The 128109-nt window shown below is 41.0% G+C and overlaps 2 protein-coding genes across 4 annotated transcripts; one reads left to right on the top strand and one right to left on the bottom strand.

Annotated features, from left to right (window-relative positions):
• The first annotated feature begins 14680 nt into the window (after positions 1-14680).
• onecut2 (one cut homeobox 2) lies at positions 14681-38822 on the top strand. 2 transcript variants are annotated; one of them, XM_059988623.1, is made up of 2 exons: positions 14681-15788; positions 38530-38822. In XM_059988623.1, the coding sequence occupies exons 1-2, from the start codon at positions 14681-14683 to the stop codon at positions 38820-38822; spliced, it is 1401 nt and encodes a 466-aa protein (XP_059844606.1). The 2 variants fall into 2 exon arrangements, with proteins under 2 accessions (XP_059844606.1, XP_059844607.1); XM_059988624.1 differs by lacking the exon at positions 38530-38822 and adding an exon at positions 17881-17992 and having other exon boundaries at positions 14723-15788.
• Positions 38823-72852: 34030 nt separating this feature from the next.
• On the bottom strand, positions 72853-118804 carry fech (ferrochelatase). 2 transcript variants are annotated; one of them, XM_059989683.1, is made up of 12 exons: positions 118681-118787; positions 115119-115285; positions 110120-110234; positions 106992-107111; positions 105715-105863; positions 100237-100371; positions 97852-97958; positions 96518-96616; positions 88791-88898; positions 87896-88060; positions 85253-85312; positions 72853-81039 (listed from the first exon to the last, which is right to left on the bottom strand). In XM_059989683.1, exons 3-12 carry the CDS (start codon positions 110146-110148, stop codon positions 80905-80907), a joined length of 1107 nt encoding a protein of 368 aa, XP_059845666.1. In that variant the 5' UTR covers positions 110149-110234; positions 115119-115285; positions 118681-118787; the 3' UTR covers positions 72853-80904. The 2 variants fall into 2 exon arrangements, with proteins under 2 accessions (XP_059845666.1, XP_059845665.1); XM_059989682.1 differs by lacking the exon at positions 115119-115285 and having other exon boundaries at positions 118681-118804.
• Positions 118805-128109: the final 9305 nt, after the last annotated feature.

Here is a 128109-nt window from a genome sequence, read left to right as displayed (position 1 = left end):
AACTCACTGACCGGTAGGAAACCAGAGCATCTGGGGGGAAAGCATACAGACTCCTTACTGATAGTGTCGGAATTCAAGTCCGAATTCCCGTTTCGCGAGCTGTAATAGCGTTGCGCTAACAGCTACGCTACGGTAGCGCCCACATATATTAAATAGGTATTGTAATACTTGCCGATAAGCTCTTGTCGGGCTTCTAGCCGGGTACAGGTAATGCAATATTTATTAAGTTCGATATATTTCTTTTAGTGTTTTATAGTTTATTTCATGTACCGCTGCCGCAAAACAGAAAATTTCACGACAAAAACCGCGATAATAAATCCGTTCCTGGTTCTGAGATCGATAGACATTTTTTATATTTAGGGGATCTGGGATTTGGAGAACTCTGCCTTGGATGGTCCGAAGGCCTGGCTGCGAAAGGAGGAGGATTGGACATGGGGCTCCCAACCCAATCCCGTCGAAACCCAGTGCTACAGAAGCGCCAGAAAAAAAAACTCCAAATACTTCCTCCCTGGGAGAGGGTTCACCAACCTTGAAAGACTGAGAGACTAGCCGCTGCCCCAGGACAGCAGGAAAGGGAAGAAGAAGGAGAAGGAGAAGGAGAAGAAGAAGAAGAAGAAGAAGAAGAAGAAGAAGAAGAAGAAGAAGAAGAAGAAGAAGAAGAAGAAGAAGAAGAAGAAGAAGAAGAAGAAGAAGAAGAAGAAGAAGAAGAAGTAGAAGAAGAAGAAGAAGAAGAAGAAGAAGAAGAAGAAGAAGAAGAAGAAGAAGAAGAAGAAGAAGAAGAAGAAGAAGGAGAAAATTTGGAGAGGAAGTGGTGAAGTCGAATTCAGATAATACAGCCTGTCGAGGAGTGCCCGCTAGAGTAATACAGCATGGAAACAGGCCTTTCGGCCCAACTCGTCCATGCTGGCCACATTGCCTAACGGCCAAACCAAGCTAATTCCATTTGTTGCTCGTCACCCTGCTGTTCTTTATATTTGGGAATGCCCGTTCCACTGAGATTGGGGCTGCGAACTGTTTGAAGGGCGGACCAAGCACAACGGGCCGAATGGTCTGCGGCTCCTATTTCTCAAGTTCCTATCGCCTACTAATTGTATGATTTGTAGCTTTAATGTAGTTATTGCATAAAAATATAGATAAAAATAGTATCCAGTTTTGTGGGAAACTAGATGTCTTACTAATAGCGTGAAACCGTATTTTAAAGTAGGATTTTTAAACGTTATTTAAACTTCAGATGCGACAAAAACAGGGGGAAATGTTGTTTTCACTCAGTGACAATTAATAAAACTGAGTCTACAGTATTGTTCAAGTTTTTTGTGTAAATCTGTATCATTTAAAACCTTTCCGCCAACAACTATTGCCGGGCTCCAGAAAGCACGACTCTTGAATAATACAGAGCACAATGTCAAACCCGGGACTTTGACATACTTCCCTCGCATTAAAAATATTTGTGGAAAATTTCGATCCTTTTCTCTGGAAACCGTGAAACGTGACCCATTACATAATCAATATGAATGCAGTATACCAGCGTCAACAACATCAAACACAACGGAAACAATTTGCCTGTGTCAAAGTAGGAACGATTGAAATACACTATTCACGTTTTTATTCAACTCGGCGTCCGGAAGTTTATTTTTTAAAGCTGTAACACAAACAAATCCGCAAAGCTTGTTTACACATTTGCCAATGTTTGTGTAAAGACTCAGTTCTACTTTATGCTATCATTTAACTAATTATTATCATGCGAGCGATTATTACCCTTCTAAACCAGCACAAAATATAGACGGGTATACGAGAAAATTTTCAAGATTCAAACTTCAAGATCGCTTAATGTCACTTCCAGTACACGAGTGTAAAGAAGAGTGAATTAACTGTTGCTCCGGATCCGATGGAGCACACAAATAAAGATAATCAGATTTAACGAGCAGGACAATTTAAGAAAAAAACGTAATGTAAATAAATAAGATAGTTTATATACATAGATTGATTGTATGTCTATAAAGTTAACGCTAAGCACATGAGTGTCTGTACGTAAGGGGACTCTGACAGGAAATGATAAAGTAGAGGTGGTGGGGTGGGTTAGTAGGTGGAGGTGTTGATCAGCCGTACTGCTTGGGGGAAGTAACTGTTTCTGAGTCTGATGGTCCTGGCGTGGGTGTTATGAAACTTCTTCCCTGATGGGAGAGGGGCAAACTGTCTACCAGCAGGGTGGGTGGGATCCTTCATGAAATTACTGGCTTTTTTTCAGGCTCCTCTCTACATACATGTCCTTGATGGCAGGTAGGCCGGCATCAAATAATAATTTCGATTAGAAGTACTAAACGTTGTGGACAGGATATTAACAGACACTTAGCAATAGTTCGTGCTATTAAATATGGCAACGTGTGCACACAGAAACACACAATGTTGGAGGAACTCTGCAGTTTCTTGTGTTTATATATACCTATAAATGTATTTAATTTGATTAATCGCTGAATGTACTAACTATTCTACTCCTATCCGCGCTGAACTAGCTTGGTCGCTGTGGACTCACTTTCAGGGATTTATTGTTCATGTGTTGTGTATTATTAGTTTACTTTATTGTTTGCACGAGTTGTTTTCTTTTCCCGCACATCGGATGTTTGACGGTCTTTGTTGCGTGGGTTCTGTTGTGTTTCATTGCTTTGTGGCAAGGAGATTAATCTCAAGGTTGTATACGGTATACATACTTTGATAATAAATGTACTTCGAACTTTGAAAATTTGAACTTTGAACTTCGATGTTAACAGCAAGAACGCGGACAAGAAGTTTCCCCTGTACTTTCGCAGAGCGAAAGAAATAAAAAGATTGAAAGAACGTTTCATTAGTATAACAAACTTTTTCCTATATGTTTTGGATAGTTGATTTACCGGTGATAAATATTTTGCAGCAATTTGAAACATATCAAGAACGGGTTGCATCTTTAATACACACACCTATGCTCTGGTAGGGTCTCTTGAACCAGAATCAGGTCGTGAACCGTGTTGTTATACGGCAGCACCTCAGTAGATTACAATACATAATTTTGAAACTATAGATTACAATAAAAATATGTAAAAAGTAGTGTAAAAAGAGAGCAAAATAGTAAAATAATGTATATGCTTAGTTGCGCATTCAGAAATCTGCTGGCGGAGAGGAAGAAGCTGTTTCTGAAACATTGGAAGTCTGTCTTGAGGCTCCTGTACCTCCTCCTTGATGGAAGTAATGAGAAGGGTGATGGGGGTCTTTAATGACGAGTGCCGCCTTTTTGAGGCATGGCCTTTTGAAAGTGTCCTCTATGGTTTAATCTCCGATCACTTCTACTGAGACTCATTAGCACTCCGTAAGTGGGCGAACAGGACATGTTACATTCCCTGTTGACATCAATTGTTAAATAAGGGAACCATGGAATGCAGACGAAGTAAACACGGCGAGAGGTGTCTCCGTTTGAAAATTCACGTTTAGCACCGAGAAGGGGGTGAACAAGTTATTCAGTATTCAAAGTTAAAGTAAATTTATTATCAATGTGCATAGATGGCACCAAATACAGTACTACCCTGAGATCCATTAGAGAGTTTTGTCCAGCAACTCACCAACACACGCATATTTAATTATTTAGTGAAAACGGCAGGTCACTCATCCACTAAATTATCAGTGGTCATTAATATAAGTGAATGCCTGCGAGAAAATATAATATTTACATACGCACTTCGATAACAAATTTACCGAGAACTTCGAACTTCTAGAAAACTTTCCTAAGTACCGTAATTAACCTTAAATAATAACTATTGCCCTTTTCTCGAGCAACTTTCAGGTGCAAACATAGCACAGAGTAATTTTCCAAATTACTGAAGTGATAAGAAATTATTTTAAAATTTGGCATCGCGTTTAATTACGTTAAGAAATGGTGAATGGTATCTCCGTTATTGTCCAATACCAATCAACATGAGTTTGTATTCCAGGCGCCGAATTTGTAAGATGAATTTTAGGACAGCACTCTGGTTAGAGCAAGTCAATACTTCCACTTACTAATTCTCAATCACAGTGCGATGATAAATAAAGATGTAGAGAATATAGGCGTAGTTCGAAAGTGTTCAACTCGAATACGGTAATGTGGTTACTGATACGCGAAGTAACAGTAACTTATTCTCATAATCAGATCAAATATCAATGCCATGTGCCGTGAAATACTTGGTTTTGCGGTCGTAGTGCATTGCAACACATTATAGAAAGGCATAAATTACAATTAAGAAATATATATTAAAATAAGTAAGTGGTGCAAGAAGAAAACAAAAAATACTTAAGTAGTGTACGTGGGTTCATTTTCCATTCATAAATCAGTTGGTGTTGGTGAAGAAGCTATTCGTAAAACGTGGATTGTGTGTCTTCATGCTCCTATACCTCCTGATGGTAGCGATGGGAAGAGGGCATGTCCTCGGTGAAAGGGGGCCCTTAATGATGGATACTGCCTTCTTGACGCATTGTCTTTTTAAGATGTCATCGATGCTGAGCTGGCTAAAAATTATATATATATATAAAATTTATTTAATATTAAATAAGTAGTGTATGAAGAAAAAAGCTGAGGGTTGGAGGCTCACGACTCAGAGAATTATCTGCAGTGTGTGCTAGATAATACCCCAATCTACAACCGTGGATGTGTATCGTTCCCATATTAACAAGGAAAAACAAATAAGTACAAATCGATTCGTTTTCAAGCTATCTTTTAAAAATGATTTCGTGGAGATACCCTTGCTAGATGTATCTAAAATAATGGCGACCCCTGGGTTGCATTAGTTTGTCTCCAATTTAGTGCGGTATTATGCGAAACGTCCAATTATTTTAATGCACTATTCACTAGACATCCATTAGGAATTTATATCCCAGTGATCTGTCACTGTGAACCATATTAACTATACACGCCAACAACATTTCGTTACGCAAATTTAGATTGCCTCCTTTTACAATTATTTCAATTAGTTAAATTCGTTCGGTTACGTGAATTAATTTTAATAAATGTCTTTATTCAAAGTAGGAATAGAACATTAATATAAATATCACGCAAATGTGTTGACGCTTTTGGCAAACGTTATCACTAAGTTATCTGTGCATAATTTATTGTTAATGGTAACAATTTTCAGAACGAACTTCGTGAAGAGAGTAGTACAGAAAACTGTATTACTTCGCGCTGTGAACTCTATCATTGTCGTTTATGGATAAATGCGATTCTCAGCTGCAGACGTTTCCAATAAGAAACTTACTTACTAGACAGAGTAGCAAAATTACTAATAACCAGTCTGACGATTACTACACAGTGGATAACGCTCCTAAAACGAAACAGATCATGTTGGGCTATTGCTTAGCATTTTGTTTCTGTAGATCACTTCGCATGTCAATAGTGCTGTAAATCCCTGATACAGGTAAAATTATCAAACTTAACTTGAAAACTGATTAGGAAAAATACAAATAGATAGTTACTGACTCTTTTTCGCTGGACAAGTTAACATTAATTATTAGAAAACACAGCGCGATTAATTAAGTATAGCAGCAGAAGCACAGATTGAATAACTCTCAAAATCTTTTTAATACCTTCCAAAGAAGTTGGCCCAATTTGTATTACTCAATGTAAATAGATCATGCTGTATTTACTTAAAGATTCCTTACAACAACCTGCTGTACATCACATGTTAATTAACATCAGTTTTCGCGACTAAACTTGGTCAAACGTTTTTCATTGTGAATTTAGTTTTGTTTTCGAAGTTGCAATAATTTTTCCCCAGTTCCGTATCAATATTCTTGGTTAATATCAACCCTGACATCATTAAACGTGCTTAATAAAAACAAGTTAATTTTAAGTAATAGAACCGGCTGCTGATGGGCCATAGAAGAATTGGAACTCCTCTGTGCTTTGAAAATTCCATCTGTCCTACAAATTAATCGATAAGGTAAAATCAAAACTTATGATTAAACCAAGTATTGCTTCAAGCGTTGACCAATAAAACGAAATATATAGAGGTTGAGTCTATAAAACCATATAATCATTAAAAAAATTAACGAAAGCGACTAAATCGTACAGTTTTGCTACAAATAGAATTTTGACTTTCTCATTGCATTCCAAGCAATAGCACTTTTTTATTTCCTTTAAATATAAATTATCTCAATGTCAGGGAAGAGTTCAATTATACAGTTTGCCGAGTATTTCTTACAGGGTATTCCGTAAACTGTTTTTAAACAATCGCTTGGTGCGTTTAATTACAATGTTAATGATCAAATAATCGCATTAACCTAGAAGAGCAAGGCAACAGTTAAAATCAGAATCAGAATCAGGTTTATTATCACTGACATATGTCGTGAAATTTGTTGTTTTGCAGCAAAATATACTATAAATTAAAATAAGAAATATATATATTCATAAAATAAAATAAACAGTGCAAAAAGATATATATATAGAGAGAGAGAGAGAGGGAGAGAGAGAGAGAGAGAGAGAGAGAGAGAGAGAGAGAGAGAGAGAGAGAGAGAGAGAGAGAGAGAGAGATGCTGCTTTACAATTGCTCTGCAGTTCTTTCCACCAAATGAAAGTATTATTAATGTACCAACAGGCAAACAAATTCATTATCTAGGAAGTTGAAACCACTGGGTTTCTGAAATGCTCAGCGATGTCGAAGATTGCTTTCAAAACAGTTTTAAGCAGGGGTAGATTTAACTCTATGAGGGCCAACCAGTGTGGAAAGCGTCAAAGTGTGCCAAAATTCGGTGTGGTGGTGGTGGGGGGGGGGGGGGGGGGTCGTCCCTTGCAAATTAACCCAACGAAGACTGGATGATTTGGTTTTTCCATTCATTCTGTAACAGCACGACAGCCATAGAGCGAATGTTGCGGTTTCTACGCAGGGCTGCTTGATTTCTTGAGGAGTGGAAACACTATTGAAAGAGCGACTAGTAATACTACCTCGTGGTCCACTATGCGTCTTGAATAAACATGACAATAATAATCACGCCCCATTGAATTCTTCTGGTGAACCGAGGTAATGTAGCACTGTCATAATGCAGGCAAACGACTGCCGAACAGCAAATGTGAAAGAGTTATGAACACTTCAGTTATTTAAAAGCCGAGTCTAAATCAAGATACAGCTATCATGGTGGTTTTGGATGTAAACGATCTGAATAGACATGAAGGTTCATATACTTCTTATACTTAAAACGGGGAATATTAGTTACAATGTAGGCTGGTGTAGTTACTGGGAGTTTGTCCACTTTCAGCCAGTGCTTATAAATACCCTACTTATAAATAACAACTATTAAATTTTTAAAAATAGAAAATAATTGCGATATCGCCCAGGACATGCCCTCTTCTCATGGCTACCATCAAGGAGGAAACACAAACAACGTTTTAGGAATAGCATCTTCCCCTCCGCCATCAGATTTCTGAATGGACAAGGAACTCATGTACACTACCTCAGTATGATCATTATTATTATTGCACTATTTATTATATATGTCTGTATATACCTTATTGTAGTTTATAGTTTTTATTATGTTTTGCAATGTACATAATTCTGATTCTGAAATATAACATGGAACTAAGATAATGCATAGCCCACGTATTAAAACAAAAAGACCGTTTAATATATTACTGAGAATTGTTAATTCCCTAACTTTTGCATCTCGATATCCAAGCAATTGCACCCGTGGAATTTTGTTTCAACAACTTTCTCGAAGTTGGATAATAATTAAAGCAGGGTTTGATTATAATTCGCCATTAATTTGAAACTTACGTATTTAATCCCTGTTTCTGATATCTACTTTAACCCGTTACTCGCTGAAACATAAAAACAAAAAAAAACCAACACGATAATATCAAGGTTTAGAATGGATAGTGGAGAATGAAACTTTTTTTTGATGAAACAATAGATCAGTCAATTATTAGTGAAGCTGAACAATCGCAAACTTTTCATTTTGAGCTGAATGAATCTCACTAGGAAGTAAAACGCTTTGCGAGATTAAATGTTCAAGGCACACATGGCAAGCCAGTCTTTGAAACCGCAGCTCCAGATGTAATACAGCTTTGCATTCAGGCCAAATCAACTGCAGCTTGTGCCTCCTTTTGTAAAGGACAATACAAAGATTTTATGCGTAGCTGCCTTTCAACAAAGATACCTCACGCCAAATATTGTCTCCATTGCTTGGCCTTTTAACAATGACTTTTTCTTCCGTCCTGGAAATAAAAAAGTTTAGAACTGCAACCGTAGAAATCTGTCTTCTGCCTTTGAAACAACCCAAAACATCATTTATTTAACTTATATTTCAGGGGGTGGGGGGACTCAAAACCATCAGGAATGTCGATCACTTTTTTGGACCGAACGGTGTTATGTAGATCTAATAAGGCCATGGCTTTTAAAAAAAAATCTTTAACGATTTAAGGGTAACCCATGAACAACTTAAGTAGGAAAGTGATCAGTTATGTTTGATTTCATTACAGGTAATAGAATACTTTCTTTTAACCAGAAATTAGTTGGGCATGCTGGCGAATAGTGCACTACAGTTGACAGAAAGAATTTGCAAGAGTAATAGACCCAAAACATGTTTTCTTCTCTCTCTCTTTCTCTGTTATCGTCTACGAGTTACTGATTAAAAAGTAGCATGGAAGGTTGGGAATCCTGACGGTGAAAAGTTGCTCTGCACTTTCAATGTTTGTGGAATGAATATAATGTCTGAACAGTAAGGAAAAGTACGCCGATTGCAAAGCACAAATAAGATTCTGGACGCAGAGAAAGTTAAATACATATATTTTATTTAATAAACCTCGCGTTGATCGTTAGTCAGATAGGAAAAGGAAGGTGGGCTTTATTCCCTCAAAGCAAGGGTACATCAGTTAATTACGTTTGACGTATTTTATATTCTGCCCCGCTACCATCGCAAATGTTTTCACTTAAAAGGACAATTCTTACATTTAAATGCTGCGTTATCTATTGTGGTCATTTTTAAATGATCACCACCTCCAGCAGCGGTTTTAATCAATTAATCTGTTAACAAACAGTTTTCTTCAAGAAAGCGAGGGCCAATTAAATCGAGCAATGTTACACTCTAAAGTATGATTGCAAAGGAACACTGTGCACTTACCGCGGACCAGTTCGTACAGTTTGGGCTGCCTTTAATTTTTAGTTCTTCATGGCGGTGCTAGCACACAGATGCATATATGGTCTGACTGTTTGTAAGTAACGCTGGCATGGGGTCTGCGGCAAACTGAGCTCAATCAATACCCAGTGCACTCACATGCCAGATGGTTTGTAGAGAACCAAATCAAACATTTCAGATCGACCCACAAGCACTCATTTTGTCTTTGACTTTAAGGCATTCTTTTCTAACGCTGGTCTCGGTGCTGCTAACACTCAAATCAGATTTTTAAAACCACAATTGAAACAAAATGTAATTAGAAAATTCGCAAAAATACAACTCATTAAATCAAAATTTAAATGCGTGGTAGTCAGATTTCGAGTAAGGTTTCCCATGCGATGCAACTAAGGCCTGTAGTGAATGTGGACGTTAATCAGTCCAATGGTGATTTTACCAAGATGCATTTCACTGTATCTAAAATGTGGTTAGGTAATGGTTAATTCTTTACTTACTTTAACATTTAAAACAAATAGTAAGATGGTTCCAGCAACAATTTTACTGTTCTGTAGCATTTAGCCTGTTTGATTGAAGCAACACACCTGCTGACCCGACACATCGACTGGACTCTTTTCCATAGATGATGCCTGGCCTGCTGAGTTCCTCCAGCATTTTGTGTGTGTGTGTGTTTCTTGGATTTCCAGCATCTGCAGATTTTCTCTTGTTTGCTCCTGAGATACAGTATTGTTTCCCTTTTAGATGTTAAATAACCTGCTATTTATTCCCCAGCACTTCTTGATTTTTTTCTTCCTTCAGACATCGCTATTTACCGATTATTCCTTGTTAAATATTTCCATTGTTCGACAGTTATCTTTACATTAAACTGGAGTCGATTTAAAACTGTTATATTAATCAAGACACAAGGGATTCTGCAGATGCTGGAAATCCAGAGTCACCCACGCACAATGCTGGAGGAACTCTGCAGGTCGGGCAGCATCTGTAGAGGGGAATTGATCAGGACTCTTAACATGAAGGGACCGAAACGTCGGCAGTGTGTTCCCTTCTGTAGATGCTGCCTGGCCCGCTGAGTTCCTGCAGCATTTTGCGTGTGTATTAATCAAGGCAATGTCTCGAAAAAATTCAGCGGTGTTGGTAATTTATTGTTAAGCTCACAACCACCATTTACATTTAATGGAATGATTATTTAAACAAATCCAACTTTATTGGCTACATGCTAATTCTTCTGAATCAGATTGAATGTCATTGATATACTGTATGTCGTGAAATAAATCGTTTTGCGGCAGCAGTACATTGTAATAAATATTTTTAAATATATAAATTACAATAAGGTATATCTATATAAGTTAAATTAAATAAGCAGTGCAAAAAGAAACAAAAGAAAAATAGTGAGGTAGAGTACATGGGTTTACTGTCCATTCAGAAACCTGATGGCTGTGAGGAAGAAGCCAATTCTAAAATACTGAGTTTGTGTCTTCAGGCTCCTGTACCTCCTCCTTTACGGTAGCAATGAGAAGCCGGGCATGTCCTGAGTGACGGGAATCTTTAATGACAGATACCGCCTTTTCCACTTCAAATTAAAGAACCCTCACAGCTATACAATATAAAGTTATATTACAAATATTAAAAATACAGATAATTCTCGCATTATATTATTATTGCTGCCTTTTACTTTTTTCTCAGCTCAAGCTGGTAAAACCTGAGATACAGGCGTAGCTAAACACACTCATTTCTCAATTGCTAGGAACTTTCGAACTACTCTGGTGGTGTATTAAATTGTGGCTTTCTGAAGATTTCATAGATATTGCCGTGTAGCCCTAATTGTTTAATGTGGTGTAGTGTAGTGACTTTGGGATTATACCAGTTGTAGATATTGGCATTGGGATACTGTATTGTTGTTGTTGTTATTATTATTATTATTATTATAGAAATAATGCAGCAAGTTGGGTGCTCAGGTTAAACGCGTCGGAAACCTGTTTATGTTCGCAGTGCTGACTTTTTCACTCCAGTCTATCGGATCGCGATCTGTTCGGAGACGATGTGCTTAAAGTGCTTAAAGTACAGGGAGAGAGAGAGGCGGTGAGAAGAGATTGAGACTGTGTGTGTGTGTGTGTGTGTGTGAGAGAGAGAGAGAGAGAGAGAGAGAGAGAGAGAGACTGCTGAGGGGGAGAGATTGCGAGAGAAAGGGTATGTGTGTGGGTGTGTGAGAGAGAAAGAGGACGCAGGAGTGTGTGTAGATGTGAGGTGGGTAATTAGGAAAACAAATGAGATTTTGTGACGAAAGGGAAAGGAGGGAATACAGACACGGAGACGGGAATGGATAACGAGAGGGTTAAAATGTAGAGATAGAATGGAAAACGGAGATTAAGGAGAGAAAATGCAAGCATGTTATTAGTGACGCTCTGTGTAGAATACAGACTATGATAAAAATGAAGAAGAGGGAATTGAGAAGGAATGTACTGAAATTGAGAAAGAGCTCGTGGTGGAGGCTCTTTTAAATCAGAGAGGGTATGATGGTGAAGAGAAAAGAAATGTGGTGAATGAGAAAGAGGAAGTCAGAGAGATGAAGAGGGAGAGAAGGAAAGGTGTGGGGATAGGACTCAAATTATGTTAAAAGCTGGTAAACAAAGAGTATCGAAATAAGCAACTCTGAGTGAGAAAAAAACGACATGGGTTGTGAAAATAAGTTGTTCGGTTAGAGGGGATAATCTTTTCACTTTTAGCGTAACGATAATTACCACTCAGCAACTAATTGTTTACGCCGTTGAAAGGCCACGATTAACAAACAAAATTCCTCGCTGACAGACTGAAGACATGAAATGTGGGTGGGCTTATATAATGAAACAGATCTAACTTTTTGCACCGCTTAACCACAAAAGCATTTGGATGTACAGCACATTGGCACAGCTAATAAACTGCTACTGTGGAGTTCATCATAAAAAGTTAGTCTGTCGTAATGTCTTCTCTTCTCTAGCGCGTGATTTTTAAGTAAGTCCAAACACGGTGACTGACGGCCGCCGTATAACAAGCGGTACTGAAATCTTTTTCAGAGCAGATAAATTGTTAGATTGCTTCGGATCAGTCCTCTGAACGGAACAGGTACTCCTTACAACTTCCCCAGTTTCTTATAAGTTTGCCAGCAGCTGATAGTCAGGGGAGAGATATTTATCCGTCAGACCCCGCTGCTCTTTGACAGACGATCAAAAGAAACTAGGTCACGCATTTCAAGCACTTTTCCAGCCCCTGTCCTTAATTACTGCCCCTCAAACAATGGACACATCTGCGCAACCACCCCACCTTCCCTGCAAAGTCAAAATCTAGAGCAGAAAGGATAAATAAGGATACTCTGCTACGTTTTGTACTAAAGCTATTTTTAAAAATTTATCAAACTAACATAATACATTAAGATCAATTCAAATAACACGAATAATCTGACTCACACAAACTATGGACTCACTTTCAAGGATTCTACAACTCATGGTCTCGATATTTATTGCTAATCTATTGATTATTATTTTGATTTTTTCTACCTATTTTTGTATTTGCACAGTTTGTTGTCTTTTGCACATTGATTGTTTGTCCGTCTTTGTTATGTGTGGATTTTCATAGATTATGTTCTGTTTTAAACCTACTGTGAACGCCTGCAAGAAATTGACTCTCAGGCCGCTATGTGGTGATATATACTTACAGTACTTTGATAATATATTTACTTTGAACTTCGAACATTTTAAAATTGCTATTTTCTCTTAATCACAGTTGTGCATAAATGTTACAAAATTGATATTTTATGCTTACAAAATAAATATAAGATTTTATTTATACGGTATTCGCTTATTTTTCGAGACTAGTCTAGACTTGCAGATTATCAGTAAAAAGTTACTTAGTAATTTAAAGTTGATCTGACATCTCATTCTACTTTACATGCCTCATATCTGGTCCAAAGTGCTTTTCTAAAAGAAGCTTTCTACATGGCAGCAACACATAAAATAATAAAATAATAAAGATCAAAACCGGACCCGTGACCTCTACAATAAATAGCAATGGTCAACTCAAACACAAGAGATTCTGCAGATGCTGGAAACCTACACACACACACAAAATGTTGGAGGAACTTAGCAGATCAGGTAGAATTTATGGAGAGGAATAAATAGTCGAAATTTCTAGGCGAGACCCTTCATCAGGACTCAAACACGATCAGTCAACATGTTTTTTTTAAAACAGAAAACTTATTGAGTATATTTGCTTAACATTTCGAGGCGAGTTGTCAGTCCGAACACTGGAAATAAACGATTCATCTGCATTGATTCCTTGGAACTGTGGTGCGCCGTGTTGTCTGCAGACATTATTAAAATAGTTTTCTATATATTTACAATACAGAAAGGAATTCTATCCACTAACTAACACAAAATGCTGGAAAATGCACAGATTGCTTTGGGAATGCGCTCGGGCATAACGTTGAAGTTCACACTCAACTAAAAGTAATCAATCTAAGTTTTTTATATAAAAAAGGGGAACATTGCACTAAATTGAATTAACTGTGATGTTCATGTTTTTGGTTGAACATGCATATTTCCGAAAGGACAGATATCTATTGAACCATCTCGGATTGCACCGAAATTAGTAGCTGTAAATATATGTCTACGCTTCTAAATATTGATCAAAATAGTTTTCAGCAGAATTAAATATTTAGTGACAAATCTTAATACATGGGTTTTGCCTTGCATTTGAATGATTAACTTACTGTAACTTCAATTGCAACAATTGTCAGTTTAAACAAAATAAATTCGTGATTTAAAAATAAACAATACTTGGTTTAGAATCTCAAAAATTATTTCGAATTAGATGACTTGCTTGATCGGTAGGAAAACAACTCTTGGAAGAGAATAAGAAAACACTGACTTACTTAGAACCCGGAAGTTAATATTGCTTGGGAAAAAATGCTAAGGTCGTTGGCGCGGTGATGCGGACTCCTGTGGAAAGCTGTGGTGCTGCTGTTGGGGTAGGGAGGGAGGGGGCAGGGGGTGTGGATTTGTTGTAAGTGGGGAGGGGGTGCTGAGGAGGTGGAAGGGCGAGAGGCAGATTGTACACACCCGTCAATCTAACCTGATAACGGACGTCCCGCCCCTTGCCGCCACTATTGGATAACCAATCTTCAGCTCTTTCCACACAGGCGGATTAAAGAGGGAGCGAGAGCCTCTCATACGCTCTGGACCGGTGTCCATCAGGAACACCCGCCACCCTTTACGTTAAGCAATTTAGGTTGAACCCAGCAGCGAATGCGTCTAGGGCTGGTTCGGGCTGTCTAAACAGTCGACGTAGGAGGAGGAACGGGCTCGGACATGGCGAGAAAGAGTACTGACCCGCCTGAGAGTTATCGGTGATCTTTGCAACCCGTGAGGCCTTAACATTTTTATTTTTCCTTTTCTCTTTCGACATATATGTGTGTTTATATGTATGTGTGTATGTATATACTGTCATCTATACATGCATATATATGTAACAAGAAAATTCCTTGATTTACCAAGCCAAAAGAAAAAAAACATTCTAGTCGTTAATGGACTGAATGAACAACGCGTATAGATGTATAGCCAAAGAGGTATATGCCATGAACCCGGAGATTACAATGGACAGCATTGGGAATTTGCATGGTGGACTAAACCATGAGCAATCCACGGGCGATCTAATGGACAGCCAGCAGCGGCAGGCAGTTTCAGCGGCCCATCGGGAACTGACGACCAGATCTGCAATGGTATCCAGCATGGCTTCCATTCTGGACGGGACTGGGGACTACCGGCCGGAGCTCTCGATCCCGCTGCACCCGGCAATGAGCATGTCCTGCGAGTCTCCGCCTGGCATGGGGATGAGCAGCACCTACACGACACTCACACCACTCCAGCCCTTGCCTCCCATATCCACCGTCTCGGATAAGTTCCACCACCCGCACCATCATCACCACCACCACCACCATCACCACCACCAGCGACTCGCGGGCAACGTGAGCGGGAGCTTCACCCTGATGCGAGACGAGAGGGGGTTGCCGGCTGCCATGAACAATCTGTACAGCCCGTACCACAAGGACATGCCCGGGATGCCTCAGAACCTCTCTCCTCTGTCCAGCAACCCCCTCGGCAACGGTCTGGCGTCCATCCACAACAGCCACCAGGCAATCCAGGGCTACGGGTCCAACGGCCACGACAAGATACTCAGCCCGAACTTCGAAGCCCACCCGGCCATGCTGGGCAGAGGTGAGCAGCACCTGTCTCGGGGTCTTGGCGCTCCGTCGGCGGGAATGATGCCGCATCTGAACGGCATGCATCACCATCACCACCACGGTCACTCAAGTCACCACCAGTCCCACGGGCCCGTGCTGGCTTCCAGCCGCGATCGGCCTCCGTCCTCCTCCGGCTCGCAGACCACCAGTTCGGGGCAGCTGGAAGAAATTAACACCAAAGAAGTAGCACAAAGGATCACGGCGGAACTCAAACGCTACAGCATACCGCAGGCAATCTTCGCTCAGAGGGTGTTGTGCCGTTCGCAGGGAACCCTCTCTGACCTTTTAAGAAACCCCAAGCCTTGGAGTAAACTTAAATCGGGACGGGAGACCTTCAGGCGGATGTGGAAATGGCTGCAGGAGCCCGAGTTCCAGAGAATGTCAGCCCTGAGGCTCGCAGGTAAACCTGGGGGGGGGGGGTGATGCATGTACACTGAGAGATTTGTTGAGAAGCAACAAAAATGTCGCTGTTATTGGAGCCACGCTGCCTTTCATTGACCAGGGGCAACTGCCTTTCTTTGTGATTAGCGGCAACCATACCAGCTTTGTAAGAAGGACCATTCATTCCACCCCCCCCCCCCCCCCCACACACACACACACTTCCAGTTTCCCCACTATAACCACCGCAGAACTCGTCGGGGTTTCTCCTGGGTCGCACAATAGCTCTATGATGAGACAATCCAATATTCCCCTTAACGAAACGACACACCCACAATAGTAACGTGGCCAAGCATCAGCATCTGATTACCATTCAATTAATGCCGGGCTCAAATGCATTTCTTTTATTGGACGCTAAACAAATTCGCAGTTTCACTCCCTGAATCAATGCGTTCTGCCGGCCGGTACCTGGACCAGAATAGCCTCCTTTGTAATACCGCAGTCTTTATTCCTATTATTGACGTTAACTTCAGCCCCGTTTTAGGGAACCGCCAGGATTAAATTTTGTAAGGATTTTAATCGGACCATTGTTGTCTGCCCTTGCTTGCTGCCGGCTTCGAATTGGACTTAAGCAACCCAACCAATTTCTGTTCAGTGCGCTGTACCTAGCCGGTTCTCAAATGCGATGGTTTCTGTTTCTGAAATGTAATTGCTTTTAAGCAGAATTGATGCTACTCGCTGGCAGTGCAGTGTTTGGTCTTTAATGCGTAATCAGGAACTGGCTGGAATATCCTTAACGGATAGCGGTTATTTGAGTGTCGGGCATTGAGCCCGTTTGCATGTATTCACTCATATAGTTGGGTACATAAGTAAACGGTCGTTTTGTGGTGGAGGATCCCCATTCTGCTCTGGATAAACAGGCTTCGAGGCTTTTTGGTCATGGGTGGAACTGCTTTACCGCCCTCTTGCGGCCGCTCAGCCCGAGCTAATTCCTATTGTGTAGGTCATTGGCTGCAGTTAACAACCACTTAATATTATGTAATTAAATTGTGCATGTTGAAGATTATTCGTCGCATTGTTCTAAAATCTTCTTTGATTCCCACTACATGCATTTTTGAGATGTTGGTCCTTCAAAACGATTGAAAGTAATTGCTAATCACTTTGACAGAGCTCCTGTCAATCAATTAATTTTATGCAGTCTGAAATATTTTTGTGCTCTCTACATGAATAAGTATGCCGCCAAAACTGATAATTTAACCTTCGCAGCCTGAAAGGACAATGGGATCAACTTCTAACGCAAGGCTTAGTTAGATTCATAGCGCTACCTAACTTGATCTTAAAAATAAATATAAAGATTTAGAAAATGCTTCTTTTGCATGGGGCATTCAATGATGCATGAGAAAATTGCACTGTAAATGAAAGAAAAATACATCACGGTCCTGTACAATGTTTGACAGCGGAATATAACTTTATATTGCGTCCATTTTCTGTGATATATTACCACCATTTACTATAAACAGTGTTTGTTTTCATCGCTGATGTCAATGCACGTTTAAACAAATCAGGGACGTAAACCAAGGTCACGTGGCGTAATTGTTGTAATTACACTTCCTATTAAACTTGGCTTTTCTCTTCGTTTAATGCAAGAAGTCCTGTATATCCCTGCACGCCCAGCCTGAGAATCGTAGTGCTTATCTGTCGCAGTTGTTCCATTTTGCCAGCATTCTTTTCCTTCAATCTACGTTTACAATTACACTTTTCACTCTGCTTCCCAGTTGATTAGGACCCATATTTTTTTTAAAACTACAAGCAATTTAATAAGATTTTCATTTACGGTTTTGTAAAGTACAAGTTTTTTTTTCAGGCATAGGCATCGCCGTGCCAACAATCATGCTGAAGTATTTGAGATTATAAATCGTCAAATTAGCCGGTATAATAACATAACTAGAATTAAAATACATTCGATCGATAAATCAGCAACGGCCTCTCTGAAAGCATTTGCAGCCATTAGCTTTTGAATTCAGCTACACTCCAGAACTGAAAGATAGAAGCGATGTTTTTTTTAAAAAATTGCTTTGAAATTGTAACCCGGTTTGATTGTCTGTGCATTATAGTAAACCAGCTTGACCAAAAGACATCGGAGCGGAATAAAGATGGCTATAACTGCATCTTCAGGAATATGTGACCACCGAACATTATCAAGGCACAATCCAAGCCGCAAAGCTCAATCACAAAACAAAAATAAAACAGCGGCATATTTTTCATTGAATGTGTTTTTTTTAATTTGTAGTCGTACCAGATAAATTTGCAACATCTCTTAGGTTCGCGATCAATTCTCATCTGAATAATTGGATTGTTGATTGCACAGCTGATTTAGTGTATATAAACACCATGCAATTAAAAGAATAACCAACCAGTAAAATAAATATTTTACACCATATATCGTATATTTATCGAGATCGTACATTACGGCATCGCTGCCGCAGAATGAAAAAGTTAAGAAGTTAATACTGGGTATTCCGCAACAGGGTTCGGAAGATATAAATTCTTATAATTGCTCGTTAACTTGGGCTAAATCTAGACCAAGAGAAAGAGAGAGAGAGAGATGACCAGAAAAGCAACAACATTTCATTCTGCGTCTGGGATTTGTACGAGTCCTCGCGAGAGCGATGTTGCTGGAATATGAAGCGATTTTTTTGTTAAGTACGCGCGATCTGTAGATGTTCTTCTCTATATCGCCCGGCGATATGATATGCTTACTGGCCGTGCTTTGAAAAGAATCAGAGAAGCCGCAGATATGAATTATTAATGAAAATCTCTGCTTGACCGGTTGCTTACTGCAACGTCACTCTTGCTTTTGGTCTTCAGCAGAGGAAAATCTGGGGACTCGTCCGCCTGTGAAGCAGATCGCTTTGTCAACCAGTATCGGGCTGATTGTTCCCAAATTTCCCAAATTGTTCAAATCGCCCAAATTATAAGATTAAAAGAAATGAACGTTATCCTGACGTATGGATATTCAAGAGAGTCCTGATGCGGAATCCATCTATAAAACCAATAAATTATCCACAATACTGACACCAGTGCGATTCCTTTAATCCCGTCGTCATTCCAGCGACTCGGATGAGTTGTTGGTTGTTGTTGGTGCAATTGGGAAATTAATAATTGAAACTCTCTCGCTTCTGGTGTTTGCCTCTGGCAACCCCTTGTGTGAAAGGGTTACACCTTATTAATGTTCACTAATGTAGAAAGATTCCTAGCAACTGCGGGTTGGAGGAATGGGGGCGGGGGGGGGAGGGTGGTGGAGGACAACTGAAACAGTGCCGTTTATTTTATCATAGCATTTCAATAAATGAGGTTATGTCACTTTATAAAAAAATCTGTGTATATGGACGTGGATCGATGAGGATAATCTTTAGAAGATTAAAAGGGCATTAATGCTGGCAACAATAACATAAACCTAAGGACCTGGTTAGACATTGATTTGGAATCTGATCCGGCTTGTTCCAGTAACACTACTACAGTCTTCCCGGCACTGCCGTCCACATTATCATCTCTTTGTCTCCTCTAGTTTGAATACCCTACTCGCTACTATTTTAACGACACTTAATTTGCACAGACCATGACAATGATGGTTCACTTAGGGTTTTTTTTACAACAGAGTCTATTTTTTAATCGTCGGTTCATTTCGTTCTGTCTATATTCCGACCAAAGCTATAATAGTGCCATTGCCCAAACTTGCTAATGTGAGTAGAGAACGATTTAAAGAGTTTAACTAAAACGTTAATAAAAGTATAACATTAAATCAAAATAAAAATACTAAAACATTAATGAATAAAAGTTCGCCAACATTTAATACATATATGTTGCGGGTAACAGAGCACCCCAGTGACTGGGCGCGCGGGTGACAGAGCACCCCAGCGACTGGGCGCGTGTGCGACAGAGCACCCCAGTGACTGAGCGCGTGGGTGACAGAGCACTCCAGTGACTGGGCGCGGGGCCAGCGACTGGGCGCGTTTGCGACAGTGCACCCCAGTGACTGGGCGCGCGAGTGACAGAGCACTCCAGTGACTGGGCGCGGGGCCAGCGACTGGGCGCGTTTGCGACAGTGCACCCCAGTGACTGGGCGCGCAAGTGACAGAGCACTCCAGTGACTGGGCGCGGATGACAGAGCACTCCAGTGACTGGGCGCCCGTGTGACAGCGTACTTCAGTGATTGGGCGGGGGAGGGGGGATTGGGGAAGTATTTCACAGGGGAAAGGCTATTATCCATGAACAATTCTTGAAACTTCATCTTCCTGGCTCTATTTAAGGGCCTAAGTCAACCTTATCAAAAGTCGACACTTCAACCGAAATTACACTTCAACCAAAATTAATTCATTTAAGATTTAATCGATGTCCACTTATTGTCGCTAACAAAAAAAAACTGACAGGAAGATTGTATACGTTATTTTGTCTGAGATCAAAACTTTGCTGGACTGCACGTGTGGTGACGATTGTGATTTTGGTGATGAGAACACATTCAACGCAGAAAACTGCAATTCTAAACGATTGGATGTGCAGATTTTTTAAAAAAACTCGCCCACTCGGCGCTCGTTAAACGACTACGCACGACGAAAGAAACTACATTCCAACATGCTGTGTCACTACAAATGTAAATGTGCTTTTTGATGTGAAGGACTGCCGGCGAAAAGTTCTTGCATTCGAGCGTTAATTAGGCTCTCTTCTGGGACGCATGATAAGGAACCGGCGGCATTTGTAGGTGATGGTTTGCAGTCAGGGCTAGGGAACGTGCGGTGGGGGGGTTGGAAAGAGGGTGAAGGTGGACGTGGCCTTCCACCATGTTACAGTAGTGAATGCGGTTCCATTCGGCGACTGCAGCCACATACCGTTTCGATTTACAAATGATGCAGAAGTCTTCGGAAAGACCGGAATGCATAATTACATTTATTTTCACAAATATTATAAAACTCATTGTTCTCCTGGTATTTGAGCATTTTTCTCTTAGATTCAGCTTGTTATAAACATTTGGATAATATTTGCCACATACGAACCTGAATGAGGCGAACATTGCAGCGAGCGCGTCTTCTAATTTAACTGTTCCTAGATTGTAACTTCCGCAACCAACCTGATTAATTGTTTCTTATTGATTATATTTGAAGCCGTGTTCTTTTTAAGGCCTTTATTAATAGCCTTATATATCTTGTTCCAGATATGTGTTTGATTTCTATTTCAATTGACTTTGTAAAGAACAAGTTCCTCGGGGTCGAACATATGTTTGATTTTCAATTTGAAATACTTTCCAAATATTTGAAAAGATTGTAGATGTTTAAATTTTTTCCATATGTAATTGCATTAATACTTGTATTGCATATCCTTCCTAGTACCCGAAAATCTAGACAAAATAATTTAAGATTTAAATCCAACTTTTCAAAAATGGCTACCACGTATTTCAACAATTCTACAGTGTAGGTTGTAGAGATACGTTCTCAGTTGTACTGAGATCTTATACTTCGCCTTCGCCGTACTGTAACCAATACGGAATATTTATTTTACATGCATGTAATATAATTGAAATTATTTAAGTGGACAGGAATTGGGTGTTTTCTATAGTGGGGGAGTCTAGAAGCAGAGGGCACAGCCTCAAAATTTACAACATTTAATATTATATTTAAATATTAAATCTTAAATTATTTCGTATAGATTAAATACATTCCAAATTAATGCTGTTTTAAAGTAAAATATACTCGGAGGCCATTTTTGGAAAATTACCTAATATTTCAAATCATACACGGAGGGCCAATTTATAAGCATAAAACATTTTTCTGGTGCAAATTGGATTTTTTTAACCGATATTATTTCTACTACAATGTTTGACAAAATATTTGGCAGCTTTAAGAGGAATAGGCCGTTGTCAAACATCAGGCGTGAGAGCTATACATAATATACAGATTTTAACAGCATAATTGTGTATATCGATATGTATTGTTCTCCTGGGATTCCCACTTATCAGTAGGACATGTAACAATGTAAAAACAACGAACGTAATTTAGACAGTACGGTATTGTTCTCGCCTATTAGACCAGTTTCTTCTTATTATTATCTAGAGATACAGTACGGTAACAGGCCATTCCACCCAATTACGCGCATGTGACCAATTAACCTACCAACCTGTTCTGCGCGTCTTTCGAAGGTGGGAGAAAACCGAAGCACCCGGAGGAAACCCGTGCAGTCACGGGGAGAAAGCACAAACTCCTTACAGGACAACTGCGGGAATTGAACCCGCGTCGCTGCCGCTGTAATAGTGTTGTGCTGCCCCCCCCCCCACACACATCAATAACCCCAGAATAATTGTTTTCAGTGTACGTGTAGCGTGATGGTTAACACCGCGACCTGGAAAGAGTTTCTACGTTCTCCCCGTGGCCGCGTGGGTTTCCTCCGGGTGCTCTGGTTTGCTCCCACAGTCCAAAGACCTGCCGGTTGATAGGTTAATTGGTCATTGTAAATTGCCCCCTGATTAGGGCAGTATTAATTTATGGGATTGCATGGGCCGTGTGACTTGTCGGGCCGGAAAGAATCATTCTGCGCTGGATTTCGATAGAATAAAATAAAACATATAAACAAAATCTTAAAAGTCACAAAATATAATATAGTTAGTGCAGAATTAACCCTTATTACGAAGCAATCCTCGCACTTAAAGTAATTTATGATTTGTGACTTATAAGATTTAGTTTTGGCCTTGACATTGAGATTTGTCTTGTTGAAGTTCCGCTCGTGACGAATGTGATAATTTTTTCTCCAAGGTTGAATTATATTCTGTCAAAATGAATAGCCTCTGCCCCAAACCTCCTCCCACCTCCCCCGCTGCTCCTTGTCGATACATTTTGCAGGCTGTTTTGTGCAGACTCTTCAGGCCAAGTTATTGGGTGGGGGTCGATCGGTTCTTGATTAATCGTGTCGTCAAAGTGAAGGCGGGAGAATGGGATTGAGAAGAAGAATAAATCAAGCCATAATGGAACGGCGGGGCAGACTCATTGGGCGGAATGACCTAATTCTGCTCCTATGTCTTATGGTCTTAGCCCATCTCCCCTACTGGTGCATAGACCGCCGACAGTAACTTGCCAGGGTGCTCGGACCTAGGCCAGTCTTTCATGTTATCACCAGGTGTAACCCATCTTCGAAGATCCTTCCTTTCCCAGCGATGAGGTCTTTGGAGCTCCTGTTGACGTTTGTAGGTTTTACAGGATGGGGTTGCTAGCCCCATGCCCAACCCCTCTCCTTTCGCAGCTGGGCTTGGGACCGTCCTTGGCGGAGCTTTTGTTCACATTTCTTAATTTGGGAATTTCTGACGGGATGTTTTCTCTCTCTCCCTCTCTCACCTCTACCACAAAGAACTTTGGCCGGCCCAACTGCGGGTCAGTGCAAACAAGCCATGTTTTATTTGTGGTGTTAGTGACACGCCGACATCGATTTTCATTTTATCACATCCCGAGTACAGAACAATGGAGAACTCGCCCAGTAAAGCTCTCCATCTGAGGCTTTATCAGCAGCCACGTTCATTTGATATAGGAATAGGGAAAACCTTCACTATCGATCGCATCGATTCGGCCTTTCCCTTTAAGGAAACCGCACATTCAAAGAACCTCTTGCATAGATTTGCCGTTTACCCGGATGTTGTTCTTTTTAAATGCGCCATTGTCATTCGATTTGTACCTGCTGGGAAATACAAGAACACCTAAGAGAAGTGTTCTGCACGCGCGAGCACGGAACAGCCAGTGGCAGAAGGACGTCGTTACGCTATCGTCTTTCAGAACTGCGCTCCTTTCCTCTCCGTTTTAATGAGTTTTACAGAAGAAATCATACCATTCCTATACTTGTGTTCGGCCTTTGTGGTAAGAGGACCAGGGCATGCCCTCTTCCCTTTGCGATCATCAGGGAGGAAGTACAGGAGCCTGAAGACAAACACTCAACATTTTAGGAACAGTTTCTTCCCCTCCGCCATCAATTTCTAAACGGACAATGAATCCATGTGCACTATCTCACTATGTTTTTGCATTCGTTTTGCACAACTTATATACGCTATAAATCAGTATATATAGTGTGTGTGAGTGTGTGATACACTGCTGCTGTCGAAAGTCAACTAATTTTACGACTTATGCCAGTGATATTAAACTTGATTCTGATTCTGACCTTATCTCAATTCTACAAAGTGCAGATTGTAGATATACATTTTGAGTTATCTTGAGATGTTATAAGTTATAATCAAAGCATTATATCCAGTATAAAGCATTTATTTTACATATAATAAGTGAAATTATTTAAGTGGATGTGGAGAGGATGTTTCCAATAGTGGGTGAGTCTAGCACCAGAGGGCACAGCCTCAGAATAGAGGGACGTTCATTTAAAACAGGGAAGAGGAGTTTCTTTATCCTAATGGTGGTGAATTTGTGGAATTCATTGCCACAGGCAAGTGTAGAGACCATGTAACTGGGTATATTTAAGGCAGAGGTTGATAGGTTTGTTTGTTTGTTTGTTTATTTATTTATTGAGATACAGCATGAAATGGCCCTTCCAGCGCCTAATCACAAGACAATTTTGCAATGACCAATTAACCTACCAACTGTTATGTATTTGGATTGTGGGAGAAAATCAGAGCACCGAGAGGAAACCCATGTGTTTATGGAGAGAACATACAAATTTCTTACAAACCGTGGCAGAAAATGAACCTGGATCATTAGTACTGTAAAGTGCAGTGCTAACCACTACACTGCCATGCAGCCCCATTCTTGATTAGTAAGGGTATCAAAGGTTACAGGGAGACGGCAGGCGAATGGAGTTCAGAGTGATATTAAATCAGCCAGAATGGAATGGTGGAGCAGATTTGATGGTCAAATGGCCTAATTCTGCTTTTATCTTATTTTCTCTTATGGAAAGTAAATTCAGCCCATACTAAACACAGTAGACAGAACAAAAACATATCACAATGAATATTGCTTTCTTGTTGTTAACATCCAATTGCACCAATTGTAATTTACTTTAAACATCATTCCTTTTTTGCAGAAGGAAATTTTTCAAGGGAATTCAAGAGAAATGGTGTTAAGTGATGATAGGACAGTCATAACTACTTGCCTGCATCAAATAAAATGCAAAATCAAATGTGGATGCTGGAAGTCTAAAGTGAAACATAAATTCTGTCATTGCTCAGTTGTTCTGTCAGCTTTTGTGAGGAGAAATGGTAAATTATCATGCCTTTTCATCAAAAACACAAGAGGTGCTTCAGATGCTGGAAATCCAGAGCAACCCCCACAAAATGTTAGACCTGAGTCCTGATGAAGGGTTTCAGCCTGAAACCTTTCTGTAGATGGTCTCTGATCTGCTGAGTTCCTCCAGCATTTTGTATTTGTTACTATGTCTTTTGTGAATAACTTTTGGTAAGAACAGGATCAGATATTAATACAGTCATAGACATCAAGTCAAGTCACTTTTTATTGTCATTTTGACCATAACTGCTGGTACAGTACACTGTAAAAACGAGACAATGTTTTTCAGGACCATGGTGCTATATGAACAGTACAAAAACTATGCTGAACTATGTAAAAACAACACAGAAAAAACACTACACTAGACTACAGACCTACCCAGGACTGCAAAAAGTGTACAAAACAGTGCAGGCATTACAATAAATAATAGACAAGAAAATAGACACAGTAGAGGGCAGTAAGTTGGTGTCAGTCCAGGCTCTGGGTACTGAGGAGTGGTGGCTTGGGGGAAGAAACTGGTCGTGAGAGCCCGAATGCTTCGGTGCCTTTTCCCAGATGGCAGGACAGAGAAGAGTTTGTATGAGGGATGTGTGGGGTCCTTCATAATGCTGTTTACTTTGTGGATGCAGCGTGTAGTGTAAATGTTTGTAATGGTGGGAAGAGAGACCCCGATGATCTTCTCAGCTGACCTCACTATCCGCTGCAGGGTCTTGCATTCTGAGATGGTGCAATTTCTGAACCAGGCAGTGATGCAGCTGCTCAGGATGCTCTCAATACAACCCCTGTAGAATGTGATGAGGATGGGGTGAGAGATGGACTTTCCTCAGCCTTCACAGAAAGTAGAGACGCTGCTGGGCTATCTTTGCTATGGAGCCGTCGATATTCAGCAGGGAGTGGTCGCTCCATGCCCTCCTGAAGTCAACAAACATCTCTTTTGTTTATAAATATTATATTATAAAATAATATGGTACAGAAACAGGCTCTTTGTTCCATCCGGCCCATGCTGGCTGCAATGGACTCCCTGCTAGTCCCAATTTCCTGTCTTCTGCTCATAACCCAACAAGCCTTTCCCCTCCAAATACCTCTCAGATATTAGCCACTTCGACTACTTCATCTGGCATCTCATTCCAAGAACTTACCTCTCTTTGTGTAAAGAAATACTATGCAGGAAGGTTTACTTGGGTATGGGTTTGAGGCTATGAGAATAAAACACATCCTGATAAAAGGACATGAAGGAAAATACAGGATACATTGCTAAATTTATTAACCTTCAACCATCAGGGGTCCGGTACCAGCTTGGATAACTTCACACATCTCAACACTGAGCTGATTCCACAAACTATAGATTGACTTTCTCGGATTCTTCAACTCATTTCCTCAGATTTATCTATCTATCTATTGTTTTCTTTTGCACATTGATTGTTTGCCAGTTTTTGTTACTCTGTAATTGATTCTGTTGTATTTCATTGTTCTACAGTGAATGCCAGTAAGAAAGTGAATGTCAGAGTAACACATGGTGACATATAAGTACCTTGATAATAAATTTAGTTTGAACTAAATTTAGAGTGTTGGGGGTGTTGTGGATAGTGTGGAAGGCTGTCAGAGGTTACAGTGGGACATTGATAGGATGCAAAACTGGGCTGAGAAGTGGCAGATGGCATTCAACAAAGATAAGTGTGAGGTGGTTCATTTTGGTAGGTCAAATATGATGGCAGAATATAGTATTAATGATAAGACTTTTGGTAGTGTGGAGGATCAGTGGGGTCTTGGGGTCCAAACGCATGGGATGCTCAAAGTAGCTGCACAAGTTGACTCTGTGGTTAAGACGGGATACGGTGTATTGGCCTTCATCAATCGTGGAATTGAATTTAGGAGCCAAGAGGTAATGTTGCAGCTATATAGGACCCTGGTCAGACCCCACTTGGAGTACTGTGCTCAGTTCTGGTCGCCTCACCACAGGAAGGATGTGGAAGCCATAGAATGGGTGCAGAGGAGATTTACAAGGATATTGCCTGGATTGGGGAGCATGCCTTATGAGAACAGATCGAGTGAACTCGGCTTTTTCGCCTTGGAGTGATAGAGGATGAGAGGTGACCTATTAGAGGTGTATAAGATGATGAGAGGCTTTGATTGTGTGAATAGTCAGAGGCTTTTTCTCAGGGCTGAAATGGTTGCCACAAGAGGACACAGGTCTAAGGTGCTGGGGAGTAGGTATGGAGGAGATGTCAGGGGTAAGTTTTTTACTCAGAGAGCGGTGAGTGCGTGGAATGGGCTGCCGGCAACAGTGGTGGAGGCAGATATGATACGATAGGGTCTTTTAAGAGACTTTTGGATAGGTACATGGGGCTTGGTAAAATAGAGGGCTATGGGTAAGCCTAGTAATTTCGAAGGTAGGGACATGTTCAACACAGCTTTGTGGGCCGAAGGACCTGTATTGTGCTGTAGGTTTTCTTTGTTTCTACGAACTTTTTGAACTTTGAAGTTAAGCATTTCCTCATCTAAGCACCAGCAAGATTGGCAAACTAGAAGTTCTGCAGGTAGATATGTTACCTGGACCAGATGGATTACACCCCAGTGTTCTGAAAGAGCAGAAGCATTTGTAGAGATCTTTCAAGAATTACTAGTTTCTGGAATTGGTACTAAAACAACAAGGGAGAATAGGGTTGAGAGGGATAATAAATCAGCCATGATGGAATGGCAGAGCAGAGTCGATGGACCGAATGGCCTAATTCTGCTCCTTCGTTTTATGTGGTCTTATCGTTTTACTGAAAAACGTGTTTGTACTAGTGATCACAGAGCGCTTGGTCCTGATTGTGTTTACGAAAACGAATACAGTTTAACGCAGGAACTAATGCCTTGAACTTCCCTTTTTTATTGGGGAAATCCTGATTTTTTTTCGTTGTCCCGCGTTTAAATAAGAATGCATAATGATAAGGACCCCCATCAGGGCATGCCCACTTCTCATTGCTACCATCAAGTAGGAGGTACAGGAGCCCGAAGGCACACCATCAACGTTTTATTGTTTTTATACGTTTTTTTTAAATTTTGTTTTGCACTGTACTGTTGCCGCCAAAACAACAGATTTCACGACATCAACGCGAGAAAATTTGACTTATATCAGTGATATTAAACCTGATTCTAATTCTGTAAGAGTTGTAAAGTTTTGCATGTGTCTCGGTACTTTTACCTATCGAATTGATGCAGTTCTTGAATATTTTAAAGAGCAAGGCCGCTGGGGGAGGGATGTGGTGTTTGTGACTATTCCAGCCAGCGCTGTTTAACTTTACAGGTAATTAGAACCCATTATTGATTTTTTCATTTGTAATCCTAATGGGATGCGTGGTTTTGCAATCCATGTCTTCTGAACTCTATCTACGGTTAGGCAGACATGCCAACAGAGAGAGAGAGGGAGAGAGAGAAGGAGATAGAGGGAGAGGGAGTAAGATTAGATCAACAGGCAGGACAGAAACAACTTGGAAATGTAATAATTCACAGAAAGCCGGGAGCCAAGTCTAGCCCGTTGACAGAATCAATGGAAAAAAGAAAAGAAAGTGTAAGTACTCAAGGCAGACATAAACAGGCCTCAGAGGTGTTGAAGTAAGAGAATCGGAGAACACACACGAAATGTTGGAGGAGCTCAACAGGTCCGTTCCTCTAGCATTTCGTTAGTGCGTGTTACTCTGGATGTTCATTATCTGCAGAATCGCCAGTTTTTAGGTAAATTGGACAGGACCTCTGCCGTCTACAAGCAGGGCGGCCACTCTCAACAAGCGGGGACCGGGAACAGATAAGTCACGAATCTAGTCGCAACTTTGTTCAGTCAGCGTTGAAAATGATTTCAAATAAAGTTTACAGATTACGGTTTTGCAGTTTCGATTATAAGCCTTATTGGCGAATGGAATATGATAACCTGTACAGTTTAGACGTAAGGTATAAACTATGAGTATACAATTATACGTACAAATTCTACCTTATTTATCCACTGTTATCAACAGTACCGGTGTATACCTTCCTTGCTTCTGACCTCATTAGACTGAAAGAAAGCTTAATTTAATACCAACTTGTTAAATTTAGAAAGCACGTGGCAGCGGCAAAATGCTCTTGCTAATAATTTTCAAACGCACAACTCCGGCTAAATATCTAACTCCACAACATATCTAAATCGAGGGAAGATATAGCTAACTTACCGATTTTAGATAAATTAGGGGAACTTGAACATGTTCAGGAATTGAAATTGCCAACGGGAATTTACCTGCACACGGTGGCCTGATGGGCGTTTCGGCACCGAATGGAGTGGACGCAGGATTTATTCTGGTGAATATTTTTAAAAAAGACACAATTTAAGACTTTTCATTCAGTGAAACAATTTCACAACCCATGTTGTGAATAAACTGTTAAATACAGAACGTGAAACAATTTAAGGAGCAGTGTGTGAGTTAATGGGTTTATTAAACTGCTGAGTTCAAAGGGCAAGGTTCAGTGTTGGTGCAAGCTAATTGATCCCTTTGCAATATGTTTCTCTGACTGCTTACTGGAGAAATTGCAGGGACAGCCGCTTTGACTCGGCGTTATGCATATTGATATACAAAACAAGCCTACGTGCGAACACATGAACTAACCTGACGTATCACGTTCATCCATTTAGCCCTTTGTTGTTTTACTTAGTCATAGAACTCAGAAGCAGACCCTTCTGCCCGTCTAGTCCGTGCTGAACCATTAATTTCCCTAGTCCCATCGACCTGTCCTCCATACCTCTCCCATCCGTGTACCTATGCAAGTTTTTTTCTTACGTGCTGAATCGAACCCGCATGCACCCCTTCAAGATTCAAGAATGTTTCACGTCACCTCCGCTACACCAGGCTAATGAAATGATTATTACTCATGATCCCATGCAGCGCCAAAGTAAACACGCTGTAAGATAAAAAAACACAATAATAAAAACACACACAATTATATAAATATATAAGAGAGCTTATATACATAAATCAATTGTATGTCCATAAAGTGACGCTAGGTACAAGAGTGTCTGGTATGTAAGGTGACTGACGAAAAATGATAAAAGTACTGGAGGTGGCGGGGAGTGTGAGTGGATAGGTTAGTGGGTGGAGGTACTGGGAAAAGTAACTAGTACTGGGCGTTTTTAATGCAAGCGGTGCTTCTTAAGTAGCAAGATCAGAGGATGTAATTAACCAACTTCATCAGATTGACTTTTTCACTGTTGAAACTGATTGGGAAATAAACGCTCGTTACCCTTTCTGCATGGTACGTGTGTGGATCACCACTGGTGCGTATGTATGCATACCTAAGCCCATCACTCCGACTGGGGATTCGGCCGCCGGCAGCAGCTCACCTGAATCTTTGTCCTGGGCCAGCCTTTGAAGTTGTCCCCAGGTGTAGCCCATCTTTGAAGATCCAGGGATGAGAGTTTGGTGTTTCTGTACTTGTGGATTTTCACGGGATGTGGTTGCTAACCCAATGGCCACCCCCCCCCCCACCCCTCTCAGCCGGGCTTGGAACCATACATGGTGGGGTTATTTATATCATGTGTATGAATAAGAAGGCTTTGAAGAAAGTGCAAGAGGATTACTGTACCAGGAGGTTGGCTAGATTAGAGAGCATGTTCTATTACGGAAGTTTGGACAAACCTTGATTGTTTTCTTTGTAGCGGCGGAGGCTGAGAGGAGATTTGATAGATGTTTATATAATTATGATAGGCATAGATAGAGTAGACAGACAATATCTTTTTGTCAGGGTTGAAATATCTCATATCAAAGGCCCTGCATTTAAGGCGAGAGAGGGTATTGTCAAAGGAGATGAGAGGGACAAGTTCTTTACACACAGAGTGGCGTGTGCCTGGAATGCGCTGCCTGGGGTGGAGGAGGGCACATTAGAGACTTTTATGAGACAGTTAAATAGACACATTAATGTGAGGAAAATGGAAGGAGATGGTCATTCTGTAGCCAAATCGGTTCGGCACAACATCGTGGGCCGAAGGGTCTGTTTTACGTTCTACTGTGGTTACGGGCCACTGCAGTGAACAGCTTTGCAACGTGATTAATAATAATTGTAAAACATGTAATCTGGAACAGACCAATAGAAATGAAGAACAGCTTACCAAGCACAAAATGCTGAGCCCTGACGAAGGGTCTCGGCCTGAAACTTTGACTGTTGATTCCTCTCCGTAGATGCTGCCTGACCTGCTGAGTTCCTCCGGCGTTTTGTCTGCGTTGCTCTGGATTTCCAGCATCTGCAGAATCCCTTGTGTATATGAAGAATACCTTGATGCAGCAGTCTTGAATTTGATTAGGATAATTTAATATATAATCTGTACATTCAACATATGTATATGTATAAATATAATTATATTTTATATAGCATAATAAATAAACAACTTAATAATTAGCAACACAATACAAATGCTGGTAAATTAGCTTGCAAGTAACAGTATTCAAAAATCTTCCAACAATTAGTGTAGAGAACAGGGCAACATGAAGTTATTTATTGACGAAGTCCTTCCTGTTTAGAACAACACGATATTTAAGAAGCATCTATAAAAACATTCATTCTTACTGTTCAAATTACTTTGAAAATACAATGTATTTCCCCATTTTATTGAAATATTGGCTTGACTTGTCACACGTACATCGAAACAAACAGCGAAAGGGGTTATTTTGCGTCAATGAGCCACCATAGTCCGAGGATGTGCTGGAGGCAGCCCGCAAGCTTCGGGCACCAACATAGCAAGCCCACAACTGACTAACACTTTGGGACGTAGGGGTTAGAACATGCCGTCACTACCACGTGTTCTTTTAAATTAGACAACGAAATAGTCCACTGTCAGTATACTTATTTTAGGCTGATGCGTTTAGAAGCAAGAATGCTTTAGGAACACGGGCGTAAACCGGAGCATCCGGAGGAACCGGGACGCCACGAGGAGAACGTACGTTACAGATAGCGCTGGGAATTGAACCCTGTCCAGTGCTGTAAAGCGTTACGCTAACCGATATGCTACCGTGTCATCCCGATCGAGGGCTTTTCCGTTGATGGAATATGTCACGCCCTGACATCTGTCTAGGTTTGGGAAGGGGAGTCGACTTTCCATTCTGAGCAATGGGAAAACACTTTCATGGGGACATCTTATCAGTTAATGCCCAATAGCCTCTGCTTACGTGTGCTCGGCGTTGTGTCTGACCCGAACCTCTGACTGTTCTTGATATGACTGGATTTCTAACCGAGAATTAGCAGCATCGTCCATTTCCCCGCAACACACAATAACATGAACCAGGAGCAAACCTTGTCATCTCTTGCAACACACACAAAAAAAAAATATGCCGGACGAACTCAGCAGTCCCGGCAGCATCTATAGAAATAAGCGCAGTCCCGAAACATCGACTGTATTTTTTCCCGTAGATGCTGCCTGGCCTGCTGAGTTCCTCCAGCACTTCGTGTGTGTTGTTTGGATTTCCAGCATCTGCAGATTTTCTCTTCCTTGTAAACTCTTGTCTTGATACGTAGAGCTGATGTCTGCATCTGAAGCGTATACTGAATCGACTGGTGATTGATCAATTTATTAATTCGATGGCGCAACTAGGGCTACCTTTTCATCAGCGTTCTTGTTAAGGTTATTTGATGTTCATCTGGTTAATTTTCGGAAGCTTACTGGGAAACGAATCCTTGTCTCGGCCCGCTGCGTAGATGCTCCCTGACATCCCCCAGCATTGTTTGTGTGTGTGTGTGTGTGTGTGTGTGTGTGTGTGTGTGTGTGTGTGTGTGTGTGTGTGTGTGTGTGTGTGTGTGTGTGTGTGTGTGTGTGTGTGTGTGTGTGTGTGTGTGTGTGTGTGTGTGTGTGTGTGTGTGTGTGTGTGTGTGTGTGTGTGTGTGTGTGTGTGTGTGTGTGTGTGAGAATCCGGATTTCTAGCATCTGCAGAAATCTCTTGTGAAAAAAAAATCTTTCGTTTGGATTGCGATCTTGGATTAGGGAATTAGCAACAACCCATAGTAAAACCAGGGGCATGTTTTTTTTTGTTGCACTTTTAGGAGTCAATAATTCAATGGATTTATCCATCAGAAAGAAATCAGAGCTCAAAACTAATGCGCTCTTTAAAAGTCCCGTGCCGGCAGCGAGGTGAAACATGTAATTTAAAAAAAACACAAGATCTAAGACTGTGCGGTAATTGCCCGCAATGAAATAATTAGAAATTATCTAATAATCTTTTTCCTGCCTCACCCTCCTGCGCAAGCGAAGAATAGTGGGATGTCGTAATTCCTAATCCGATGTTGACTGAGACCGAGTGTGGATTTTCACTCCTTCATATTCATAAACTAAGCTAGTCAGTATAAAACGTGATAATGACCTGCGCACATTTTTGTCAGACTTCGGCCTACCATTCCCTCTTCTCACGCACCTACCCTCCTCCGCACCTGGCTTTCCCTGTTGCCTTCAAGCTTGATTCCTCCTCCCCCCCCCCCCCCCCACTTCCTTATTCTGGTTTCGGGCCGAAACATCGGCGCTTTATCCCTCTCCACAGAGGCTGCTGAGTTCCTCCAGCATTCTGTGTACAGAATCTCCTGTGTTTGTTAATTGCCTCGTTAGGACATGCAGAAATTGCTATAAACTTTTCAAAACTCGCTGTAATCCTGATCTTCCGGCTTCAACAAATAGTAATTTTGAAACCATTTCATTTTAAATTCCATTCTTAAATATGGTAAATTAAATCGTCACTGTAATGACTCAAGTGTAATTGGCAAAACATAACTGGGTAGAGGCAGAGAGTCGCCAAGCCAACCCTTACTCTGTGCTGAGTTAGCGATTCCTCAGAGCAGGCCGAAGGGATGATGCTACTGTTGACTCGTGTGCTCCAATTCTTTATCCGTTCCTCATCTCTGTCCAGTACCCTTTTCTTGAAAGGGGAAGATTGGACAAGGGCGGTGTTGAGTTTCGCTAAGATATCTCTGCAAACTGAAATATAAACGTCGAGGTGGGAGCAGGCGGGGGAGGCTTGCGTAAATATTAATTTACGCAAGTCAGGATGCATTGCCCTCAGAATAAAGCAGAAGAGAGCGGGAAAAAAGTGCCGATAACGGCGGAAGAGACGTTTATTAGAATCGCCAGTAAACTCTAGCATTTTATTTCTTCCTGTAAATTCTGCAAGAATGCCGACCTGTGCGCTGCATAGGTGGCACCTCGGCTTCGTTAATAAACGTTGATAATTAGTTTACATAACCCTCCCAACCCCTGCTGTTTAATTCCTGTCAGGCCAGTTTAGTTATCAGTGATGGCAGAGACTGATTTTTGAGGCCCGTCCACACTACCAACATCTGCGGAATGCCATTGCGGCACGTTAGAAATAACTTATTGACCCGAGGCAGTTACGCCATCGACGAACTTTACTCGTAGAGTTGATTAATAACCAAGAAGCGATAATTATCTAGATTAGCGACTAACGTAGACATTCCAAATGTATGTGCACTGATTCCAGCTTTCAATCGGCTAGTCGTATTCTTAAATAAGTTTTTTTTTCCAATTTGTCCATAAGACTATAAGACATAAGAGCAGAATTAAGCCATTCGGCCCACCCTGTTTGCTGCTTTCCGTATTGATGCGATACGTTGTATTTACACTCTTTATTAAAATTCATTCAAGGCCAACCATGTTGTACAGGGTCTCTCAACTGTATCTATGATTTGTATCCATTTTACTGGTGTATGTATGTTTAATTTTACACTTTGAGTTCGACGGGAAACCGAGCCTTGTGTTCGAGGATTTGAAACAGATCGAACACGTCCCATGTAAATACAGTACAGACCATTCCCACCATGTTGTGCCGAACTTGTGACCTACTCTAATATTAAATTAACCCTTTCCTATATAACCCTCCATTTTCTGTTATCCCTGTGCCGCTAACGTATCTGCCTCTACCACCACCCCTGGCAGAGCGTTCCATATAGATACCACTCTGTAAAAAAAAAACCCTTATCTCTGACATCCCCTTTCCTTTTCAAAGTTCAATGAACTGCATTTATTATCAAAGTACATTTATGCCACCATATACTGCCCTGAGATTCATATTCTTGCGGGCATTCACAGCTGATACAAAGAAACACAATGGAATCAATGAAAAGCGATACCCAAAGACCGACGACAAACGCTGTGCGTACGAAGTCGAATTGTGCAAGTTCAAAACAATAATAATAAGTAACAGACAATATTGAGAATTGTAGAGACCTTGAAGATGAGTCCATTGGTTGTGTTCAGTGATCAGTTCTGTGTTGAAGTGAGTGAAGATGTTATCCACGTTGCTTCAGGAGCCTAAATGGTTGAAGGGTTTTTCAACGACCTTAAAATTTTACCCTCTTGTATTCGCTATTCCGCCCTGGTGATTTATTCAGAAAATTTGATCAGAATCTTTCAACTTAAATTGGTTATTCACAGGAGTGTCAATCATTAGTACAAAATAATGCTTTCTGGTTATTCTAGAACGCCCCGTCAATTTCACTCAGCTGGGCAGGAGGATTGTGCGTGCAACACCGCCATCGTCTGGCTAAAGATAGTTGTTACCTCCCAGGAGCTCCCTCTGCTTCATCTATCACCTTCTAGCTCAGGGGTTCTCCACTTTTTTATGCCATGGACCCCCACCATTAACCATCCCAGGTTGGGAACCCCTGTTCCATCTTATATTCCTTTTCCTCCACCTCCATCTTCTTATTCTGGTATCCTCCTTTCCAGTCCCGATGGAAGGTATCTGCCTGAAACATCAACTGTTTATTCATATCGATTCATGCTGCCTGCCTGACCTGCTGAGTTCCTTCAGCATTTTGTGTGTGTTGCACTAGATTCCCAGCATCTGTTGTGTTTATGATTTGCTGCTCCACTGCGAAGTCTGTTCGGGGGACATCTATCCTGACATCTATCTTCTCTTCGACGGGAATTCAGTGAGATCGTCTCTCACTGCTCACCCTCCGTGATCTCTGCTTTACCTATTATTTGCAAGCTTGTACTTCTTCCCCTCTCCCCACCTCATTTTCCCCTTTCCTTTCCAGTCCTGATATGCTGAATTCCTTCAGAATGTTGTGTGTTGCAATAGAATATTATCTGTGTAACATTAAAAGTCAATGACAATTACGTCTTCTGGAAGCTTCGTAGATAATAACATTTAAAATCTTGCGCGGATTGATTTATATCCCGTTAAAATAATTAAAGAAAGTCGCGGATATAAAGCGAACAATGACGCCTACCCCGGCTTGCAAATTCAGCACTCCGGACAGAGATTCCGTACCTTGGCAAACAGCAAGGCATAACTCGCAGAGCTGATTTGTTAATAAGCAGATGACGATACTTCTTCTGTTTTGTATTTGGCGCTCGGATACACAGACATCTCGTAAAACAGTTCACTTTCCCCAGCGCACAAAGTGTTGGAGGAATTCAGTAGATCAGGCAGTATCTGTGGAGAGGAGCCACTGAGTTCCTCCAGCATTTTCTATGTGTTTTGCTCAAGATTTCCAGCGTCTGCAGAATCTCGTGTTTACCGCTTTCACCAGCTTTCTTGAAAGCGTCAAATGATGTTACAGTGTGCCTCCATGCGCATTAATCAATTCACCACTCTTCGTCCATCAAAGCCGACGAAGCGGCACTCTACCGCGTCAGGGCAGAAGAAAACGGCGCACGTCTCTCTATCACCAGACGGGACATGGGAGCAGGAGCGCCGAATTATTTCATCTGTTCGGGGACCGAGGCCGATCAGCTGCGATGTCTCCGCGCAACGCTCACAGAATGCTGGAGGAAATCAGGTCGAGCAGCATCTGTGGAAAATAAACAGTCGGCGTTTATAGTCGAGACTCATTAGGACTCGTCCACGTTTCGGGCCAGTTCTGATGAATGGCCGTGGTCCGAAACATAGACAGTTTATTCCTCTCGGTGCTCAAGGAACACAGCAGGCCAGGCACTATCTATGGAGAGGAACAAATATTCAACGTTTCGAGCCGCGACCCTTCATCAGGATCGTCGACGTTTCGGGCTGAGAACCTTCAGTACTGATGAGGGGACTCGGCTCGAAGCGCTGACTGTTTATTCGTCTCCATATATGGTACGTGACCCGCTGAGTTCCTCCAGCATTTTGTGTGTGTGTGTGTGTGTGTGTGTGTGTGTGTGTGTGTGTGTGTGTGTGTGTGTGTGTTCTGGATTTCCGGCATTTGCAGAAGCTCTTGTGTTTGCAGTGTCTCTGCCGTGGGACCGGATCGATATCTCGATCCAGCCCTGCACAGATGGCTACAGAACGTTAGGAGGCGCCTCGGCAGAAGGCTGTGGCCATCATGAGTATAGAATCGGCCCGCTGAATTGGCTGATCCTCCTTCACCTGCGGCTTTTCGTGCGGCTCGCTCGCCAGTTTCCAGGAATCCCAGCAGACAGGAGACAGCCTTTTCAAATAAGACTGCTCAATACACTCCTAATCTGTAGCTGTTGATTTCTAGCCCAGTTCATGCTAAAAGTGAGAACGTCCGCAAAGTTTCGGGAAATGGGGGGGATTCGATCTTTAAATCTCTATATTCAAAACGTAAACGGATGGTTGAAGTTCCTTATCGGCTGAGGTAGTGTGATCTCAGGAATGGGGGTAGCCATGTTTCTCGGAAATTACACATACCGGAAATCAAGGTAAGACGTTTTGAAGTTAGCCTGCAAATGCTAAAACATAGACATTAATAACAGCAGTGGTCAGCTTAATAGACAGTTCGCGGCCCAGCAAGCCCAGCCTAATCACAGGATAATTTACAATGACCAATTCACGTATTAACTGGTCGTCTTTGGACTGTGGGAGGAAAGCGGAGCAGCCGGAGAAAACCGACGCGTTCATGGGAAGGACGGACTGACTCCGTACAGTCAGCTTGGGAACTGAACTCCAAACTCCGATGCCCCGAGGTACAATGGCGACGCGCTAACCACTACACTATCGTCTAGCTTTACCTTGAGCACCCGAGTGTTTCAAAGTTCAAAGTAAATTTATTATCAAAATACGTGTATGTCTCCACATACTACCCCGAGATTTATTTCTTGCAGGCATTCGCAGGAAAACAAAGAAATACTATGGAATCAGTTAAAAATACACACAAGCATCCAGGCATAAGAACAACTGCAAATAAATAAAACTAAACAAAGAAACAAATTAGTCACGGTTAATTGTTCTGTTAGGCTCCGGTTAAAGATGGGTGGGTTGCTGGGTTAGGCCATTTCCGCGATGGAAAGATGGAAATGCAGATACAGTGGATACAGGGTCAGAGCAGTGGTTAGACGAGGGGTTCCCAGCCTTCTTATGCCATGGAGCCTCACCATTAACCGAGGGGTTCATGAATAGGAACCCCTGGGTTAGACTGATTTCCCAGCCACCAACCTGCCGATCAAACAACGTTTTGCAGTACTTAAAGGAAGATTAGTGATTGTGCAGATTAGAGCAAAGTCGCCCCGTTTCGGTACATGCTTAATATTATTCTTTTCTATGTCTCTCCTCTTCGCAGCATGCAAACGCAAAGAACAAGAACAGAACAAAGAGAAGAGCAATACACCAAAGAAGCCACGGCTAGTTTTCACTGACCTCCAGCGCCGAACTCTTTTCGCCATTTTCAAAGAAAACAAGCGCCCTTCCAAGGAGATGCAGATCACAATCTCTCAGCAGCTCGGTCTGGAGTTAAGCACCGTCAGCAATTTCTTTATGAACGCCCGAAGGCGAAGCCTGGACAAATGGCAGGACGAGGCCATGTCGAGCCCAGGCGCTTCTTCGTCCACCTCAAGCACTTGTACCAAAGCATGATTGAGGACAGTGCACCTGAACTGGGCACAACTCAACACCTTTCCCATTTTGTTTTTTTTTTGAAGAGGCTGTTCAGTGGTGAGTGCATAAGCACAATTTTCATTAACACACCTTTTTTTTTAAAGAAAAGGGTCGGCACATATTTTAATGCATCTGGCATTTAAGAATATTCCCAAACCCACTTGAGCGCCTGCTATAAACTGACATCGAGCCCAGGGGTCAGTTCAGTAAATTCCCGGATGTAATCAGGCAGAGCATAAATGTGTTATGTTGCCAAGCAATAACCTGTCTACTGCCCTGCCTAAAGGTTAAGGGTAAATTTTGAAAGGGTAAATATTAGATTTATTTGTAAACTGGTTCAGTTGTCAGTTGGTGGTCAGGCCGATTTTATATGCAGAAAAACGTGCACAAGCACCGAAAGCAAGTGACGCCCATTTTGAACGTGTTTTTATTTTAAACAGCAGAATTATTGGAGAACATTCGTACAATCATGCTACCTCATCACTAATCGGACCGTTTAACGATGGGCTGTCTGTGATGAATATGCAAGCACAAGCTATAAAAAAATCTATCTGGACATTTTCAGGCCTACTTTCACGCTACAGTTTTATTTTCTCCCCCTTTTGATTGATGATTTTAAGCGTGCGCCCGCCGCCATATCCACTCCCTGTGTAGAACTGATAACGCCGAGGCTGCGAGCACAGCATTGAAGTGAATTCCTGTCGGTTATAACATTTCCCCCTCTGTTTACTCTCGGGAAATGTAAGACCATAAGACAAGGACAGTATTAGGCCATTCCTTCATCGCCGATTCACTTCCCCTCCAAACCCCATTCACCTGTCTTCTCCCCGTAACCTTTGACGGCCTTACTAATTAAGAACCTATCAACCTCCGCTGTAAATATGACTTGGTCTCCACAGTCGTCCGTGGCAATGAATTCCTCCCCACCCTCTGGCAAAATAAATTCCTCCTCATCTCTGTTCTAAAGGGACGTCCTTGCATTCGGAAGTTGTGCCCTCTGGTCCTAGACTCTCCCAATACCAGGAACATTGAATCCCAACAGCAGCTGTTAGCTGCCGGAAGGGTAATTTTTTTTTATCGTTCTATGCATGAGTAAGGTTAGGTTAGTACTGCGAACGCACTGAGTAGCCCATGGAAAGGGGGCTTCCCGTGATGAATGCAGAAGCACAAAGAGCAGCGTTATTTCTTTTTCCCTAAAATGAGGCGTAAACACATCTGCCTTCCACGTGTGCACATTCACCACTGAACGGGCCCTTTAAGAACACCGTTGTCGTGTTCACTGACAAGCCAAAGGCTTTAAAGACTCTCGTGAAGACACTTGATACATTTTTTCTATTTATTATTAAATCGAAACCAAAGAAACTTTTTTGTGCACCTAATCGTTCTGCAACAAACTTGTAAAAAAAAAGCACGTCAGGAAACAACGTAGGCACTGTGTTTCAATGGATGTCTTAGTCGTTGAGGGGAAGCAGAGTTTTGAAAGGGTTAAAAAAAAGCAAAGCAGCAGGAAGGATGTATCGCTGCTTCATTTGACGACACTCTCCGCCTCTTAAAGTTGAATTTTGTCTTTAACGTGTGCCTATGCAGTTTTTGAGAGACATTGTACAGAACATCAGAAAACCTCTTCCGCTTCGACCAAAGTCAGCTTCACAGAGACGTGGATCTGTTTGTATTTTTAATACGACGCAGTTGAGCACTGTGTGTGTGTTACTGGCCTGTCCTTCAATGCCCGTCTTAGGGAAGTGCCCACTTTCCTCTTAATTAGCAATTCTAGTAGAACGGGATACCGACAAAATGGATCCGAATGGCTCCAAGCACAAGATGTTAAGGTGCAGATTAAACACCTCTACCAAAGATAGTAACCCATTCCTATATCCCGGTAAAGGTAACTCAGTATGGGAATGTTTGTAAATTCCGCGTTGCATTATATTAATTACTAAGCATTTCTGATTTTAGTCATATAGCAAGTATTCAATGTTTCTTGCTCAAGTTTCCAGTTGGATAATTTATGTGAAATGATAATTTTGATGATTCAATCTATTGTAATTTAAGACAGTTCATTCAATATTAATATATTTTAAATTAATTTACTTGTACTCTAGTTAAAATTTATAATTTTTCTATTTTAAAATGTTGACATGATAATTATTTAATTTAGAAGGCTCAGGACCTATTGAATAATAGATTTTTTTAATATAAAGTTCACTTTTCATCTTAAGCACAAGTCCACTGGTGATGTTCACTGCTGAATGACTACAATAGCTACTGTATCCTTTGTGCTTTAACCTGAGAATCCTCTGGGTTTCTTTTTCATTGTGTCAATAGCCCTTTAACTCAGCATCTTGTGCATGAAGTCCATGCACACGTCTAAGATGAGTTCAACTTTCAAGAATATCAGGAAATCTCCACGAATTTTAGGGAAAAAAGAAGACAGTGCAGTTTGATACACTGTATTTCAAAGGCTTTATCCGGGAATGTGGAAGCTTTTATCCTTAAACAAAGCTATATCCAAAGAAACCATACCAATTGGACCAGCAAATTGAAGGTAGTCCCCACAGAGAGAGAATCAACAGTATTTTCCCTGTGTGGGATCTTATTATTTTTTAACCAACTTGGCTGTTAAAAATATGCCATATTGTGGTAACAAGTTCAGACAGTTGACAGTGATCTTTGCAAGTCACAATACCCACATGCCATGTAAGTGATTTAACTAACAAAAGCTGATTTCTGAACAAGTTAGTAATTTTTACAAGTGCTTTTGACTGTAGGTTAGAAATCAAACAAACAAAGCTATATTAGCTTTATTATTATTTGTATTATTTGGGGTATTTATTGTGAACTATATATTTAAACAGTGATTTTTCTCTTATTTATCAAATACTATAAATGCATATAAAATAAAAGATGTAGTGCTTCAGATGGCCAAAAATATTTCATATTTTATAAAGCAGACAAGGTTAATTCATTAAATTTGACTCTTTTAGGGAAAAAAAAGTAACCCTGGGATTAACATTGCAAGCACATTTAACACAAATCCACTTCTGCTTCCTGTAAGTATATAGAAACATTAAGTTTTCCCAAACTGTATCAGTAGGCATCTAATAATAGTTGAATGTGATGCTTTCTGTACATAAACTACCTGAGCCATTGTAAGGTTTTTATTATAGTTACCTGCTTTTGGATTTCATGCCCTTCAAGCACTGCATCTTTTATTCTCAATTTTCAATGCCAAAGAATTATTCCACTATAAGCGCTGAAAGATAACCCTTCAGTCTTACTAGTAATTACATGGATGAGCAATGATTTAAAATGGGACAATGCAGCATGTGCTGATGGGGAATATGAATACACTACAGGAAATACTTTAATGACCATTGTTTGGCCCAGTGTCCAAATGGCTTCAGATAACTTCTTTCGATTGTGAAGAAATCTTTAGCATTAGTGACAAGAGACAAAAAAAAATAACCCTGAACTCACTGCTTCCAGGTATGAACTATATGTAAACGCTCTTTCTACTTCTAGTGAGAACCAAAGAGGCTACCTCACTGAATTTTTCCATTTGTAATTTTAATCGCGTCGATGATACCAAAGATACCAAAGATTACTTTCTCCGCACGGTCTGCCTTTTGCTTCTGCTCATGTATAGACTGTCTCCTAAATACAGCTGCAACACAGATACCCCAAAGATCTAAATGGTTCTCTGCACTGATTCTAAATGTGTGTGTGTGTGTGTGTTTTTTTTTCTGTGCTGTTAAATACTTCCTCAATAGAATCCATCACCAGAGATCAAATGTACTATATTTAACATGTTAGACAGCCTTTATTATTGTACATGTAGTTCACAATTTTAATTCAAAATGAGCTAATGTCACCAGCATTGTGCTTATTGTAACATGAATCCAAAATCTGCAGCCGTATTGATTGGAGTTCATTTAAAATAATTTGAATTTGCAATGTGTGATAATGCTTTTTATAGCATTGTCATTGTTTAATTGAATTTGGAAATACAGCATGGTAACAGGCAATTCCGGCCCAACGTGACCGTGTGACCAAAATTAAATGCTAAACCCTTACTGAGGAAACCCATACAGTCGTGGGGAAAACAAACAAGCTCCTTACAGACAGCGGTGGGAATTGAAACTTGGTTGTGATGTAAAGCAATGAGCTAATGGCTCTGCACCCATAGCTCCATATATTCCTCTATAGTGATAAGGTGAGTTGGTAAATATGTCAACTTTAGCTACATTCTACCATTCAAATTCTCTCTGTTTGATTCTGTAATTTCTAGCATGCATACATCTATATTTTTTTCTCTTTTCTAAACAGAAAGACACATGGCATCTAGAGATAGTTCCGACATTGTAATTCAGGGTCTGATTTATTTTTCATTTTTGTAATGTCGGTTTAATTCTTAAAATATTTGGCCCAGTTGTTATTTAGATCCTCTAAGAGTTTTTTTTTGATTAAACATGTTTTAAAATTAAAGACTACATGAGAAAACTGGAATAAGGATTAAAACTTAAATTGCCACAGGAAATATTGGTCACAATTGAACAGTTTAAAATAACTTCCTTCACATTGATTCCGATAATAAAAGGAATTTTCTGCATATTACCTTATGATCTTTTGGGCAAACAAAGAGTTAACTAAATTAATTATTGTTTGCTTGCTATTTAATTCACAGCATTTATACCTATACAAAATTGAAGGATCCAAAAAAATAGAAATACTTAGTTCTAGTTCATTTCCTAATAAACAAGGCAAATTTTAATGCTTTTTAAAAAATCCTTTCATCAATTTGTATAAAATATATTACCACCTTATTTTTGACTATCTTTCTGTGTAATCATGTAAAATTACTTATTTTTTAAATTAAGGTACAACGTGGAATGGGCCCTTTAAGCCGCACTGCCCACCAATCCCCCAATTTAATCCCGGCCTAATCATGTGACAACTTACAATGCCTAATTAAATTATCAACCAGTACGTCTTTGGATTGTGGGAGGAAAGCGGAGCGCCCAGAGGAAACCCACGCGGTCGTGGGGAGAATGTACAAACTCCTTACGGGCAGCGGTGGGAATTGAACCCAGGTCGTCTGTACTGTAAGTGGTTTGTGCTAACCACTATGCTAAAGTTCCCATGCTGTTTTTTTTTGCAAGCATTTCACCTTTTTATTCCGGGAAGATTAATTTGGATTTAATTGAACTTATTTGTACTCAGATAATGTTAGCCAATGCAGTGGCTAGATTGTTCAATGCTTTTCATCTTCACTAACATTAGTAATTTGTCCAAATTATAGTCATTTATAAATGCACAGAAAAAAAAGTTAACAGAAACACATCCTGAATTAGTGCCCACCATTAACAAAATACCTGTTTTCTAAAACCTAGACGCACACTTTAGTTGCAAAGTGTGATGAACCACGGGACGAGTGCCTTGCTTGAACCAAAGCGGTGTTTCTTTCCAGTTTTGAAACCTCCGTGCATTTTTTTTTATTCCTATGAATACCTCAGCTTTGAGAGGCCACCATTTTTTTTATTGCTGGTGTGCCCCAGTACTGTGGTGCTTTGCAATGCAGCCATGCAAAGAACTAAACAAAGATACCAAAGTTTTCTCTCGATCTCAGTCTCTATCTTCTTTCTCTTTACGATACCAAAGCTTTAAAAAAATTCTGAATTGAGTAGGTTGGCATCAGACCGTGCATTCCTTACCGAATTTTCTCAGATATACCTCATAGATAATAGTGTTTAGAGTGATGTTATTATAGCATATGTAATAAATTATTCACTCGTTTTTGGTAACTGTGACTATGATATAAAAAAGAAGCTTTATACGTTTTGAGTTGTGATTTTTGTAATAGTTGACAGGTGCGCTTATGGAAGGATTGTATATGTTTCATGGAATTTGGGGAAGTTGCTAAATTAGCCCAAAGTTTACAGTTTTCATATTCTGAAGAAATGATCCATTGTTTATTTTTCTTTGTGTGTGTATATGTGCGTTTATTTCCACATTGTCCTACATAGACTTATTGACTAATTGTTAATGTGTTGGAAGTGTAGTGTTGAAATTAGCAACTGCCAAACAGTGCTATGATTTTATGCATGAAGCTGTGTAAAAAAAAATTAGCAAAGGTGATGCATTGTGATTATTGAGAGTAATATTTTTTAATTTAAGGAAATAGTTTTTTTAATAGATTTTATTTATGCATGAGAGCCTGTTATTTGTTAGACATTGTGGAACAGTTGTGTATATATTGGACTGTGGAAGTAAACACGGTTGAATTTAATACACTGGATAAGTTGGCGCACAGGGATTGGGATGTGTTAATGTGTCCATTTTTTAAAAAAAATCAAAAAATCAAGACTCTGCATAAAGTCCTTCACACAACAAATATGGTTCTCCAGATCACACCATTGTCACTTATAATGGCTTTCAATGGATGACATTACGATGATGAGAGAAAGCATTTTCCAGATTAACACTCAGACAGAAATAATTCAGTTATTATGTGAAATTTCTGATGTGTAGATGTTTATAATTAGCACTCTTGGTGAACTGATCGAGAGGTGATTTTGGTTTTATTATTTATTTGCCAAACAAAAGGATGGAGCACATAAGTTTAGACCAGTGAAGAGGCAGTCGGCATTTGTTTGTTCATATGTATTGTGTGTTTTTTTTTCTCTCTTCCAGAAAATTATTGGTGTTCTTCCTTAGGATAAAAGAGTGACTCCTTGTGTAAAAACACATTTCTAATGTTTTTAAAAAAAATTGATTTGGGTAAGATTATTGTTTCAAATCTCACTAAATCCTTTAATGAAAGGATTTGACTGTTTTCCTTATAATTTCAAAGGTTTGATGAACATAATAGGAGATGTGAGTTGATGCAAAGGTTGTTTGTGTAATAATCAATACAGAGTGAAATGGACTTGATTATTATTGACTAATGCAGGCCCAGATTAGTTTCTATTTTGCATTTTGCTTAAATCCAAATCAACAGAGCTTCAGTAAACACTATGTGAGATTTGTTGAGAATACCATTGTTCTGTTACACTTGGCATTCAATACTGAGTGAGGGCAGAACATTCAAGGGCAGGGGAGATGCCTATTCCTCTTATTCTGGAGTAACTTTAACCCAGCCTTCCCATAGGGAAGATGAAAGGATCAGGAACAATGAAAGGAGATAGTAAATAATCAAAAGCTGCCAGTTATTTGTGTCCACATTGCACCAGAATATGTAGATCCTGGATTGGCCTCAACACCCACCTGAGGACCAATCAACAGACAAACCCTTAGGACAGGGCTTCCCAACCTTTTTAAGCCATTGACCCCTACCATTAACCCCTGCCTTAGGATGACATCATACTCAACTCAAGTGATTGCATTTCTGCAGCTACTTTGCAGAGAGCCTGACATTACTCTCCAATGGATCAGTGAAGACTAATGTTGGGTGGAGTGTGAAAACTGATAGAAACATAGAAAGTAGATGCAGGAGTAGGCCATTCGGCCCTTTGAGCCTGCACCGCCATTCAGTATGATCATGGCTGATCATCCAACTCAAAACCCTGTACCTGCTTTCTCTCCATACCCCCTGATCCCTTTAGCCACAAGGGCCATACCTAACTTCCTCTTAAATATAGCCAATAAACCAGCCTCAACTGTTTCCTGTGGCAGAGAATTCCACAGATTTACCACTCTCTGTGTGAAGAAGTTTTTCCTCATCTCGGTCTTAAAAGGCTTCCCCTTTATCCTTAAACTGTGACCCCTCGTTCTGGACTTCCCTAACTTCGGAAACAATCTTCCTGCATCTAGCCTGTCCAATCCCTTTAGATATTCTATCTATTAGAACAAACTTTCCTGAATGCACTTGGCAAAGTCTACCCTTTTACAGAGTGGGAATCCCAGTCAATATGTGCAAAGTTAAAATCATCTACTTCCATAGCTATGTGATTCTTGCAACTGTCTATGATCTCTCTACAAAATTTGCTGCTCTAAATCCTGCTGACTAGGGCAGTCTATAATCCTATTAACGTCATCCCTTCCTTATTCCTCAATTCCACCCATGTAGCCTCAGTAGATGAGCTGTCCAGTCTGCCCTGTCTGAGCACTGCCGTGACAATTTTCCTGACTAGTAATGCCAACCTCCCCCTTTAGTCCATCTCATTATCGGGTCTAAAACGACAGAGCCCTGGAACAGTGAGCTACCAGTCCTGCCCCTTGTGCAACCAAGTCTCACTAATGGCTATAGTGTCATAAATCCATGCGTTAATCCATGCTCTAAGCTGGTACAGTACTCCATGCATTGAAATATGGAGTACTCAGAAAAACAAATCAGAACATTAGTCCTGCATGCTCAATCTTTCAATCCATTCCTGATGCTTTTTCCACCTGATAAGATACGTTAAATTATTCATTGTGGATCTCTGCCTCTTGAGTTTCTGATACGTGATTGCTTATGTATTCACTGATGTATTAATTTTTCTACTCCTGTCAGTTTAAGACATAAATGCGCTGTTTCCCAAGTATTTTCCCTTTAATTATTGTTGCACCATTCATCATTAGGATGATATTCTTTCTGAATGAAGTTAGATTGAGAAGCAGTTTGGACCTCCAACAGTGCAGCCTGACTGGGAGAAAACAGCCTTTGGCTTTAGAATAAATTTGCCATGATTAATTCATATATGATCTGTGGATTATGGATTGCACAAGAGATTCAGCATACTTTGGTGATCCACAACATGCTGGAGAACCTCAACTAGTCAGGCAGCATCTATGGAGAGGAAAACAAAGAGTTGCCATTTCAGGACCAGTGAGGGATCTCAGCCTGAAATGTTGACTCTTTATTCTTCTTCACAGATACTGCCTGATCTGCTGAGTTCCTCCAGCATTTCGTATGTTACTTATATGGTTTGCACCTCCTTTTCATCATTCAAAGCGTTTTCACAGTGCTATGTTTTTTTCTGTTCCTTTATCATCCTTTCTACTTCAGTTTCTGACGTTGTTGTTGTCCTTCCTGTCTGTTAGATAATCTCACCAAAGAGGAAAACTGTGGGAATCAGAATGAAGCTTATTGTCACTGACATGCATTATGAAGTTTTGTTTTTTGTTTTCTAGCAGCTACAGTGCAAGGAAATATTCCTGAAAGTTACAATAAAGAATATAAAAAAATAATAATGCAGAAAGTGAGGTAGTGTTCATGGACCATTCAGAAATCTGATGGCATTGTCACAGGTGATTTTTCATTATCATGATAGTGTTCAGGAAGTTTACTACCTTAAAGATCACAGTGCCATTATAGTAACAAATAAGTACTTTGTACAGCCATGCAGTTTGCTTCTGAATAAGACCATAAGACAGAGGAGCAGTATTAGGCCATTTGGCTTATTTAGAGTGGGTCATAAATGATTTAATATCCCTCCTGCCTTCTCCCCTTAACTTAAGATGCCCTTGCTAATTAAGTACCCATCAACCGCTGCTTTAAATGTACCCAATGACTTGTCCGCCACAGCTGTCTGTGGCAATGAATTCCGCTGATTCACAAGCCCACTGGCTGAGTAAATTCTTCCTCATTTCTGTTCTAAAAGGAATAAAAGGAGTACGACAGAGATGTTGATTGTGAAATGTGTTAAGCTGAGTGTCCATGGTGTGCTTGGCATAACCACATAATCGAGAGCTGGAGTGACAGAGGATCAAGCTCAGAGTACACCTCTACGGTGTAGAAATTGTGGAGGTGGTGGTTCAGGGACTTGAGTGGAAGGTGCTGCAGATTGAAAAAGAAATTGTTTTGAATTGGGAGAGAAGGGGATTGAAGGGAATGAGAGAGAATAGATTAGTAATAATATAAATGACATTTCACAACGGGGTAGGTGGACAAAGTCAGCTTTGTTTCAGATACTCAGCTTTATATAGAACAAAGAACTCAGAACAATACAGAACAGTACAGACCATTCACCCCACGATGTTTTGCTGACTCTTTAACCTACTCTACTCCCTCCCACATGGCCCACCATTTTCCTTTCATCCATGTGCCTATCTAAGAGACTCTTAAATCTCCCTAATGTATCTGCCCCTACTGCCAGCCCTGCACCACTCTTTGCATGTTTAAAAAAACAACTTGCCTCTGACGTCCAAGCATTCTTTCCTCCAGTCACGTTATAGTTATGCCCACACATATTAGCCATTTCTGCTGTCCACTGCATAACATACAGTAGCTGAATTTGGCTATTTTGCCCATTGAGTCTGCTCTGCCATTTCATAATGTCTGATCCATTTCCCTCTCAGCCCCAACCTCTTGCCTTCTCCCTCTAACCCTTCATGCCCTGACTAATCAAGAACCTATCAACTTCTGCCTTAAATATACCCAACAACTTGGCCTCCACTGTTGCCTGTGGTAACGAATTCCACAGACTCACCACCATCTAGCTAAAGAAATTCCTCCTCATCTCTATTTCTGAATAGACATCCCTCTATTCTGTCCTCTGGTCTTTGACTCCCCCACTATAGGAAATATCCACTCTATTAAGGCATTTCAACATCTGATATTTTTCAATGAGATCCCCCCCCCCCTCCATTCTTCTGAATTCCAGTGAGGCCCGGAGACATCATATGATAAACCTTTCAATCTTGGAATCATTTTCATGAACCTCCTTTGAACCCTTGCCATTTTCAATCTATGCCTCTTCCACACCTCTATCAAGTCGCTTCTCATTCTTCTTCTTCACTTCAAAAAGCAAGACCCTAGCTCGCTTAAGCTATCCTCATAAGACGTACTCTCCAATCCAGGAAGCATCCTGTTAAATCTCCTCTGCGTCCTCTCTAAATCCGCCCCCTCTTATTTTCTATACCCTGAGTGGAAACAGCCTTTCTTGAGAGATTCTGTGTAATATGAGCAGAAGTCCATACTGGATTGTATCCGTGAGCACTAGTGTGCCGTACACCACACTTGATAGCGGTCACTAAACAGCGTAGATACCTGACATACAGCCACTAAACACACATCAAACAAAAAATAATGCTGCGGTTTGGTTTGACTAAAACTGATTAAAGAAAGAGCAGCGGAGGCTGAAGGGAGATCTGATAGAAAATGATAAGAGGCATAGCTGGAGCAGACAGACAAGTCTTTTTCCCCAGGGTTGAAATGTCTAATAACAGAAGGAGAGAGGGCTTAATTTTGAAGGAGATGTGAGGGGCTAGTTTTTACACAGAAAGTGCTGGGGTATCTGGAATGGGGTGTCTGAGGTGGTGGTGGAGGTAGGTACATCAGGGACTTTTAAGAGGCGTTTAGATAGGAACATGAATGTAAGGATATGGGTATCACAAACGAGAAGATCTGCAGACGCTGGAAATCCAAAGCAACACACACAACGTGCTGGAGGAACTCAGCAGGTCAGGCAGCATCTATGGAAAAAAAGTTGATGTTTCAGGCTTCATTAGGACTGGAGAAAAAAAAAGATGAGAAGTCAGAGTAAGGATATGGTTATTGTGTAGGCATAAGGGATTAGTTTAGTTGGCCATTTGATTACAGATTTAATTGGTTTGATGCAACTTTGTGGACCAAAGGGCCTGTCCCTGGGCTGTACCTTTCTAAAGAGCCTAAAGGCCTGGTGTGAGTGCAGAACATGATTATGCGTCACAACTAAATGATCCCCCTACATGCTGGGCAACTCGCTGCATATTGTGAACTTGAGTAAATTAAGATGCCCTGTATTGCCCACTAATTAAACCTACACTGAAAACATATTTCTTTGTATGATCTTTAAAAAGAGTCTTGCTTAACAATAAAAGTCATGACCATAGGAGCAGAAATAGGCCATTCAGCCTATTGAATCTACTCTGCCACTCTCTCATTGCTGATTTATTATCCCTCTCAACCCCATTCTTCTGCCTTCTTCCTGTAACCCTTGACACCCTCTCTAGACAAGAACCTATCAGCCTACACTTTAAATATACCCAATGACTTGGCCTCCACAGCTGTCTGTGGCAATGAATTCCATGGATTCACCATCCTCTACAGATCAGAAAAAGCTGAAGAGAGTCTGAAATATTCTTTTGATCCATTTAGTTTATTTTGATTACCGTTTCATTCCATTATTTTATTCTCGGCATGAATTTACACCTTGTTTTACTGTTTAATCATTGGGTGCACCTCTGGTGTATCCATTTATGTATCCATTAATAAACAAATAGAGACAAACAACCAATGTGCAAAATTGATTACAGCTAATTAAGTGGCTACTGTATCATCGTTCTGTTGCCTGAGTTCATAATGTCACGATTGTTCTCAGAGTTCAAAACAGTGCAGAAGAGGAGTGAGCGTGGGGTGGAACTGGTTGTTGAGGCATGCAGTTGTAGCTGCTGAACACCCAATGTTTGACCGCCAACATGGCAGCAGGCATTTAGTCATTGGAAACTCTGAGACTCCATTCCCTGACTGGTGCATGCTGGGATATGAAACTAGAGAAACCCTGCCTGCCCTAGCACAGGCAATGAGTGCAAAGGAGCCAGGGAGCTTACATGTGCTGTGGCTCATAAATCCTCCAACTTGATGTTCATTGCATGGCTGTCTTGTTTCCGTGACATCTGATTAGATTGGGAAACTGGTATTAAACGTAATCAGCCTGTTCTGCCTTTTGGTCCCTTGGCACCTTGGGTCATTGTGACCATCTGCCCCCTCCAGATAGGAGGAGTATGGTTTCTGCTCATACCAGACATGTGGCCTCAGTGTGTGGGGAGAGCTGCACTCTGAATACCAACGAATAATGCTGATTGAATGGCTCAACAGCATCCGTATTCAAACATGGGACATACAGCATAACAGCACAATACAGGCCCAGGATGTTGAGCCAACCTTTAACCTACTTTAAGATCAATCTAACCCTTCCCTCCTGCATAGCCCTCCATTTTACTATCATCCTTGTGTCTATCTAAGAGTTTCTTAAATGCCCCTAATGCCTCTACCACCAATCAATCTTGGCAGTGTTCTACATACTCAGAATTCCTGTGGAGGGAACTTAACTCTGATATACCCCCATTCTTTCAATCACCTTAAAATTATGCCCTCTTTTATTAGCCATTGTTGCCCTGGGAAAATGTCTCTGACTGTCCACTTCATTTATGCCTCTTGTCATCTTGTATACCTTTCTCAAGTCACCTCTTGTCCTCCACTCTAAAGAGAAAAGTCCTAGCTTGCTTAGCCTGTCTACATAAGATATGCCCTCTAGTCCAGGCAGCATCCTGGTAAATTTTCAGCCAATTAACCCTGCAGACCCAGTGTTACAGACTGCCCCATCACTGCCCCAGTACCTAACAGTTTAAAGAATTTAAAATAAACTCATTTGGAATGGTTCTATACAGACAACAGATATTTTTCCAGTCTAAGTCAGTTGTGAATATGTCAAACTGCTTACTGCTGTATAACCTGGCCATCGATGCCACAGTAAACAGTGATACCCTCCTTAGTGGGCCTTCTCGGTCCTTGCTAAATTTGCACTGTTTACCTTTCAATATTTCAGTAAACTAAGTTTGATACTTCGTGGGTGCCACAGCATAAAGGGTTACAAACAGCATTTTAAAAATGTGTTCTTCAAGACTATGCAAAAAAAAGTTATAAAATTGTGAAGAATTCTGCTTAAACTATTAGGGTTTGCAGAAAGTGAATGAATAAAACAAATTTTGACAGTAACTTTTCCTTTCCTGTAGCAACATGATTAAAAAGTACAAATTTTGCGTAAACTCACATTCTCCTTTCAATGGTGATAAATAAACTCACAATGATTATTGTTAGTTAAGTTCTTCTCATGTTTTTATTATTTATTAAGCTTAACGTTTTCGCCTGACGCCGTGCAATATCCGTAGCTGTGTAAAACGCGAGTTCCAGCCTGCTGTATCAGTGTTACGTGTTTCAACTATTGCATAGTTTAAGCTTTTATTGTCGTTGATGTTGACGTATCCGGGCACTTTAAAAAAACCTTTGACAGGTTCCCAATACTTTAGTTTCATTTGCTTGTTTGTATACTGTTTTCCTGCTGTTTAAACCTATGCCCTCCATCAGGTGCATAAGTGTTGTCTGCATCATGCTGGAATATGTTTCTTTTTTAATTATTTTTTAAATTTTCGCTATCATCAAATGGTAGTGCTGTAAATTCTGCAATTATTGTCCAATAAACTGCTTTTATTCATTCCAGATTGCATTTGGCGTAGTTTGTTCCTGCAATTCTTTTCTTGCCTCTTCATGCTTCTAGAACTTTTGTTCAAAAGTTCAAAGTAAAATGTATTCTCAGCCTACATACATGTTACTGCATACAACCCTGAGATTCTTTTTCCTGCGGGCATACTCAACAAATTTATAGAACGGTAACTGTAAATAGGATCAATGAAAGATCAAATAGAGCATTGAAACAACAAACTGTGCAAATAGTAAATAGAAATAAATAATGAGAGCATGAAATAACAAGATAAAGAGTTCTTAAAGTAAGATCATTGGTTGCAGGAGTATCTCAATAGAAGGGTGTAGTTATCCTCTTCAGTTCAAGAGCCTGAAAGTTGCAGGGTAGTAACTGTTCTTGAACCTGGTGGTTTTTCAAGTTTAATGTTATATGATTGTTTCAGTTGGTTGTATATATGTACAATATTTCTCCGGACCATGATGCGCGCACAAAACGTATATCATACACTGCACATACAACAAAATATTACCACATGTAAGTTTATAAAATATGATTCAAAGTGCATGTAGTGCGCAGCTTGGGAAACAGCTCTCTGAGAGGTTCCAATGGTTCATTTATTGTCACCAAGTATGTATGCAGTATACAACTCTGAGATTCATGTTCAGATGGCCACGAAACAAAGCACGAAAGTCGTTCACGGAGAAATACCAATGCCACTCTACACAACAAAAACAAATCATGCAAGCACATTCATCGATCCCCCCCACACAGAAAAAAATTGCACAAATGGCAGTCCATTCCACGCACTCACCACTCTCTGCATAAAAAAAACTTACCTCTGATATCTCCTCTGTACCTACTCCCAAGCACCTTAAAACTGTGCCCGCTCATGCTAGCCATTTCCACCCTATGGAAAAGCCTCGGACTATCCACACGATCAATGCCTCTCATCATCTTATACACCTCTATCAGGTCACCTCTCATCCTCTGTCGCTCCAAGAAAAAAAGGCCGAGTTCACTCAACCATTTTGCATCAGGCTTCATTGTGGAAGACACTAGCAATATGCCAGAAGTTCAAGAGTGTCAAAGGCAGAAGTGAGTACAGTTGCTTTTACCAGGTAGAAGGTGCTTGGGCAGCTGAAGGTCTTGAGGGACAGTGGATACGTCATATGGACCCCAGGGTTCTGAAACAGGTGGCTGAGCCGATTGTGGTGGCATTACTCCCCAATGCCATTCGGCTCTACAATTCAACCACCAGGGGCAAGACATGTTAAAGTGCCGGGGTTAGGACTGAGCTTAAGTTACCACTCAATGTACTTTAGTAAACTATTTAAGAACTTTTTAAAAGCTATTTAGTAATGCTTTTTGGGAGGGTGATTTTAGATGCATATCATATTTATACTGAGTTAAACACTGTATGTAATTAGTTTTGCTACAATAAGTGTTTGGGACACTGGAAAAATGTTGAATTTCCCCTTGGGGATGAATAAAGTATCTATCTATCTATCTATCTATCTATCTATTAGTAATGATCTTTCAAGAATCACTAGATTCTGGCATGGTTCTGGAGAAGTGGAAAACTGCAAACATTACTCCACTGTTCAAGAAAGGAGGGAGGCAGATGAAAGGAAATTATAGGCCAGTTAACCTGACCTCAATGGTTGGGAAGATGTTGGGGTCCATAGTTAATGATGAGGTTTCAGGGTACTTGGGGACACATGATAAAATAGGGCGTAGTCAGCATGGTTTCCTTCAGTGAAAATCTTGCCTGACAAATCAGTTGGAATTCTTTGAGGAAATAACAGGCAGGATAGACTAAGGAGAATCAGTGGATTTGTAAACTTGGATTTTCAGAAAGCCTTTGATAAGGTATCACAAATGAGTCTGCGTAACAAGTTAGGAGCTCATGATATTACAAGAAAGAAACTAGCATGGATAGAGCATTGACTGATTGGCAGGAGGCAAAGAGTGGGAATAAAGAGAAGGTTTTCGGATTGGCTTCCAGTGACTAGTGGTGTTCCACAGGGATCTGTGTTGGGTCTGATTACTTTTATGTTATTTGTCAGTGAATTAGATGATGAGATTGACAGCTTTGTGGCCAAGTTTGCAGACTATATGAAGATAAGTGGAGAGGCAGGTAGCATTGTGGCAGCAGAGAAGTTACAGAAGGACTTAGATAGATTTGGAGAAAAGGCAAAGAAATGGCAGGTGGAATGCAGTATCAGAAGTATATAGTCATGTGCTTTGGTAGAAAAAATAAAAGTGTAGACTATTTTCAAAATGAGAGAAAATTCAAGCTCCAAGGTGCAAAAGGACTTGGGAGTCCTTGAGCAGGATTTGCTAAAGGTTAATTTACAGGTTGAGTCAGGGGTGAAGAAGGCAAACACAATGTTAGCTTTCATTTTGAGAATAAAAACAAGGATGTAATGCTGAGCCTTTATAATGCAGTGGTGAGGCCTGACTTGGAACATTGTGAGCAGTTCTCAGCCCCTTATCTAAGGAAGGATGTGCTGACATTGGAGAGGATTCAAAGGAGATTCACAAAAATGATTCTTGAATTAAAGGTTTAATGTATGAGGAATGTTTGATGGCTCTGGGTCTGTACTCACTGGAATTTAGAAGAATGAGGAGGGATCTCATTTAAACTTATTGAATGTTAAAAAGCCTAAATAGAGTAGATATGTAGAGATGTTTCTTATAGTGGAAGAGTCTAGGACCAGAGGGCAGAACCTCAGAATAGAGGGACCTCCATCTTGAAGACGGATAAGGAGGAATTCCTTTAGCCAGAGGGTGGTGAATCTGTGGAATTTGTTGTCACAGGTAGCTGTGGAGGCTATTTAAGGCAGAGATACTTAGGTACTTGATAAGTCGGGGTGTGAAAGGTTATGGGGAGAAGACAGGAGTATGGGGTTGAGAGGGAAATGGATCAAATGTCGGAGCAGACTCAGTGGGCTGAATTGCCGAATATTACTCCTGTGCCTTATGGTCTCATGGTCTAAAATAGAACAGTACAGGCTGTTTGACCCATGATGATGACTTTAAGATCAATCTAACCCTACATAGTCCTCCATTTTTCTATCATGCATGTACTTATCTAAGAATTTCATAAAATGTCCCTAATATATCTTCTAACCTTCTAAACCTTTTCAATCCATATGTTATAGACAATAGGTGCAGAAGTAGACCATTCGGCCCTTCGAGCCTGCACCGCCATTCTGAGATCATGGCTGATCAACTACTATCAATACCCAGTTCCTGCCTTGTCCCCATATCCCTTGATTCCCCTATCCATAAGATACCTATCTAGCTCCTTCTTGAAAGCATCCAGAGAATTGGCCTCCACTACCTTCCGAGGCAGTGCATTCCAGACCCCCACAACTCTCTGGGAGAAGTTTTTCCTTAACTCTGTCCTAAATGACATACCCCTTATTCTCAAACCATGCCCTCTGGTACTGGACTCTCCCAGCATCTGGAACATATTTCCTGCCTCTATCTTGTCCAATTCCTTAATAATCTTATATGTTTCAATCAGATCCCCTCTCAATCTCCTTAATTCCAGCGTGTACAAGCCCAGTCTCTCTAACCTCTCTGCGTAAGGCAGTCCAGACATCCCAGGAATTAACCTCGTGAATCTACGCTGCACTTCCTCTACAGCCAGGATGTCCTTCCTTAACCCTGGAGACCAAAACTGTACACAATACTCCAGGTGTGGTCTCACCAGGGCTCTGTACAAATGCAAGAGGATTTCCTTGCTCTTGTACTCAATTCCCTTTGTAATAAAGGCCAACATTCCATTAGCCTTCTTCACTGCCTGCTGCACTTGCTCATTCACCTTCAGTGACTGATGAACAAGGACTCCTAGATCTCTTTGTATTTCTCCCTTACCTAACTCTACACCGTTCAGATAATAATCTGCCTTCCTGTTCTTACTCCCAAAGTGGATAACCTCACACTTATTCACATTAAACGTCATCTGCCAAGTATCTGCCCACTCACCCAGCCTATCCAAGTCACCCTGAATTCTCCGAACATCCTCATCACATGTCACTCTGCCACCCAGCTTAGTATCATCAGCAAATTTGCTGATGTTATTTTTTATGCCTTCATCCAAATCATTGACGTAAATTGTAAACAGCTGTGGTCCCAATACCGAGCCCTGTGCCACCCCACAAGTCACCAGCTGCCATTCTGAGAAACACCCATTCACCGCTACCCTTTGCTTTCTATCTGCCAACCAGTTTTCTATCCATGTCAATGTCTTCCCCCGATGCCCTGAGCTTTGATTTTACCCACCAATCTCCTATGTGGGACCTTATCAAATGCCTTCTGAAAATCAAGGTACACTACATCCACTGGATCTCCCTTGTCTAACTTCCTGGTTACATCCTTGAAAAACTCCAATAGATTAGTCAAGCATGATTTGCCCTTGGTAAATCCATGCTGGCTCGGCCCAATCCTATCACCGCTATCTAGATATGCCACTATTTCATCTTTAATAATGGACTCTAGCATCTTCCCCAACACCGATGTCAGGCTGACAGGTGGATAGTTCTCTGTTTTCTCCCTCCCTCCTTTCTTAAAAAGTGGGATAACATTAGCCATTCTCCAATCCTCAGGAACTGATCCTGAATCTAAGGAACATTGGAAAATGATTACCAATGCATCCGCAATTTCCAGGGCCACCTCCTTTAGTACCCTAGGATGCAGACCATCTGGACCTGCGGATTTGTCAGCCTACAGTCCCATCAGTCTTCTCATCACCGTTTCCTTCCTAATGTCAATCTGTTTCATTTCCTCTGTTACCCTATGTCCTTGGCCTATCCATACATCTGGGAGATTGCTTGTGTCTTCCTTAGTGAAAACAGATCTAAAGTACTCATTAAATTCTTCTGCCATTTCTCTGTTTCCCATAACGATTTCACCCAATTCATTCTTCAAGGGCCCAACGTTGTTCTTAACTATCTTCTTTCTCTTCACATACCTAAAAAAGCTTTTGCTATCATCCTTTATATTCCTGGCTACCTTGCATTTGTACCTCATTTTGTCTCCCCGTATTGTCTTTTTAGTTAAGTTCTGTTGTTCCTTAAAAACTTCCCAATCATCTGTCCTCCCACTCACCTTAGCTCTGTCATACTTCCTTTTTTTTAATGCTATGCAATCTCTGACTTCCTTTGTCAACCACTGTGGCCCCTTTCCCCCCTTTGAATTCTTCCTTCTCTGGGGGATGAACTGATTTTGTACCTTGTGCATTAGTCCCAAGAATACCTGCCATTGCTGTTCCACTGTCTTTTCTGCTAGGCTATCTGTCCAGTCAACTTTGGCCAGCTCCTCCCTCATGGCTCCATAGTTTTCCCTGTTCAACTGCAACACTGACACCTCCGAGCTGCCCTTATCCTTCTCAAATTGCAGATAAAAACTTATCATATTATGATCACTACCTCCTAATAGCTCCCTTACTGCAAGATCGCTTATCAAATCCTGTTCATTACACAAGACTAAATCCAGAATAGCCTTGTCCCTGGTCGGCTCTCATACAAGCTGTTCCAAGAATGCATTCTGTCGGCACTTTACAAACTCCCTATCCTGGGGTCCAGCATCAACCTGATTCTCCCAGTTCACCTGCATGTTGAAATCCCCCATAACTACTGCGACATTACCTTTGCCACATGCCAATGTTAACTCCCTATTCAACTTGCACCCAATATCCATGCTACTGTTTGGTGGCCTGTAGACAACACCCATTTTGGTCCTTTTGCCCTTACTGTTCCTCAATTCTATCCACACAGACTGTACTTCTCCTGACCCTATGTCCCCCCTTGCAAAGGACTGAATCTCATTCCTCACCAACAGGGCCCTCTGCCCACATTTCTGTCCCTACAATAGCATGTATACCCTTGAACATTCATTTCCCAGGTCTGATCTCCCTGCAGCCATGTCTCTGTTATCCCAACAACATCATTGTTACCCATTCGCACCTGGGCTTCAAGCTCATCCGCCTTATTTCTGACACTGTGCATTCAGATATAGAATTTTTAGCCCATTTCTCCTCTCTCTGTTTAAATCACTGCCTATTGTGCTTAACCCAGCTCCCCAAACTCCCATTGGGCTATCACTCAGTCCCCCAAAGCTTGACAGCATTGTTGTAAATCGTTTTGCACTATGTCCAGTTTAATAACATATTTACTGTAGCTTAGTAACTAAAACTGAATAGTGTGGCGGTTACTTTAAAACAAACCAGAACTGCTCAGAGGCTAAACACGGTGGGGGGCACAAAATAAAATACAGACAGAAAATAGATGCTGTACATGGCTCTGATGTAATGTGAACAAAGTCACCAGAGAGAGACTGAAGTTAAGTGGTTTATTCAACAAAAACGAGCAGCAGGCATATTGAGACCCTTTCAGAGAAAGGGACCTGTCCAACTCAATATTCCATGATACTTTGTAAGCTAAAGATCAAAGGACAATCTATATTTACAATATATCTACAATGCTTCCTTTAAATTACATTAAACTTTCACATCTCCTTCATACCCACCACTGCAGACACGCAAAATGAGTGTTAATCAGCATTATCTGTTTTTTTTGATTAACTGCTGTTCACTACTCTAGGAAACCATTGCCCAGGGCTGCATTTCAAATTTAATCCCAGTCAAAAAATTTGGTCTATAATGGACCATATCTTGCCGGTTGTTACTTGTATTTTCAATTGAAACCATGGATGGTTAAGCATCAAAAATAGTGCAGGCATTTCTGATCCATACTTGGATCAGTGGATTGATTTAATTTGCATGGTGTTCAGAGCCAAAGTCCAGGCTGTACTTTTATATCCTGCTGGGATCACCACTTGAATCCTGTGCCAGGTCAGACGTAACATGTCATCGGAACCCCATTAATTTCAACAGGGACGTGGGTGTGGACAACTGGGGAACAGGAGAAGGTAAATTATTTTATTAAACCATTTCACTTTAATATTTTCAAATACTTTGTTCAAAATATTTTAGTTTTGAATACATAAATATTTTAATGAAATGTGCATTTTGAACTAACTTAACAGGTAAACCTAATCAAATATTAGTATTAAATATAATTAAAATATTAAAACTGTTAGTTGTCTTTCTTTTTAATGTTTGCTTCACTAGTTAACTTGGATATTTTTGCGGAATCAGGTATATTAAAAATGTTTGAAATCAATTACGTATTGATTTTGCCGTTGACTAGATTCCTGTCTCTTGCTTTGATACCCGTCAGTCATTCTATGAGAAGGGCCACTTCATTTCACTGTCTGAGGACCTGCCAGACTCCAGGAGGGAGAGGCCACCATGTCCACGCAAGCTACATGGGAGTGGGGTGGGAAACCGAGGAAGAGAAATGGACTACATTACTTGATCTCGGCCAATGAAAGAAAGGTGTCCAGGAATGATAATTCTGGAATGGTAAGTGAACAATTACCATTCACTTACCGGTCATGGCTCTCATTGAACTTGCTTGTACATGTTGGACATTATTGGGGAAAGGACTGATCTTGGGATTAATTGTGCAGTAACTGAGACGCCTGTTCAATTCTACCATTGGGAAGATATGCACTTGAATAATTGACACTAAGTATTGGAGGCAGAGCAACTTCTTGGAAACATATTCCAACTGGGAGCCTACAGAAGATGAGGGAAAAAAAACAAATTATCCAGGTAAGGGAACTTTACTCTAGAATCCAGTTCCAGATTGTGTGAGGTCATGGATTTGGGAAGGGCAAATAAATATGACTGCAGAATAAATGCTAGGAGCTCAGAAGTGGGGCTGTACATGAATGTAGTGGTTAGCATAGTGCTGTTATAGCACCAGTGACCCAGGTTCAATTCACACCGTTGTATGTATGTCCTCCCCTTGACTGCATGGGTTTCCACCAGGTACTCCAGTTTTCTCCCACGTTCCAAAGACATACAGGTCTGTAGATTAGTTGTAAGTGTAATTGGGTGGTGCATGTTGTATCCCTAAATAAAAGAGTGTACAATGTAAACAGAATCTTGGGAGTGCAAGTCCACAGATTCCTGTAAGTGGCATCAGAGTTAGATAAGGTGGTTAAGAAGCTACGTGGGATATTTTCTTTTATTAGTTATGTTGTAAATATGAATCAGATTGACTACTCTAGTGTAAAAGAGTGTAACCAACATCATATATGAATATAGGAAACAGGGACAAGACCTTTCAATATTATCATGGCTGATTCGACCTTGTCTTCAACTCCACCCTCTTGCCCATTCTCCATAAACTTTCACTCTCACATGAATCTCTATCTCAGCAATGAATGTATTTAATGACTCCATACTCCAATATTGCACAAGTATAGATCACAGCCATTATCATCTGGTTTGGTGCACCATCCTCTCACAATATATGAAAACTACAGGCCAACAAAAGGTCAATTTCTGCATTCTACCATTACTGCAAAACTTGTATGTGCCAGGATGAAGAAGTGGGCGGGAAAAAAATTCATTGCAGACACTGCCCACCCAGCAAATGGCCTTTTCCTAAAGCTCCCTTCTGGAGAGCGATATAGGGTGATTAAAACAAAAACTTCACGCCACCTTTTAAGTATTTTCCCCCAGCAGTTAATCTGATCAACCATTCTAGCTAGCCCACATACCTCTGCTGTCTATTAGCCCCATCAGTGCAACAGAGTGTAAATAAATAAAGCACTTTTATAATGCTTTTTATTGTAACTGCATGCTGGTCTTTTTCTATTTATGTATATTTTATTCCATCTCCATACTCTAGCCCTAAATTTATATAATTCTTTATTCTTTAACATTGTGGATGTTGTTTTGTTGTTGAATGCCTTGACAAGCACACCATAGCAAATTCCTAATATATGTAAATGTATATGACAAACATAGCTAACTGTTGATCCTTGATTATAGACAAGATGAACTATCACTATGTTTTTACCCAGGAGCAGGTAGATTCAAAAATGTGCTTTGTCAAGTCCCTTGATAAAGAGAAAATACGTATGAGATATCTACTCAGGTACAAGTCTGGACTAAGCTTCCACTTAACCTGGTGATTTTCGTGTAAAGCAGTTCACTATTTCTTGAGTCAATAACGTTTCTCAATAAACTTTGGCTGACCAAATAAGTCATTGATGACTAAAGCTTGGAATATTGTGTTCAGTTCTGGTTGCCTCATTAGAGGAAGAATGTGGAAGCTTTAGAGACATTGTCAGAGGAGACTTATTTACCAGAATGTTGCCTGGATTAGAGGGCATGTGCTATTATAGATTGAGTGAGCTGGGTTTTTTTTTGGAGCAAAGGAGGATGAAAGGTGACAATAGAAGGTGTATACGATGATGAGAGGCATAGATAGAATGGACTCAGCAACTTATTCACAAGGCTAGAGGTGCAGTGGCTCACAAAGGAACATTAAAAAAAATTAATGGAAGTTCATTCATAAAAAATATTTACAAGAATAAACTATGCAATGCCCTTTCCATTCTTCACGTTCATGGTCAATGCTTTCAGTACTGTAAATTACGTTCCTTCACATCAATAGCATTGCTCCCACTCATATGGCCTTTTGGAGTGGTATACCACTACAATTACAGCACTTTGGTAGTGTCATGATTAGCACGATACCTGAGCGCCAGAGTTTCGAATTCAATTCTGACGCTGTCTGCAAGGAGTTTATACATTCTCCCCGTGAATGTGTGAAATTCTTCCAGGTGCTCCAGTTTCCTCCCTCATTCCAAAGACATACCGGCTAGTAAGTTAATTGGTCGTTGTTAATTGTCCTGTGGTAGGGCTAGTTTGGGTGCTGTAGCTCGTTAAGTTGGAAGGGCCTGTTCTACGCTGTATCTCTAAATGAATAATTGAGGGGCTTCCTCACCTAACCCGGCTTCTCCCTTCGCAGTAGCAGAGGAACGTTACACTGTGCTCCTTCCCCACTGAACCTTTGCGACGACTGCACCAAGCTCCAGTCCATTCTTCCGCACGTACTTCTGCAGACTGGGATGTGCCGGTTGGCAGCGTTCCTCCACAGACATCTCAGCGTGCTGCCAGACCAATAATTGTTTGCAATAATTCTAAACCCAAGGGTCTTCCAAATTCTTCCACAATCTTCTGTGATTGGCACATTAAACTCATCGTTCTTTTGGCAGTTTTTATTTCCAATAGTTACTTTTAGTAACATGCTACAAAATTCAAGTGTAGAAAAATAAGGCATTTGAAAATATTAGATGGAGATGGAATTTTACCAAGACAAATCCCATTTGGAGAACAAACCAGGATAGGATAACAGGAAGGGGCATAAGAAGGAAATTAGGAGAGCCAGAAGGGGCCAGGAGAAGGCTTTGGCAGGCAGGATTAAGGAAAACCCCAAGGCACTCTACAAGTAAGGGAAGAGCAAAAGGGTAAGACATGAAAGAATAGGACCTATGTAGAGTGACAGTGGGAAAATGTGTATGGAACTGGAGGAGATAGCAGAGGTACTTAATGAATACTTTACTTCAGTATTCACTATGGAAAAGGATCTTGGTGATTATAGTGATGACTTGCAGCAGACTGAAAAACTTGAGCATGCAGATATTAAGAAAGGGGATGTGCTGGAGCTTTTGGAAAGCATCAAGTTGGATAAGTCACCGGGACCAGATGCGATATACCCCAGGCTACTGTGCAAGGCGAGGGAAGAGATGGCTGAGCCTCTGCCGATGATCTTTGCATCATTAATGGGGACGGGAGAGGTTCCGGAGGATTGAAGGGTTGTGAATGTTGTTCCTTTATTCAAGAAAGGGAGTAGAGATAGCCCAGGAAACTATAGACCAGTGAGTCTTACTTGAGTGGTTGGTAAGTTAATGGAGAAGATTCTGAGAGGCAGGAGTAATGAACATTTAGAGAGGTATAATATGGTTAGGAATAGTCAACATGGCTTTGTCAAGGCAGATCCTGTCTTACAAGCCTGATAGAATTTTTTGATGATGTGACTAAACAGATTGATGAAGGAAGAGCAGTAGATGTAGTGTATATGGATTTCAGCAAGGCATTTGATAAGGTACCCCATGCAGGCTTATTGAGAAAGTAAGGAGGCATGGGATCCAAGGGGACATTGCTTTGTGGATCCAGAACTGGCTTGCCCACAGTAGGCAAAGAGTGGTTGGAGATGGGTCATATTCTGCATGGAGTTCAGTGACCAGTGGTGTGCCTCAGGTGTTCTGGGACCCTTACTCTTCATGATTTTTATAAATGACCTGGATGAGGAAGTGGAGGGATGGGTTAGTAAGTTTGCTGATGACACAAAGGTTGGAGGTGTGGTGGATAGTGTGGAGGGCTGTCAGAGGTTACAGTGGGACATTGATAGGATGCAAAACTGGGCTGAGTAGTGGCAGATGGAGTTCAATCCAGATAAGTGTGAAGTGGTTCATTTTGGTAGGTCAAATATGATGGCAGAATATAGTATTAATGGTAAGACTCTTGGCAGTGTGGAGGATCAGAGGGATCTTGGGATCCAAGTCCATAGGACGCTCAAAGCAGCTGCGCAGGTTGACTCTGTAGTTAAGAAGGCATACGGTTTATTGGCCTTCATCAATCATGAAATTGAATTTAGGATCAAGTAATATTGCGGCTATATAGGACCCTGGTCAGACCCCACTTGGAGTACTGTGCTCAGTTCTGGTCGCCTCACCACAGGAAGGATGTGATAGCCATTCAAAGTGTGCAGAGATTTACAAGGATGTTGTCTGGATTGGGGAGCATGCCTGATTAGAAAAGGTTGAATGAACTCAGCCATTTCTCCTTGGAGAGATGGAGGATGTGAGGTGACCTGATAGAGGTGTACAAGATGATGAGAGGCATTGATCTCAGAGGCTTTTTCCCAGGGCTGAAATGGTTGCCACAAGAGGACACAGGTTTAAGGTGCTGAGGAGTAGGTACAGAGGAGATATCAGGGGTTAAGATTTTTACTCAGAGAGTGGTGAGTGCATGGAATGGGCTGCTGGCAATGGTGGTGGAGGCGGATACGATAGGGTCTTTTAAGAGACTTGGATAGGTACATGGAGTTTAGAAAAATAGAGGGCTATGGGTAAGCCTAGTAATTTCTAAGGTTGGGATATGTTCGGCACAACTTTGTGGGCCGAAGGGCCTGTATTGTGCTGTAGGTTTTCTATGTTTCTAGGATATAGTGAAGAGCAGGGCAGTGAGGAGTGCAGTAGAATGAAGGGGTCTGGGAATACAGATACATTTCTGGGAAGTGTCATCATAGATAGATAGGAGTGTTATGAGAACTTTTGGAACATTAGCCTTCATAAATAAGTACTCCTGTTTGAGTACTGTTGTGGGAGGGGGACAGCCTACCTGGGGGAAGCAACAGTGGCCGTGCCTTCGGCACAGAGTCCGGTCCTGTAGCTCCGAAGGGTAGGGAATGGAAGAGGAAGGCAGTAGTAATAGGGGACTTGATAGTTAGGGGGTCAGATAGGCAATTCTGTGGATGAAATCAGGAGACCCAGATGGTAGTTTGCCTCTGGTGCCAGGGTCCGGGATGTTTCTGATCGCATCCAAGATATCCTGAAGTGAGAGGGTGAGGAGCCTGAGGTTGAGGTACATATAGGTACCAATGACATAGGTAGGAAAAGGGAAGAGGTCCTGAAAGGAGAATAGAGGGAGTTAGGAAGGCAGTTGAGAAGAAGGACCGCAAAGGTGGTAATCTCAGGATTACTGCCCGTGCCACGCGACAGTGAGAATAGGAATAGAATGAGGTGGAGGATAAATGCGTGGCTGAGGGATTGGAGCAGGGGGCAGATATTCAAGTTTCTGGATCATTGGGACCTCTTTTGGGGCAGGTGACCTGTACAAAAGGGACGGGTTACACTTGAATCCTAGGGGGACCAATATCTTGGCGGGAAGGTTTAATAGAGCTGTTAGGGAGGGTTTAAACTAATTTGGCACGGTGATGGGAACCAGAATGATTGAGTGGAGGAGAGGGAAAACAGAAGTAGATCTAAGGAAGTGAGCAGTAACGATGTCAGGAAGGACAGGCAGGTGATGGAGCAAATTTGCAGCCATTGGGATGAGTTGCAGTGCAATCAATGCAAAAAGTACCAAATACTGGACTTAAGGTGTTATACTTAAATGCACGCAGCATAAGGAATAAAGTGGATGATCTTGTTGTACAGTTACAGATTGGCAGGCATGATATTGTGGCCATCACTGAGACGTGGCTAAAGGATGCATCTCTCTTGGAGCTGAACATCCAAGGATACACTGTGTATCGGAAGGATAGGCAAGTAGGTAGAGGGGGTGGCGTGGCTTTAATGGTAAGAAATGATATTAAATCATTAGAAAGAGTTGACATAGGATCGTTATGTACAGAATCTTTATGGGTTGAGCTAAGAAATCGCAGGGGTAAAAGGACCCTGATGGCAGTTATATACAGGCCTCCTAACAGCTGCAGTTGTGTGGACTACAAATTACAACAGGAAATAGAAAAGGCTTGCCAGAAGGGCAGTGTTATGATAATTGTGGGGATTTTAACATGCGAGTGGATTGGGAAAATTAGCTCGGCACTGGATCTCAAGAGAGAGAATTTGTAGAATGTCTATGAGATGGCTTTTTCGAACAGCTTGTTGTTGAGCCCACTAGGGGATCAGCTGTACTGGATTGGGTATTGTGAAATGAACCAGAGGTGATTAGAGAGATGGAAGTGAAGGAAACCTTAGGAGGCAGTGATCACAACATGATTGAGTTCACTGTGAAATTTGAGAAAGAGAAGTCGAAATCTGATGTGTCGGTATTTCAGTGGAGTAAAGGAAATTACAGTGGCATGAGAGAGGAACTGGCCAAGGTTGACTGGAAAGGAACTAGCGGGAGGGACAGCAGAGCAGCAGTGGCTGGAGTTCATGCGAGAAGTGAGGAAGGTGCAAGACAGATATATTCCAAAGAAGAAATTTTCGAATGGAAAAAGGATGCAACTGTGGCTGACGAAAGAAGTCAAAGCCAAAGTAAAAGCAAAGCAGAGGGCATACAAAGAAGCAAAAATTAGTGGGAAGACAGAGAATTGGGAAGTTTTTAGAAGCTTATAAAAGGAAACTAAGGTCATTAACAGGGAAAAGATGAACTATGAAGGGAAGCTAGCAAATAATATCAAAGAGGATACTAAAAGCTTTTTCAAGTATATAAAGAATAAAAGATGGGTGAGAGTAGATTATAGGACCAATAGAAAATGATGCTGGGGAAATTGTAATGGGAGATAAGGAGATGGCGGAGGAACTGAACGAGTATTTTGCATCAGTCTTCACTGAGGAAGACATCAGCAATATACCGGACATTCAAGGGTGTCAGGGAAGAGAAATATGCACAGTCACAATTACGACAGAGAAAGTACTCGGGAAGCTGAATAGTCTAAGGGTAGATAAATCTCCTGGACCAGATGGAATGCACCCTCGTGTTCTGAAGGAAGTAGCAGTGGAGATTGCGGATGCATTAGTAATAATCGATAGATTATTCAAAAGTCGATAGATTCTGGCCTGGTTCCGGAGGACTGGAAGATTGCAAATGTCACTCCGCTATTTAAGAAGGGGACAAGGAAGCAAAAAGGAAATTATAGACCTGTTAGCTTAACATTGGTGGTTGGGAATTTGTTGGAGTCAATTGTTAAGGATGAAGTTATGGAGTACCTGGAGGCATATGACAAGATAGGCAGAACTCAGCATGGTTTCCTTAAAGGAAGATCCTGCCTGACAAACCTAGAGGAATAGAGTATAGGTTGTGATGTTGAGGCTCTATAAGGCACTGGTAAGACTTCACCTGGAGTACTGTGTGCAGTTTTGGGCTCCTTATTTAAGAAAGGATCTGCTGACATTGGAGAGGGTTCAGAGAAGCTTCACTAGAACGATTCCGGGAATGAGAGGGTTAACATATGAGGAGCATTTGACCGCTCTTGGACTGTACTCCTTGGAGTTTAGAAGAATGAGGGGGGACCTCATAGAAACATTTTGAATGTGGTGGGGGAGTCTAGTACGAGAGGACATGACTTGAGGATTGCAGGGCGCCCATTCAGAACAGAGATGCAAAAAATTTTTTTTAGCCAGAGGGTGGTGAATCTATGGAATTTGTTGCCATGGGGGGGCAGTGGAAGCCAAGTCATTGGGTGTATTTACGGCAGAGATTGATAGGTATCTGAGTAGTCAGGGCATCAAAGGTTATGGTGAGAAGGCGGGGGAATGGTACTAAAGGGGAGATTGGATCAGCTCATGATGAAATGGCGGAGCAGACTCGATGGGCTGAATGGCCAACTTCTGTTCTTTTGTCTTATGGTCTAAATCAACATATTGAGTACAGGAGCTGGGATGTTATGTTGAAGTTGTATAAGATGAGTGAGAGGTCAAATTTGGAGTATTGCGCACATTTCTGGTTACCTACCTACAGGATGACAGTAAGTTTGAAAGAGTGCAGAAAAAATGTACAAGAATGTTGCTGGGACTTGAGGACCTGAGGCAAAGTTTGAACAGCTCAGGATTTGATTCCTTAGAGTATAGGAGAATGAGGACAGATTTGACAGGTATACAAAATTATGAGGGGGTATAGATAGGGTAAATGCAGGCAGGCTTTTTCCACTGAGGTTGGGTGAGAATCGAACTAGAGATCATAGGTTCAGGGTGAAAGCTGAAATATTTAAGAACCTGAGGGAGACCTTCTTCACTCAAGAGGATGGTGAGTGTGTGGAATAAGCTGCCAGTAGGTGGATGGCGGGGGGGGGGGGGTCTATTTTTGCGGATGATATGAAGATAGGTGGAGGGGCAGGTAGTGCGGAGGAAGCAATGCGATTGCAGCAGGGACAAATTGGAAGAATGAGCAAAAAACGGCAGATGAAATTCAGTGTTGAGAAATGTGCAATAATGTATTTTGGTATAAGGAACAATAGTGCAAATTATTATCTAAATGAGCAGAAAATTTAAACATCAGAGGTGCAAAGGGACTTAGGAGTCCTCATGCAAGACTCCCAGAAGGTTAATTCACAGGTTGAATCTGTGGTCAAGGCAGCAAATGCAATGCTGGCATCTATTTCAAGGGGAATAGAGTATAAGAACAGGGAGATAATGCTGAACCTTTTTAAGACAATAGTCAGCACACACTTGGAGTATTGTCAACAGTGTTGGGCCCCATAGCTCAGAAAGGATATATTGTCATTGGAGAGAATCCGGAGGAGGTACACAAGGATGATTCCATGGTTGAAGGGGTTAACATTTGAAGAGCTTTTGGTGGCTTTGGGCTGGTGCTCACTGGAATTTAAAAGAATGCACGTGGATCTCATTGAAACCTATCAAAAATTGAAAGGACTAGATAAGATGAATATGGAGAGAATGTTTCCTCCGTTAGTAGGGGTATCCTGAACTACAGGGCACAGCCTCAAAATTGAGGGGCGGCCTTTTAGAACAGAAGCAAGCAGTGATTTTTTTTTAGCCAAAGAGTGGTGAATCTGTGGAGTGCTCTACCACAGAATGCAGTGGAGGCCAAGTCCGTGGGTATATTTAAAGTGAAGTTGATAGATTCCTGATTGGTCAGGGTATCAAAGGATATGGTGAGAATGCAGATGTATGGTGTTGAATGACATTTGGGATCAACCATCATGAACTGATGGAGTGGAGGATGGACTGAATGGCCTAATTTTGCTCCATGTTTTAAGGTCTTATGGTCCAAGTGCAGATCAACTAATGCGCTGCAGGACCTGTTTCTGTGTTCTATGACTCTAGTGAATAGGGAGGAAAAAGATTGCATAGAGATATTATCAAATGGATTTCCAATATAATGAACAGTAAATGATTTACTGGATTGTTAAGTGTCTGATTACATTGGCCAGATCACTTGTTCAAACACACTAAGCGAGCTATTAGATTTAACAGTGGCTGTTATGCTTTAATGAACTACACTGTAGTGGTTAACAGAAATAAGTACTACACTAAATACGGGGACAAACCTACTCTAATTGCTCTCCCTCTGAATCAGAATTAGGTTTATTATCACCAGCGCGTGTTGTGAAATTTGTCAGCTTAGCAGCTGCAGTACAATGTAATACATGATAATGTAGAAAGAAAAATAAATAAGTACATCAATCACACTAAGTATATTTATGTTTATTGAATAGGTTAAAAATAGTCCAAAAACAGGAATATATATGAAAAAAGTGAGGTAGAGTTCATGGGTTCAATATCCATTTAGGAATCATATGTAGAGGGGAAGAAGCTGTTCCGGAATCGCTGAGTGTGTGTCTTCAGGCTTCTGTACCTCCTACCTGATAATAACAATGAGAAGAAGGCATGCCCTGGCTGATGAGGGTCCTTAATAATGGACACTGCCTTCCTGAGGCACCTGTGCTTACCTATCCGCTTGTACTCCATCCTCTCCCCGCACCTTGTTCTGGCTTCTGCCTTCCTTTCCACTCTCGATGAAGGGTTTTCACCTCCACAGATACTGCCTGACCTGCTGAGTTGCTCCAGCATTTTGTGTGTGTTACTCTGGGTTTCCAGCATCTACAGAATCTCTCGTATCTATTTATCAGGCTGAACTGGTTTTGAGCATTGACAACCCAATGATATTAAACCCACTGAGCATTAAAGGTTGTGGTTATGCTTTAATGCTGGAGGTGGCCATTGTCAGCCAGTTGTAATGTGCTACTTGCAAGTTATCAGCCCAATTGTTGCTGTTTCAGTATCTGTGGAGTTGGTAATGGAACTGAACATCATAAAAATATAGTCAGAACTTGAAGTATGGAGATGGAATAAAATGTGCATAAATACGTAAACACCAGCACATATTTACAATGTAAGCATGATTTACATGTTTAACATGTGTATAGTACAGGTAGTGAAGTGACAGGGATAATAGAGGGAGTGAGGGGGGAGCTATTAAAATGGTTGATCAGATTAACTGTCTAGGGGAAGAAATTTTTAAGATGGCGTGGTTTTTGCTTTACTAGCCCTGTAGTGCTTTCTGGAAGGGAGCTTTTGGGAAAGAGACCCAAAACGTTTATTTCTATGGCTACTGCCTGACATGCTGGGTTCCTCCAGCAATCTGTGTGAGTAGGTTTTGGAAGAGGCAGTTTTCAAAGTGGGTCATATGCATAATGATTTTTTGTCTGCACACCTGCAAGTCCTGCAGTAATGGTGGACAGCAGCCAATAACCTTTCCTACTGTCCTGACATTGTTTTTGTGTATTGTGAGAGGATGCTACACCAAATCAGACAGTGATTGTTGATGTGAGGCTGCTCTTGATAATGGCAGTGCTGAATTGCACCAATATATTCTAGGGGAGATGAAACGTTAATGAAAAGGAATTCACAGCACATTTAAAGAAATCTGATATTTGGAAATGCACTAAATGCAATTTTCTCTTCTCAAAAAGCAATAATAATAGATTAAGCAGATAAAAGATAATTGTTATTACAGTGAACAGGTGAGAGCAAATTTTTCACCAACCAAAATGAGGCATTCAAGAAATAATACACAGTAATGCACTTGACTGCATTATTTCTTGGGTTTATAAATTATTTCTTAATAATTGCTACTAAACTTGTTAACCTTTGGTATACCATGAGTTAATGCTAATTCACAGTACGTTACTGTGTATATTAAAAGTAGATCCTGAGTACTTCACTTTAGTTGAATGCTTACTTAGAGATACCTAACGAGCCCATAATGCCCAATTATACTCATGTGACCAATTAACCTAACCAGGACGTTTTTGAAATGTGGGGTAAACTGGAGCATACTGAAGAGAAATTCACACAGTCACGGGGGAACGTACAAACTCCTTACAGGCAGTGGTGGAAATTGAACCCTGGTCATTGGTGCTTTACTAGTGTTATGCTAATCACTATGCTACCGTGGGGCTAAACTGCTTAAAGTACTTTGGAGGTCTAATCAAAGTCTTATAACAAGGACAAGATTATATGATTTCTAGTCACTGCTTTTTTTTTTATAAGGCACCCTGTAACCATCATCTATTTCAGCTAAGTTGTCAGCTGAGATTTCACATCCTGAATGCATCTGAAGCGCACAGAATTTTGTCATAAGTACCAACCGGTTCCCTAAGGTTGTCACAGCTGGGGATGGTAGTGGGAATGAGCTCCCACTGCTTATTAAATGCTTCCAATGGCGTGTGCCTCAAGTAGCCTCTGACAACCAAATCCAGCTGCAAGCTTTCACGTGAGGCTTAGCTACTAAACCCAGTGTACCGTTTCTACCACAGGAGGTGGTTACTGGTGCCTTAAAACCAATTGCTTGGAACAGATGGGACTCCTCAGTCATGGTAAGCAGCTCATCTAGGAGAAAGATTATTCTGATCTCAAACCTCTGCTCCCTTGTGGCTATACTCACTCATAGGGAAGGCTTTAGGAGTAAACTCAGAGGGAAAAATCCAGGGCTGGAGTTTTTAAGGCAGTTTGACTTTAAGTTCAATGCTGACTGGTAACTCCTGTGACACTGCAGGTGCCAAACTGTATGAATCTCTGCCATTCCTTTGGATTCATCAACTGTGTGGAGAGGGGGAGCTTGCTGAATAGGCAAAAGCTTGCTCTCCATATTGTACTGCCCTGGCTTGCACATCACGTAGCCAGCTAGGATGTAACATCCATGGTCAACCCCAACCAGTGTAGTGCCTCTCTCATTATTCAGTGAGGTAAGATGACAGTTCAAGCATATACCAACATAACTTTTCCCGCCGCATAATAACTTGATGGGACTTGGTCAATGCGATGAAGCAGAATAATAGAATTGTCTATGATGATGTATGAGATGGGCCAAAGGGGGTGTTGCTGTGGGTTGTATTCTATGACTCTGAATCCAAATGAAAGCACATTCTACAGTGGGATACTGTGTACTGCTTTATTGATAGCACAAGATACTTTTATTATTTGGTTATACTCTTTCCCCATACACTCAGACAAAAAATGGTATCAATAGTGACAGCTTACAACATTGTTATATATGCAACAGAAAAGTATGCTGAGTAAGGTTTCTGATAAAACATCTATTACAAGTTTTCATTCTTCAATCACTTGCCGTTAAAACTGCAGGTAATAACTTCTTTCTCCCAAACCCCCCCCCCACCCCCCGCCCACCAAACACAATTAATTCAATATTCAGTTTGAAATTCCACATTTCACTACATTATAATTTTAGGTTAATTGAGTAAATCATGGCAAGAGAATACAAAAGCTTTGATATGTTAATTCCATATTAATGCTATTGAGGGAGTGCAGCGTAAGTTCACAAGGTTAATTCCCGGAATGGCGGGACTGTCATATGTTGAAAGATTGGAGTGACTGGGCTTGTATACACTGGAATTTAGAAGGATGAGAGGGAATCTGATTGAGACATATAAGATTATTAAGGGATTGGACACGCTGGAGGCAGGAAGCATGTTCCCACTGATGGGTGAGTCCAGAACTAGAGGCCACAGTTTAAGAATAAGGGGTAGGCCAGTTAGAACTGAGATGCAGAAAAACTTTTTCAGCCAGAGAGTGGTGGATATGTGGAATGCTCTGCCCCAGAAGGCAGTGGAGGCAAAGTCTCTGGATGCATTCAAGAGCGAGTTAGATAGAGCTCTTATAGATAGCAGGGTCAAGGGATAAGGGGAGAGAGCAGGAACAGGGTACTGATTGTGTATGATCACAGTGAATGGCAGTGCTGGCTAGAAGGGCTGAATGGCCTACTCCTGCACCTATTGTCTATAATATTTTAAAGATCAAGAAGTACCAAACTTTTACTTATTTTATTGAAATACAGTGTGGAACAGGCACATCTGGCCCTTCGAGCCATGCCACACAGCAACTCCCTGATTTAATCCTACCCTGATCACGGGACAATTTACAGTGACCAATTAACCTACCAACCAGTATGTCTTTGGGAGGAAACCAGAGCACCCGGAGGAAACCCACACCATCACAAGAAGAATAATTAAGGCATAAGCATGACTATAAAATTCATTATCCATTTCAGATTGAACAACTGGCAGTTAATGTTACATTTCACAAAACTGTAACTGCTTTTTTGGCCAACGGTACAATGTACTAGTTCTTCCGTCTCCCAGCTCATGTTATTTGAGCGTGTAATTGAAGTTTCCTATATCCCATGTTTTATTTATAATGCATCAAAACCAGTTAACTGCAGCCTTCATATAGTTATGAACAAAAGAGATTCTTAGATGCTCAAAATCCAGAGTGACACACAGAAAATGCTGGAGGAACTCAGCAGGTCAGTCAGCATCTATGGAAATGAGTAAAGAGTGGACATTTCAGGCTGAGTCCCTAAATCAGAACTGGAAGGGAAATTTTGGCTTCTTCCCCCCTTTCCTCTCAGTCCTGATGAACAGCCTTGGCCAGAAACATCTATCAAGGATCCCCCACCATACAGGTCATGCTCTCTTGTCACTGCTGCCATCAGGAAAAAAAAACACAGGAGCCTCAAGACTCTCACCACCAGCTTCAGGAACAGTTATTACTCCTCAACCATCAGAGGCTTGAACCTCATCATTGAAATGTTCCCTAACTAAGGGATTTTTTCATTCATTTCATATTCTTGATACTTATTGCTTATTATTATTTCCTTTTTTTGTATTTGCACAGTTTGTTGTCTTCTGTACTCTCATTGAGTTCCCAAGTTGGCCAACCTTTCATTGAGCTTTAATAACTGTAACAAAATCAAAGTTCAAAGTAAGTTTTATTATAAAAGTGCATATATGTCACGATATACAACCTGAGATTCTTTTTCCTGTGGGTAAACACAGCAAATCTATAGAATAGTAACTATAGTAGGATCAATGAAAGATCAACTACATTTTATTGAGTATGCCCACAAAAAATGAATCTCAGGGTTGTATATGGTAACATACGTAGTCTGATAATAAATTTAATTTGAACTTTGAAATATCCACTGTTTATTTCTTTCCATTGATGCTGCTTGACCTGCTGAGGTCCTGCAGCATTTTGTGTTACTCTCGACTTTATATAGTTTGATATATAGTTTATATAGTTTTTAATATGGGTTGATTAAAAACACTGATAAACAATTTCATACTGTAATGAATTGGTGAAAGTATATGTTAGTGGGCAGTGATGGTTACTGGGAAGCTCCCATTCCAATTAGCTTGGCGGGAGGTATCTAGTACTTCTGTGTACAGTATCTGAAAGTATTAATTACATAGAACAATACAGCACAGTGCAGGCCCTTCGGCCCACAATGCTGTGCCGACCCTTAAACCCTGCCTCCCATATAACCTTCCACCTTAAATTCCTCCATATACTTGTCTAGTAGTCTCTTAAATTTCACTAGTGTATCTGCCCCCACCATTGACTCAGGCAGAGCATTCCACACACCAACCATTCTGAGTAAAAACTCTAATATCCCCTTGGAACATTCTACCCCTTACCTTGTATTCCTCTTGTACTGAGCAGTGGTGCTCTGGGGAAAGGCATTGGCAGTCCACTCTATCTATTCCTCTTAATATCCTGTATGCCTCTATCAGATCACCTCTCATCCTCCTCCTCTCCAGAGAGTAAAGCCCTAGCTCCCTTAATCTCATACTGCATACTTTCTAAACCAGGCAGCATCCTGGTAAATCTCCTCTGTATCCTTTCCAATGCTTCCACATCCTTCCTATAGTGAGGAGACCAGAATGGGACTCAGTACTCCAAGTGTGGCCTAACCAGAGTTTTATAGAGCTGCATCATTACCCCACAACTCTTAAACTCTATCCCTCAACTTATGAAAGCTAACACTCCATTTCTTAACTATCCTGTCTACCTGTGAGGCAACTTTAATTGCCTAGCATTTTCATGCATCTTTTCAGTGTTTTAATGCTGAATGCTTAAAAAATATTCAGTAATCTAATGATTTGTAATTTGCCTAAAGAGGACAATTCAGATTCTATAGAAACAGCAAGGGGCACATGAGCAAGCTTGTTAATATTACAGCAGGAAACCTGGATCAAAAATCCCACCTAGACTTTTTTTTCTCTGTTAAAATTGGAAAATTTGACATGTGATTGGCAGTAAATGCTCTGCAAATCTTTGGAAAAATGAGGAATTAGTTCAAGGAAGAACACATACCCTTTAAGAAAATGTTACGGAAGACATATGCTGGTTATAAAAAAAACTGACATTCCCATTCTTGACAGAAATGACTTTTAAAAAATAAATGAATTAATTACAACAAGGCAATTAGTGTGTAACATATATGTTACACACACCTTTATATACTGTTACGTACTCGTGACACGTGACAGTGGTATCCTTGTCACATGACTGGGGTTGAAGCTATACTGGACTTGAGGTAATGGTCTTGTGATGGTGGAGTGACGTCATTTTTCCGCCAGTAGAGGTCATGTGACAGGTTTTTTGTTTCTATTTTCATTTTATTTATTTATTTATTTATTTATTTTCAGGGTATAAAAGGAGGACCCCTCCCTGTGAGGAGGGGCAGTTCGTGGCTAGATTTGCCATGTTGACTTCATGCCACTGTGTGATTTAATGTGATGATGCAGTTTAGTTGGAAGATTAAGTTTTATTTAATGCCTAAAGTTTAAAAGGTCATTGCCAGCAGTTTCTTTACAATACTGTTAGTTGAGAATCAGTGGAGAGTGAAGATCGGAGTTCGGAAGTTAAAGATCGAGGAGAATCGATTTCGACGGTGAAACGGGTTTGACCTTGTTTGATCCTTATTCGGAAGGAATTCGTTGACTGTTCTCGTGTTAATCCCTGTGAAATAGCAGAAAGGATTGAGGACAGTGTGGTAAAGGAAAGGTCAGTGCCTTTAAGCCGTTTCGTTTCGTAAATTCTACGTGGGAAAAGTTCGATTTGGGAACCGAAGCAACATGACATGAAAGAGAATTTAAATCGCCTTAAAAAGTCTCTCCCTTAAGTGGACTGTGAGCATTTTGAACTTTTGCCAATACTACTTTAAAGAACTGTTTTTGCAACATCTCTTTAAGAACTGTTTAAGCTGCCGCACAGCAGCTGATTTCCGGTAATGTTAGTGATTTGTTTACTTTTGGGGTGGGGGGATTTGTTTTCAGTGTTTAATAAACATGTTATTTGTTATAAAAACCCTTGCCTAACTCATATATTTATTGTTGCCTGAATCCGTAACAATACACTTGCAAACATTGTTCGTAAAGGTACTTTATGATAGACTTGTAAATCCTATGCCTTACACTTTTGCTGAAATAGTGATATGGACTTTACACCAGCCAAAGGGAGAGAATGGAGTGAAAAAACAATTATATTAAAATATATAACTGACAAGATAACATTGGGCTTAACTACAGCACCAGCAATTGGAGGATCTGGGTTCAATTCCCACCACTGTCTGTAAGGAGTTTGTACGCTCTTCCTGTGGCCATGTGGGTTTCCTCCAAGTGTTTTAGAATTCTCCCACATTTCTAAAAAAAGACATATGGGTTAGGATTAGTAACTTGTGGGCATACTATATTGGTGCCAGAAGCAAGACGACACGTGGGCTGCCCCCAGTACATCGCAAGACCAATGGTTGTTTACACAAACGATGCATTTTACTGTATGTTTCGATGTACATGTGACAAATAAAGTTCAGCTTTCATTTTTAATCTTTTACTTGTAGTCCAGTAATATCCTAATAATAGAGCAAAATTCTAAAATTTACTATTAAATTTAAGGGGGTTGCAAAAACAAAGACATTAGAGTTTATATGTACAAAATCTTAGTTAAAAAAATAAAAGTTGAAACATTCAGGCTGCTGAAGCAAATCAGACATTGGTCTTAAAAAACAGAGGCAGAGAGCATACACACAAGTAGGTTATACTAAATCATTACAATTGCTGATTAGACTACAGATGGAGCACTGTGTCCAATGATAGACACAATAGGGTTTAGGAAAATGTCATAGTCTTGGAAAGGATTCAAAAACACTGAAATGGTTCCAGGGATCAGTATAGCATTTCAATTTGTATAGTGGTCAGAGAAGCTGGGATTTTTGTCCTTGCAAAGGTTAAGGGGAGGTTAGAAATAAATATGCTGAATGATTTTGTTATAAGTTTTATTTTCCTAGGTATATATATCTAGGGTACAAATGCCATGAAAGATAGCTTTCTGCAGCAGTAACAGTAGTGCATTACAAATATATACAACACTAATAGTAATAACTACCATGCTAACCTCTGTGATATATATATATACATATACACACACACACTAAAATATGACTACTTAAATAGATTAGCTTTATTTATCACATGTACATCAAAACCTTTGGCAAAATGTGCTTTGTGCGTCAAATCAAATTAGTAAGGATAATGCTGGGGGCCAGCCTGCAAGTCTTGCTTCTGGCACCAACATAGCATGCCAACGCACTGCACCTAACCCAGAGGATTTACTGGGAGAAGACCGGAGCACCCAGCTGAAACCATGCGGTCACAGGGAGAACTTTCAAACTCCTTACAGGCAGTGGCAGGAACTGAACCCCAATCAGTGATTGCTTGCCGCTCTAAAGTAATGTGCTAACAGCTACACTACCTACCATCCCCTATACTATTCTCTTGGCTGGTGTAACAGCCAGACAACAACTTCAGCATTGGGTGAATTAATCTATCAAGACATACTTTTCCAAACAAATGGTAAAGCAAATAAGGCAAAACTGTTTACTAAGTCAGTAGTGAGAAGACACAGATGTAAGACTATTGGATAAAATAACTGTAGACAAACTGGGAAAGAATTATTCTTAAATGTGGTGAGCTATGATAATCTGAAATGCATTGCTTGAAGGGGTGAGCTGAGGCAGAATCGAAGGTTTTGGATAAATATTTGAAATGGAAAATGCAAGATTATCAGATTATAAGAGCGCATAAGCAGGGGTTGGGAAAAATTGCAGAGCTTGCATCCAGCCTGAATCTGCTAAAAGGCCAAATGGTGAACCTTTTTTCTGCACAGTTCTTCTTAAAGATTGAATTCAAGAGTTCTTTGCTCAATACCTATAAACTCTGCTTATACAAGTCAACAGATCAGTGATGGTTTGCCATTCTAGCCTACTATTGTAGATCCGCATTAACTATTAGGCAAAGCAAGAGCAAGTTGTTGTTACTGTTGGGACCAGAAGGCACAGCTTTAGAACAGAAATGGGTAGGAATTTCTTTAGCCAGAGGGTGGTGGCTGTGGAGGCCAAATTATTAGGTATATTTAAATAGAAGGTTGATAGGTTCTCAATTAGTCAAGGTAATGAAGGCGATGGGGAGAATGGGGTTGAGAGGAAAAATAAATCAGCCATGATGAAATGGCGAGCAAACTTGGTGGGCTAAATAGCCTAGTTCTGCTCCCAAGTCTTATGGTCAAAACTGGTACAGTTACTACCAATGGAAATACAGCATCTACCACTGGTGAATGAAATAAACAACTCCGGTAGATCACTGCCAATTAAAACAACATATAAGCATCATAAATTAATGAACCACATATTATTAAAGGATAATATATAGTACAACCTCACTGTGTAACCCAACAACATTTTCATACCCACATTATCTGAATGACATGCATCATGAGTCGTTTCATAGGGGGAAAAGATGAGGTAGGTCTAGAGCATGAAGTATTTTTCCTAAGTTATGCTCAATATTAGTCCCAGTAATATCTTTTCTCCAGTATGAATGTTGCCCTAATCATCTTTACTATATCCTGCAGCAGTCTATTGCTCCTGTTACATGTCATGATGAAGATAAAACACAAATTTCAACATGCACCAACTGCAGTGGATGTGCTTCACAGGACAGACTGAGCTGTCAGGTCATTTTTGCTCATTTTCCACATTTCTCATCACAGGTTTCAACACACACAATAATACCTGTAGTGAGAATATTGTAGTGAAAAAGAAATTCTCACTCTAAAGAGATGATCCAGTATAGAAAAAGAATCAACATATATTAACATTGAATCTTGCTTTTTCTTGGAACAGGATTTTCATAGGTAGTGATGTAACAAGGAGGACAGCAAAGGAGAGGGAAAAAGGCAGTAATAATAATAAGAAAGAAAATGGAGCCAATGGAGACCAGGTGGACAAGTCAAACAGTCTTCACAAGATTATGGTATGAAGCCAAAGCTGATCTATATTTGTAGGCTGCATGTCAATTCCTAGACATGCAGCCTCCAAATGGGTAAGCTTGGCCATCATCTTTTAGATTATGTGTCATTAGACAAATATGTTTGCTCCATTCACACAATAATGTACAAAAGATTTCAGAAGTTTGGCTTTGATATCCAAACATGTTAAATTGGCCACACCCCCATATCTGGTTAAATGTTAAACAAAGCTGATCTATACGCAAAAGTTACTTTACCATCTATTCATACATTGAAATCTGTTCACTTTAGCATGTAGATTTTGAATGGTAGGTTGCTTATGTTAAAAGGTTTAATTGTTGATAGGGAGCTTAAATGAAGTAGCTTTAAATGAGTAAGTTTAAGCAGAGTGTAACAAGTACATGAGGTATGAAAAATTAAGCACGTGAATGTTAAACAACTTTGCTCATAACTACATGGATTCATTAAACAAATCTTTACTAAAATGAACTGTGTGCAAAAATTTGCTTAATAGTACAGAAGAAAATAAACTTTTGAAACTCACATTCAACTGTTCCTCCTTTTTTTCCTCTGCTCAATACAATCGAAGTGGAAAAAAAGTGTAGGGCTGATAAATTCAGCATCTTTTATCTACATACCATGGCTTGAGACAAACACTACATGGTCATATAATTGCAGTAATGAGCAGTTGTTTCCAGCAGAAGTACAAAAGGATAAAACTTCAAAAATGAAACCAACCTATTTGTACTAAGTACATAAAAATCATAGCGTCCATTTAGTTGCAAGCCTCCAAGGACAGAACAATGAAGATGAGTAGCAATTCACAGTTTCTGATGGGCAAAAAATGCCTTGGTTTCTCTACACACTGGATTAACACAAAGTGGACACCGTAGACTCAACTGCTTGGAAGAAGTTTCTGCTGATTTTAAATGAGTATTTACCAGATCTGCCAGAGCCTAGAAAAAGACAGTGAATCATCAGTGCAAAATTTCAACACTTTTATGCGGATAAAACATAAGAACATTATTAAGTTTCCAAACGAAACAGTATGCTGGCTACACCAGTGATATTCATGTCATTTCTGCAAATAGCCCTCATTTTAAGCATGCTTCTAACCATGGCATCAGGTGCTGAAGGTTAGTGATATAACCTCAACAGCAGGGGTTCCCAACCTGGACCCCACAGTTAACAGTAAGGGTCCACAGCATAAAAAAGGTTGGGCTCTCCTGTTCTACAACATCAGATGGACTAACAAATGCTCTACTCTTGACAAATGAATTCGAAGTCTATTCAATCTTTACCCACAATTAAAGCTTGTTATTTTTAACTAATTATTCATTAGGCTTTTCCAGAGGGCATTAAAAATTAACCTCAATGCTGTTTTCATCGGTCATATAGCATGAGTGGCTAATTATGATATTAAAAGGCGCTAAAGTCAGAGGGTGTGAAATATGTGGAATTCATTATCACAGACGAATATGGAGGCCAAGTCATTGGGTACATTTATAGCAGAGGTTAATAGGTTCTTGATTAGTAAGGCAACATGGAGAAGGCAGGAGAATGGAGTTGTGGGTGATAATAAATCAACTATGATAGAATGGCAATTAAGATTTGTGGGCCAAATGGCCTAGATCACCTTCCATGTCTTCCCAACCTGGTGTACACAACCCCTTGCTTAATGATATTTGTCCATAACATAAAATAGTTGGGAGCCCCCTATCTAAAGAAACACAGTTTTATGATAATTTGACAGATGACATGGTCAACTTTGAGCACAAGGCCTTTGTGTTGAATGGTAAAGAACCACAGCAAAATATTTAGCTGTAATACGAAGCTAACCTTGTTCACTTATGAATTAGGGCTGACCCCGTTCATTACTCAGTCGATAGTGGAACACAAACTGAGGTGCTATGATTGATTATGATATCACAGGGCTTATAAAAAGGTAACAAATTAATCTCAAAAAATAATGTTCAAAGAAATGTATTAGTTTTTCTTAGACCATAAGACTAGAAACCAGAGGAGCGGAATTAGGCCATCCTTCTTAAGCCCATGTCGTAACCTTTGATGCCCTTACGAATCAACAACCTACAATATACCCAATGACTTGGCCTCCACAGATGTCTGTGGCAATGAATTCCACAGATACATTTCCCTCTTGCTAAAGAAATTCCTCATCTCTGTTCTAAAGGGACATACCTTCTGTTCTGAAGCTGTGCTCTCTAGACCTAAACTCACCCACTATAGGAAACATCTTCTCCACATCTACTATCTAGGCCTTTGACAGGTTTCAATGAGATCCACCCTCATTCTTCTGAACTTAAGTACAGGCACAGAGCCATGAAAAGCTCCTCAAATGTTAACCCTTTCAGAATCAGAGTCGGGTTACTGTCAACGTCATATATCAGGAAATTTGTTTCATGGCAGCAGTACATTCCAATACATAATAATAAAAACTGTAATTTACATAAGCAGTAGTGCAAAAAGAGAAATAAAAAGTAGTGTGTGGATGATCCTAGGATCATTCTTGTGAACCTCCACTGAACTCTCAAATGCCAACACATCCTTTATGAGATAAGGACACAAATCTGGTCACGATACTCCAAATGCAGTCTGATTAATGCCTTATAAAGCCACAGAGCTTACAAAAACACTATGCAAATAAAGTGCCTCCAAGAAGCAGTCACTGTTGTGGGAGTGTAAAAGTATTGCTCTGCCAAAAGGACACAAATTTCGCAGGCTTACAAGTAACAGATGGCAATTCATCTGCTATTTGATAGTTGATATCTGTGAAACTAAATCCCACTGTCAGTTAATGCAAGGTCACAAAATAATTGAGGCAAGTGTGAGCCTGTCTTATTTCTTCAGAAAAATTAAAGATATGAACAAAAACTAATTCCTTCAGGTGCTCTATTTATTTATTTTACCAATGTAAACGCTTAAAGCATGAGTAATGGACAGCAGCTTCTTTTACTTCCGATATCTCATTAAATGATTGATATGTTAGTGTTATTGCAATAATGCAAGTTTCACATCTATTTTAATTTCCAAACTTATTCTGAGACTGAGCTGACAGATATGTACTGAGCAAGGTCACAACATACAATGGAAAACTGAGACAGGTGGCATTGTTTATTGCTCGGCTCTGCTCGGGTTTCATACATCTATTTGAAACCAATGTTATAATATATGGAACAGGGTCACAAAGAGCAACATGGAGCAGAGAGAGGGACAGGAATGAGAAAGAGATCCTGAGTGAAGAGAGAGGAGAGAGAGCACAAATGAGGAAGAGGGAAAGAACTTAGAACATCATGGCAAAGCACAGGCCCTTTGGGCCATAATATTTTTCTGATCTTTTAAGCTACTCTAACATCAATCTAACCCTTTTCTCCTACATAGCCTGCCATTTTTCTATCACTGATGTGCCTAAGATTTTCTTAAATGCCCCCTCTGCATCTGCCTCCACCAGCTCTGAAAGGGTATTCCAGGCACCCATCACTGTAAAAAACTTGCGCCTCACATCCCCCCCATAATTTCTTCCAATCATCTTAAAATTACGTCCCCTCGTATTAGCCATCTCCACCCTGGGAAATAGTTTATGGCTGTCCATTCGATCTATGCCTTTTATCATTTTGTAAAACTCTTGTCAAGTCACATCTCGACTTCCTTCACTCCAAAAAGAACAGCTCCAGCTCAGTCAACTTATTCTCATAAGACACGTTCTCTAGTCAAGACAGAAAAATAATCAAAGAAAAAATGTAAACTAAGAAAAAGCAGCAGCAAAGGAAAATGATAACAAGAGATAGAGGGTGCAGGCTGGGGGGGTGGGGGGGGTCCCTATACAAACATTTTTTTAACTTCATGTACTTAGGAAATTTCACAGTCCATTCCTAAAAATTCTCACCATTACTAACAAGCTCTGAATGTACTACCCTTTATCAAATGAGAGTATACCAAGCCAAATTTATTTGTCTGGTTCTGGAAATCTAATTATGTATAGATTGTCATTTCCAAAGATACTTATTAAAATTTCAGTACTGTTTAAAAATAATTACTGTTCCAGTTTAATCTTTATTCTACACTCTAAGGTGTTGGTTAAAAATTAAACTTTATTTTCTGACTTGCTAAGGATGGTAAAACCATAAGACATGGGTGCAGAATTAGGCTATTCGGCCCATCATACCAGCTCTGCCATTTCATAGAGTCACAGAGCACTACAGCTCAGAAATAGGGCCTTCAGTCTATGCAAACTATTATACTACCTAATCCCATCAACTTGTACCTCTATACCCCTCATGAACTTATCCAAACTTCTCTTAAATGTTGAAATCAAATCCACATCCAACACCTCTGCTGGCAGCTCATTCCTCAATTTCACAGTCTGAGTGAAGATGTTCCCCCTCATGGTTCCCTTAAGCATTTCAACTTTCACCCTTAACCTGTTCTCATCTCACTGAACCACAGTGGAAAAAGTCAACCCTATCTATACCTCTCATAATAGCTGATTTATTTTCCCTCTCAACTCCATTCTCCATCTTCTCCACGTCCACTCTACGTAGGCCTTTTACTGTTCAGTAGGTTTCTATGAGATCACCTCTCGTTCTTCTAAACTTCGGTCAGTACAAGTCATTACCATCAAACGCTCCTCATATGCTAACGCTGTCATTCCCAGGATCATTCTTCTGAACCTCCCTCTGGATCCTCTACAAAGCCTTGTTTTCTTGAATATGGGTCCAAAACTGCTCACAATACTCCAAATGATGTCTGACCAATGCCTTATAAAGTCTAGGCATGTTAGCCTTGCTTTTATATTCTAGTCTTCTCGGAATGAATGCTGACATTGCATTTACTTTGCTTGTTCACTCTGACTGAACCTGCATGATAACTTTCAGTGAATCCTGCAATAAGACTCTCATGCAAGTCCCTTTGCATCTCCGATTTCTGAAGTCATTCTCCGTTTAGAAAATGCTTCAGGGAAATTGTTTGCTTCCAATGTTATTGGAAACCACAGCTCCTCAAGAACTGAAGACTATGAAAAGTGGAATCTAAGCCTCAGCCAAGAGCTTCAAGGTCTGTAATGAGCACTTGAATGTCATCGAAAAATCGAGGCCAGACTCATCATGGCAAACAAACTTCTTTTGTAAACTATACACAAAGGAAATACCTTACCTTAATGAAGAGCTGATTTCCATTTAGTGATTCAGCTCGCCTAATATTCTCCACGCCGCACTGAAATGAATTTTATGAAAGAACAAAAAAAGTTAATGATAGTTAAAGATTTTTTTTAAAAAAAGATTAGCTTTATTTGTCACATATACATCAAAACTTACATTGAAATGTGTCATTTGTGTCAAATCAAATCAGCAAGAACTGTGCTGGGCAGGCTGTAAGTGCCACCATGTTTCTGGTGCCAACATCTCATTAACCTTAACCCTACATCTTTGAATGGTGGGAGGAAACCAAAGGAAATTCACATGGTCACAGGCACATACAAACTCTTTACAGACAGTGGCGGGAATTGAACCCTGAAAGGTGAAAGCTGGCATTGTGAAATGTTGTGCTAACTGCTATACTACGATACTGCTCGAAATTACATTATAAATTATATTGTACATTATAGTTACACTGAAACACCTCACTGAGACCACTCCCACCTTTGCAACAACATGCCCAGCTTCGGTTTATCCTTCAACAGGACCACAACCTTGCCACTGGATTTGGAGGCTTGCATGCCTCAAAGACCCGGAGAGCTATGTTGGCTGGAGTCAGGGTTTTATGCTTTGGTTCTTGGTAGGGTCACCCTTGCCAAACAGGTCAAATGGTCTAGGACAGACTAAGAGAGGTCCACAGTCTTCCAGGTTCATGGGTTCAGCTCAGGGCCATCAAGTCTGACTGGCAAAGCAAAATTGTTATGGAAATAGCAGTGAAGAATCCTTCTATGACTGGGTGCAACAGTTTCCACCCAGCACTTGAATGACCTGACCGTAGTGAAAACAGAAAGGAAGCTACTGGCATTAAGGAACCCCTGAACACCGCTAGAGATGGAGGACCTTCATTGCTGCCCTAAACACCAACAGCACCAACAGGCCGTAAGTTTACAACAGCTTGACTTTTATCAAACAAAGTGAGCAATAGGTCATCACACTACCTACCACACAAATCATAGTCAGCTTGGGCTATTGAGTGAGAAATAATGTTGGATTTCAGATTTTTTAATTTATTTTTACACAAGATACGCATGTTGACTTCACCCAATTTGTAGATGTGCAAATTGGCGAAGAGTCTGCCACGACACATGAGAAGTAGTAAACCACATGGCTCTCCCAGGCTTCTTCATTCATTAAGATCAAGCTGATCTGAATTTTTCTTTCTGTTCCTTGTAATGCTTAACATCCCACAGGAGGAATTTACTCAGCCTTAAATATAGCAAGTAAGGAGGAGAAAATGAAAAGGCATGGGATCCAAAGGGACATTGCTTTGTGGATCCAGAACTGGCTTGCCCACAGAAGGCAAAAAGTGGTTGAAGATGGTTCATATTCTGCATGGAGGTCGGTCACCAGTGCTGTGCCTCAGGGATCTGTTCTGGGACCCTTACTCGTCGTGATTTTTATAAATGATCCGGATGAGAAAGTGGAGGGATGGGTTCTTAAGTTTGCTGATGAGACAAAGGTTGGGGGTGTTGTGGATAGTGTGGAGGGCTATCATAAGTTACAGCGGGACATTGATAGGATGCAAAACTGGGCTGAGAAGTGGCAGATGGAGTTCAACCCAGGTAAGTGTGAGGTGGTTCATTTTGGTAGGTCAAATATGATGGCAAAATATAGTATTAATGGTAAGACTCTTGGCAGTGTGGAGGATCAGAGGGATCTTGGGGTCTGAGTCCATAGAACGCTCAAAGCAGCTGCGCAGGTTGACTCTGTGGTTAAGAAGGCATATGGTGTATTGGCCTTCATCAATTGTGGAATTGAATTTAGGAGCCGAGAGGTAATGTTGCAGCTATATAGGTCCCTGGTCAGACCCCACTTGGAGTACTGTGCTCAGTTCTGGTCACCTCACTACAGGAAAGATGTGGAAACCATAGATAGGGTGCAGAGGAGAATTACAAGGATGTTGCCTGCATTGGAGAGCATGTCTTATGAAAACAGGTTGAATGAACTTGGCCTTTTCTCCTTGGAGCGACGGAGGATGAGAGGTGACCTGATAGGGGTGTATAAGATGATGAGAGGCACTGATCGTGTGGATAGTCAGCGACTTTTTCCCAGAGCTGAATGGCTATCACAAGAGGGCACAGTTTTAAGGTCCTTTGAAGTAGGTACAGAGGGGATGTCAGTGATAAGTTGTTGTTGTTGTGTTTTTTTTACCCCCACAGAGAGCGGTGAGTGTGTGGAATGGGCTGCCGGCAATGGCAGTGGAAGCAGATACGATAGGGTCTTTTAAGAGACTTTCGGATAGGTACATGGAGGTTAGAAAAATAGAGGGCTATGGGTAAGCCTAGTAATTTCTAAGGTAGGGACATGTTCGGCAGAAGTTTGTGGGCCAAAGGGCCTGTATTGTGCTGTAGGTTTTCTATGTTTCTATTGATTCAAACTTTCACAGACCTTTGAGAATTCCAATAATTTACAATCCTTTGCAGAAGACTTTTTATTCCAATCCCATGGTTTTCAGCAAAAATTCCACCGAGATAGCCAGCTTACTGTATTACCACAGCACTGATCTTTGTCAATTCCCACCACTTCCCCACAAAAGAAACTTATACTTCTAATTAAAATGAATATTCCACACAAAATGTCTTGCAAACCCCCGCCAGCTTACCTCATTGGCTAAAAGTTGTGCGTATTCTATATCAAGTTCATGGAGTGTTTCAATATGATCGCTAGTAAAGGCTATGGGGACCAGCAGTAAATTTTTCTTTCCTCTCTCACATAACCCTTTGATCGTGTCATCTGTTGAAGGGCCAAGCCATGGCATAGGGCCAACCTGTATACAGTAATGCATCACAGATAGTTATCCTTTCAGCTTTAAGAACTATTGCACAATGTTATCAGTTCAAATTAATTCTTCCTGCTGAATTTGTGATAGATTCAATGTGGTCATATAAACAAATGAACAATACTAGCAGATATCACCTGTACACCTGCTCGTTAATATAAATATCTAACAAGCCAATCATGTGGCAGCAACTGAATACATAAATGCATGCAGACATGGACAAGAGGTCCAGTTGCAGTTCAGACCAAACATCAGGATGGGGAAGAAATGTGATCTAAGGGACTTTAACCATGGAATTGGTGCCAAATGGGATGGTTTGAAACTGCTGATCTCCTAGGAATTTCAGACACAACATCCTCTAGAGTTTACAGAGAAAGGTGTGAAAAACAAAAACCAATCACTGGGCAAGTTCTGTGGGCAAAAGCACCTTGTTCATGAGAGGGGTCAGACGAGAATGGTCAGACTGGTTCAAGCTGACAGGAAAGCAACAGTATCTCAAAAAATGACATGTTACCACAGTGGTGTGGAGAAGAGCCTCTCTCTGAATGCACATGTCAAACCTTGAAGTAGATGGGCTATAGCAGCAGATGACCATGAACAAACACTTACTGGCCACTTTAGGTACAAGAAGTACCTAATAAAGTGGCCACTGAGTATATCTTATGCTGGTTAAATAACAACAATGAAGAAAGTTATTGAAAACTCAAGTAGAAGTTACCTTGGACTGCCACACCAGCCTGTAGGGGTTACTGAAATTTAGTGTTTCCATGACTCTTTGAACAGTTGCTCCCACTTCCTGAGGGTAGGGGTCCCCTCGATTCACTACCTAAAATAAAAACAATGCCAAACTTGTTGTTTTAGATGTTTAGCTTTGGTGAATTGGATAATGAGCATTCAGTATTTACAATAATGTGGCACAAAAATCTCGATTAGAGATCAATCTGAAACTTGAACTCTGTTTCTCTTCATAGATCCTTCCTGACATCCAGAGTTCAGCAAAGGTACGACTGTAACAGACACGGCACAGAGTGAATTGCCTGGGATGGAATGCTTCAACTTACAAGGGGAGACTGAGTTTGTTTTCCACGCATCAGAAGCAGCTGAGAGGGAACCTAATAGTACATTCTGAACCTCTTTTGGAAGAGGACAGCGTGGCTTTGAGAGGAAGTGCGGCAGCGGCCATTTTCAAATTTTCCAATTGCGTCTCAGATTGGAGTTCTGAGAGGCGGGACTGCGCAGGCGCGTGAAGGAGGCCTGGGAAGGAGGGAAGATATAAAAAGAACGCAGCCTTAAGAAGCGGGCAGCTTCGTTTGCGGGCAGCGGAGTGCGCCGGGAGCAGAGTGTAGGGCTTGGGCTCAGGGGGCTTAGGCAGAAGAGGGCACAGTAGGCTTATCTTTTAGTTCTTGTTATTTTCAGTTATTTGGGAAGTATGAGTGTGAGGGCAGCTTGTTGTTCTCGGTGTTGGATGTGGGAGATCCTGGAGTCTCCGAGCCTCCCGGACGTCCACAACTGCGCCAGGTGCGCCGAACTGCAGCTCCTGAGGGACCGTGTTAGGGAACTGGAGCTGCAGCTCGATGACCTTCGCCTGGTCAGGGAGAGTGAGGAGGTGATTGAGAGGAGTTACAGGCAGGTGGTTACTCCGGGGCCACGGGAGGCAGATAGGTGGGTCACGGTCAGGAAGGGGAAGAGGCAGGTACTAGAGAGTACCCCAGCGGCTGTACCCCTTGACAATAAGTACTCATGTTTGAGTACTGTTGGGGGGGGGGGGGGCGGGTGGAAGTGACAGTGGCCGGGCCTCCGGCACAGAGGACGGCCCTGTAGCTCAGAAGGGTAGGGATAGAAGAAAGAGGACCATAGTAATAGGGGACTCGATAGTCAGGGGTTCAGATAGGCGGTTCTGTGGAGGTGATCGGGAGTCCCGGATGGTAATTTGCCTTCCTGGTGCCAGGGTTCGGGACGTTTCTGATCGCGTCCAAGATATCCTGAAGTGGGAGGGTGAGGAGCCAGAGGTCGTGGTACATGTAGGTACCAATGACATAGGTAGGAAAGGGGAAGAGGTCCTGAAACGTGAGTATAGGGAGTTAGGAAGGCAGTTAAGAAGAAGGACCGCAAAGGTAGTAATCTCGGGATTACTGCCTGTGCCACGCGACAGTGAGAGTAGAAATAGAATTAGGTGGAGGATGAATGCGTGGCTGTGGGATTGGTGCAGGGGGCAGGGATTCAAGTTTCTGGATCATTGGGACCTCTTCTGGGGCAGGCGTGACCTGTTCAAGAAGGACGGGTTACACTTGAATCCTGGGGGGACCAATATCCTAGCGGGGAGGTTTGCTAGGGCTACAGGGCAGACTTTAAACTAGTAAGATGGGGGGGCAGGAATCAATTTGAGGAAACTATGGGAGGGGAGGTTAGTTCACCAGTAGAGCAAATAAATAGACAGTGTGTGAGGGAGGAAAGGCAGGTGATGGAGAAGGGATGCGCTCAGCCCGAAGATGTAGGGGAGAAGAAAGGATAATAAATTTGAATGCATTGTTAGGGATGAAAAGAGAGGAGGAGATGGAGAGTATCTATTTTAATGCTAGGAGCATTGTAAGAAAGGTGGATGAGCTTAAAGCGTGGATTGATACCTGGAATTATGATGTTGTAGCTATTAGTGAAACATGGTTGCAGGAAGGGTGTCATTGGCAACTAAATATTCCTGGATTTAGTTGCTTCAGGTGTGATAGAGTAGGAGGGGCCAGAGGAGGAGGTGTTGAATTGCTTGTCCGAGAAAATCTTATGGCGGTGCTTTGGAAGGATAGATTGGAGAGCTGCTCTAGGGAGGCTATTTGGGTGGAATTGAGGAATGGGAAAGGTATAGTAACACTGATAGGAGTGTATTATAGGCCGCCTAATGGGGAGCGTGAGTTGGAAGAGCAAATGTGCAAGGAGATAGCAGATATTTGTAGTAAACACAAGGTGGTGATTGTGGGAGATTTTAATTTTCCACACGTAGATTGGGAAGCTCATTCTGTAAAAGGGCTGGATGGTTTAGAGTTTGTGAAATGTGTGCAGGATAGTCTTTTGCAACAATACATAGAAGTACTGACTAGAGATGGGGCAGTGTTAGATCTCCTGTTAGGGAATGCGATAGGTCAGCTGACAGATGTATATGTTGGGGAGCACTTCGGGTCCAGTGATCACAATAGCATTAGCTTCAATATAATTATGGAGAAGGACAGGACAGGACCTAGAGTTGAGATTTTTGATTGGAGAAAGGCTAACTTTGAGGAGATGCGAAGGGATTTAGAGAGAGTGGATTGGGTCAAGTTGTTTTATGGGAAGGATGTAATAAAGAAATGGAGGTCATTTAAGGGTGAAATTATGAAGGTACAGAATCTTTATGTTCCTGTTAGGTTGAAAGGAAAGGTTAAAGGTTTGAAAGCACCATGGTTTTCAAGGGATATTAGAAATTTGGTTCAGAAAAAGAGGGATGTCTACAATAGATATAGGCAGCATGGAGTAAAGGAATTGCTCGAGGAATATAAAGAATGTAAAAAGAATCTTAAGAAAGAGATTAGAAAAGCTAAAAGAAGATACGAGGTTGGTTTGGCAAATAAGGTGAAAGTAAACCCGAAAGGTTTCTAGTTATATTAAAAGTAAGAGGATAGTGAGGGATAAAATTGGCCCCTTAGAGAATCAGAGTGGTCAGCTATGTGTGGAGCCGAGGGAGATGGGAGAGATTTTGAATGATTTCTTCTCTTCGGTATTCACTAAGGAGAAGGATATTGAATTGTGTAAGGTGTGGGAAACAAGTAAGGAAGTTATGGAACCTATGACAATTAAAGAGGTGGAAGTACTGGCGCTTTTAAGAAATTTAAAAGTGGATAAATCTCCGGGTCCTGACAGGATATTCCCCAGGACCTTGAGGGAAGTTTGTGTAGAGATAGCAGGAGCTCTGACAGAGATCTTTAAGATGTCATTAGAAACGGGGATTGTGCCGGAGGATTGGCGTATTGCTCATGTGGTTCCATTGTTTAAAAAGGGTTCTAGAAGTAAGCCTAGCAATTATAGACCTGTCAATTTGACATCAGTGGTGGGTAAATTAATGGAAAGTATTCTTAGAGATAGTATTAATAATTATCTGGATAGGATCTGATTAGGAGTAGCCAGCATGGATTTGTACGTGGAAGGTCATGTTTGACAAACCTTATTGAATTTTTTGAAGAAGTTACGAGGAATGTTGACGAGGGTAAAGCAGTGGATGTAGTCTATATGGACTTCAGCAAAGCCTTTGGCAAAGTTTCACATGGAAGGTTAGTTATGAAGGTTCAGTCGTTAGGTATTAATACTGGAGTAATAAAATGGATTCAACAGTGGCTAGATGGGAGATGCCAGAGAGTAGTGGTGGATAATTGTTTATCGGGATGGAGGCCGGTGACTAGCGGGGTGCCTCAGGGATCTGTTTTGGGCCCAATGTTGTTTGTAATATACATAAATGATCTGGATGATGGGGTGGTAAATTGGATTAGTAAGTATAATGATACTAATGATACTAAGGTAGGAGGTGTTGTGGATAATGAGGTGGGTTTTCAAAGCTTGCAGGGAGATTTATGCTGGTTAGAAGAATGGGCTGAATGTTGGCAGATGGAGTTTAATGCTGAGAAGTGTGAGGTTCTACATTTTGGCAGGAATAATCCAAATAGAACATACAGGGTAAATGTTAGGGCATTGAGGAATGCAGAGGAACAGAGAGATCTAGGAATAACAGTGCATAGTTCCCTGAAGGTGGAGTCTCATGTAGATAGGGTGGTGAAGAAGGCTTTTGGAACGCTGGCCTTTATAAATCAAAGCATTGAGTACAGAAGTTGGGATGCGATGTTAAAATTGTACAAGGCATTGGTAAGGCCAAATTTAGAATATTGTGTGCAGTTCTGGTCACCGAATTATAGGAAAGATATCAATAAATTAGAGAGAGTGCAGTGACGATTTACTAGGATGTTACCTGGGTTTCAGCACTTAAGTTACAGAGAAAGGATGAACAAGTTAGGTCTCTATTCATTGGAGCGTAGAAGGTTGAGGGGGGATTTGATCGAGGTATTTAAAATTTCGAGAGGGATAGATAGAGTTGACGTGAATAGACTGTTTCCATTGAGAGTAGGGGAGATTCAAATGAGAGGACATGATTTGAGAGTTAGGGGGCAGAAGTTTTAAGGGAAACACGAGGGGTATTTCTTTACTCAGAGAGTGATAGCTGTGTGGAATGAGCTTCCTGTAGAAGTAGTAGAGGCCAGTTCAGTTGTGTCATTTAAGGTAAAATTGGATAGGTATATGGACAGGAAAGGAGTGGAGGGTTATGGGCTGAGTGCGGGTAGGTGGGACTAGGTGAGGTTAAGAGTTCGGCACGGACTAGGAGGGCCGAAATGGCCTGTTTCTGTGCTGTGATTGTTATATGGTTATATGGTTACATAAAGTCATGACAGAAAGAAAGTCTTTACCACAGCAGAGGTCTCTAAAATTAGTGGCCTAAGGAAAAAAAGGTTTGAAAGGGATACAAGGAAAATATTTTTACCTAGAGGAAGGTTACAATCTGGAGAGCACTTCCTGAACTGGAGAAGGATTGTGCTCTCCATAACATTTCAAAAGCACACAGATGGGTATTTCAATTGGCAGAGACGAAGAAGTTTATGTATTAAGTGCTGGAATATGAGATTGGTATAGATAAGATTCACAGGCATGATGGGCCACAGGACTCCATTCTGTGCTGTATCACTGCTTCTCTCTATGACCAACCATTTTGCTTTGTATCAAAACATAAAATCTAAATTCATTACTTAGGAAATGCTCAACATGTTGGCCCATTGCGCTTGTACAGCCTCAAAAAGAAACAACTCAATTACTTGGACATTCAGCAGTTTATTTCAAGGCAGTCTGAACCAAGTCCCCATCCTCCCTTCAGCATGCAATTTCTTTCTCAATACACAGAAGTCCATTCAAGTTTCATGCAGAGCATGACAATGAAAAATCTCCAAATGCTGCAAATAGAGTCAAAGAGTCAGCAATTCATAGAGCGCCACAGCACACCAAAAGGCTCTTTGGCCCATCTAGTCCATGCCAACCTGATCTTCTGCCTAGGCCGGGGGTCGGCAACCCGCGGCTCCAGAGCCACATGTGGCTCTTTTACGTCTGTGCTGCGGCTCCCTGTTGCTTTGGGAAATAATTGGTCATTATTTAATTAAAATGTATTTTATGTTAGTTTGTTAGTTTTTGAAATGTAATTCTAAATTTGAAGATTATGGTGATCTTGTACAATCTAAATAAGACGTTGTGGCGACCCATTTCCTGACACATCCAAACCGGCTCACAATTAGCCAGCATTCAGGCTAAGGGAGATAGCCTACGGGGGTTTGTGACTCCGTGTCTTTTGCAGCATCCGCGCCCATGGGGGGCGGGTTGAGGGAGGCTTAAAAGCAAGGCTGTTTAGTTCGAATAAAGCTATCTTTGACTGCAGTTTACTGACTGCGTGTAGCACACCGCTACGTGTTTTTATCGCTGACTGTCCAGAGGGGAGGTGCTGAAACGCTTTGTCGCGTGTCTGGAAGAAGTGAAAACTTTTCTGGGCAGCAAAGGGCTCACCTTCCTGAGCTGGAACAGCCAGAGTGGCTGGAAAAGCTACACTTCATGGTAGACATGACAGCACACCTGAACACAGCTCTTCAGGGGTAAGGACGTACAGCCCTGCACATGTTGGAGGATGTTTTGGCATTCGAGCGCAAGTTGACAGTGCTTGCCAGAGATTTACAGAAAGGCACATTGTCTCACTTCCCCAATTTGAGGGAGTTCAAACAAGGTCACGACATGATAAATTCGGAGTATTTACATTCTGCAATCATCGCAATGCAAACATCGTTTGGGAAACGCTTCTGTGAGTTCAGAGAGGAAAAAAACACATTATCCTTCCCGGTCACTCCCCTAAGCATCGATCCATCCCTACTGAATACGACTGCATTGTCAGGTGTGAGTCAACCTGACCAAGTATGATAAATATTTTAATTGCCTATTATTTTACGTATATTCATATGTTTTCATTGTTCAGTGAAATAGTCCTTTTATTTTTCAGGTTGACAGCTGGCTGACGTTACTTTTGGTTTGCTGCTGGCGGCAAATTTAAGTTTGGTGTTTTTCATAAATACAAGAAGGACTCAAATAGACGTTGAGTATTTTACTTAAAAGTAACCTTCAACCCAACATCTTTTTTTCGGAGTTCAAAATGTTTTTGTTGTATGCAGAAATGTAATTTCGTTTTCTCTGCAGGAGTTCATCAATTTCATAAATGCAACACATTATAGTTTGTTTATATATAGCATAAAGGCAAAACAAAACATTGTATGCAGTGTTATTTCATTTTAAATGTCAAATGGGTTTTGCGGCTCCCAGTGTTTTCTTTTCTGTGGGAAACGGGAACAAGTGGCTCTTTCAGTGGTAAAGGTTGCTGAACCCTGGCTAGGCCCATTGACCTTCATCTGGACCATATTCCTCCAAACTCTATATACCTATCCAAACTTCTCTGAAATTTTACAATTGAACCTGCATCTACCACTTCCACTGACAGCTCATTCTATACTTGCACCACCCTCTGAATGAAGAAGGTAGTTCTGGGAATTTTTACAATATTTTTCTTTCAATTCTACTTTACAGCTTTACAGAAAATTCTGCCTCACACACACACTGGCATTTTTTCATTTTAAAAATATGCTTATGCTTTTCGAAAAAGAGTGAAATGTACTTCCAACAAACTACTAAAGACTGTTTCAGTAAATTGAAAATTAACATACTTTCATCTCAAGCCACTAAAACATTTAAGTAAGCACATCCATAAATCTAAATCCAAGGGTACTTTTGACAAATGCAATCTGAATTTATATTATTATAGATACAGAGTGGACTAGGCCCTTCTGACCCAACGAGCCGCAACACCCCACAACCACCGACCAATTTAATCCTGGCCTAACCACAGGATCAATCAACATGCTAACCAGTACATCTTTGGAACATGCGTGGAAACCAAAGCAAGTGGAGGAAACCCAACCACTCACGAGAAGAGCACACAAACTTCTTAGGGGATGCCCAAACTGAACTCCGAACTCCATGCCCTGAGCTGTAATACTGTCGCACTAACCACAACACTGGCTTGGCACCTTAATTGAGTCATCAATCTCCTAGTATTCTTTGAATTAAATGTTTAAAGTACATGGGATTTTAAACACTTAATTCAAAGAATTAAGAAAAAAAATATTTATTGTCACAGGAAATGATTAAAAATTGATGGGTCTTCATCAAGCTTGTCAAATATTGTTTGGCAATGTAGACTACGAGGACAAAAATGTGTTAAAAACTCAGCAAACTGTAATATTGTCTTTTCTGACATTTTTCACTCTTTTAAGTCCAAGATTTGTTTAAGCCACTTACGGACATAGGCAATGAATGAGCAGAGAACAAAATAACTACATCAGCCCTTTTGTCCGGTGGAAATCGATCAAGTTCCTGCCGTATATGATCCGCAAAACACTAGAAGACAAAACACACAACTGTTACTCACGATAACTTAAAGCAAAGACACTTACCGATAATAAATATGGAATATCACCCATAAAATCAAAGAAAACTGATCACTTTGCTCCAAACAAGGCATTTTTAAAAAGTACTGTCCAAACATTTAAATGAACTGTAAAAAGCAAATGTACACTCATGGCCACTTTATTAAGTATACCTGCACACCTGCTTGTTGATGCAAATATCTAATCAGCCAATCATATGGCAGCAACTCAATGCATAAAAGCATGCAGACATGGTCAAGAGGCTCAGTTGTTTTTCAGAACTATCAGAATGAGGGAAAAGTGTAATCTAAGTGACTTTGAATGATTTATAGTGCCAGGTGGGGTGGACTGAGTATATAACAAACTGCTGATCTCCTGGGATTTTCACACAATCTCTAGAGCTTGCAGAGAGTGGTGGGAAAAACAATCCAGAGTTGCAGTTCTGTGGGCGAAAGTGTCTTGTGAATGAGAGATCAGAGGAGAATGGCCAGACTAGCTCAAGATGACAGGAAGGTGACAGTAACTCAAATAAAAGCGTGCTATAACAGTGGTGTACAGAAGAGCATCTCTGAATACCCAACGCGCCAAACATTGAAGTGGATGCACTACAGCAGCAGAAGATCACACTGGGTTCTACTCCTGTACCTTAAAAAGTGGCCAGTGAATGTATAGGTGACTGACATTATAAGCTCTATTATCTAGGCTAAATTAAGACATGGTATTCTTTTAATTCTTCCAAGAGAAGCACAACAAACTGGTAAAGCAAAATTGTTACAGAACAGCAATGAAGAATCCTTCAATATCGGTGTGCAATGATATTCCTGAGTCTCCACCGGGACTTGCATGACTGATTGTAGTGAAAACTGAGAGGAAGCTACTGACATGATGAACGAAGCCCTGAACACTACAAGAGATCGAGGACCTTCATTGCTACCCTAAATGCCAGTGGCAAAACAGGCAGTAAGTAGTATTATCTCTTTAGTTGATTTCACGAAAGAATAGGTTCCTGATTGAGTGCATATTGTACTTTGCAACTAGAGCTTTCATAGGTGGAACTAGAGAAATAGTACACCTCATAACGTAAACTAAAATGTTGTAGTTGATGCCCAGCAGGAAAATGGCAACACCATTTTATTTCCTCAAATGCAAATTATAAACAAGAGCAAATTGGCAAAAGGTATCATATAATTTGCTGATCCACCTTACCTGAATTAATAAGGGATGTGTTGGCCACCTGTCTATAGTACTCCATTTCATCTTCGGTGCAATGCTCTTGCTATTATAATATCGATAAATGGCATTTAAACTACTCCCTAAAAAGAAAGTCAATAATCAAAGTCACATTACTTCTCAACAGTTTTCAATCTGGTTAATCAACGCTTGATAAGTGAAATGATAGGCAACACTTAAATAAAATGTGTTTCATTTTAAATTGAGATGAAAAGTACTAGGGCTTTCATGTTCAGTTCTGCTAACAGTGAAGAAACTGTATAACTCAAGTTTTTAAAAAAAAAGTTATTTAGAGATACAGCATGGTAAACAGGCTCTTCCGGTCCAATGAGCCACCCAATTATATCCACATGACTAATTCACCCAGCAAACCATATGTCTTTGGACTGTGGGAGCAGCAGCCCTGGCATTCATGGGGAGAACATACAAACTCCTTACAGACAGCAATGGCAACTGAACCCGGGTGTCTGGCACTGTAATAGCGTTACACTGTTACGCCACCATGCCTTCCCAACTCGGGTTCAAAGTAAATTTATTATCAAAGTACATATACAATATATACATGGAAATATTTTTTTGCAAGCAAACTCAATAAATCCAATGACCATAATAGAATTGATAAAAGACCGCAATCAACTGGGTGGACAATCAGCGTGCAAGTATAAGAAATAATAATAATAAATAAGCAACAAGTATATCAAAACATGAGATAAAGGGTCTTTGAAAGTGAGTTCATAGGTTGTGGAACAGTTCAATAAAGGGGCAAGTGAAGTTATCCCATTTGGTTCAAGAGCCAGTTGATGGGTAATGACCACTCCTGAATCTGGTGGTGTGAAGTTCCTATACCTTCTTCCTGAGGCACAAGCAAGAAGAGAGCATGTCCTGGCTGTTGGAGGTCCCTGATGATGGATGCTGCTTTCTGTTGACAATGCTCCATGCAAATATGATTAATGTTGGGTAGGATCAAGAGTTACCAAAAATGTTTGGTTGAAGTTATTGCTATGGGAGCAGGGGCACACCAGTTACTGAAAGCAAAGGTTCACATACTTTGTCCAACAAATATATATAATATTGGATAATTTTTCTTAATAAATAAATGAACACATATAATGTTTTGTGTTATTTATTTAATTAGGTTCTCTTTATCTAGTTTTAGGACTTGTGAAGATATCACACTTCAGGCCATATTTATGCAGAAATATAGAGAAAATTCTACAGGGTTCACAAACTTTCTAGCACCACTGCAGGTGTTCCAGTGAATGAGTCACAAGAAGTTCTATGAAGTAGTTAAGAAGGCACAATGTATTTTGGCCTTTATTGCAAAAGGGCTGAAGTTTAAAGAAACAGATAGGGAGGTTTTGCTACAATATACAGGGGATTGGTGAGGCCAGACCTGGAATACTGTGCACAATTTTGGTCACCTTACCTAAAAGCAATACGGCAGCAATGAGGAAAAAGCAGAGAAAACTGCAGATCCTGGAAACTTGGAGTAACACACACAAAATGCTGGAGGAACTGAACAGGTCGGGCAGCATCCATGGAGGGAATGAACAGTCGACATTTCAGGCTGAGACCCTTCGTCACAGTAGAATTGGAAGCAATTCAAAGGAAATTCTCGAGATGAGAAGGCAAGTCAAAGCAAAGAAGCTTCACTCTGTATTCCTTGGAACTTTAAAGAATGAGAGGTGACCTTATTCAAACAAGATTCTAAGGCAGGGGTTCTCTACCAGGGGTCCTTGCTTAATGGTATTAGTCTACAGCATAAAAAAGTTGTGAACCCCTGTTCTCAGGGGAGTTGACAGGCATGCTTTCATTAGTGGCAGAATCACCAACAAAAGGATGTAATTGCAAGAGGTCAGCCATTTGAAATTGATGGGTACAGAAATTTATTTGTTCGGATGGCAGTGAATCTCTGGAAATCTCTCACTCCTAGAAGAATCAGGGAAGGTTATAAGAAAAACACAAAATGGTGACCGAAAAATATTTGAATAGAATTGACAACCATTGGAACTGGGGACAGGACTGATCAAATTCAATGGCAGAGCCTGGTAGCCTACTCTTGCTTCCATCTCCATCTGTTTATGTGAAAAGTGTTCAGATTGAAACTCACACCAGTTTATTCCACAAACTCATATTCTGATTAGATCCTTTGAACATACTGAACGTCAGTTCAAAGAACCAACAATAAATCATGCTCATCATAAATCTGAATTAAGGACAAACTTGGCCATGAACTTTGATAGCATTCTCTGTTCATATCATTTTTATGCCAGAAATTCAGAAATTAGCTTAACACTAAAATATAGCTGATTTTCTAAATGTATAGGATGTTATTGAATAACATTGTTCAATAAGCATTACCTGTGGTCGAACAGCTATACTGAGGATACTGTGTAAATGCCACTGCTCGCTCAATCCCATCTTTCTCCATCTCCTCGACTGCTTCTTCCGTTAATGGATGAACGTATCGGAAGCCAATGTAAAATTTGTGCGGTGCTGAAAATATTAGTTTAAGTTGCTTTGTTAATTTCATCTAATGAAAATGGCAAAGGAACAATTTAGGCAAGGTTTTAAAAAAAAGCTATGTTTTAATAAATAATCAGAAAGTCAAATGGACCAGCCATTTACAACTAAAGTTACAAGGTCTCTCCAGGTCAACTGCATGGCAATGGGATGGTCAATGTTTGGGTTCGATTGATTACTTTGCCACTACAGACGCTGTCTGAGTTCTTCCTACTGAGTTCTCTTACTGAGTTCTTCCAGCAAGTTACTTTTGTGCTCCAGATTCCAGTATCTGTAATCCTGTGTGTCTTGATTAAAATGTGTCACAGGAAAGATCAGCAATGCAAGAGAGGTAGAAATGCATGACCTAGAAATACACTGCACTAAACAAGAAATAGTAACACACCTTTTAACCACTTTGAGAAAGTAATTGACATATTACAAGTTCATCCAATGCCTGTTATTTTAATACCAGTTTTCCAAATATAACCACTAGATGGAGCCAAGAGACAATCCTAAACCAATTACTGGGCTAGATCTTGTGCACTTTAACATCCTACTGCCAAAAATTTCTATGTATTTTCTTTATATCCATTCAAGAGTTCATTGACACAATTTAAATGTTGATTGCTTATTGCTAATTCATACATTGTGATTCAGTGATAATACAGAACTAGAACACAAAACATCACAGTACCATCCAGGCCCGACGATGTTGATTCAACCCTAAAATCAGTCTATCCCTTCACTCCCACATAGACCTCCAGTTTTCTATCATCCATGTGCCTAAGAGTTTGTCTAGTGGCCCTAATGTATCTGCCTCTACCACCACCCTCAGCAGTGCGTTTCATGCACCCATCACTCTTTTAAAACAAAACTCATCTCTGAGACCCCCTCCCCATATTTTCCTCCAATCACTTTAAGATTATGGCCCTTGAGTGGTGATACACTTTTCTCACTCAGGATGTGTTCTGGAGTGGGAATTGCAGCTGATGAGGTTCACAAGGATCTCATGTCTAGAGTATTTGCAGTTTTGGGAAGTGCTAGCTAAGAAACCTTAAGTCAGAACAAGCTAGAATAAAGGTGTGAATGCCAAAGCAGCCTGAACAATTTCAGAATTCTTGAGCATTGTTGCAGCTAGACTCGTTTGAAAGAGTTGTGAGGTAATGTTGCAGCTCTATAAAATGCAAAGTAACCCACTCTTAGAATATTGTGTTCAGTCTTATCATTGAAAGGATGTGGAAACTTTAGAGGGGTTGCAGAGATTTACCAGGATGCAGCCTGGATTAGGGAACATGGGCTGTGTGAGCTAAGACTTTTCTCTTTTGAGCAAAGGAGGATGAGAGGTGGCTTTATAGAGACATGCAAGATGATAAAAGGCATAAATCAACACCTTTTTCTCCCAAAGGCAGAAATGGCTCATACTAAGTGGCCTAATTTTAAGGTGATTGGAGGATTGTCAGAGGCAAGTATTGCTTACACATGGAGTGGTGAGTGCAAGAAGATTTGCTGCCAGAGTTGGTGGTACAGGCAATAACATTGCGATATTCGTGAAACTCCTAGATAGGCATATGGGTGAAAGAAAAATAGAGGGCTACCTGAGAAGAAGCAAATTAGTGACATTTAAGAGACTCTTAGATAAGCACATGGATGAAAGAAAAATGGAGAGCTATGTGGGAGAGAAAGGTCAGATTGATTTTAGAGTAGGTTAAAAGATCAGCACAAAATCGTGGGCCAAAGGACCTGTACTGTGCTCTACTTCACTATGTTCTCAAAATAAATTACCTGTTCTGACAAGAGGACAGGTCTTTGATGGTGATTATGGCAGCTGTAATGTATTAGCATGAGATGATTACATCTGGAAACAGCTATTTGTACCAGGTTCAACTTGAGGTAGTGAAATAGGGGAATCTTTTCCCCTCAATTCTCATGGCAATGGATTTTACCACAGCTCAATGTCACAGCTGGTCAAAGGTACCTGCACCTCATTTTTGCAATTCAGCTCCTGCGGCAATTTTTGACCAGAGATTCCTTTGCATACCGCAGCCAAGAAACACATGCAGAGCCCAGGCTGAACAGTGAGCCAATTCCCTGCATGCATTTACCACACCTTCTCTCATCTTGATGAGAACAACTGCGGTGGTAATTGGTCCAATGGGAGATTATCTTCCCAATTATAACAATTATTTTTTTTCATCTTTACACTTGTGTACTCTAAATGACATTAAACAATCTTAAATGTTGATTCTTAAGATGCCCAGCTTTTAATGTCATAAAGTCAAATGTGACATTAATGGCAAGAAACTGCTGGGATTTAGTGACCGTCAATGCTAAATGTATCTCCTTAACCAGTTAGGCTGAAAGATTACAATGAAGAACAAAGAAGAGGGCAAACTAGCAGTAAAAATAACCAAATAAATTAAAACTAAGTATTGAATGATTAACACAATTTAAATTTCAGAAAGCAGTTCATCTATAGAAGGAATGAATTCCATTGATTTGAACTTGCATTCAATATTGAACATAATCTTGGTATTTTAGTCATGCCTTTGACATTTATTCATATCTCTGGATCTAGCAGCTGGATTTACAGCTACTGTTAGTGGCTGCTCAATGTCCTGGAGTTCGACGTATTAGGCCAAGACTTAATTGCTTTTTGCTGGCTGTTCTACACAGAACCACTTGCAAGGTCATCTTGACAGGTCAGTGTGCATTGAAGACTGGAAGTCAGCAATGCACTTGTGGTTTTGAACCATGAATTTGACATCAACAGTAAGGTGACAGACAGGAGGGACTACATTTTTGGTCCAGTAACTTTATGCCCACTATGACTTGTGTTAGTAGCATAGAATTACTCATTTGAAATAGGTTAATAACTATCATTCCTTCTAAATTATTTTATTTTTTTTTTACAGTTGCGCAGACCAATAATTTGTGACAGTGTTATAACTTGAAGCACTGATAAGGTAAATAAGTTGAAGCTCTAAAATGCTTCTAAGTAAAGGTTGCGATATATTTATTACTTTATCAACATTATATAAAAGGAAATTCCAGTTGTGTGGCAACAAAGGCTATGTGTGTGGGAGCATTTCAGTTGCTGCACAGCTGTGCATCCACACAGCTTAGAAGGAACAGTGGTGATAACTCAGGATGAAAAGGGAACAGAATATTTTTTTCTAATTGTAAAAAGCAGCAACCTTTATAAATTAGTGTTAACTGATTAGTTTTAAACACATTTTTAATAATTAACTTTTAAATTATATAAATTTATTTAACCTCAAAATCTGAAACAAAAACCAAAAATTCTTGGCTCATTCATTCTGTGTAAAAAATAAATTCCCTATTTTCGAAAAAAAGGGGCCCTCAAGCTACTTTGTCATTACCTTTGCTTAGTTTTCCTTGCATATTTGCTTGAAACATCTCAGCATGCAAGTTAGCAATGTTTATACAATGAAAACAGTTTTTCCAGTAGACTGTCCATCTATTCAAAACTTTAGTATCTGTGTTTGAACAAAATAACTTACAAATAAAACTTAATTATGTTGCATTGTAACATAAAAAGTGCTATTGAAGTCTCTATGAAGAGAAATTAATGTATCAGCAGATTGAAGAACTGACTTTATTATTTAATTTTCATGGCAGTTCATGAAATGTTCATGCACTTTAGACAGCAAAGTAGATGTTTCAGGCTTCAGTTACACTTATCTATTCAGTTCAGGATGACACCTCAGGCTTAGTTACTGACTTGCCGCTTATTATCCCCTGACTACAGTGCCAAGATTAAGGAAGGCTTGATGGGTGTGCATTTTTTGCTAATTCTTAGAATTAGCAAAGCCTCAAACCATCTAACAATCCAGAGATACGAAAATACAAAATTCACAGAATATGAACCACTACGACACACAGTACAGGTCCTTCAGGCCACAAAGTTGCGCTGACACTTTTAACCTACACTTATGCTCCCCTTAATTCACTTCAGATATTTATCTTAAAAAGTCAAAGTCCAAAGCAGCAATTCAACATCACACTCTGGCAGCTACTTCCAAAATCTTTATAGCAATTTTTTAGAATTTATTTCCTGCTATCCAAAAAAGATGTGTGAATTTCAAACGACCATCTGGTCAAATCTGAGCCAATTTATTTTGCTTGATGTTAGTTTGCTTTGTGAAACTAAAGTCACAATTTACAGTCCCCACAGTTCCAATGGTACATTTCTTTAATTAGCTTCTCAGGTGGTGTTCAAGTATTTAAAAAACACTAGAGGATCCATTACAAGTTCAAAGTACAAAATCATTGTGTTTGTGTGACAGTAAACTACTCAGAATTTAAACAAGTTGGGGAAGATCTGTAATTGTTTTCAGGTAAGGAAATTTACACTGCAAGACATTTCCTAAAAGCTGCGGTCAATTTAAAATCTGACTCAAAACCATGAACCCAGCAACAGAAGACTGGAATCTGATGTTTGTTTATGAGTCTTTAAACAGCTTTTTTGTCATCTTACGAAAGGAGGGAGAAGACAGAATGTCTGGGTTGGAGATCTTGATGGCAATGTGTCGTATACCACACTCAAGAGGTTGGAAGGCCATGGGGGGAGGTGGACAAATAATCTAAATATCATGAAACAAACAGGCTTGTAAATCAATTGCCAGTTAGTTTTCAAACCTTTGATGTGGTGTGTAAAAAAAATATTTCAAAATCACTACTTTGTTAATTTTCAGGTTGCAATTCTCAAGTACCAGGGATCAACCTTATTCTGGCTCTTAGAAAAGTGACCATTTTGCTCTCTTCTTGCACTTTTAAAAAATATTTCTTCTTGTAACTTATAGCATATTTTTTATTCATCGTACTGTACTGCTACCACTACACAAATCTTGTGGAATATCTCAAAGAAAATAAGTCTGAAATAATACTATAACTTTCTAACAGATTATCCATAATTATTACAGAAATATTGGTTATGTTGGCAAAAGGCTTAGTAACAGTATGAATGGCATGCATTACAAAATTGGAGGTATTAAAGAACCAAACACAGATGGAATACGTAAGCAAGTGAAATGAAAAAAGGATCCATCGCTGAATATTTCAGAGGTCTCAGATGGCAAATGGGGCAAAAAAATCTGATCAGGTTTTTGATCTTTGCTGCTGACTGAAGAGATCAATATTCAGCCTGTTTAATTCAATTCAAAACACCTATTCATGATTGAAAATAGACAAACATTGCTGCAACACAGGCGTTGGTCACAGGATATGTTAAAAATCAATACCTAGGCTCTCATAATACATATCTGGGAAATCAATCATGTTTTGCTGTTGGAATGTTATGTGTTAACATAATACCTGTTTCTGGAGATATTTCATCAAGCAGTTTTACCATGCCATCTCCTTGCATGGCCGTCCACTTTTTAATCGGAGACCCTCCACCAATCCTGTCGTACTGTTCCCGAATTTTTGGAGTACGGCGCTTTGCAATGAAAGGAGCAAGTTTACTGGGGAAAAAAAATTCTAAAGGTTAACTTGCCCATTTCACTTCCCATGAATGTCTCATGAAGCATCACAGCCATTCCAAAAGGGGTTTACAAGTTTAAATATGGATTACAAGTTTCTTCTTCACCATCAGGAGAGGAGGAGGGGGCTTATTTTTCTTGAAGGCAAAATTTAACTAAATGCTTCATTTTCCTTTCCTAGGTCATCCGTAAAATCAGTCAATTGCCCCCCCCAAAAAAATCACACATTAAGAGCACTATCTGAAAGGACTGCTGCAAAGTTGTTCCACAATCAAAATTCAGAAAGCAAATCTTATAATTGCTAAATGCATCTAAGCAAAATCCATGTACAAAGATATATGGAGTCATTGTTTTACTGAGGTTCATGTGAATGGCCACAATAAGGAATGTTCAATGTACAGAACACCAACACGATGCAGTCAACAGGAGTGCAAAGATCAAATATGTAATCGTTTGGAAAATGACATAAACCACATGAACAGATGAACAATGGAGAGCATTATGACTAGTTGCATAACCATCTGGTATGGTGGCACTAGAAAAAGCTGTAGAAGGCTGTAAATGCAGCCAGGTCCATCTGTGGGCACTAGCCTCCTCACCACTGAGGTCATCTTTAAAAGGTGATGCCTCAAGAAGGCAGTAACCATCATTAAAGACCCTCACCAACCAGGACATGCCCTCCTCTGATTACTACCATCAAGGTGGTGGTGGTACAGGAGCCTCAAGACATACACTCAAACTTTCAGAAACAGCTTCTTCACCCGACCATCATGTTTCTGAATGGACCATGAACCTGTGAACACCTCACTTTTTCCACTACTATTGTAACCTGTTTATTAAAAAAAATGTATCGCACTGTACTGCTGCCACACACCAAAAAATTTCACGTCAGTAGTAATAAATCCAATTCTGAAATGAAAACAAAGCCCAATACAAGTTCAAAGAGAAGCATCTCATCTTCTAATCTCATCTTCACAGTTCTCAAAACCCCAAACATGAATTCAACAATTCCAAATAATCACATTTTCAAGCTTGTGACAGTATTGGAAATTAAAGGAATTGTTTTTCGTTAAAGTAAATTTTAACATTATTACAAATTGTACTATTTACCTTTGGGCTGGAAGGGGGATAAGGTCCTTATCCATGAAAAGCCGAAGCAAGAAATCATGAACATCATCTAATGTTTCAGGGCCACCCATGTTCAACATGAGGATGCCAGTCTTGGGTTTTCTAATAAAACAATAGAACATGGTCATCTTTACACAGAGCAAAATGTATAATGCAAGTTATTTGTCATAAAAATGCACAGAAGTAGACACAGTAAGCTTATACAAGACATAATAATTTGGAAATAAAAAGCAAAGGATAGACAAAGGGTCAGTGGATGTTGTTTACTTGGATTTTCAGAAGGCTTTTGACAAGCTACTGCACACAGGGCAGCTAAAGTTAAGAGCCCGTTGTCCGACAGTAAAGATGTTAGCATGGTTAGAAGAATGGCTAACTGGCAAGAGGCAAAGATTGGGAATAAAGGGGTTGTTTTCTGTTTGGTTACTGGTGACAAGTGGTGTCCCTCAGGGGTCAGTGTTGGGATTGCTTCTTTTCATGTTCTATGTCAATGATTAATGATGCAATTGATGTGGCCAAGTTTGTGAACAATACAAAGATAGGTGGAAGGGCAGGTAGTATGGAGGAAGCATGGAGTCTGCAGAAGGAATTAGACGGATTAGGAGAATGGGCAAAGTGGCATTAAGAATATAGTGCAGGGAAGGTCATGATCATGCAGTTTGTTAGAAAGAATAAAGATGCAGACTGTTTTCTAAAAGGAGAAAATTCAAAAATCAGAGTTGCAGAGGAACTTGGGAGTTCTCATGCAGGATTCCCTACAAGTTAACTTGCAGTTTGAGTCAGTGATGAGGAAGGCAATTGCAAAGTTAACATTCATTTCAAGAAGAATTTGCTCGACATAGGTAAACAGTATACCAAACAGTAAACAGCTAGCTGTCCTTGTGACAGAACCTCAACGGTGCCAGGGTATTCATTAGTCTCACAGCTAACAGTTAGTTATACTAATGCTAACTAGTCATAAGTGAATTGAGCTGCACTGCCAGCTGAATATTTGTAGCTTTTTCTGGTTAAATGTCTCTGAATCTCCTGCTCTGACCTTCTAGAGTCAGAGAACATTGCAACACTTAAACAGGCTCTTTAGCTAGTTTGTGCCAAACTATTAACCTGCTTTATAGCCTTCCACACCCCTTCCATTCATACAGCTAACCAGATTTCTCTTAAATGTTGAAATCAAAACAGCATCCATCACTTCTGCTGGCAGCTCATTCCACACTTTCACTTCCCTCAGTTAAAAAGTTCCTCCTCGTGTTCCCCATAAGCATTTCACCTTAAACTTTTATGGTATGCTTGTCTTGGTTGCATAATGTTGAAAAGTTCATAGCTGCTCACTTCTGATAAAATCGGAGGCATAATACTGCATTTATAGGAGTTCTCTGCCTCTTGGGGTTTGCAGGGCATATTTTAAAACTCTTTGGAGTTGGGCATATTAGGCGTGTGCCTTTCTGGACAAGGGTGGACACTTATCAGGCATGCAAGAACTATATCTTCGCAAACGTCTCAGTTTCTACTTTAGATTCTTAAAGTTTATCTTGCATTTAAACATGGTGCTAGCTTGCTGGTTACCTCTGATATTTTACTACCCGTTGGAGAGAAGATTTAAACTTTTTCAGGGTAGGCATACCTCGAAGAGACTTTGCAATGGAGTAGCAAATCATAAACACAAGAGATTCTACAGGTGCTGGAAATCCCAAACCTGGGGTCCGTGGACCTCTCGGTTAATGGTAAGGGTCCATGGCATAAAAAAGGTTGGGAAACTCTTTTTTAGGACATGCCACATGTTGATTATTACCCACTAATCTATCTGAAAATTATCTGTTGCACAGCTGGTGCTTTTTTACTGCAATTTTAAACTTGCAAATTATTTTAAAAGCCATTTTTTTCCCTTTCAACTGTTTTTCACTCTTTATAATTCTATTTCTGTGCCTGATTTGATGAGATTTCACCCATTCAGAATACATCCGTGGCTTACCCCTATTCAGAATGCCAAAGCTGATCTAGTTCTTGGAGATCTCAATTTAACTACCTCACTCAATACCCCAATACCAGATTTCTTCAACAGAATATGAATTAATAACCAGTCCACCTAGGTCAGAAAAGAGTACTGAAGGAGGTGCCTTTGCCATCAAACCCATAACTTTCTAATTCACAACTGATAGAAATAGGAAGCTATTGCTACAACACTAAAATGGCATCTTGAATATTTTCTGTCTTCATCAAGCCAGTACTAATTATATTGTTAATGATTTCTCAAATTATAAACCTAATAGTTTATCTTGGGAGGCCAAAATTTATCTTATTTTTGGATAAGATAAATTTATCTTATGTTTTCCTCAGATATGTCAGAATAAGGAATGTCAAGTGGGACTATCTGCTTGCCATCCTTGCTAGTTCTACCATAAGTTGATCTGTTCTTCAATGTCGTCGCAAATACGTATCCTTTCTCAAGACACTCAATATACACCCTTTCTGAACTCAATACACTTTGAAATCCTCTTGACTTCTATTGGCATGAAAAATTGAGGCTATTAATTGTTCTGATTACCAGAATATTTAAAGCGATAATCTACTAATCCCTCTCAACCCCATTATTCTGCCTTCTCTCCATAACCCCCTACTAATCAAGAACCTATCAACCTTCACTTTAAATATACCCAATGGCTTGAGCTCTACAGTTGTCTGTGGCAATAAATTCCTAAGATTCAACTGTGCCCTCTGGTCCTAGTCCTCCCCCCCCCCCCATTAAAGAAAAAATCCCCTATCTAGGTCTTTCAATATTCCATAGGTTTCAATGCCCCACCCCCACCCTTCTATACTCCAAGTGCAGGCCCAAAGCCATCAAACGCTTATCATGCGTTCACACTCAGGATCATTCTTGTGAACCTTCTTTGGACACACTCCAATGTCAGCTCAAGCTTTTTTTTTAGATAAAGGCCCAAAATTCCTCACAATATTCCAACTATGGTCTGAGCAATGCCTTACAAAGCCTCAACATTGCATCCTTACTTTTATATTGTGTGTGATATTGTAGTCCAGAGGAACGTTGGTGTTGGTGTGTGTGTGTGTAGTCAGATGACAATAAACTTGAAACTTATAGAGTTTAAATTGCAGTTTACCGTTCTCTTAGCCGAGGATTTTCCTTCATAGCCACCTGTTCTGCTGCTGCTGCTGTAGTTGACTGCCATTGCCACGAGGGATAAGTGTACAAATTATTCAAACTGTTCCTTACAACTGCATAGGAAACAAAATAGAAGCACAATTTTATTCACCAACATCTTTGTTTCATTAATACACAATTCCAAAATATCCTCAGCAAAACAGATCAAGTAGTAAATCTTTATAATTTCATCCTACTACCTCTCCTTTGTCCATCCTGCTGGTTACTTTCTCAAGGAACTCTAACAGATTTATCAGGCAAGATTTCCCTTTACAGAAACCATGCTGACTTTGACTTTTATCATTAGCCTCCAAGTACCCTGAAACTTCATCCTTAATAATAGACTCCAATACTTCCCCAACAACTGAGATTAGGCCTATAATTTCCTTTCTTTTGCCTTCCTCCCTTCTTAAAGAGTGGAGTGACATTTGCAATCTTCCAGTCTTCTGGGACTATGCCAGAATCAAGTGATTCTTGAAAGATCATGACCAACGCATCTGTCATCGCTTCAGTAATCTCCCCCAGGACTCTGGGATGTAGTTCATCTTGTTTGGGTGACTTATCCACCTTAAGACCTTTAAGTCTGACCATTGATTTTGTGTGTGTTACTTAGGATTTCCAATACCTGCAGGATGTTGGAATACAGAGGCAAGATGCACAGAAACAAGGACAGAAATCAGTCACTGTCATCAAGGTCAAATGTACAGAAAAGTGCCAGAAAAAGGCCAGCAATATCATGAAGGATCCCACCCACCCTTCTCATGGAGTGTTTGCCCCACTACCTTCAGGGAAGAGGTGATACAGCTAATCATGCTAGGACCACCAGACTCAAAAAAAATAGACCATAAGATCATACGACATAGGAGCAGAATTAGGCCATTTGGCCCTTCGAGTTTGCTCCACCATTCAATCTTCACTGATCCTTTATTCCCCTCCTCAGCCCCACTCCCCTGCCTTCTCCCCGTAACCTTTGATGCCATGTCCAATCAAGAACCTATCAAGTTCTGCCTTAAATACACTCAATGATCTGGCCGCCACAGTGGCCTGTAGTAATAAATTCCACAAATTCACCCCCCTCTGGCTGAAGAAATACTTCCGTATCTGTTTTAAATGGACACCCCTCTATCCTGAGGCAGTGCTCTCTTGTCCTAGACTAGACATCTAGACACAATGGAAAACATTCTTTCCACATTTACTCTCATTCAACATTTGAAAGGTTTCAATGAGATCCCCCATAATCCTTCTAAATTCCAGCAAGCAGAAGCCCAGAGTTATCAAATGTTCCTCATATGATAATCCTTCTACTTTTGGAATCATCCTCTCAACCCCCTCCAATGCCAGCACATCTTTTCTCAGATAAGGAGCCCAGAAATATTCACAATATTCAAGGTGAGGCCTCACCACTGGCTTATAAAGCATCAGCATCACATCCCTGCTCTTGTATTCTAGACCTCTTGAAATGAATGCTAATGTTGCATTTGCCTTCCTCACAACCACCTCCACTTCAGAGTTAAACTTTATGTTGTTCTGCACAAGGAACCCCAAGTCCTTTTGCATCTCAGATTATTGAATTTTCTCCCAATTTAGAAAATAATCTGCACATTTATTTATTCTACCAAAATGCATGACCATGCCTTTTCCAACATTGTATTTCATTTGCTATTCTCTTGCCCATTCTCCTAATGTATCTAAGTACTTCTGCAGCCTGTTGCCTTAACACAATCTGCCCCCCGCCAATCTTTGTATCATCTGCAAACTTAGAAACAAAACCATCTATTCCATGATCTAAATCATTGATATACAGCATAAAAAGAAGCGGTCCCATCTACCCCTGTGGAACACTACTAGTCACTGGCAGCCAACCAGAAAAGGATCCTTTTATTCCCACTTACTGCCTCCTACCAATCAGCCAATGCTCTAACCATGCCAGTAAGTTTCCTGTAATACCATGGGTTTTTAAATTGGTAACCCCTGTGACGTGTGGCACCTTGTCAAAGGCTTCTGGAAGTCCAAATATACAACATCCACTGCATCCCCTATATCTATCCTACTTGTAATCTCCTCAAAGAATTCCAACAGGTTCATCAAGCAAGATTTTCCCTTAACAATAAGCAATCTGGAATCTTCCAATGTGAGATGATGAGAGACTGTAGGGTCCAGGCAGCCCATTAACAAGTGCTCCCAGTCCACAGTAATTGCCCACACTCGCTGTCACGGTAAAATCTCAAGCTTCACAACTCAATGTTGGGCAGCCAGCCCTGTCGTGAACACCCCACCATCCCCTCTTCAGATCTTCTGCTGAGTCGTGAGCACATCGATGCTCAATCTGTGCCGCGTTCCAGGTACCCATGTTCACAGGGAGGATGCGGCTTGTATCAGGTGTCTGAAACACAGCAGTTTATAATGCACAATGCAAAATGCTGTAATTACCCCTCTCATTTCCAGCAGCACTGTTATTCTTGGGAATGCACCACCCCCCACATCCCAAGCACTACGAGAGGAACTAGAGTATACCTCCAGTACAACTACTTTTGCCAACACCTAATTTATGTACAAGAGAAAAAGGCATTCCCTAATAAATGACAGAAAATTCCAAAGCAGGTCTTCCTGAAGCTCTGAAATCGATGGTGTATTATTCCTACGCATATAGTCATAGAAAAGTACAGCGCACAAACAGGCCCTTCAGTCCATCTAGTCAATGCTGAATCCTTTTAAACTGCCTATTTCCAATGACCTGCACTGGGACCATAGTGCTTCATGCCTCTACCATCCATGTGCCTGTTCAAACTTATCTTAAGCGATGAAATTGAGCTTGCATGCCCCACTTGTGCCGGCAGCTCATTCCACACTTCACGACTGTGAGTGTAGAGGTTTCCCCTCATGTTCTCCTTAAACTTTTCACCTTTCACCCTTAACCTCTGGTTGTAATCCCATCCAACCTCAGTGGAAAAAGCCTGCTTGCATTTACCTTGTCTATACCCCTCAATTTTGAATAACTCTATCAAATCTCTCAATCTCCTACATTCTAAGGAATAAAGTCCAAATCTATTCAATTTTTCCATCTCACATAGGTTTTCCAGACCAGGCAACATCCTCATAAACTTTCTCTGAAAAACATGAAAAGCATAATAAAAGCACAAGGAACTTCTAATTATTCCCAAATGGATTGAATCCCTAATTCTAGTAGAAGCTAAAAAACTATTACCCAAAATGAATTTTGCCAAACTGACAAGAATGTAGGTGATGTTCTTTATTATTTAATATTTACCTGGTCAATGAATCTCAGGGTAGTATATGGTGACAGATTTGTACTATGCTAATAAATTTACTTTGACCTTTGTTAAATAAAATGTCATCCAGAAGACCCGAATAAGTTCAGGCACTATTCCTTGACCTTAGATTGAGCTTCCAGGAAATTAAAAGCAAAGGTCAAAATGGGAACAGGGAAAAGAATTAAAATCATAAGCAATGGAAAGGCTGGAAGCATTCTCAGAATAAAAACATTTATTCTACAAAGCAACCACCAATCCGTATTTGGCAATATACAGCATCAAATGCAAAGTACAAGTAAATCATTGCTTTGACAGAATAAAGGTGTCTGTGGCTCTGAACAAAAGGAAAGGAGAATTAAAATGGCAGGCGTGGCATTTCTTTGTGTTTCATGGGACAAGACACCCCGGGAAGAGTCAAAACCATCAGCAGAGATAAAGGAATGACACAGAAGGTCCAACAATGACAGTCCCTTCCAGAATGTGAAAAAGAGAGGGAGAAACTCTGTGTGATGGTGACATCAGCTTCAAGGTGGCAAACTAGGGAAATAATCAGTCGAGGATGGAGAGTGATAGGGAAATAATCAGTCGAGGATGGAGAGTGATAGGGAAATAATCAGTCGAGGATGGAGAGTGATAGGGAAATAATCAGTCAAGGATGGAGAGTCAAGGCCAAGGGAACCTCTATCCTATTGTGGAAAGGACGATGAAATGGGCACAGTTGAAGTCCATCCCACCTATGGTAGAGGGAAACCCACCGCTAAGGAAAAAGAAACACTGGAAGCACAGGTATGGCAGATACACTGTCCAAACAGGTGAGATTAAGAAAAATGGGACAATGGAAGCATGGACCATTCAGGAAACCAGGATAAGAAGAAATACAATCAGGCTACTATGGGTCATTACCAGTTGTTCCCCAACATAGGTGTCAAAAACAAAAGTTAGAGGAGAAATACACAAGGGTGAGAAGAGAGTGGAAACTAGCAGCCACAGTGATGAAAATTTCTAATTCAGTGGAGAATAACGCCATTAAAATACAAGGAAATGAAAGCCAAAAGAGAAATGGATCAGCAACCATTTTTTTTTCAACCTCAATTATTCCATTTATGTTCATTACGTTCTTATGACTGTTTTATCCCACAGAAACTGGCACAATTTGAAACTAAGTGTTCGCATAGCTACACCTATTTACAGGAAGCACAGGGAGTTAAAACTTAATGACAGTGAGAACAAGTTAAACCAGGCACATAAGCATCATAGTGGAGTCTCAGTTGGACTTTGTTCTGGGAAGAGAAAAGGCCTCAGGCTATACATCTGGGTGACGGAGGTGCATGAGATGGTTATTGTTGTGTAACCATCTGAAGTTACCTCAGATTATTGTAATTGATTCAGTTACCTAACAAGGAAAAAATGTACCAGGAAGAAAAATAAATTTCTATCTAAATAATTTAAATAAAATCATGGATTTAAAAAAAATCCACTCAAAAGTGCCTGCGGCACTGTACACTAATTATCCCGTTGGCAACTGCAAGGTAGGGAAAGGGATTGGCATGATTTCCCCCTCCCCCTCCTCCCCATTAAGTACATCTGAGATAAATTTTTACCCCAGAAGTTGAAGGTAATGGAGTTGAGGTCAAAAAACAGAACTGCACTGATCTTACATAGTGGCAGAATAAGCAGATGGCTTACCTATACAACTTCCTATCTACCAAGGCACGTGTCTTTGAATATGCTTTGGGGGGTGGTGGGTGCTGATGCTTTCTGCTGCTTGTGCGTGGGTGGGGAGAGGGTGCTTTGGGGGTCTAAATTTTACTGTCATTCATTCTTTGGGGTACTCTTCTGTACTCCGTGGATGTCTGCAAAGAGAATTTCAGATTGTATACATTCTATGATACCAAATGGAACCACTGAAACAAAAACTATACACTTTCTAAAAAGGTTTCTTCCCCCCAGGCTGTTAATCTGATTGACAATTCTAATTAGCCCCTTTATTTATTACCTCAAAAACTGGATTTTAAACCACATTTTATAATGCGGTTTACATTATAAATAGATACTGGCATTAATGCACATTTTATTCCCTATCATAACATAGAAACGGAGAAAACCTACAGCACAATAAAGGCCCTTTGGCCCATAAAGTTGTGCGGAACATGTCCCTACATTAGAAATTACTAGGCTTACCCATAGCCCTCTATTTTTCTAAGCTCCATGTACCTATCCAAAACTCTCTTAAAAGACCCTATCGTATCTGCCTCCACCACCGTTGCCGGCAGCCCAATCCATGCACTCACCACTCTCTGCGTAAAAAAGAAAACCTACCCCTGACATCTTCTCTGTACCTTCTCCCCAGCACCTTAAACCGGTGCCCTCTTGCGGCAACCATTTCAGCCCTGGGAAAAGCCTCTGACTATCCACACATTCAATGCCTCTCATCATCTTATACACCTCTAATCCTCCGTCGCTCCAAGTAAAAAAAGGCTGAGTTCACTCAACCTATTCTCATAAGGCATGCTCCCCAATCCAGGCAACATCCTTGTAAATCTCCTCTGCACCCATTCAATGGCTTCCACATACTTCCTGGGGTGAGTCCTGCCTCTCAGGATCTTCTCCATCAACTTACCAACCACTGAAGTAAAACTCACTAGTCTTTAATTTCCTGGGCCATCTCTACTCCCTTTCTTGAATACAGGAACAACATCCGCAACCCTTCAATCCTCCGGAACCTCTCCCGTCCCCATTGATGATGCAAAGATCATTGCCAGAAGCTCAGCAATCTCCTCCCTTGCCTGGGGTACATTTCATCCAGTCCTGGTGACTTATCCAACTTGATGCTTTCCAAAGGCTCCAGCAAAGGCTCCAAAGGCTTCTTTCTTAATATCCACATGTTCAAGCTTTTCAGTCCACTGTAAGTCATCACTACAATCGCCAAGATCCTTTTCTGTAATGAATACTTTGCTTCAGTATTCACTAAGTACCTCCGCTACCTCCTCTGATTCCATACACACTTTCCCACTGTCACCTTTGATTGCTGCTATTCTCTCATGTCTTATCCTCTTGCTCTTCACATACTTGCAGAATGCCTTGGAGTTTTCCTTAATCCTGTTTGCCAAGGCCTTCTCATGGCCCTTTCTGGCTCTCTAAAATTAATTCTTAAGCTCCTTCCTGCTAGCCTTATAATTTTCTAGATCTCTATCATCACTTTGTTTTTTGAATGTTTCTTAAGCTTTTGTTTTCTTCTTGACTAGATTTTCAACAGCCTTTGTACACCACGGTTCCTGTACCCTACCATCCTTTCCCAGTCTCAATGGAACATACCTATGCAGAATGCTGAACATTTGGAGGCATAATATGATAAGGAATAGTCAGCATGGGTTTGTCAAAGGCAGGTCGTGCCTTACGAGCCTGATTGAATTTTTTGAGGATGTAACTAAACACATTGATGAAGGTAGAGTAGTAGATCTCAGCAAGGGATTTGATAAGCTACCCCTTGCAAGGCTTATTGAGAAAATAAGGAGGCATGGGATCCAAGGGGGCCTTGCTTTGTGGATCGAGAATTGGCTTGCACACAGAAGGCAAAGAGTGGTTGTAGACGGGCCATATTCTGCATGGAGGTCAGTCCCCAGTGGTGTGCCTCAGGGATCTGTTCTGGGACCCCAGCTCTTCATGATTTTTATAAATGACCAGAATGAGGAAGTGGAGGGATGGGTTAGTAAATTTGCTGATGACACAAAGGTTGTGGGTGTTGTGGATAGCGTGGAGGGCTGTCAGAGGTTACAGCGGGACATTGATTGGATGCAAAACTGGGCTGAGAAGTGGCAGATGGAGTTCAACCCAGTTAAGTGTGAAGTGGTTCATTTTGGTAGGTCAAATATGATGGCAAAATATAGTATTAATAGTAAGACTTTTGGCAACGTGGAGGATCAGAGGGATCTTGGGGTCCGAGTCCATAGGACACTGAAAGTTGCTGTGCAGGTTGACTGTGTGGCTAAGGTGGCATACGTTATTGGTCTTGATCAACCGTGGGATTGAGTTCAAGAGCCGAGAGGTAATGTTACAGCTTTATATGCCCCTGGTCAGACCCCACGTGGAGAACTGTGCTTAGTTCTTGTCACCTCACTACAGGGAAGGATGTGGAAACTATAGAAAGAATGCAGTGGAGATTTACAAGGGTGTTATCTAGATTGGGGATAGGTTGAGTGAATGGCCTTTTCTCCTTGGAGTGACGGAGGGTGAGAGGTGAGCTGATAGAGGTGTATAAGATGATAAGCATTGATCATGTGGATAATCAGCAGCTTTTTCCCAGGGCTGAAATGGCTAACACAAGGGGGTACATTTTAAGCCAATGTTAGGCTGTCTTTAGAGTGTGAACTCTGGCAAGGCTGAAGGTCCCAATGGAGTAGCTGGTAAGGCTCTGAAAATCTGTGCTGACCAACTTGCAGGAGTATTCAAAGACATTTTCAACCCCTCAACCCAAACTGACAATTAAATCCGCATATCAAATTAATGCGAACAGTGTGAGCCACCTTGCAGCCTTCTTGCCCATAACACCATTCCACACCACTTAAAGAGTTAAATTGCCTCGGCAACGTCCTGCTAGGGTAGTGCTAAACCAAAGTGGATTATTTTGAGGTGTTAACGGTAATGCAACTGTTATCAGTTAGACGCAGAAAGTACCAGACAACCATCAAGAGTAGGGCGTTATCTTTACAGCCCTGGCTAAAATATATTCCTCGAATTAGTATTACAAAGCATTTTTACGGGGTCGGTGTGCGCAAATTGGTTGCTGGTTCACCAACTTTACAAAAGTGAACACATTATTACATGTTCAGTGTATAGCTAGGCACATCCGTACAGGGGCACTTAAAGACGCTCCATCACTGTTTGTTTACAACACATTTAAGCACCCCGTCAGGGCCTCAACCACTCGGCCAATTTCCTCCACTATTCCTCGCAACAGTAACCCCCCTCCCTGCCCTCTTCCTCAGGTGGCGCGCCCCTTGCCCCCTCCTCGGGGGGCGAGCGACACCACTCACGCCGCCGAGAAAGAGGGGAAGGAAAGTTGGTAACGTCGATGTTCTTCCGCCGACGAGTTACATAACATGCACCCTCTCGCCGGGAGCCGGAGCCCGGCCGACATTGTCAACCTCGGCCAGACTGACTTCCCAACCCACCCCCTCCAGCCCATGCACAACCCTACCGCTTGTTGTCACCGCCGGGTTCAGAAGGGGAATAACTCCGCTCAACTCACCGACACACGAACGGGTTCCCAGTCTCAGCAGCGCCATCTTGAGCGACCGTCAAACCGGTCCCGGGCTCGGCACTACTCACTCCTGCGGTTCCGCTCGTCTATTGCCGTTCCCACCCACCGGGCCACACCAGGGGGAGGGGACATCTGTCTCCTCCTCCCACATTAACTCCAGGCTATTCAGAGAAAGTTCTAGTAGTCTTTCTATGCTATCTCTTCACTACAGCATTCAGTCCATCAGCCAAACTGTAAAGCCCTAATTAAAACATCAACACAAAAAATATTGTCATAAAATGGACTTTTGTACCTATGATAAATAAAGCTCTTTTTAGTGACACACACAAAGCGCTGGAGGAACTCAGCAGGTCAGGCTTAATTAATCTACGGAGAGGAATAAAGAATTGGGTCCGAGATCCTTTCGGCATTTTGTGCGTGTTACTTTGGATTTCCAGTATCTGCAGAACCTCGTGTGTTTAAGCAAATCTTAATTTTAAGAATATATTTGCAATGAAGGAAATCCGGCAAAAATTCACTGAATGTGCCACTGAAGTGTGGCATAGTTTCTCTTCCAAAGAATTAGACAAAGTCTAATTCTGAGGTCTCAGCCCGCTCCCAACATATCGGTGTAGCTATAAAGAAGGCAGGACAGCGGGTATATTTCATTAGGAGTTTGAAGAGATTTGGTTTGTCAACTAAAACACTCGAAAACGTCTATATTATTTCTGGTTTGCACTACAGTATTTTAATCTATTGAATATACTTTGTACATTATATTCTTGCTGTAATTGATTTCTATATTGCATTGTACTTCTGCTGTAACAAATTTCACAACACATGCCTTTGATAATAAACCCGACTCTGAAAGACAGGATATTTCCTCTCGAAGGAGTCTTGATCTGGAGATCGCAATCTAAAAGTTGAGGGTGCTATTTAGGACTGGAATGAGGAGAAATTTCTCCAAAGGCTAGTGAATGATGTAATTGGCAATCACCGAGGGCTAAGTCATCGATTACATTTGAAACCTTAATCCATCGATTTCTTCCTATTATGTGAATCGCGAGAGGCTGGCACCGTGGTGTCGCGGTTAGTGAATTGCCGACGGTCAATGATCGGGGTTCAATGTCTGTGAGGAGTCTGCACGTTTCCCTTGACTGTGTGGGTTTCCTCCGGGTTAGGATCAGGAAGTTGTGAGCATTCTATGTTGGTGTTGGTGTCCCGTACCCCGTGACGGGTTAAAGAACCAGCAGAAATAGAAATCACATTGGAGACTGGTATTGCTAACAACTAACAGTGTTTATTAGTAACTACGCAATACAGTGCTATAAATGCAGGTATATTACTCAGGTTAGCAATGATACATATGTATATGTGTGGAAATAGGAACAAAACTAGGCTCTTCCAAACCTAGGGGTGAATGGATTATGATGATGAAGAGATTTCAGTTCATTTCGAGGTAGTGAGTTGAGTAACGTTGGAGAGAGAGAGAGGTGATGCCGTCGATCTTCCTGTTGTCTTCTGAAATCCCCATTGTCCTCCGAAATCCTGTTGAAGTCACCGACTGCGACCATAACACGTACGACCGTTTTCAGTGATGGAATTATCACCCAGGCGAGGGTGGACACACAAATACTTCCCCACCAGTCGTACCTTTTCACACTGCGAGAGCGACTGATCGATTTCCTCGAATCGATCCTCCAAAAACCCCACCTTCCTGTGGGGACAACAAAGCTCGTCCAGTGTTCAAAACCGTGTGTCTGTCTGTGTATCAGCGGACCTGGCATTTATCCCCACATGCTGGACACCAGCTCCGCCCTGCTCCGCCCTCTTCTCTCTGTAAGAGTTTTACAAGCAGGCAAGCGTCCTTGTGGAAAACGTAAACAAGCTTGTAGAGAAACCATAGCATCAATCTTTCGAGCAGTCTCTGTGTGTGTCTCAGTAACAAAGTCTCTCTCTCTCTCCCTCCCTCCCTCCCTCCCCCTCTCTCTCTCCCTCTTCCAAAATGCAGTCTCATTCTCCCGACATCAATTAGAGCAAAATTTTGTTTTATCTCTACATTACAGAATACAAAGCAATACAAATGTGATTATCATGTAGCACATTACAGAAGCGTATACAAATACTAATCGCTATCTCAGTTTTAAATCTAACATTCAGTCAATCTACCATGATATTGTCTTTACCTTTCACATGCTTTGTTACAAAAAAAGTCAAATTCCTGCAAAACCAGATCCTGTTATTCAAAGTGGCGTTTGGTCAACCATTGTCCCTTTTCCACTTCGAAACAACACTTAACCATCACGTGATCAGCTCGAACTTTCAAGCTCGACCTGAACTTAACCCTGCACGGGTGCTAACTCCTCACTCATGTTTTCTAAACTAAGCACATTCATTAAATTCCCAAACAAGTCCTTTGTTCCAAACAAGTTAATAATTTTATCTCCAAGATCTTTAGTACCAAATGTTTCCATAATAACACCTGCAGATGGTCTCTCCAAATCACAAACAACATCACCAAGTTGTTTATCTTTCAATTCCAAAATATAGTTTAACAAATCAGCATACACTGTCTCAGCATCTGAGAGAGCTGCTTCTCGCAGCAAAGTCAAAGGCCTTGAAGCCAATACAGACTTCACAAGTACTTTATTCAAAAATCCAGGAACAATACTTTTCCCAATATCTTCAATAATATTCACATCACCAGTTTTCAACTCATCACTAACTTTTAGAGCACCTTCTAACACAAGTGACTGAGAACCCTCACTTTTCACTAGTACTAGGGTTAACCCCTTACTCACTGAACCGTCCATCTGACACAAAAGGACTGCATTCCTGTTCCACTAAGTCAGACACGTCAAACCTCAACTGAGTTTCACCACAAGGTTCAGTACCCTGTGAATCCACAGGTACTTCAACAACCTGAACACAGGCAAACGGGAGAACTGCCTCTTCTAGGCTTTCAATACCAGTCCCAGTTTCAAATTCCAGGTTCCCCTGATCCTCCCAGCTACTCTCTGGGAAACTGTCATCCGGAGTAAATCTTGTGGGTTAGAACAACCTCGTCTGCTAACTCAGCAGGTAGTGGCAGCCTTTAAATCTCGGAATGCCCTTACATCATCGGGAACACACTTCTTAAATTCTTCAATTACAACCAGCTCCTTACCCCTACCTGACGCTTGATCCTGTCGCTGTCACATCTCCCTCTGGAACTGTCTCTGTCTTTCTGCTTCTTCTGTTTGTTTCCTTGCTTCTTCTCTCTGCTTTTCTGCTTCTCCAGACTCTGATTTAATTCTCTCTAACTTCATCTATTCGAGTTGCAACTGGATCTCTAGAGGAAACGTTTCTAACTCCTCCTCACTAAAGTGCTTCATAGAAATATAGTGCTCCACTACTATCACTCGGAGTTCCACCTTCGTCACACCCTTCTGTGCCTCCCTAAGTTTCAATACATTTACAACTTCACGCAACTCATCCCTTTTAGCTTTCCTTAAGCCTGCAGGGTCTGGTCTTGCCAGAAAACACGCAACATCGATTTCTGCTGTTTTCCCACACAACCAAATCAAATGAGGGATTTTCCCCAATCAATTCACACAAAACCCCACACAATTTGTTCAAATCCCGGAACACAGGCCCCAATTTTGGTCTGGGTCCAGTTACGGGTTAAAGAACCAGCAGAAAATGGAACAAACTGGAGTCTGGTATTGCTAACAACTAACAGTGTTTATTTGTAACTACGCAATACTGTGCTATAAATGCAGGTATATTACACAGATTAGCAATAATATATATGAGTTCAGTTCAGTTCAAAGTAGTTAGTTGAGTAACGTTGGAGAGAGAGAGAGAGAGAGAGAGAGAGAGAGAGAGTGGTGAGAGGTGAGCTGATGCCGTCGATCTTCCCATTGTCTTCTGAAATCCCTGGGTCCTCCGAAATCCTGTTGAAGTCACCAACTGTGACCATAACACATACGACCGTTCTTCAATGATGGCGAGGGTGGACACACAAATACTTCCCCCACCGGTCGCACCTTTTCACATTGCGAGAGCCACTGGTCGATTCCTCGAATCGATCCTCCAAAAACCCCACCTTCCTGTGGGTACAACAAAGCTCATCCAGTGTTCAAAACCGTGTGTCTGTCTGTGTATCAGTGGACCTGGCATTTATCCCCACATGCTGGACACCAGCTCCGCCCTGCTCCGCCCTCTTCTCTCTGTAAGAGTTTTACAAGCAGGCAAGCGTCCTTGTGGAAAACGTAAACAAGCTTGTAGAGAACCCATAGCATCAATCTTTCGATCAGTCTGTGTCTGTCTCTCTCTCTCTCTCTCATTTAATAACAAAGTCTCTGCGCTGGACACCTCCCCCTCTCTCTCTGTAACAGCTCAAACAGTGTCCAAAAGACAGTCTCTTTCTCCCGACATTTTAATGTGATAGTCCGCAGAAAATATCGGCCCGAGGGGTACATAACAGTCTGAAACATGGCGAAACCTGAAGGCTGCCCTCAGCACATCGTCGGACTCTATTCGTAGTTGACACTAACGATGCATTCCAATACTATACACCTTAACCTCGTTAAATCCGTCTAAAGACAATGCGGATTCACAGTTATTGGCTTTCCCGCCAATACAATTCAAGTACGCACGCCTCAGTTCTTTTGTTGCTTGACAATGCGTCAGCCCATCCTAAACATTTGGACAGTCTTCATCCTAACATAATAGTGCGTTTCCTGCCGCCCGACACAACATCGCTGATTCAACCACTCGACCAAGGTGTGCTCCACATTCAAAGCATATTTCTTTTTACGGCGACCTATCTCTAAGATGCTGCAAGCAACAGACGATTGTGAAAATCCCGGGGGTTTCCCAACGTTGAGGGAATGGTGGAAATCGGAATATTTAGCACAAATGGCGGTGGCCATGGACACAAGTTTAGAACGGAGTCAGCATTTCAGTCGTTCCGTGCCGTCAACCCTTCTAACCCTACAAGCGAATTTAAGCTGAAAAACAAAATGCTGCCAAGCAAACAACCCTCACCACTTTCTACAAACCGGTGTCATCTCCTGCTCTAAGAGTTCTGCGAGTCTTCCTACACCCCTTGCTGTACTTGATATGATCCTGACGACCACAACCATCCACATTATCCATGTAAAGCTGCCCGACACCACAACAACCACTCATCTCCCGGAGCGAACACACCTGCCACTGTTGGTCAGTAATGTACACTCCAGTATGTTAACTTTCTATGACTTATTGCATTAAATATTACCTTAACTTAATGAAATATGAAACGAACGTATAAAATAAAAACACAAAATGCTGGCAGAACTCAGCAGGCCAGACAGCATCAATGACAGGAGTTAGTGACGATATTTCGGGCCAAATGAAGGTTTTCGGCACGAAACGTCGTCACTACCTCCTCCCATAGATGCTGTCTGGCCTGCTGAGTTCTGTCAGCATTTTGTGTTTTTATTTACTTCCAGCATCTGCAGATTCACTCGTGTTGCCTATAATACGAATGTGCCTTGTAGTACTGCTTTTGTGTTGTATTGGAAAGAAAATGTGAATTGTAATGCCTGTACTGTTCTATGCTGTTTTTGCGTTGGTTTATGCAGGTCAGTGTAGTTTTTGTATTGTTCATGTAGAAACATGGTCCGAAAAACGTTGTCTCTTTTTAACTGTGTACTGTACCAGCAGTTATGGTCGAAATCACAAAAAAATCAACTTGACTTGACTTGAATAAATTACAGATAAAACATATTTGACAGAACGATGCATTCCAATACACCCAATCCTCGTTAAATGCGTCTTCACAGTTGAGCTTTCCCGCCAATACAAGCCACGTGCACTCGCCTCACCGTCTCTCTGTTGGGACGAGAAGCCACGATTCCCCGCCATTACAAACGCCTCACAATCTCTCTGCTGGGTCGAGAAGCCCCGCTTCCCTGCCAATACAACCGCTTCAGAGTCTCTCTCCCGTCAGTCTCGCATTGGTTTTGGCAAGGTTTGGATGAGCGAACTTTCACTCTTAAAGCTTTGTTGGTTTTACATACGGTGCAGTGATTTTGTGCTTGAAATATTTAAATATATCTCCTAAGAGTCCGATGTCATGTCCTGGGCCATTAGGCGAACGGCGGTGAACGGCTTTATAACTGTGAAAAAAAGTTGGAAATTATAAACAGCGCGGCATCCGCTTAAAGGACGACAGCTCTGGGACGTTACTGCCGGGAACAGAATATTGTCTTTAAAGTTCTTTTGTTGCTTGACAATGTGCCAGCCCATTCAAAACATTAGGACAGCTTTCATCCGAACATAACAGTGCGTTTTCTGCCGCTAGACACAACATCGCTGATTCAACAATCGCCCAAGGTGTGATCAACATTCAAGGCGTATTTTTTTACGGCGAACTATCTCTCAGATGCTACAAGCAACAGACGATTGTGAAAATCTCGGGAGTTTAACAACGGTGAGGGAATGGTGGAAATCGGAACGCTTGGCATAATTGAAGATGGACATGGACCCACGTATAGAACGGAGTCAGCATTTCAGTCGTTCCGTGCCGTCAACCCTTCTTCCCGACAAGCAAATGTATGCTGAAAAGCAAAATGCTGCCAAGCAAACAACCCTCACCACTTTCTTCGAACCGGTGTCGTCTCCTGCTGCCGGCAGTTCTAAGAGTTTCGTGAGTCTTCCTTCACCCCTTTCTGTGTTTGATATGATCCTGACGACCACAACCATCAACCTTCTCCAGGTAAAGCTGCCAGACACCACAACCACTCATCTCCCGGAGCGAACACACCTGCCACTGTTGGTAAGTACTGTACACTCTAGTGTGTTAACTTTCTAAATTTATAACATTGAATATTACCTTAAATTAATGAAATATAATACGAACATGTCTTGTGGTACTGCTTTGGTGTTGTATTGGAATGAAAATGTGAATTGTAATGCCTGCACAGTTCTGTGTACTTTATGCACTCCTGGGTAGGTCTGTAGTCTAGTGTAGTTTTTGCATTGCTTTAAGTAGTTCAGCGTAGTTTTTGTATTGTTCATGTAGAACCACGGTATGAAAAACGTTGTCTCCTTTTAACTGTCTACTGTTATGGTCGAAATCACAAAAAAGCAACTTGATTTGACTTGAATAAATTACAGATAAAACATATTCGACAGAAAGATGCATTCCAAAACACCGTCTTCAGACGATACGGATTCACAGCTGAGCGAGGAGCTTTCCCGCCAGTACAATTCACGTTCGCTCGCCTCACCGTCTCTCTGTTGTGACGAGAAGTCCCGCTTCCCCGCCATTACAAACGCCTCACAGTCTCTCTGTTGTGACGAGAAGTCCCGTTTCCGCCAAGACAAGCTCCTCACAGTCTCTCTGTTGGGTCGAGAAGCCCCGCTTCCCCGCCAATACAAACGCCTGACAGTCAGTCTCGCATCGATTTTGGCAAGGTTTGGATGAGCGATCTTGCCCTCTTAAAGTTTTGTTGGTATTACATACGGTGCAGTTATTTTCTGTTTGATATATTTAACTATACTTCAAATGCTTCCGATGTCATGTCCTGGGCGCCAATACAAGCGCCTCACAGACTCTCTGTTGGGACGAGGAGCCCCGCTTCCCCGCCAGCACAAGCGCCTCACTGTCTCTCTCCCGTCAGACTCGCATCGATGTTGGCAAGGTTTGGGTGAGCGATCTTGCGCTCTTAAAGTTTTGTTGGTTTTACCTATGGAGTAGTGATTTGGTGCTTGAAATATTTAAATATGCCTCATAAGAGTCCGGTGTCATGTCCTGGGCCATTAGCCACTCATCTCTCGGAGCGAACACAGCTGCCACTGTTGGTGAGTACTGTACCCTCTAGTATGTTAACTTTCTATGATTTATTACATTGAATTTTACCTTAAATTAATGAAATATAATCCGAATGTGCCTTGAGGTTTTAACTGTGTACTATAGCAGCCGTTATGGTGGAAACTCAAAAAAAGCAACTGGATTTGACTTGAATAAATTAAAGATAAAGCATATTTGACACTAATGATGCATTCCAATAAACCCTATACTCGTTAAATGAGTCTTCAGACGACAGGATTAACAGTTCTGCGAGGAGCCCTTCTTCCCATCCAATACAAGCGCCTCACAGTCTCTCCCGTCAGTCTCACATTGGTTTTGGCAATGTTTGGATGTGCGATCTTGCGCTCTTAAACTTTTATTGGTATTTCATACGGTGCAGTGAATTTCAGTTTGAAATATTGAACTATACTTCCTATGCGTCCGATGTCAGGTCCTGGGCGCCAATACAAACGCCTCACAGTCTCTCTGTTTGGACGAGAAGCCCCGCTTCCCCGCCAATACAGGCACCTCACAAACTCTCTGTTGGGTCGAGAAGCCCCGCTTCCCCATCATTACAAACGCCTCACAGTCTCTCCGTTGGGACGAGAAGCCCTGCTTCTTCGCCATTAGAAGCACCTCACAGTCGCACTGATGGGACGAAAAGCCCCGCTTCCCAGCCATTACAAACGGCTGACAGACTTTCCAGTCAGTCTCACATCGATTTTGGCAAGGTTTGGATGAGCGATCTTGCGCTCTTAAAGTTTTGTTGGTTTTACCGATAGAGTAGTGATTTGGTGCTTGAAATATTTAAATAAGCCTCATAAGAGTCCGATGTCATATCCTGGGCCATTAGCCACTCATCTCCCGGAGCGAACACAGCTGCCATAATTGGTGAGTACTGTACACTCTAGTATGTTAACTTTCTACGATTTATTACATTGAATTTTACCTTAAGTTAATGAAATATAATACGAATATGCCTTGTGGTTGTATTGGAATGAAAATGTGAATTGTAATGCCTGCACAGTTCTGTGTACTTTATGCACTCCTGGGTAGGTCTGTAGTCTAGGGTAGTTTTTGCATTCGTTTAAGTAGTTCAGCGTAGTTTTTGTATTGTTCCTGTAGAACCACGGTCCGAAAAACGTTGTTTCGTTTTAAATATGTACTGTACCAGCAGTTATGGTCGAAATCACAAAAAAAGAAACTTGACTTGACTTGAATAACTTACAGATAAAACATATTTGACAGAAAGATGCATTCCAAAACACCGTCTTCAGACGATACGGATTCACAGTTGAGCGAGGAGCTTTCCCGCCAATACAAGTCACGTTCGCTCGCCTCACCGTCTCTCTGTTGTGACGAGAATTCCCGCTTCGCCGCCAATACAGGCACCTCACAGTCTCTCTGTTGGGTCGAGAAGCCCCGCTTCCCCGCTAATACAAACGCATGACAGACTTTCCCGTCAGTCTCGCATCGATGTTGGCAAGGTTTGAATGAGCGATCTTGCGCTCTTAAAGTTTTGTTGGTTTTTACTATAGAGTAGTGATTTGGTGCTTGAAATATTTAAATATGCCTCATAAGAGTCCGATGCCATGTCCTGGGCCATTAGCCACTCA

Source organism: Hypanus sabinus, chromosome 14 (assembly GCF_030144855.1).
Source record: "Hypanus sabinus isolate sHypSab1 chromosome 14, sHypSab1.hap1, whole genome shotgun sequence".
In the NCBI taxonomy this organism is placed as follows: domain Eukaryota; kingdom Metazoa; phylum Chordata; class Chondrichthyes; order Myliobatiformes; family Dasyatidae; genus Hypanus; species Hypanus sabinus.
Note: the sequence above shows the minus strand (reverse complement) of the source record. Positions and strands in the feature narration are given on the sequence as shown.

What these genes read in the sequence shown, in the direction of transcription:
- onecut2 (XM_059988623.1), top strand. Translation starts at nt 14,681, where the DNA reads ATGAACAACGCGTATAGATGTATAGCCAAAGAGGTATATGCCATGAAC. An exon ending in GTCAGCCCTGAGGCTCGCAG is followed by an intron (nt 15,789 to 38,529) that starts GTAAACCTGGGG and finishes TCCTCTTCGCAG; the next exon opens with CATGCAAACGCAAAGAACAA.
- fech (XM_059989682.1), bottom strand. Translation starts at nt 118,717, where the DNA reads ATGGCGCTGCTGAGACTGGGAACCCGTTCGTGTGTCG. An exon ending in CACATCCCTTATTAATTCAG is followed by an intron (nt 96,617 to 97,851) that starts GTAAGGTGGATC and finishes TTTGTCTTCTAG; the next exon opens with TGTTTTGCGGATCATATACG. An exon ending in GGCTGGTGTGGCAGTCCAAG is followed by an intron (nt 88,061 to 88,790) that starts GTAACTTCTACT and finishes TACTGTATACAG; the next exon opens with GTTGGCCCTATGCCATGGCT.